General features: G+C 40.8%; 2 protein-coding genes and 1 non-coding gene across 4 annotated transcripts; 1 reads left to right on the top strand and 2 right to left on the bottom strand.

Annotated features, from left to right (window-relative positions):
* Window positions 1-71,593: 71,593 nt before the first annotated feature.
* On the bottom strand, window positions 71,594-120,559 carry HS1BP3 (HCLS1 binding protein 3). 2 transcript variants are annotated; one of them, XM_007437651.3, is made up of 8 exons: window positions 120,315-120,558; window positions 119,033-119,179; window positions 115,149-115,314; window positions 108,933-109,140; window positions 108,252-108,459; window positions 87,832-87,989; window positions 86,698-86,833; window positions 71,594-74,227 (listed from the first exon to the last, which is right to left on the bottom strand). In XM_007437651.3, exons 3-8 carry the CDS (start codon window positions 115,245-115,247, stop codon window positions 73,981-73,983), a joined length of 1,056 nt encoding a protein of 351 aa, XP_007437713.1. In that variant the 5' UTR covers window positions 115,248-115,314; window positions 119,033-119,179; window positions 120,315-120,558; the 3' UTR covers window positions 71,594-73,980. The 2 variants fall into 2 exon arrangements, with proteins under 2 accessions (XP_007437713.1, XP_007437712.1); XM_007437650.4 differs by lacking the exon at window positions 119,033-119,179 and having other exon boundaries at window positions 120,315-120,559.
* A 38-nt stretch (window positions 120,560-120,597) lies between these two features.
* On the bottom strand, window positions 120,598-120,679 carry TRNAS-AGA (transfer RNA serine (anticodon AGA)). The gene has a single exon. It is a non-coding gene; the product is annotated as a tRNA-Ser (tRNA).
* Window positions 120,680-134,544: 13,865 nt separating this feature from the next.
* On the top strand, window positions 134,545-142,906 carry GDF7 (growth differentiation factor 7). The gene is made up of 2 exons (XM_088150534.1): window positions 134,545-134,899; window positions 141,884-142,906. Exons 1-2 carry the CDS (start codon window positions 134,545-134,547, stop codon window positions 142,843-142,845), a joined length of 1,317 nt encoding a protein of 438 aa, XP_088006660.1. The 3' UTR covers window positions 142,846-142,906.
* The last annotated feature ends 1,273 nt before the right edge of the window (window positions 142,907-144,179 follow it).

Raw genomic sequence — 144,179 nt, 5'->3', positions numbered from 1 at the left:
AATATTAACCAGATATTGTCTCTGGATGCTATAAAAATGAGTGATGAAGCTAACGAAACTATTGCTTTCTTACCACAAATAACAATAAGGTTTAGATAAACAAGATGAGACAAGATGCTAAGGAAGACCTGCTGATATGCACCCCATGCACCTAGAAATGTGCAGATCAGGTGGTGGAAAAACAAAGAGAAACAATCCAAAATTGGACAGCCTAAAATGATACAGCATTCACTTAACATTACAAAAAGGGAGGCTCCTTCAAGGAAATTCTAGGAGGTGGCAAGCCAAATCAAGAAAGAGAAGGCGCAAGAACGCCATCGGCAATTAAGGGGCAACTCGCACACAAGCCTCGCTTTTCCATTCTGCCTTGCACACCCTTAAACTAGTTACCCAAAATGTAACAGGGAAGAAGGAAAAGGAATTAATATTTAGAATTACTTAAGTTTATAAGAAACTTGGTTTGCATTTTATTTTCTTTGTTTGTGCTTTTTTTTTTTTTTTAATCTGAACCTTTTATCTCATCTTTGCTTTGTAAAAGTGAATAGTTACAGTTTTGTGGCCTTGAGGCCGGATGGCTCATGATGCTTCTTAATCATTTCGGCAGTGCAGATCACTCTGCTTTGTTTGGGAATAAAATTAGGTTAAACTTATTCATAATACCTATTCTGCATGTTATATCTTGAGGGGCAATGAGTGGATGACCTGAAGAAGGTCTTCTCATGGGTTCCCCCCTGCTCTAGCTGTAGCATGCCTTTCCTTATTATTTTATGATCCCTCCATGCAAAGACATTTACATTGACCAGTGGCTTTTTTTTTCCTCTATCACCATCTTTAGTTTTGTAATGCTGCATATTTTTATTTATGCTATTATTCATTATATGCTCTGTGTTTATTGTTTTAGTTTTAATTCATTTTTAAAGTGTAATTTCTGAATAGTATAAGCCTCCTAGAGAAAGCTTTATTTGTCTGTGTGTCTGTGTCTGTGTCTATTTAAATGTGGGAATGTTTGTGTGTGTGAATGAATAAATAAATGAATAAATGTACCTGACTATCGCTCTATACACATCTTTATCTGCCCTATCTCAAAATGATCTTGGCCCAGCTTTCATGATTTATCTGAAATTAACTTCAGTAATGTAATAGCTACATAACAGGATACAACTTCCCTGATACTATATTTTCATTTTGGAAAAGCTGCATTTGCTGGGTTTCTTGTAATCACAAAATCATAGTGGTCAAGGACATAGAACTGCTAGAAAAAGAGATGGCTGAGAAGATGATCTGAAATACAAGAGAACCTGTGAAACCCTGGGAAGCATGGAGCTTGTTAAAAGGAACAAGTAAAGGCCTTTGCAATGCGGAAAATAAAAACAAATCTAGCCTCTTCAATCTATGTTCCACTAGAAGTGATTCCAGCTGAGTTCAAAAGAGAAAACACGTACTTTTCTTGTCCTGGTGTGAGCTCTGAAAACCAGAACTATATGGAGAGTCACCTGTGCGGGGGGGGGGGGTGTAAAATGATGAAAGCAAAATTACACTGTTGCAATGCAAACTCCACTCTTTTTGGTTTGAGGGAGTTTTTTTGGTTGTTTGTTCTGGGAGTTGGGTTTTTTTTTTGTTTTTTGGTTTGGAAGAAGCATTTCACTTTTATCCTTATATATCAACTTGGATTAAAACAAAGAAAGTAGTTTCACAACAGTTTAACACTTCAGCACTTTCAAAACTGTTTATTTAATCATTAAAATCAACTTTTAGATTGGCTAAGCAATCTATATAATAAAAATTAACAATCATAGTTAAAGACATTAGAACCCTTATTCAACTGGTACTGTACAAGGATCAAATTATATCTGTTTTGAAAGATCTACAGTGGCACCAATTGCCTTCCAGGCACAATTCAGGGCACTACTGTTAATTTGCACAATAATAAATGAAGGGGCAGTCTTTCCTCTGCAAAGTAGCCAATGAATTGTCGAAGTTAGCCTGAAACCAACTGAAATCTTGGAATCTACTATTCCAAGTAGACAGGAGTACTCAAGGTGACTTAGCAGAGGAAAGCATACTTCAGAATTGGAGCAGAGAAACATGCCATGAGGTCATTTTGAAGGCAGGGGGATTAATAGAGGATGACATAATCCATTTCTGTCCTCCAAAAACAGTTGTCTGCCCATTTCGGGTGATAGGTAGTGCAGATAAGCCTACTGAATCCAATGGGAACACTGGGTCTACATTTTTAAGTTCCAATGACCCTTAAGAAAGTTATGCTTGAGCCCCTGAAGGAACTTCCTCTGATTTTGGGTCAGAAAAGTACTTTGAGGAAATGAAGTATGAACTATATATAAATGCAGGCAAGCAACCTGGGGATAGTAGGAGGGAAATGAAGTCACTTATAATTATTACCATTTGGTATTTTCTGACCTTTTAAACTCCAGAGAATGAGACCACTCTCACACTGTCATGGTATGTGGGAATGAGCTTGGGAGACAGGAGGAAGACAGGTAGCCTAGGCAGCAGTCTGATAACAGGCAGCTCAGTCTGCAGGTGAGGAAAAGCATGGGAAGCGTTTCAGAAGGGACCCTCCCTAGTTTTCCAGAGACTAAAAAGAGAGGACGGGGGAAATACTTTCAGTCTTGCAAGATTCTGTTAGTGTAACCTTACAGTCAAGTAGGATTAATTCATCTGGACCTGCTTCTTGTCTGGACTACCTCGCAAGGCCAACATCTATCTTGCAAGGTTGAAAGTATTTCTCCCCTCCTCTCTTTTTCCTGAAACAGTGTATGAAGGTATTTAAAACTCCTCATTTGCTTGGTCTCCTACTCTATTATCCTACTGAGCTTCCTAGGCTTTTGGCAAAAGACATCAGTTTAGTCTTCTGAAAATTAATTATCAGTTCTGCCTGCAGTATTATACTAAGCTTCTGAAGGATCATCTGAGGTCAGCTGGAGTCCTTGAAATAATAGCTGCATCTTCTGCATACAGCAAAAGTAGAACATTCACATCTGCTATTTTAGGATGCTGAGAGTTTATTTGCAAGTATACATATATAGATTGAAAAGGAAAGGAACTAAAATACAACTCTAACTCACTTATATACAGAGATTTGATCTGATAATGAGCCTTGTGGGTTACATCTTACTCTAATTCTGGAATCTTTATGTCGTTTTTTGAAACCAGTCAGGCACCAGTCAGTATCAGTGTCCCTGACTTTTTCTCATTAAAAGTCTCAAAAAAAAAAAAAAAAAACAGACTTAAAATCAGCAAAGGCCCCAGAAAAGGAAAATTTAGGTGTACCACTATATTTCTCATTCAGGTGACACAGATCTATAATGTGATATATTTTGTAAAACAGCCATCCATTCTTGCAATTTAAAACTTGCTAACTATATTCAAGTAAACTAATTGGTTAATAAGTATTATCTTAAAAATTAATAGCATAATGAGCACTGTATGTATGTATATACAAATACTTTGCTAGAAAAATTAATTACTATAATTTTTGGAAATTTGGAAGATTGCATTTTACTTTTTCTAAATTAGAACTTAAGCAAAAGAACAAAGTTATCACACATTTAACTTTATGACAAGGACACCACGAACTCCTTTTTCACTTTCGGCGTTTCCGCTGATATTTAAGCCATGTGGTTTTTGTTCTGAGCAATATTACTATATTCTTTTCATTGCTTCTATGGCAGGGATAGAAGAAACAGTGGAATCAACAGCTGGTAGGTTTCTTTCATCTGAAAAACTAACTACCTGTACTCACTTCCTTTCACATCAGAACATGCCAAAATATGGAAAGTCACTTTGCCAGCATTCATGCTGCTGGGGGAAGAATATTGGAGGATGTGATTTTTGAGACAGCTTGAAGCTTTGCACCTCCTCTTCTATAACAGGTGCCCTCCAGTTGTTTTGGTTACAACTCTCACAGTCCTTGGTTGCCTACTTCTATTCTACAAATTAATCATTGAACAAAGAGAGATTTAATAACTTGTCTGTACTACACATTTGGTTTCTCACTTCTTACACTGGGCATCTTCTTTCAGCCCACCAGCAGAAGACCCCACTTCCATGGGGCAGAAGCTTCCACGTCCCCTGCTCCTCTGTTCAGCTTCACCATTGATGCTGGGTGAAACCAGGACAGACGCAGCATCTACACTCAGTCTTCCGTATGAAGATTCCTGGGCCATCAGCAATACAGAGAGGTTTGCATACTCAGTGTTGTGGTTGCACCCCTACGGCCATAGAGCTACTTACATTGTTTCTGGTCAACCTTCTGTCATTATTCCTCTTTATAGAGCAGCTTCACAGGAGGAAATTTATTTTTTGCAAACTGCCAGACGAGTGTAGCTCAACGCATGTAGACAGATACATGGCTTGGGGAGGAGAGGATATGCAGGCACGTTATTTTTACTGACTGCTTTTTGTGAATTCAGAACAAAAATGCTGGGGGAGGGTGGTGAAAGAACAGTCAACAGTTTGAGGGCAGCTACTGCACATACTGCTGGGTGAATATTCTCTGCACATTCTAGACCTGAAACAACACTGGCATACATACCAACCTAGATAGGAGAAAAGGAGAGAGAACTCAGGACTGTTCAAATTCATCTGAACTTACATTGTATGGGGTTGTTGGGAAACACATAATGTAGAGATCCTCCCTCTAAAGCGGTCAGAAGAAAAGTTGAATCTATTAAGCTTGCTTCATAGAAATATACCAAGTCTCCAAGTCTTAGCTTCTTGTATCTCAATTATTATCCTGCCTGTCATAACAACTTCTGTATCCTTGGCCAAAGGGATCCATGTCAAAAAAACAAAGAAGAAAAATCTGTGTGATTTACATTTTCTCCAGTTGCACCTGGACCCTCATCAAGAATACATCTCTGTGGATCTTGCTCTGTCGGATCTAGCAAAGCTACACTCATTCCTCCTGGCATGCAATTAGCACCTGGAGAACAGCATTATGGACTTATCAAATTGGGCCATCTGCGGTCTTGGAACACTGCCTACTTCTTCCAGACGTGTTTGTCTTTGGGTCTGTCCCCTGAATAGACATTTTAAAGGCTTTCAGGATATAAACTATTCTTTCCTTTTCATCTCTGTGAAAAACAATTACATTCCAGAGGAAATGTCAGCATGACAGAATTGCTTTAAACTGATTTGTTTTGCAGGTGAGCACTGGCTTCTTTGTTTTTCCCCTTCAAAGAAATTATATATTATAAATTTGATCAGATTGGGGAAAGGGGAAGAAAGTAAATTCATCACTCACTAAAACAAGCAATTTCACCAAGTGGTTGAATGAGTGACGGCATTATAAATGAAACAGTATATTAAGATAAAATGTCCATTTCATCTAGGGCTAACCCAAGATTTTAAACTGAAGAAGAGCAAGAGGTCCATCCAGTCATGACTGCTAAAAACTAATGGTATAATGTCCTATCCATCTTGAGAGACAGTGCATGAAAACTGTAATGAACTCTCTAAAAATTAGCCTATCACAGTCAAAAAACAAAACCCTCAAACCCCTTCAAGCTCCATCCCAAAGGGAGCCTACCCACTGTGCATCTTTCCACCCAACACCAAATGTGAAGTCTGATGCTGGACTTCTGAATTAGATTGTGGCAACCCATTCACCTTTGCACATTTAAGCCACTTATCTCTTACGTCAGTGCTTGGGTCAACCCCTGCATCTCAGGCAAACAGTTTTGGGGACTGCAGAGCTGGCCATCTGACATACAGAGATCTGCTCCTTAACATCCTGCTACAAAGCTCCCATGGCATTTGCTCCCTGGGATAGTGCCTTGCCTCGTTAATTCATTCATTAATGCCTTGACTTAATCATAAGGTTGGCCTGATAGAGGAAGTATCACGTTATCATTATTTCACTGTGCTGAAGGCCTCTGAACAATAAAGGTATGGACTAGTGAGACCTGACCCAAACTTGACTACATTAAGTTTTAGAACTACGTGCTGTAATTTGGACAAGTCTGGATCAATCCAATGACCATTCCCTCTAATCTGGTGAACCAAGAAGATGGAAGAATGCAAAATCCTCAACTGCTTAAACATACTGTATTTCAATATGAAATTCAGACAGAAACAAAGCATATTTCTGTGTGTACTATGAGCTATACAGCTGATCATTTTCTCAATAGCTCTTTTAAGATGATACCTTGTAAGAAGATAAGCTAAGAAAAAAGGTAACTTTTAAAATAGGTGACCAAAACAAACCTTTGTAAGCCACTAGATAAATCCCTCATTTTCTCTTTCCATACTATCTGAAGCTTCCCTTCATGGTGCTGGAGAAATCTAAGGTATTTACTCACAGCTTGAAACTGAAAATAAATGACTAATAATGATCCTATTCTATTTGTTCCAGACCACAGAGCAGATCATCTTCCTTCTGTGGAATTCTGCTGTTAGCTAGGCTCCAGAATAACTCGCCATTATGCAATGAATGACAGTACCCACTGGACTTGGGCCATAGTGCCTACGTGCTTCATTGCTCACCACTGTTTCATAAACTATAGTGCATTTTGGGCTCCAGTACAGAGTGGGGTTGCCTCAAGAGCCATCATATGAAGCCCCCAGTGACTTCAGTATTCCACATCTCAACAGCGCTGGTTTAATGGCCAGCCAGGTTTAAGAAAACACCCTCCAGAGCTGCCTGGAATCCCTTAGGCTTCTTCATTCTCCACAGATGGTCCAGTCTAATTTGACCTCCTCCCCTGCAAAGGAAAATATGTTGCAACCTCATCAGGTAGCCATCCATACATGGCAGGAGTATTACTTCTGATCCTAAGGGGAAAAAAATAGATCAGGGCCATGACTTGCCTCATGGTTAGATCCTGAAACAATTTCTGGGAAATCCATAGAAACCATGGAGGCCATGACTTTCTGAGCCATCCCTGTTAAATCATCTTCAGCATGAATTCTAAAGTCCCTCAAGGACAAAGGCCTTTGGTTCTCTAGCACCACTTCTTAGACTACTTGCATCAACGCAGTCAGAGACTCTGCTGGGGTGGCAGGGTGGGGGGGTGGGAAGAATCTCTGTCTTAACTTGATCATGAAGTTGAAACTTTGATGGTAGGCAGGATGGAAAGGAAGCTAGTCTAATTATGGACAATCACAAGACCCTCCCCCTAACAAATTTGTACCACTTCTTTATGGCGTAGCTGGTTAAAAGTAGGTGGGCCCAACCAGGCTTCCCCACCACATTCTAATTTGAGTTTGCTAAATTGGGTGGGGGGTACATGTGCTTTCCCTTATTAAGAAAAGCATATACAGCAATAAGCAACACATAGAAAGGAACTGTCATTTATTTCCACCCCTTACTTAAACTATCTTTCAACAATTCTTACTCTGACTGCCAAGTCAGGAAAGCAAACCTGACATCCAATTATATCAAGGCCTTCAGAAGACAGAGGTGAAGGCTAAAAGCCTTGCCTTGACCCAGTAAAGAATAAGCAAACACTCCTCTGGGATTTTGCTGATGAGGGGTTTCTTTGGTGAGATCATCTACTTATTTAAATATTGCACCCCCCCCACTCACCCCGCCAAGTTCTCTGGCTATAGTTAAAGAGGATGAAGCACACATAAAATTATCTATTTATCCTGCATGAGTCATTGATAAATGTGGAATGTGGAGTGTTCCTTCCTCTACTTTGCAGAGGAAACTAGACGAGTCATCTCCGATCTAGCAAGCTTGGAACACAGAGAGAAGGACAAAAAAGAGGACAGTGATGTAATTTTGAAAGCCATTATACTTTCTGAGAGAGGGAGGTTCAACTGAGCAGAAAGTGGCACCCAGCTGCTGTAATTGCTTCTGCACACTTCAGCATAAGAAGAGATTCCCCAGATTGCTTCCTTGAGCTCTCAGCAATACACAGGGCTTCTAAAAGGCAAAAAATTAAAATCTCTAGCAAAGTTCTTTCTTCAGAGAACAAGACCAGTTATTCTTGAACTTGGTCTGAAGTCAATGAAACTGATCCATTGAGATCTGCCTCTGTTGTTCAGTCAGGATACCTCTCATGGAATGAACAAAAGAACTCCTTTGTATCATTCTGGAATACTATTCTTTTGATAGGGACAGGCACCCCTCTTTGTGTTCCAGATCAAACACAATTATTCATGACATTGCCCCTATCTGGTACCACAATTACTGTAGCAACTACTGTGTCAAAATGATCTAATTGTATTTTATAATGGCTTTCTCTGTCAGGTCACAAACATTTTTGTGTTAAAATATTTGGGGATCTGAACATAATCACAATAAATACTGTTAAATATATCTCAGAGCAGATCTTTGAACCTAGATAGTAGCAAAAAGATCATGGGCATCCATTGGTGGGGCATTTTGGGCAATTTATAACACTTACATCATGATGTAATCATCACAAATGCATGACTTGTGTACTTGCATCAGAAGTTCTTGTGGCATTTGCATGATTGCATCATCACACATGAAACATTTTGGCATTATGGTGGATTGCTGTGGATACCATTGGTTAAAATGACCATAGTAGGATATCCATACATTCCTTGTCAGCATTTGAAATAGTGAGTGAATTGGAAGGAACTAAATGATGGTATACGAAGGTGGGCAGAGCTTCTGAGATTTGGGTCCCAAGTTGCTTAGGAACTAAATAGCAGCTTGCATGGAAATGGAAGTAATTAACCAGGTAATCATTCTTTTAATTGCCATACTAGACGTAAACTGGTCCATGTTAGTCCAAATTCTGGCTACCATGCTTAGTATTATTTAAAGCTTTCTTCTAAGGCAGCCCATGCATATTGCTTTGCAGTAACCCAACTGGGACATTCCCAGACTACGGATCACCTTACTTGCAATCTTGCTTCCAGGCTGACCTCAAAGAGGTAAAAGTGACCAGCAAAATACTTTCAGCTCAACGAAGCAGCTGAAAAATGATTTGGCTAATGATCATGGATGCTCACCTCAGACTAAACAAATATCAGAACACCATAGTTAACTTCAAGGAGCAACTGGAACAAACCATGACCCCAGAATGCACAAAAGTGCCACCATCAACCACCATCAAGACTATATCTCTAAGTCAAAATGAAAATAGGGAAAACAAAACTCCAAACCAAACTGCTCAAGCTAAACCCCAGAAGCAAAGAGGTACTTGAACCCGAATTGATAGTCAACATGTCCAGCTGCCCACTATCCTCTGCAGAATACAATATTGTCCAGAAAGGTCTCAACTATAGCATAGATGATGCTAATTAGTTAGAATTCTTTGCAGCCTTAGAAGCAGCATTTAAAACCACAGAACCTGCCCCAGAGAGCCAAGAAAACATAAGGCAGGCAATCATACCACAGACCAGAAGAAGACAGAATCAGAACCAACTCAAAGCAGAGGACACGGCAGCCCTCAAGAACCTAAAGGAGGACCAAACTGTCACCATCCTCCCAGCAGACAAAGGCCAAACTACAATAAATCACAGACAGAACACAAAGCTAAAGAATTACTGGAGGACAAAGAAACCTACATCTCAGTAAACACCAACCCAATACAGAAACTGGACAACCTGATCAAGAGAAACCTCAACGACCTAACCAAGAAAGGTCAAATCACAAAAGAAGAACAGTGGTGGATGAAAAGCAATGGATCCATCCTGCCATGCTTCTATGGACGCCCAAAAATGCACAAGCCTGACATACCTCTTCATCCAATTGTATTGTTACCAGGAACCCCCACATACAACATAGCCAAAGAACTTACCAAAAAGATTGGCATCTCACAGAGGGGAGCAAATATTCTTTCAACTCCCCACTACAGTGCCTCTAGAAAATCAAAGACCTAAAAATAGAAGAAGATGAAATTATGGCTTTATTTGATGTCAGAGATCCAGAACTAGTGAAAGAATCCATGGCAGCAGTATTACATAACACACCCAACCTAACCAAATACACTAAGATTGAAATACTCAGAATCATAGACCTCATCAACCTCTGCCTCACTACCTACTTTCAGTTTGATGGACAAATATACCAACAAATCAAAGGAACACCCATGGGATCACCACTCTCAGGACCCATAGCAGAGACTGTAATGCAGCAACTAAAAACTATAGCACACCCACATGAAACCATCAACAACATCTTCAAAGGAATAAAATTCACCAGAGAGGAAGAAAACAACAACACGCTACGCTTCCTGGATATCCTCATCAGCAGAGGAAATGGTGGCAAGTTAGAAATGCAAGTCTATCAAAAAGCAAACCCACACTAACCAAGTGTTCCATTATCAGAGTAACAACCCAACCTCCCACAAGAGGAGCTGTGTAAGAACATTATTCAGACTAGTACAAACGCACTGCAGCAACCCAGAACACCAGAAAAAGGAAACAGACTGCCTATAAAACATCTTCCAACAAAATGGATACTGACACAACTTTATCAAGAAGTGCCTGACCACTCAGCCTACTACAACACAACCAACACAAGCTATGAAAAGAATAATACTGCCATACATCAGAAACATCTCAGAAACTACCAAGAGACTACTGCAACCACATGGCATCTCAGTAGCACATAAACCAACTAAAGCCCTCCAAAACATCTTAAGCAAACCAAAAGGCCCAGTAGCCCAAGAATAAAAAGCAGGAGTCATCTACAACATAAAGTGTAAGGACTGTAACAAACACTATGTAGGACAGACAGGCAGAAGGCTAGCAGAGTGTATCCATGAACACCAACTAGCAGTCAGAAGACACAATGAAAACTCCTTAATCTCACAACACATGGACAGACTTAACCATAGTTTCAACTGGGAAACTGTCAGCATCTTAGACCAAGCTAAATTCAAATACTGTATGTGAGGGAATTTCTGGAAGCTTGGTACTCAGACAAGGCAGCCATCAACAGGCGCATAGAAATAAACCATATTTACACACCATTCAAAAGAGACAATAAAAAAGCTAAGAAGGAGTCAAAGTCAAAGTAATCTTTATTGTCATTGTACTTCTCGTACAACGAAATTAAATGCCACCCCAGTGCAGCTTTAAAAATATAAAAACCATAGAACACATAAAACACACAAAACACAACCTTCACATTCCATATTGCACAACCCCTGATGCTGCATTAATACTGCACTATGCAGTAGAGTTCAGTATAGTTACACCTCTAAGATAGAAGCTATTCTTCAGCCTATTGGCCCTTGTTTTCATTATCCTGTACCGTCTGCCAGATGGTAATAGTTCAAAAAAAGAATGTCCCGGGTGGGATGGATCCTTAAGAATATTTTGAGCCTTCTTAAGGCAGCGGGAACTATAAAGTTCTTCCAAAGAGGGGAGAGGGCAACCAATGATCCTCTGGGCAGTGGTGGTAACCCTCTGGAGTGCTTTCCTATCTGCCACTGTGCAGTTAGCAAACCATACACAGGTGCGGTAGGTTAAAATGCTCTCCATAGTACAGCGGTAGAAGGTCACCAGCAGTTTTTCATTCAATTGTTGTTTCCTAAGAAGTCTCAGGTAGTATAATCTCTGCTGGGCCCTCTTAACCAATGCTGCAATATGAGCGCCCCAGGTCAGGTCCTCCTTTATGGTAACACCCGGACAGGAGCTTTGATGCCTCCTGTTAGTAAGGGACAAAATCTTATCAGACTATAATACTCTGTTTATTGCTGCTTCACTGTAACTTTTCCTTAACATTTATCCTCATAAAAATGTATGATGAAATAACTCAAGCCTTATAATTAATTCACTATAAAAGTAGATATTTTGGATCTATTGAGGAAGGTCACTGGCTGCTTGATAATAAATAGACAGGCATGCACTTGAGCATGTATGTGCTGGGCCCCTTGGCACTCACAAGAGTGTCTCTAGATCCATAATCCTGCTACTGCATTCATAATCCTGCTATTGGTCTTCCCATATTCCTGGGAGACCCATTTTGATTTTCACAGGCTTTGATGGTCTCTTTCCATGTCAGATTAGGTTTGATTGAAAACATGTTTTACATTTGTATTTAATCTTTTGGGGATGGGATTTCTCCCCATCCACTGCATCATATTTAAAATCCCTGTTTTGGAATTGTTCTAGCAATGAAAATACAGGAAGGAGGGAAGGAGGGAAGATTTAGGAAGCAGTTGTCTCTCCTAGCGGGTTGACTGGTAATGCTGATATGGTTTACTGCTCACAATAATGTATATAACAAGACTGCAAATTTTGATGTAATTTCAAAAGCCTGTTTACTAATATTTATCTTACTGCAGCAGGACCTTACAATGAGAACTCTGATGCATTCTGGAAGGATGCAGTGGGGGTGTACCCACACCATCAATAAATACCTCCGTTACTGGAAATACTGCTTTGTATTTGAAAACTTCTCCAAATCAATGGCAAAAGATTAAGGAAAGGCAGCAGGTGCCACCACATTAGTGAGAATTGCAAAGATGCCTATCTGCTAATGAAAACTTTCAGCGGCACAAAAGCACAAAGAGTATCCATAAAAGTGGGAGAACCCTGTGATGAGATTCAAGCCTTTTTAACCTCAGTTTATAGCTTCAGACCTGCTTTTCCCAACCTGTCACCCTCCAGATGTATTTGATGTCAACTGCAATTACCCATGACAGCATGGTCTCTGGGAATGGGTGTTTGATGAGCCCCAGGTTGGCAGGACAGGAGGCTACTTTAGCTGCATCTAATTTACATCAGCAAAAGGACTGAAATGTTTTCCCACTTGACAGCTGTCTGAAGGCCCAACTGAGATCCTGCTGCTAGTGCAGAAACAACAACAGCCAGGCATGTGCCACAGGGACCTTGCCAAAGGCTGGAGAGTATTGGTTTTTCGAGTCTGAATAATATGAAGCACTGTATTGGGAAGGGGAGCCCAACACTGATACTGTCTTTTGAAAAGGAAAGAACCAAAAGCTAATCAGGAGAGAAGATCTGCTTTTGTAGCACAATTCAACTGTAATCTGTGTGTAGCTGACCGGACAAAGTCCTCTTTCAAGCCTGTGGTTCTTGCATGGGTTGTCCCACTTCTTGGCTATTCAAATTACTTTTTCTTTGTCCTTGGAAAGCTTCCCCATTGTATATACTCTGCTATTGCCAATATAGGATAGACAACACTGCTCTAGCCTATGCCTGAGCCACTACATGATCTCCTGGATGTTTGCACTTCCTGATGGTTTGGCTCCACATTAAGATGTTGGATTAAGATTGGGGAGAACCGGTTCATGTCCAACCTCAGCCATAGGTATCTTTGGGCCACTGGCTCTCTCTCAATCTAGCCTAGTTCACAGAGTAGGTTTCGTGTGGGTAAAATGAAGTGAGTTCCTCACATAAGCCACCTTGAGCTCCTGGAAAATAAGAATCCAACAAACATATGAGTACTACATGTTAAGGACTTTACAAAACGGAAAGAATAGTCAAGATTTCCCTTATTTATGAAGCAGTTCATCTGCTGCTGTCAGTTGGCTTGCTTATTTGAAAGAACAACCTGAGGAATTTTTTGCTCAATGTTTAGACTCTACTCAGTTTCACTCCCACGGTGAAAAACACAAATTTGACATTTCCTGTTTCAGCTGGAAATTGCACCAATCCAAATCATGTTTCCCTTTTCCAGTATTTAATTTCCACTTTGTTGATTGATTCAGAATGAGGGCTTGGAACCTGAACGACGTTACTTTCAGGAATACCTTAAAATGGTTGCCTGTCCCCTCCTCCTCCCTGAAGGTACCTAAATCCCCTTATGGAAAAAAAAAAAACTCTGGAGAATCATAGGATTTTCTGAACAATATGAAATGGGGTGTGGAGCAAGAAAGCTTTACTTAAGTTATCAGAGGATCTAAGCCTCATGTGAACCCATTCAACTCTCAGTCATTCTCACCTATTGCATGATTCAGAAGGGAGCCATTCTTGTGGGTGGTGGAGGGAACAGAAAATGATCAGCCCTGAACTCCTTCAAATTCAGTTATCTAACCTCTGAACTCTAGGAATTGTCAGGGCCAAAATGTTTAAGTTTACCTTTCTTAAAGGAGAGTACTGACTAAAAGGGTTACCACATTGAAGGAGGATCATGGTGAAGGAGGATTCAAGCTAACCTCAGAATGCAAAAGAATGGTCAAGCTTTAGGAAGGCAGATTCCTTGGAAAAGCTACAGAAAACTTCCTAAGAGCAAAATCAGTTCAATTACTTAAGGAGATTCAGGCTTCCCTTTGCTGAATATGCTCAAACTGAAACTGGAAAGTTACCTGTTATGGATGCTTAAGTTTGGATTCCTTGAGGGGTAGGATTAGCTCTGATGACCTGAGGGCCCCTTCCAACTCTGTGATTCTAAGATTAAACTTGAAACCTACTTATTAAGTGCCTCTGTGCTTTGCTGGTAAATTTGATGGGTGGGGTGTACAGGCTGGGAGAGGATTCTGTAGAGGCTATTGCAATATGATTCATCAAACAAGAGATATTTTCAGGATCTCCCCCTTGTCATTTGTCCAGGATGGTCTGAGGATGCCTGCACTGGGCAGGGGGTTGGACCAGAAGACTTCCAAGGTCTTTTCCAATCTTATGGTTCAATGATTCTTCTTGCAATCTAATCACTGTACAAATATACTTATTATGGATTGGACATTTTCTCTTGAATTATAAGTAATCCTGTTCTAGTTACATTACTTAACTAGACAACCCGTGACCCACTGGGTCATCATTTCAGAGATATTTCCTTACCTAAACAGAGAAACTGAATGACCACAGGCAGATTGCTACTGGTTTGTTTTGAAAATTAAAGAAGAAAACCTCAATTTATTAAAGAAGAAAGATGTGTAGTAGGAGAAATATAGATGCTTTTCTTTTAACAAAGGATGTTTTTGATTACAACATTTCTGGTTGATCTGCTATCTGTTTTCACTTCTTTTTCCCCAGATTAAAGTGACATACAGCTGACCATACTGGAAATCAGCACATTCTCCATGGTTTGTCCTTGCACTTCATGTATAGTGAGAGCAAAGCATGACTGTATCAGGAACTGGGTCTACTGAAAAAGGACATCTTCACCTTGGAATCATGACAATGTCATTTTTGAACACACCAGTGTTTATCTTTGCTATGGTAAGATTCTTGTGGAGTTCTTCCACAATCACTTGCATTCCATTGCAAAGCCTTGGAAGATCCAAGCTCCTCATTAAAATAATGGGAGATCCTATCTTCCATTCCAGTTTATGTGATGGCAGTCCAGAGAGTTCAAGTGAATCAAGGAATTCTGTTGGAAAATGAGTGGCATTAGCTTCTTCACTGATGGCATTGAAGGAACAATATTCTTTCATGATTCTAGGGAAGCATCTAATGCATGTGGAATTGATTTTTCTTATCATTTCATTGAGGGGAACCAAGTTCTTTGAGAACAGTTCTGCAGGATTTTTGAATGTCGGGTAGATGAAATCAATATATTCTTCCATAGTTTTTGCTGGTAGAACCATATCTTTAGGTAATTCCATTTCATCATTTTCATTTTTCTGAATCTTGTTTTCTCCAACATCCAATAAGAACTCAGAATATCTTCTTTCTCTCCACTCAGTCGCATGTTTCTCTTCAACTGAAACTTGACGAAGCTTCTCCTTAAGTATGATTTTTTGATGCATGACTTCTCCACATCAGCATCATTTCCTCTTTTCACAACTGGTAGAAGCTGATGGAAATCACCACAGCAAATGGTTAAAATTCCCCCAAAGGCCTCATTCTTGCTGCATATATCATGAAGAGTCTGGTCTATGGCTTCAAAACTCTCCTACATAATCATGGGGCTCTCATCCCAGACAATAAGCCTCACATGTCAAAGCAAATTTGCAGTATTGGAGTTTTTATTGATGTTACAAAGAGCATTTTCATTCACTTTGAGGGGTATCTTGAATATTGAATGCACTGTCCTACGACCAGGCATCAATGTTGTTGCAATACCAGATGATGCTACAGGAATAGCAACACCTCCATCTCCCCTAACTTTAGCAAGAATCAAGTGGGTCACAAATGTCTTTCCTGTTCCTCCTAGTGCATCAATGAAAATGATTGAAGAAAGATTGTTTTGCAATCTTACACACATAGTCATATACTGTTCTTCGCTCATTATTCAATAGGGGCTCATTGTGTAGTACAAATTCCTGCTGTTTGTCTCTGTTGTATTGCAGTTCATGCAGTAATTCTGGATTGCCACCATTTTGATTAATTGTACCATTTGTTGGTGTAGGCAAGTTATATTCTTCAGGTGTTTTGGTGAAGTTCTCAACTTTGCCTTGGAAAAGCTTGTTCATGATGCCTCTCATTGATCATGATATTAGGATCACTGATAGTTCTCCACTTGATTTGGAGGAAACCTTCAGACATTGCATTTTTTAACTGGTTCCATAATTGCCGTAGATAGTTGATTTCAGTATTTGTTAGCAAGATGACAAACAAATTTCTCATTGCTCTGGGGATTTTTGTTCTTTCGGCTTCTTCCAATTATCATCAGCTTGCAACAATCCTCTGCAGACATCTTTGAATGATGGAAGGATATGTTCATCATGTGTCTTCAATGATTTGAAAGATACTGGCCACTTTATGTGATGGAGAAGCAGTCTCAATAGGTTCATCATTGCTGTATCAATTGAGGAGCTCGTTAGGTAGAGGTTACAAATTGCCTATCCTGACCTTTCCCTTCCTACAGCAGAAATTGGCAGTTTCTCCAGGGAATAGGAAGGCACGACAGTGAAGGCAGGCTTTGGCCATTGCACCAACATCAGCAGAAATATTACACCATGCAAGTCGTGCATTTTCCCTTGCTGTTTCTCTGTTGAGGTCTTGTCGTCGAAGGCGGGTATTGTCGTGCTGAGAAATACTCGCAGTAATTACTGTTTTCCACATATTCTCAAGTTGATCTTCCCTTTCCTCCTCCATCTCTTCTTGTCTCCTCATTCTGTGGCTTTGATTGTCAATCTGGAGACGTGCAGCCCTTTCATCCTCTGTTTCTTCATCTCTTTTGCTATTTGTTCTCTGATCCTGGAGATGTGCATTTCTCTTCTCCTTTGTCTCTTCCTCTCTTCTCCTTCTCCTTCTGTGACTCCTGTTGTCATTCTGGAGACATGCATATGCCTCTACTTCTCTGTCTCTCCTTCTCTCATATCATTTGTCCTGACTGTTTGATCCTGGAGTTTTGTGGCCTTGGCCTCATCTGATTCTTATTCTCTCCTCCTTGCCGCTTCCCAGTGATGTTTGGTGTCATCTAAACAGACAAACAGACAGGAGAGTTGCAGTAGAATATAGATCTCCTCCATGAAAGAGCATCTCTGTGATTTTCATACATTCTGCAATGGATTTAAAGTGGATTAGGTATGTATTTGATATTCTTGTGTAGTGGCAAGCCAAAATGGTGCTTTATTAGTGTTACTACTATGTGACATAAAAGACTTCAAGAAAAGACATATTTCATTGGGCAAATTTAGAACCCTAATCTGACTACTAAATTTGTTGCCCACTTGATGGTTTCCAGCAGTGTTGGAATACATATCCCTTCATTGCCTATCAACATGGTCAGCAGCTAGGTTGACTGGGATGATAGGAACTCTAGAACAACACATATAGAAGGCATCTGATTAGGAAAAGAGAAATAAAACAGCTAAGCTAATGAAACTGAAATGTAGTGAAATTAGTCCAGAGTTGGGGACATAAAAGTCAATGTAGCTGATCATCAGAAGCTATAAAAACAACTTTGTTGCAAAGGGTCTAAAAATAGCTATTATTACAGTGCCTACAAGAATACAACTGACATCCTGCTAACCTCAATATAATTCCAAACAGGGTAGTCCTAAAAGTGTCCTGCTAAGCTGAAATTAATTCAAAATATCTTCAACTAAATTAAATTAAATTTAAACTAAATTAAATTTGAATTAAAAATTTTAATTCAAATGCTAATTTCAAAAAATGCAGCACCATGACCGTGGCCAAGACCACTATGTTCCTTTTATTCTAGTTTTCAAATATGAACCATTTTAGTCAAATAGCTTTCACTGTTTCCAGACCCCAAGAACAAATACTTTGTCTTCCACATTAGTAGGTGCATGGTATCTGGGCTGCAATATCATGGAGGGCCACTAGAAAGTATCAGAGATGTGGAGAACATAAGCCCTTTGGGTCCTCCTCTGATTCCTGCAGCCCAGATAAAATCTGCCTAAAGTGAGAGAGACCTCCACTGCAGCTTTGTATCCAGTTTTAAGTATCACAACTTCAAGAAGGATGTGCGTGAAACTGCAACAGTTTCAAAGGGGATGAATGGTATAGAAAATTCTATGAGGAAAGGTTGAAGAAATTTGATTAGATTTAGAAGATTGGGTGGAGGTATGGCAATACTCTTGAGAAACCCTGAAGGACTGTCCAAACTAGACAGGGGGAAAGAGATGGAGTTTTCTTTCTGTATCCCTTTGTTGTCAACCAATCACTGTCTGAATGTTTGTAGCCTCGATCTGGTAACCCTAATGTTTGGCTGTCCTGCTCTAGGACACTGACATATGTTACAGCTGGCAGATTCAAGACCAAGAATAAAAATACACACACACACACACACCATTTTTTAATAAGCTACATAAATAGAAGGGGGGAAAACAAAACAAAAAAGATAAAGGAAAGAATCAGAGGGATAAACAAGGGGTTTACAAATGTGATAAAATTATGATTTTTCAATGAATAATTGAAGATAATTGAATATACCCTACACTCTATCATTTAAAAACTTGAAAATAACTACTAAACTCTACTCAAAAGGCAAATATCAGGAGCAACAGACAGCACAGTATGAATCATAAGATGAAACTGGGAAGTATGATAAGTTTTTTAAGGGGAAAAATGTGATTTTTAATATACAAAAAGAAAAAAAAAGAATAAAAGTTAGTAAAAGCATTATTAAGAGACAACTTGTTTGCAAACCAATAACCCTTTCTTGGTGATCAAGCCAAGTGACCAATGGAGCAGTTGACCCTGGGAGTGGGGTTGGCTTCAAATGGGGCCTGTGCAGCCCTCTGTGGGGGATGCTGTTAATTCTAGATTTCTCCCAGTAGCATCTTCTTCTCTTGCGTGCCATGATTCTAGTCTGCCACTGCACAGCTTCCTCCCCTAACCCTTCTTCCAGGCGCCAGAGATTCAGCTGCACCCCAGGAAGCCTGAAAGCTCCATTTCTTTGTCTTATTTTATGTTTATGTTTTTAATCTGCCCAGCAACCTCAGCTTCCCCAAGTGGATCATGCAGCTCTTAAAAAAGATAAAAACAGTCGAACAAGTTGTTAGTTGCCACCGTGTAAAAACTTAGCAATTATCTCTCTGAAGAGTTTGCTTCTGGTTGAACTCAAAATGTGCTGATTGCCAAGAGGAGTGTAGAGGGAGGGGGGAAAGGGGGGATTCTGGAAATGGAGAAAGTCCGGCAGCTGCCCGTTTTGGCCAGCAGCATGAAACAGCAATTAGAGCGCTGCCAGACAGTGTGGAGCCTCTGTTTTTAACACCATTAGTTCTGTCATGGCTTAATAAATGCATTACAATGTAGTGGGGGGGGGGGAGATTTCGCCATTACAATGCTTGGGGAGATTGAAAAATAATACAGTACGCATCATTAACAGAAAACTCTGTCTCGTCCAGAGGCTTTGTTTCTGCTTAAGAGCAAATGGGATGCCACCTCCAGTTTACAGGATGAGCAGGCAACCTGTCCGCACCAGGAGACATGCTTCACTTTCTGGCCTCTGAGGCTCACCGGGGCCGTGGCAGGGCAGTAATATGGAGAGGTCACCAGAAAGTGGGATCATTCGGGGACTTCTGTAGGGGAGGCCGGGAAGCTTTCTTCAGATAGGTATGGTCTGCTAACCAGACCCTATTTTAGTGCTTTGTTTTTGTAAAAAGAGGAAAATAAAAAAATTTCCTGCCCCTAAATTGCCTTTTACTGCCGAATTTCAGCATTTGGGAAGCTCTGAGGCTTGTTGAAATGGCGCTGGAGGTCTCATGTGGCCTGTGGGCTGCCTACTCTGAATATGGTCTTGAGTTTTGATGTTTCTCTGTAGTATCCAGTTCATGAGGTCTAAAGCCCAAACCATTATCCCAAACTCCCCAAATATATTTTGTTGGAAGCCACCCTGGGATGGCCTTTGTAGAAGAACTCCTGTAGGTCCCCACTAACCTATTTGCATTTAGCCTCATTAAACCTGATTAATGAAAAAAACTCTTTTCTCATAAGAGTTGCTAATTGAAAAAAAACTCCCAGTGATCCTCCTAGATTTATTTGTGAGTAATCATGCAAAGACATACTAAACATTTAATTATGGACTGGAAAATTAAAGAGGCATTGTTTGGCATTTTGACAAAGGAGAAAAATAGACTTTGCTTACCAAAACGAACAATATGAAAAAGGAAATTCTAAACAATGTTCCAATTTTACAAATCAAAATAGACAGAACTTCAATGCAACGTTTAACTCAGCATGAGCAAAATAGAAATGGGATGGAGTAAAAAGGATGCCTTTTCCATTTAGCTCTAGACCTCATCTGATGGAGGGTGGTTGCTTTTAAATTAATTTCAAAGAAGAAATTGAAAATGCTGAGGATCCAATCATACACATTCTACCATTTTATCCAGTTCTGTATGATGTGAACATGGGTGTCCACCAGATGGGGCAAATGACATCAGTGATGTCATGACATACATCATCATGGAAATGCCACTACAATTTGTTTCTAAAGCTGCTAGATATGAAGTGCTGGAGGTATGCATTAATGGCATTAATTCATCAGTACCTCAGATTCTACTGAATATGAGAGGCAATAATGGGGACAAAAAGTTAAAGACTTACTTTATGCTCCCTCTTTAATTCTTACTGCCGGGTTTCTGTGAGATTGCTAATCTAACAGTGCTTCCTCTCCACGTTTATCTTCTCAGCTTGCTTCCTCTCCGACTCTTGGCCTGATAGGATGTAGCTAGCTAGGAACTCAATTTTGCCTCTTCTGCCCCCCCCCCCACCCCAGGATTTCCTATAATCAATCTTCTTTCGGTTCAAGTCACAAAGAGCTGCTTCACTGGTCCTTGTTCAGGTTAGATTCCCCCTCTAATAGCTACCTCCGATGCAAAAGACATTAGCAGCAGTTCAGAGCAGTATAGATGCAACAAAAAAGAACCCATAGATACTAAAAGAAGAATTTTAATAAAAGACATTTGCATTGAGACACCTTTCAAGGAAAAAAAAAAGGGAACCTAAACAGCGGTATGTGTGTTAGAAAACACACACACACACACAATGCCTGCTATTACATGGATTGCCAATATCAATTCTCCACAATGGGATTTGTTGGATTGTTGTATCTTTTTCCTTTGTGATTCTTGATTGTTCAAGTACATTTTTAGTCCATTTTGAATATCTTTGTTAAAAAGGAGACCACAAAGACAAAAATATATCAGCTCATGGGAGCAAAACCCACTTGGAAGAGGAGGCAGGAGGCCAATGTGATAATTCACCTTTTAAACAAAATACTAAATAAGAAGGAAATAGGACTGTTTGGTAAAGAGTGTTCTTTTATGCCCATCCCAAATGCCATCTGCTACAGGCCAGAACTGACATTTTTGCACTTATGAGAATATTAAGCATAAGAATATAAGAATAAGAATATAAGAATAATATTAATAATTAAATATTTTAAAGAGAGCTTGCTCAGACAAATTGAATAGTTTTCATTCCAAGTCTACATTTAACTTTTCTGAACCTAAGCCTCACAGATAAACATGAGAGGAACTGGTCAACAAAAAATAGAACAGTTTAAAAGAAAGAACAGTTAATGCTGGTGAGAACAGATATAAATTAAGGTTTTCCCTACCCATTCCTTGAGGAAGCTTTCCCTGACTTGGTGCTCTCCAGATGCATTAGAAAACTCCCATAATCTCCATCTAGGGTCGTCGATGAAAGTAGCTTCAGTACCATGTCTCTGTTCTGCATTCCTGTAACAATCATGTTATAACCAAAAACTGTATTTCACAGCTTTCAGGGCTGGATGGCACTTGGAGCATATACACGGTTTTTGCCTAAAGATCCTGTGAGAACAATTGCACTGTCGGGCTTGGAATGTATTGTTTATGTCGTCATTTTAGCCCTGAGGAAGCCATGACAAGCCACCGAAAAAGTAAATGAAACCGTCTGGTTTGGCTGGATTTCGACAGCCATTCTGGCATTCTGTTTTTCTTCAGCTGGTTTACTATTGATCAGATGTCATGGCTTTAATTGTACACCCACATGCATGGATTAAAAGACTGCTCTTAAGAAACTCACAAGAGAAAGACACAACAGAAAGCCCTCAGAACTATCATGAATTTGTATATTCTTTCCATTTTCTGCTCTTTCTACCTTTGAGTTCCAACATTCCCCTCTTTTTACATTTGTGTATTGTTGTGGCATATCATTTTTAGTCATACTGTATTCAATTCTTACAGTTTTATAAGCATTCGTACACCATTCCATGCTGGTTTTTCCCTCTGATCCTCTTTGACTGATACTGGTTTTGTGGATCAAGGTTCAGTATTTCTGTTTTTATTGACACCAGTTTTAGAACATTCCAGAAAGTTATACAAAGCAAGACAGAACCATATTTTATAATTTCCAAACTCAACATAGAATAACAATATAGAATAACACAATCATTTAATTTTAAAAAATGGGAGAAAGGAAAAAACAAGAAATGATGTAACCTATGATTTAAGTCAAATTTTCCAGTTGCCAGAACATAATTCATCACATTGGAACAAAATATTTAAGTTGGTCTTTCTCTCTTCAAAGCATATTATTGCAAAAATTATGGAGAGTAATCAAACATGTGCAAGTTCTGATCAAATACATCTGATTTTCTAATACTGTGAAGAAAGTTGTATTGTAGGTTTTTCTAAACAATTCTGCGAGACTAGCTAACTCGTTCTATCAGTTTCAGGTATTGCACATTGTACATGCTGGTGGCTATCAACAGATTTAACATGGGTTGTCAAGCTGTAGATTCTACATTTTCTCTTAAACAGTATATGAAAGTTGCTGTCCTATATTCATTTATTGGAGAGAAAAAAACCCATTGAACTTAATGAACCTTACTTTTATATAGTTGAATTACAGAATTATGTTACAATTAATTGGCCTATTTAGTCTTCTAAAACTGCAAGCTGCCCAGAGCATTTGTGAAGTCAGGCAGCCTCAAAATCTAATGAAATCAAATAATAAAGTCTCTTGTCATCTGTTTAACTGACTTTTAATTCAGTTCCAGGATGTTTTGATACTGGACATGCCCCAAAATATGAAGCAGCTTTGTCTTAGGCACTTGAAAGACCCATGCTATTAAAATAAGTTTTGCTTGATTTCCTTAGTCAGGTATTGATATTAATTAACAGACAAGTTATTTTTGTGGTGATTAAATTAACACCATCTTGTTAAAATCCTAGAGCCATTCAAATTCATGCACTTGTGTGTTTTAATCCGTATCCCATTTTTTTCTTTTACAAGTTTGTTTTCTGTAATCCACCACATGGTGTATCTGTTGCTAGTTAGATTCTAAATTGTCTGACGTGGGGTTTTGTTTTTTTTTTAATTTTGAACTTGGTTTTATTTAATAATTCCATATATTCAGCTATAACTTTGCTTATAAAACAGTGAGCCTGAAAAGTTCAAAGGCTGCATTCAAAAAAGTAGGCTTCCTTATAGACACACCAGTGTCATTATCTTGACAACAGTGCTGAAGTACTTTGTCACTGCACTCTGTGATGCTGCTTTTTTGTTTTGTTTTGGTGGTTTCTAATGGGAGTTGGAAAAGCCTACTACAGCCCTAGGATTTCATGGTAGCCTCCCATTCAAGGGCTAGCCGGGTCCAATCCTGCTTAGCTTTGTTGAGATCAAGCTGGCTAGCTGCTGCCATCTGCTGTGAGAACGTCCTCTTTTAAAGTGTTCTTAATTCATCATAAGAAATCATGCACTCATGAGTGACCAGAGTTTGTACTGGAAGGAAAATGTTATCCTGCAAAGATCAGACTTTTCCTAGCAATTGATTTAAATTACTAGTTTGTTATATAAATACTTACGTTGTTGGAGATCGTTCAGGGCAACAGAGAACCATTCAGAAATGATGGCAATGTACTATCTGTAAAAGATATAGCACCCAGAACCAGACAAAATGTATTATGCTTTATGAAATATTATTTTCTTTGGCTGTAATCAATTTATCAGATCCAAAATATTTGTGAGAGCCAGTTTGGAGTAATGGTTAAAGGCAGCAGGCTAGAAACTCTGAGTTCTAGTCCTGTCTTAAGCACAAAGCCAGGTGGGTGGCCTTGGGCCAGTCCCTCTCTCTCAGCCTGAGAAGGAGGGCAGACCGCTTCTGAAATCTTGCCAAGAAAACTGCAGGGACTTGTCCAGGCAGTCACCAGAAGTCAAGACTGACTCAAAGGCAGGGAAACAGTGTTTAAAAAATGTGACTTTACAGACTCATACCAAAGCTGTTAAAGCAGTGTTTCTCAACCTTAGGAACTTTAAGATGTGTGGACTTCAACTCCCAGAATTCCCCAGCCAGCCATGCTGGCTGGGATTTCTGGGAGTTGAAGTCCACACATCTTAAAGTTCCTAAGGTTGAGAAACACTGTGTTAAAGGAACATGAAGTCTACCTCTACTGAACTTCTGAAGTAACACTGTTGAGCTAAAAAATCCACTTAAAATGGCAAATGCAATGTTTGCCATTTATTGATAAACTGACAGGAGTCCAATGATAACAATAATAAATAAAATAAAAACACTGAAGAATTATTGAAAACAGATCCAGCTACAAAGTTCCTTGCTGGAGATTGATAAGACCAGATTGCATATTTTTCTTTTCCACTGTAATTATTTATTGAGAATAAATTCTACCAGTGTATATAGATGGCATTACAATGAGGTCCTAGGTACAAAACAGCAACATTTTCCATTCTGTATCAGTCATATAAACCAGGATTGCTTAAAGCTTAATATACTACTTCAAATAAAGATTTGCAGCACTTCTACTGAAGGACTTTTAAAAATACTCTTGTGATTCTTAGAATCTCAAGAAAAGTAGATCTAGTATCTGGACATTTAAATACAAATGATCTTTTAAAATGCCTTAATGAAATTTAAGAGACATAAAATGATATCAACCATACCAAGGTAGCTTAAAAAGATAATAGAACTTATAATAAAGGCATAAAAGCAAAAACATAGTCATAAAGAAACTATCAAAGCAGCATTCATCCATCACAATCAGATGTAATTACAATGAATGATCAGGCACTGAGCGTGAAATCCCACCCAAGATAAACTTCAAAGAGTAAACTGATCTTTAGAGCATTCAGAAAAACTGGCAGTAATGAAGCTTGGCAAATCGCAGATGACAACTCATTCCGTAGGTATAGGCCCACTACAGAAATAACTCTTCTCTCATATGGGAATCAGCTGAACAGCCAGAAGGACCTCTCTTCCTGCTGTTAAAAGTGAAGGCAGATTAAATGGATGAAGGCATTCCTTTGAGTGACTGGGTTCCAAATCATGTAAGGCTTTAAACCTTAGATCCAGTCCTTGGAACTGGGTTCAGTAAACAGTGCCATTGGTACAGGAGTCTTCATTAACTAGAGATTCGCAATAGTCTTCAAAGGCAGCCTTATGCTGCATGCATTGCAGTAGTCCAGCATAGACATCACTAGTGCATAGGTAATGAGGCAAGATTCAGTTAATATAGCTGGAATATCAATCTAAACTAGTGAAAAGTACTTCTGGCCACTGCAGCCATTTCAGCTTTCACAGTACAGAATTCCCAAACAGTGTTTCACTTGGGATACAACCCCCTCTAAAACCAGTTTAAGCCCATCACCTGGATTCCTTACCTATGATAATCTCATCTATATTAAATATCAGTTTGTTCATCCTGATCAATCTCCAAACAACCTTTCTCCAAGGAGCTCAAATAGTCACCATCGTTTATCACCTTAACTACCCTTGGAGGCAGTTTAGGACTATAATTCTGTGCACACTTATCTTAAAGTAAACCCTATTGAATGCAATAGCTTACCCTGTTGAATACAATGGCTCTTAGTCTGGAGTAAATATACTCATGATCGCACTATCCTTTGAAGAGAGTGACCGAAGCAAGGTTATCTAGCAAACCTTGTGCCTGGGAAGGCATCGGAAGTCTGCTCTAAATCAATCAACCTAGCCTAACCTTCTCTAAATGATGCTCTCCAGATGTATTGGGCTACAGATCCCATCATCATGGTGACTGGCATGGTAGGAGTTGTAGCCACATCTCTGGAAGGCATCAAGGTAGAAAAAGCTGATCTATCCACTGCATGACCCTGACTAAATAATGGTCATTAGTCTTCTAATGCATCCTTTTTACCCTAGCCACAAGCCAAAGGATTGTATCATCTGAATCCCTGGAGAATTACTTAAAGTGCATTTGCGAAACAATTCTTTTGAGCCACTTACCAGGCACCTTTGCCTTTCCCTTTCCCAACCTCTTCTCCCCAAATGATATGGGAAGTTTGGCTCCACGCACCTTTTGGCAAGAATTGTTGGCTGTTCTTAAGATGATGTAGAGCACTTTGTCTTTTGTTCTTTTGTCTCAAAATAGAGCGCGGTTGCAGTTAGCTCAGTATCCCCCCCCCCTTTTTTTTTAATTGGCTTGTCAAGCTGCCATTTGGCCTGTTCATCCTTAGGAGCTTATTTTCTAAATACCTTGTAAATAGAAGAAACTGAAATCCTGAGTAAGCAGAAGGATTTGGATTTCCTTTAGGATTCCGGTTTCCTTTAAAGTATTAATATTCTACTAATGTGTAAACAGCTACTGTGGATGCTTAAAGTGCCAACCTCATTAATAAGAGCTGTGACTGAGGTATACAAAATTGGAAGTCAATGGCCTTCAGTGCCCTCATTCATATAGGAACAACATGTACAAAGCAGCCGATACAGCCCTGTTGTCTTTAAATCCATTTTCTTTATCTTGCTTTGAGATGCGACAGCTCATTTTTCTCCAAATAGCTGATAACTCTGGATGCTTGACCTCCAGACCTTCTGATGAAACACAGTGAAAGCATAAAAAAAAAAAAACCCTAACCAAACAATTCTTATTTTTCCTCACCCCCAAGGCTTCATAAGTGTTGACATATTGGATGACAACCAGGGATGCAAAGAGAGATGTCTAATAAACATTGATGTCATCTGTCAGCCTTCTCCAACTGGTGTCTTGAGATGAGCAACTCCCATTTTTCCCAGTCAGCACAAACACCTGGAGGATACCAGATTAGTGCAAGACAGGTGAGAGATATAACAGATGATGGCCAGAGAGAGTAGATACTACAGTATTAAACCTACCAGCTCTTTTGGTCCTTCTCATGTTCAATCAATTATAAACTTCAGAGATTACTTTAACCTGCAGGAAATTAAAGAATAAGCTTCACAGCAATCGCTTGGTATTGTCCAAAAAAGCAGCAGTGCTTTTGCCAGATTCTTTCATATAAATTCTGGGTTCTGTCTTGCGTTTTATTTATTTAATCTGTACCCCCTCTTTCTGATCTGGCAAGCAGCTAACAAAATTTGAACAAAAACAATATATTAAAAAATTAAAAATACAGATTAAAATGAATAATACCCAAATCATCTGTCAGTTCAGAGTTAAAACACTGGCAAAGGAGATACACTTTTGCAAATTCCTAAAATGGAGGGGGAGCCAAATGCACCTCCTGAAGGAGTGCAAATCACAGCTGGGGGAACAATGGCAGCTGCAGCAAACTGCAATGACACCAGAATGATGATACACATGTGATGATGTAATTATACAAATGCTGCCAAGGATCTTTGTTTCAAGAGGTCTGATGCAAGTATGTAAATTGTGATATTAGCATAATTGGGAAATCACACATCATCATTTACTCCCCACCCATGGATGTCCATGCCTGGGAGCAATGCAGAAGAAGGCTCTCTCCTTAATGTTGAATTTAAATTGGCATGCAAGATAAGTAACAGCCCATGAGGGGAAAGCTTATGTGAGCTAACCACATGAAAAGTTTAACTGAGATGAATGCTATGACTATTAAGGTCAGAAGAACTCTAGGAACAACCCCATATATGTTCTGCTCAGAAATAAATTCTCTTGGTTTCAGTAGGATTTGCTCATCAAGATCATGGCCTATTAGATTTTTAAATTTTTAGCAGACAAAGTGGCTGACCTGCCCCAGAGTTCTCACATTTAACCAAGGAGTGCTGGACCCATTCCCACTTGTAGAGATACCTTATCTTATTCAGCACTACAGATGAGCCAAGACGTATGTGGATCCCACAATAAGTTCTAATTTCATCTCAGTGTTTCTGAATTCCTGGTTAGAAGATAATTTTCTAAAAGTGAGAACAGTCTTCACAGGCTTTTGGTTAAAAACAAAAGATTTAGCAAGCCAGGAGCTCCAATTATCTCAGCAGAACAGGAAGTTGATGCCTCAAAATATTCCACCTCCACCAACTTCTCTTTCAAGCTGATTCTGGCAACTGCAGGCTAAGCAGAGAGAGAGGGAATTTCTCTTTCAGAGCCATTTTGTACTTTGTATATTAGATTTATGGCCTGCTGTTATTTATACTAAGCTTGCTGGTGCAGAACTTCTATTCTGATAGCCCAGATGGATGGCGTACCCAGGATGGAATATCACAGTATAAAGGCAGCAGAAGAGAATGTTCTAGCTAGACAGAAGGCAAACTGCAAAAACCCACAATTCAAAGCAAACTTTTCAAACATGGGAGCTTTGCTTTGGGCACATCAGTATGAAGAATTGTGCCACTGAGCTCCATTTCAGTGTTCAAGGGCCATTGCAAACATTTCAGAGACTCAAGTCTACATCTAACTATATCCAAAGATGGAAAATAGACTCCACAGAAAGCTGAAGACTAGCAAAAAGTATCTTCATGTAAGATACTGATTTATAAAGGCACACTATATAAAACGTAAGCATGTTCTTTCTCTCTTTTGCATATAGGTTGTAGAAGAATTTAAGCAAATTGAACATTAACAAATGTTTTAGCATAGAACTCCTGAGCATAGCAAGAGTTTAAGTATAGTAGCCATTAATTAGCAAGCTTTAGCATAAATTTACCTATATCAGTGGTTAGATTTCAAGACGAAGTTGGTCAGTTAGAATTAGTGAAAAGTTGTGATTTGGCATTTAACAGCACAACGCAGCACAGAGAATCTATTTTAAATTTTTGGTAACCAGTCATGTTATCCTCCTGTAGTTTCTTGTTGCTTGATTATAAATGCAACTTACTGACTTTGTTTTGGAGTCTTGCTCCTGGAGTGTTACTGAACATGTCCATGTGTGCTGGACCTGGCTTTGCAAACCCATAATAAATTTTGGAGACTGAAGTACTCCAGTGTTCTGTTTGAATAGACAACACAGACTTCGTCTTGCCACTGCATGACCAAGTAAGAAGGAGAGAAAACTTGTAAATTGTAAAGTCTGATCTTCACAGGATAAAAATTCAAGAGTTCCCTCTTACAGATTTTTCTCCAACAATTTGAAAAGAACTAATATTTAATAAGCCTTTGTGGTTGTATCTTTCACTCATACTAGTCAACAAATGGCTTCAGGTTATTTTCAACCAGAACCAACTTTGCTTGCATGATAAATTCAGCCTGGAGCCTGAAGAATAACAATTGGGTAAAGCAATAGTAGAGTTACTGAAGCTACTGAAGCAGTTTCTGGCTACATACACCTGCGAAGAACCACCACTTACAGCAGGTGAGATACAAACCCTGTGAGGCATTTGGACATCTTAGATAAAAACTTCCCTTTGTCTGTGTTCTGGGATGGTGGTCACAAAGCACTAGGCTGCAGCCATCCACCATTTTTATTCCCCGAGAAACCCTTATGGGCCTAAGGGGAGCCAAGAAACATCCTTGAAATTATGGGTGATATTGGGGGTGAGCATTCAGTTAGTACCAGCTCTGGAATGGTAGAAATCACTGAGAAGCTGAGAAGAATCAAAGGCAAGCTTGAAGACTTTTATGATCTTTCCTGTTTAAGAGGAGCAAGAGGCCTGCCTAGTTGGGAGTGACCAGGCCAGCTCCCTTGAGGTGCAACTCTGAATAGAAAAACGTTCTCGTCTGCAAATGGTGCACAGGGGATCTCTGCCCATCCCCACCTATTTCTCATCTGGTAAATACTGGCAGCGAGCGGGATTTTAGCAGGTTTAGCCTTTCCAATTCCTATCTTAGCTATTATTGTGTATAGCCATTCTGTCCCTGACAAAGCCAGTCATACCAGTCTCCCCATGTGAGATCCCCTTTGGCCTGAACAGCAAAAGCAAATATTTCACTTGGCACTGAGAAGTAACAGCACAAAAAACACAGGCATATTCATGTGCGTGTAAGCTGAAGTAGAGGTCTGAAGAGTCTAACTATTCATATTCAGTAGTTAAGGAATGGTATATAACATCTAATAAATAAACCAACTTGATATGTAAAAATAATAGAAACCTTTGAATCTATCCTTAACTGTAGGGTTTTTAAAGGGTCATTGCTGCCGGGCTAATTTTCCAGCAAATTATAGTTCACTATGGGCCTCAATCAGGCACATCTTGGCTTGTATCATTCATTATATGCTTGTTCTTTCTCACTCTAATTTGGAGACAAGTCATGGTTTGCACAAAGTGACAGGGAATTATGAATTTCATTTTTTTTTTTAATCCCTGGATTCTGGATTGCCTCATTTTTTTTCTGCCCCCAGCTTTTGAGATTCCACCAAGTACCAACTAAACCTGTTTTGGGAGCATTGCTCAGGAGGTTTTTTTTTCCCTTCAAGGGCTGCATTCCCATCAGGATAAACTGGGGCACTGCATACCAGAGCCAAAAATATTTTTCCATCTTTCTCTGGCACCCCTTTTCTTGCACCTTGTCTTCCATTTTCCTCTCTTTGGGGTCCCTTTCCTAATCTGTTTGTCTGTTTGACTTAGATGCAACCTGACTGAAATTGACTCTGGGTGGCTCCAGCATAAAGAACAAAATAACCAAATGCAATCAAAAGAATAACACATAAAAACGGGATTGGATCAATTCATGAAGGACAGGTCTTAGTTATTAAAGAAATGTTACCTAGGGGTTGGGGGCAGAATCCCTCCAAATGCCAGTTTCAGAGGAACGATGGTGGGAGAGGGATTTCGTTGATCAAGGTGAGAAGCAAGATGCTGGACTAAGCCAGGCCATAGCCTGATCCAGCAGGGCTATTCTTATGTTCTTGGATTTTTCTGGACCTGTTCATGACATAGATAGTTCCAGGCATTTTTCTCTTTAAAAAACCCACAGCAATAACAACAGGATCACAATTTGTTTTTATCACAATTGTATATTAGCTATTGTTTCCTAAAGTGCAAGAAAGAAAAGAAAAGAAGAGAAAAAAGAAAAGAAAAAAGTATGTTATGGAAATGCTATTCTACTCCAAGACATTTTTTTTTCAGTGCTTTGTTCCAAATTCCACATTTCCTCTCTAACATCTCTGCTTCACTAATTATTTGAAAGCAAGCTTACACACTGGCGTTAAAGGGGTGGACTTGTCTCCCTGTTATCATTTCAATGCAGAGTGATGGCAGTGTGAAAAACATGCCTCTTTGCTTCTCCCCAAATGATCAATGGGGGATGATGAGAGACAAATAAAGCAACTCAAATGTACTTCGAGTGTCAGGTTATCTATTTTCATCTGCAGCAAACTGCTATACTAGCAGATTTGCGCACTAGCCTATTATGGTCCATTGCACCTGAGATCTCTTGCTCTCATGTTGTACTTGATTGCTTTGGTTCAGTATTTCCCCCTGGATCACGTGCCCTCTACGTGATGCTTCCCAGCTGCCCTTGTGCCTTCTGTTTCAGGCCCACTCTTGGTTACTCCCCTCGTCTCAATCCACACCAGCTGCAAGTGCCCGCAGAAGCCGTGTGGCAGAATGCCATACTGAGGGCTCTTTGGACAGCATGAAAAGCGTGTGCAGCCCCCGGGCCTCACTCTGAATGGAGAGTGCAGTGGGGGGCAGAGGGTTACTCCTATTCCCCAACATGCCAGTCTGGACCAGGTCCCCTGAGCATATTGCAGAGCAAGGGGAGACATCCCGCCAGATGTGTTGGCTGCCAGTGCTGCTTGGTCCTCACCAAGACACCCAGTGGAAGTGAGAGGGCACCAGAGTGCCTGCCCTCAGCATTAGAGCAAGGCAAGACAAAGGCGCAAGTAAGTTTGGCTTCAAAAAAAGCACTTTGACTTTTCAACATTTATTGTGTCTTGGCAAAGTGCCAAGGCCCATCCCACCTGACACCTGCAATCTATATAAGCACAGATTCTGGCACTAATTATTCTCAAGTTGTTTGAAGTGAATGAATGGCATAGCAGCTATTGCACTAATGAGAACTCTTTTTAATGTACTTCTTTTAGCTAATTATTTACTCCCTAATTTGTTGCTATGTATTCTGGAGAATGGATAATTTGTGTATTCCAGTGAGAAGCCAAATATGCTGGATCCTCTAGCTATGTGACATGCCACTTTATAAAACACAGAAACACACACACTTAATAGCATGCACTGAGGCATGGTAATGCTAAGCTTACAAAAGAGGCTGCCAAGGGCTGGCTGTTCACAGTAACTCTGCTGTGGACATGGTGATGGGAGACAAAGTTCCACAATCTGAGACATGAATTCTTGGATCCCTTTGTTTAATCCAAAGGATTGACTGTATAGGGGATGTATTATCTCATTTTCCCTGCCCCTTGTTACACATCCCACTATACCTATGAATTCACCCAATCCGTAAAGATAACCTTATCAATCACACGGACTGCTATATACTATTGCATGATTAATGACTATCTCTAATCTTTATTGTAACCTATTAAATTAAAGGAGAATTTGCATAAGTCTGTAAAAAGGATTGTAACCTCCTCCCTCTTCAGGCTTCCCTATTCCACCCCTGGTACCATTCCTATCAATAAACCAATTTGTGCTTCAATTTCATTGTGTCCTGGTCTCCTGTTTAAAAGTACATACCCCCCCCCAAAAAAAATCTCTTTCAGGGGCAAAGTAGAGGCAGGGGGCTTACCCCTGCCCTAACTGCAAGGGACACCAGAATCTTAGCTTCCTGTGCCTTTGTATTGACAATATTTTGAAGGATAGATCAACCTAACCACCTATATGAAAAACTCTTCAAATTCCAGCTGCACAAATCCTGATAACCACAAGATGGCAACCAGGAAATACAAAACTCTACCTCTTTGCTGCTATCTTGTGACTGATAGGCGTCAGCTCCACCAGGTAGTCTAGACTAGGAAATCAACACCGCAGGAAGTCTAAAACTATTTTATTCAGATTGGCTATAGTAACAGAATCTTACAAGTCTGATTGTACTGTCCCCCCTTCCCCTTTTTATAGTTCAGTGAATTAGGGAGGCATCTGTCTGAGCCTCTTCTAAGTATTATCTGCCTGCTGTGGCCTTAAAATAAGTTTTTCCCCTTGCTGCCTTGGCAACAGAGTTGGCATAACTCCTTCAGAGTCAACTTCCTTACTCTCTACCATAGATAAACCAGTCAATACATTGATAATTTTTTGTCAGAATTATGGGGTTGTATCCTAGAGCAACCCACGGCTTCTCCTACACACCAGACTCTTACTCAGTGGCTGCATCTGAGCAGCAGAAACCCAGGTTGCAGAGATTAACTTTTTGCTGATATCTAGTGATTGATAAATGGACACTTCTTTGGAACAAAACTTCGGATGGAGTGTCTGAATTATGCAAGCAGCACCCTGGCACACTTTCTATATACCTATTTGTGGCAGCTTTTCCTGAAGCTGGTGTGAGGGAATGTGCTCACGAGGAGGAGAGTGATGTGGGAGATCAAGGCTGTCAGGAAGAAGGGGCGGCTTTCCAGCAGGGGAAAGGAGGCAAGAGGCACCGTAATCCTCAGGGGGAGCGTGAGAAGCAAAAGAGGTTCAGGAGAGCCACTCCCTAGAATCTCCCAGGGTATCTCCACCAGTCGCTGTGGTATAGGTTTAGTTCGGCAAGACTCTGTCTACAAGGTGTAAGCAAATAAAGGAACTGTACACGACTGGACTGTTTCATCGTCGTTCTTGGGCTGGGCCTGACAGCTGGTGACATTTGAATTTCAGTCAGGGGAAACCACCAATCACAGCCCTTATAGCATCATGCAGTACAGCTGTCCAAACACCAGCACAGTACAGTCTCATTCCAGATGCATGATATGGGTGCGCTATGGAGGTAGCAAGACTTAAGGCAATAGAAGTCCTTCCTGGCTTTGGGGTGGGAGGAGAGTATGACAAAGCAGCTATGTGGATGAATCCTTTTTTGAAGATGCTCCTTGCTTAGACAGACTGGCAATCTTTGTAGCTTTTTCGGGTACCATTATACAAACAGAAGGGAGGGAGGCCTGCATTCTTCTGAAATCTTGTGAAATCAGGGAACCTGGTAGAGATTTCAGTGATGTCATCCTGAAATTTCATGCAAAACCAACAAAATTTCAAGTAAGATTACATGAAATTTGGTACCTTCCTGAGATTTCAGTCACCTTCTCATTGTTTAAAAAATATTGTTAATTTTAATTTAATTTAGGCAAAGAACTCTTTGGGAAGGCAATAGATGTTTGGGTATCCTTAGACTCTATTTTGATAACCCAACATTCATTAGACTCCAGAATGGGGCTTATTTCTTCTTCAGAGTATGACCATCATTTTCCATTCCATTCCATGACACTTCCGACTTTTGTAGCTGTTCATCAGTTTCGGTAAAAATAATCAATTTTCAGTATTGTGACCTGATCAGTTCTTGCCCAAAACTTATTTTATTGACTACATTGTGCAGTTCCATACATGTCTAATAAGTCAATTACACGAATTCAATGAGAATTATTCCCAAGCACGTACATATAGGACTATATATATATATATATATATATATATATATATATATATATTTTACAAAATATCTTCTTGCTTCTAGGGTATGTATTAATACTGTTCTCATTTTCTGTCCTATCTATTTCATAAGCAATTGTTTTAATCATCCACCCCCTGCAAGGCCTCACTTTCTAACCCACTGAAACAAAACAAGGAATGCCTCTGAACAAGCTGTTCTACAATGTTAACATTATTACCAAGAGCTACAAGAACTGGGAGGTGTTGTTTGGAATTCAACAGTTCAAATTTCATTAGCAAAAATAAATCAGAGACATATTTTGAAATTGTTAACAGATTGGCTTATTTATCCACCTTTGACATGAGATGCTGTTCCTGTACAAATCAAACAATTCCTTTAGAGTCTTTCAAAAATCACAAATAATGCAGAGATTTCAACATCGTAACAGGTAACTTGGAGCACATATCATTTTAACAGATCCAAAGAAAGCATTTTTTTAATATCCTAGAATGCCTAATAACAGATTTGGTAGGTTATTCATAAAAATAATGGGAGTTGTAATTCAACACCTCTAAAAGGAATCAGCTTAGGAAGGAGGCTGAAGCAGTCTAAGTTCCAATGCTTGTTTTCTGAGGTTAGGAAAGAGGTCTAAAGAGAGCAGCTGTCCCCTGAAATTACCTTGGAGGACTGGAGCCAGAGTCAGATTTCCTGCCAAAATCTGAAAGGAGGACAATCGAACCATCAGACTCTTTGACTGAATACTGTAATTATGCTCCCAGGGTTTTCAACAGAACATCTTTACTTTCTCATAAGTTAGATGTGCTTTCCCAGCACCAGGTTCCTTTTAGGGATGATGTTCTCCTTGCATTTTTGTTTTAATTAAGTCCTTTGCAAAACAAGCAGCAGGAATTATTACCCTAGAAAAGCAAAATTATGCCATTCTTTATAAAAGATGTACAGTAGAAAGTCTGGGAGAAGGTTTTCAGTGAATATGATTGCTGTAATACTTCACCCTGCTAAAGATGGAATTCATAATCAAATCAGATTTTTAAATGGAAGTCCTTTGTAATGGAAGCTTCTGAAAGGAAGGTTAAATACAACCCATTAAGATTTGGTAGAGCAGGACTGAAAGTGTACACTGAACAAATATTCTCTTTTAATCTTACTGTACTTAATGATGAAGGACTTTCTGCATTTCCCCTGTGTTCTGGCTATCCTAACAGAGTGATTTTAATGCTATAATTTAGATGTCGCAAATCTCCAGACCGTGGCTTGAAAAAAACAACATACTGTAGCTCTCTCCTATCTTTCCTGCTAAAACAAAACTACTGTGGCTATACCAGAAAACTAGGTAGCTTGCAGACTGTCATTTGAAATCATGATTTGAAGGAGCTTTGGGGAATGCGGCTGTGTTCACACATTGCGCTAAGGTGAAATGTGGTTTATTTACAAGTTAGCTTTCTGTAGGAATCCAGAAGCTGTAGCTTTTATAACTATCAAAACACAGATGAGTATAATGTGTGAATCCAGCCACTGGATTAATGCTCACCAGGTTTAGTTCTGATCTGGAAATAATGGCTTTTTATAATTCTACAAAGCCATTAAAAAGGAATGGAGATTCATGAGAAAAAGGGTGAAGGAGAGAGGAATTGGGGAGGAGATCATGCAAACCATCAGCATATTCCAAAATGATGGTTTGTGATGTCTAAAATTATCAGCAGATGAGGGAAGATGAGATGTTTCTTGGGTTCCTGGAAAGCCTTTTTAATCTCTCTGTTACACTACAGGAATTGGTGTAACAGCCTCGACTGAGCTGAATGGTTAGGGTTCTATGTTTGTTAAAGAGAGGAGTTAAACAGAACAGATCAATCCATGGCATAATCTATTATCTGGCACAAAGAATTAAGATGCATTCATACAGAAGGCTCCCAGTGTTACTAATCAAATAACCTGCATGACTTTTCTTTCTCTCCCTTCTCAGCCAATTTTCTGTAATTAAACAAACAAACTAAAAGATGGAAGAAGTGGCGGGGGGGGGGGAACGTAAGAGTTACTAATGGAAGGCAATGACATTGGAAGCTTTTCTTACTTAGGCCTTCTACTCAAAGCAATTGCCATTATCTTAGCCCGGAGAAATGAAATAGCACAGAAAAAGAAGCACTTCTTTTTAACATTATTTGGGAGAAGGATTGCTTGTCCTTCTCTAATCTGTTGCCTTCCCCTTCCCCTTCCCCCTTTTCCTACCTTGCTTCCTTCCAAAGATGCCACTCAAAAATTATTCTCTGGTTGAGATGCAGAGCTATCCAATGGTAACATTATTTATTTATTTATATTTATTTATTTATCGTATTTATATAATTTAACATTCCCAATAGCATCCAAGGAAGACAGGATTTTTCCTAACTAAAGGGGAGAAAAGTGGTTCTCGGGAGGAAGAAATTCATTCAGGGGCTAGTTGGAGCATTGTCAAGTGAGGGTGGGTGATTATGAATTAATACTCCAGAACCAGTTAATGTTGAAGCAAGAGAGCTTTGAATGAGGCTAATTTAATTTCACTGGATCAAGGTTCAAGGTGAAATTTAAGAAGCCAAATGCATCAAAGGGAAAGGAGAAATGTTTTCGTATTAATAACTTTAGGTTATTCATTTAGTATTAATAACTCAATATGTAATATTAAGTATCAATATTAACCCTATTAATAATTAATATTATTAATATTTACTCTATCTCCACATTAATAATGGTCCTGTCCTAATACAACAGCTCACTCAACTCCTTGCATTTTTTTTGCCATTATACCGAAGGTACATTTTGCCTAGATTTCCCTCAACTACCATGTTTGTCCTAAAAGACAGTGGGGCTTGATGGCAGCTGGTGAGAATGAGAGAAAAGGGCTGGATGTATGTTCAAGATGGATTGGTCCTTAATCCCAACCCACAAATACTGCAAACAAAATCCTGAACTATTGATGAGTAATGAAGCCTATGCAATGTGTTACATTCAGAGGGAGATATTTCTGGATATAGTCTGTTGGTCTTGGGTGCTCATTGTGCTGATTGGATAGGAAATACTGAGAGCCCATGAAACGTTATACTAGCTTTCTAATCACAAGAGGAGTTTGAAGATGCATACAGCTGCCTCTGTAGGGAGGATCAAAAAGTCAAGATGGTGGGTGTGACCATGGAAAGCCCTGCCCCTTTTTACATACATGCAATGTATGCAGTGCGTGTTATTTTTTAGATAATGTTTATTACTTTTTAATTAATAACAGAAAAACAAAAACAAAAATAAAACACAAAAATAATAAGATGCTATCAAAAAGGAGAAAAAAAACATTAAAAAGTGCTATTACAAAAAAGTGACAAAAATACAACAAAGGAAATAAAAACTTGGCATAATATATCATTATAACAGTAAATAGTTACATATATATATATATATATATATGTATGTATGTATGTATGTATGCTGTGTGTGTGTGTGTGTGTGTGTGTGTGTATACATACATACATACAGTGCATTCGGATAGTATTCAGACCCCCTTCACTTTTTTCAATTTTGCTATGTTGCAGCCTGACACTACAATAATTCAAATTCATTTTTTTCTCTCATTAATCTACACTCAGTACCCCATAATGACAAAGTGAAAACAGAATTTTAGATATGTCTGTAAATTATTAAAAAGGAAAAACTGAACGATCACATTGGCACAAGTATTCAGACCCTTTGCAACAACATTTGAAATTTAGCTCAGGCGCCTTCCATTTCTCTTGATTGTTGCTGAGCTGTTTCTACACCTTGATTGGAGTCCACCTGTGGTAAATTAAATTGATTGGACATGACTTGGAAAGGCACACACCTCTCTATAGAAGGCCTCACAGCTGACAATGCATGCTGTACCAGCGCAAAAGCCATGAGGTCAAAGGAACTGCCTGCAGAGCTCAGAGACAGGATTATTGCAAGGCACAGATCTGGGGAAGGCTATAAAAAAATTTCTGCTGCACTGAAGGTTCCCAAGAGCACAGTGGCCTCCGTAATTCTCAAATGGAAGAAGTTTGGCATAACCAGGACTCTTCCAAGTCAAACTGAGCAATTGAGGGAGAAGAGCCTCAGTAAGAGAGGAGACCAAGAACCTGAGAATCTGAGCTCCAGAGATCCTGTGTGGAGATGGGATAAAGTTCCAGAAGGACAACCATCACTGCAGCCCTCCACCAATCTGGGCTTTCTGGCAGAGTGGCTAGACAGAAGCCTCTCCTCAGTGCAAAACACATGAAAGCCCGCTTGGAGTTTGCAAAAAAAAAAAAACCCACTGTAGTTGTTGTTGTTGTTGTTCAGTCATTAAGTCATGTCTGACTCTTCGTGACCCCATGAACCATATCACACCAGGCCTTCCTGTCCTTCACTGCCTCCCTGAGTTTGCTCAATTTCATGCTCATTGCTACAGTGATGCTGTCTAACCATCTCATCCTCTGCCGTCCCCTTCTCCTTTTGCCTTCAATCTTGCCCAGCATCAGGGTCTTTTCCAAAGAGTCCTCTTTTCGTATTAGACCAAAGTATCTGAGCTTGAGCTTCATTATCAATCCTTCCAATGAGCAATCAGGGTTGATTTCCTTTAAGATTGACTGGTTTGACCTCCTAGCAGTCCAGGGGACTCCTAAGAGTCTTCTCCAGCACCACAGTTCAAAGGCATCAATTCTTCGACACTCAGCCTTCTTTATGGTCCAGCTCTCACAGCCATACATTACTACTGGGAAAACCATAGCTTTGATTATGCGGATCTTTGTCGGCAAGGTGACGTCTCTGCTTTTTAATATGCTATCTAGGCTTGCCATAGCTTTCCTCCCAAGGAGCAAGCGTCTTTTAATTTCATGGCTGCAGTCTCTGTCTGCGGTGATCTTGGAGCCCAAATAAATGAAGTCTGTTACTGCTTCCATTTCTACCCCTTCTATTTGCCAGGAACTGATGGGTCCAGATTCCATGATCTTAGTTTTTTTAATGTTGAGTTTCAAGCCAGCTTTTGCACTCTCCTCTTTCACCCTCATCAAGAGGCTCTTTAGTTCTTCTTCAGTTTCTGCCATTAGGGTGGTATCATCTGCATATCTGAGGTTGTTGATGTTTCTCCCTGCAATCTTAATTCCAGCTTGTGATTCTTCCAGCTTGGCATTTCTCATGATGTACTCTGCATATAAGTTAAATAAGCAGGGTGACAGTATACAGCCTTGTCGTACTCCTTTCCCTATCTTGAACCAATCGGTTGTTCCGTGACCGGTTCTAACTGTTGCTTCTTGGCCTGCATACAGATTTCTCAGGAGACAGGTAAGGTGGTCTGGTACCCCCATCTCTTTAAGAATTTGCCACAGTTTGTTGTGATCCACACAATCAAAGGCTTTTGGATAGTCAATGAAGCAGAAGTAGATGTTTTTCTGGAACTCTCGTGCTTTTTCCATGATCCAGCGAATGTTGGCAATTTGATCTCTAGTTCCTCTGCCTCTTCAAAACCCAGCTTCTACATTCAGTAGTTCTCGGTTCACATACTGCTGAAGCCTAGCTTGTAGGATTTTGAGCATAACCTTGCTAGCATGTGAAATGAGCGCAATTGTGCGATAGTTTGAGTATTCTTTGGCATTGCCCTTCTTTGGAATTGGAACGTAAACTGACCTTTTCCAATCCCGTGGCCACTGTTGTGTTTTCCAAACTTGCTGGCATATTGAGTGCAGCACTTTAACAGCATCATCTTTTAGTATTTTAAATAACTCAGCTGGAATACTGTCATCTCCACTAGCTTTGTTGTTAGTAATGCTTCCTAAGGCCCACTTGACTTCGCTCTCTAAGATGTCTGGCTCAAGGTCAGTGATCACACCAGCATGGACATCAGGGACATTAAGATCTTTCTTGTATAGTTCTTCTGTGTATTCTTGCCACCTCTTCTTAATTTCTTCTGCTTCTGTTAAGTCCCTGCCTTTTTTGTCCTTTATCATGCCCATCTTTGCACTAAACGTTCCTTTGATATCTCCAATTTTCTTGTAGAGATCTCTAGTCTTCCCCATTCTATTGTTTTCCTCGATTTCTTTGCATTGTTTATTTAAGAAGGCCTTCTTATCTCTCCTTGCTATTCTCTGAAAATCTGCATTCAGTTGTTTATATCTTCCCCTTTCACCCTTGCTTTTCACATTCCTTCTTTCCACAGCTATTTGTAAAGCCTCATCAGACAGCCATTTTGCTTTCTTGCATTTCTTTTTCTTTGGGATGGTTTTAGTTGCTGCCTCCTGTACAATGTTACAGGCCTCCGTCCATAGGGGGTTTTTAGGACATTTTTAATGTATGTTTGTATTTTAATTATTTATGGATTTTAGTCACTGTTGGAGGGATTGGTGTGTTTGTTCTTTTTTGTTACTGTGAGCTGCCCAGAGTCACCCGTTGGGGGAGATGGGTGGCATACAAGTTTAATAATAAATAAATAATAAATAAATAGTTCTTCAGGCATTCTGTCTACCAAATCTAATCCCCTAAATCTATTCATCACCTTCACTGTGTACTCACAAGGTATATGATCTAAGTCATACCTGAGTGGTCTAGTGGTTTTCCCTACGTTCTTCAATTAAAGCCTAAATTTTGCAGTAAGAAGCTCATGATCTGAGCCACAGGCAGCTCCTGGCCTTGTTTTTGCTGTCTGTATAGAGCTTCTCCATCTTTGGCTGCAAAGTATGCAAATATTATTCAGATTCATATGTATCTCTAATACATTTATGTGACTACCATTTTGTTTAACCTACTGTATTTTGTATAAATGAGTCCCATATTTCATTGTACTTGTCCATACAAAGTCTATGTCTATAGGCAATCTGCTCATAAGTGCCAAGCGCAATCAGGTCTCCAATCCATTGAATAAATGTGGCCATACATTTATCTTCCCAATGCTGCAATATCAATCTTTTGGCCATAGTAAGGCCATGGAAAATCCATTTACGTTGTCCAGATGTCAAATTGCTAGATATATAGTTCAAAAGAATATTATCCTCTGAAAATTTTAGCTTTTGTAGCACAATCATATTTATATAGTCCACTACTTTCTCCCCAAACTTAGTAAGTATAGGAAATTGTAAAAACATGTATTTTAAAGAGGCATTGTCCTTATTACATCTCCAACAAAATGCTGTTTTTGACAATCCTTTCCTATACAAATGTAGTAGAGTCCAATAAATTCTAAATATTCTTTTTTGTTGTATAAGTCATAGTCTAAGGTCCATTGACACCCTTGCTGTAGAAGTTAAGACACTTTCCCATTGTCTAGGCAATATAGGAACCTCTAATTCTTTATTCCACTCATCTCTTAGCATCTGCATATCAAACTGATTTATTGGTAACAAGTATCTATAAAGACTAGTAGTAGGTTTTTTTACTTTTAAAGGATTTAACAAGTTGTTCTAGTATCTCCAGTGTCTCAGGAGCTGAAAATGCTGCTGGTCCAAGCCATGCTGTTAACAAATGTTGTAACTGTAAATAGTGCATGTTACAAAGGGCACCCTTCCACTCAGCAGAGAAGGTAGGGTGCTGCTTCAGACAGGACCAGACTTCTAATCCAGCCAACTGAGTTTGACAGTGGCCTGTTGAGTTTTTGAACAGCACCTTTCTCTCCCTTTCTTGAATCTTGCATCTTCTGCACGTTCTGCAGACCTAGCATTCACGCAGCCTCTGTGTTACAGCCCTTCTGAAGTCATTCTTTTACTAACTCTCAAAAACTCTTAGGCTGCATGTATTTGTTTGTTTTATTCATGCAAATGGCCACCCATCTTGCAGAAACAACCCTGGGTGGCAAACACAATTAAAAACATTAATATGAGAATACCAAATGAAAATAAAAACTAAGGATACACAACAAGAAAATGAAAAAGGGGCAAACTATATAAACTGAGACAGAGAATTGAGAGCTGAGGTCCAGCTATACTATAATACTTTCCATAACTGCTGGAAAAGAGAAGCAACTGCCCCAAGTCTCAAAGGTACTGGGGCCCCCATCCGAAGTATGGTGCACACATTGAAATGATCGTTACATTTCATTCTAGGCAGTAAAATAGAAACCTCAAGAGTTATACCAGAATGCCACCTTCCCCACCGTGCTCCCTCATCCTGGGCCATGAATTCCAAGGACAAATGGCACAATGGAAAAAATGGCATTGACATAGGAGGCATGAGAAAAAAAAGGGGGGGTCAAATAAGCCTCTTTGACTCTTTAAAAGCTTCAGAGTGCGTGGCATGAAGGACTGGAGCCATCTGAAATACCTCATTGGACACAGGTCGTTGCCTTTTATTTGTTCCAATCTTCGTTTTCATTATGTTAGTTGGTGGCAGCCATCTGTTATATTAATCAAGGAGTCGGCTCTAATTGCTTCAAGATGCTTTTTTCCTCTTGCAATTTGCTGGTACAGTGTAACAATCCTACCTGGTTCTATACATCAGAGGAGAAGATTTGAACAGGACTTTAGAAATGGATCCTAGCTCAGGCTTTTCCCCCTCCTTTTTGTCAGGAAGGAAAAATGCTACCCAGGCCATGGGCATAATTATTATCATTACTGCAAAAAGCTGGCATCCAATTTAAAGTCAAGTAATTTCCACACATTCAGGATTTGTACTGGAACCAGTAGGTAAGCTGGTGCTCATTATACATGAGCAAGTAATGACAGAAGTAGTTCTTTGGAACACAGAGCTACAGTATTTAATTTGGAAGATAAATTCATAAGTATTCAGAATAACTGATGAAAGACAATAGGGATTGTTCAGAAATGGTGTCTACAGTTTAAGATCAAGAGCCATCAGAAGAGAGTCACCACCTGGACAGCAGACCGGGCAGATTTACACAGTGCCCTTCATGCAGGGTGGGGGCATCAAAACTGGCAAGATGGCAGATGAAATGTCACAATGCAAGTCCCACTCATTTTGTAGTTGCATCGACACTGCATATACATCGCATCATGATGTTCCATCCGTCATCTTACCAACTTTGACCATCCCCTGGGGATGCCATTGAGTATGCAGGTCACTTGAACAGGTCTTACCCACCAGGGGAAGAATCTACTTAAATGATAAAACTCATTTTCTATATTTGCATATATACCACTAAATTAACAGGTGCAAAATGTATGCAAATTGATGCTCCTTCCATTGACCTCATGGTGTACCTCCTTTCTTCTTCAAGTGACCTCCTGGTTATGCCTGTAAAATCATGTGGGGGAGGATGAGGAGGAGTTGGGAAGTCCCACCCACTGTGGGACATCTCCTTCCATTTCTCTGTAGCCCACAAGTTGAAGACAAACTTTGGACACAGGAAGCCTTATATATTCTTTGTGGTGGCATTTTGCATGATTTAGATCCCTGGTTACACCAGGGATAAATTGCTTAAGAAACTGATGCTGGGAAGAGAAATTCTACATTTTTTCCTCTTTTCTCCATTTGAGGAAAAGGAATATTCTTTAAAAATTCTTTCACTCCATGGGGAGAGCATGGTGCACATACACATATTTAGCTACAAGCTGACCGAGAACAAATAGTTCATGCCCAGTCTTTCATTATATATTCATTTATCTAGAAGCCCAGATTTCCCCCAGACTATAATTGCATCATGAGGGACAGCCACAGGAGGAAACTCCTACTTTCCAGTGGCAGCAGCTAATGCCACCAGTGAGGGAAAGTCTTACCCTTCAGAAATGTGGAAGAATTTCTACTTCCTCCAGAAAAAATCAGAGGAGCCATCCACCTAATTTCCCTGCTCACAAATCTGGGGAATTTTGAATTTCGAAAGGCCCATGGGGCCCAGCTCCAGTAGCAGCGGCTGCAAGATTCCAAAGCTCATCCTTCAACTCATGGAGGACTGCTGATGGATCACACGGTGGTTGGGCCATGCAGAACTTATCATCACATGAAGAGAAAACTGCTAAAGGGCCCAGCAGAATCACATCATTTAATCCAAAGAGCTGTTTTTGGTAAGTCTTTCTATCGAAAACCCCCATGGAAAAGAGGCAAGAGGAGGAGAAAAATGCCACGATATTCAAGATTAAGGCTTTGTTTTCTGAGCTGTTCTTTCCCTGCCATATTTCAAAGCAATCTGACTTACTGAACTAAAAAACAAAAAAGACACAGCCACTTCCTAATCACATCAGAGGTTTTTGCAAGCTGCCTCAACAGGACAAAAGATGTGAAATTAAACAATGCTAAGAAAAAGAGGGAAAAACAGTTTGAGCTGTCACTGAAAGAGGATATAAAACAACAGGCTAGTACAGGAAACTTAATGGAGCTGGGGATTAAATGTATTTATAAAAATAATTAGACACATCCTTAAATACTGGTTCCTCTTCCTCAAAAATTACATTTGGAATTCTCATAAGGTGTTCCAGAGATTCCAATCACAGCAAACTAAATATTAGTAAGCATAGAATTTATCACACCAAAGCAAAGATGTACAAGGCGGTAATTCCTGCAGCATTAAGGATGGGAAATGTTTAGAAAAACAAGGTAAGCCTGTGGGCCAGAAGGCATAATAAAGTCCGGGAGCTCAAAACCACCATCTGGAGTAGCAAGGGAAAACAATGCTGTAACCATGTTTTCGTTCCAAAGACAAAACAAGCCAGAACAAGCGGGCCAGACCAGCAGAGGGTTCTTTAATGTTCTTAGCTGATGCTCCAACCATTTCCACTGCATGCAGAACTGGCAACTGTTTTAATGTAAGAAACTGGGTTCCAAGCTTTTAAAGCTCACTTTAAACATGAAGTAACTGGGAACAATCTTGAGACGTTTATGATCAGTATTGGTTTCAAAATGTAAAACAATCAAAATCCAGTATTTGGAAGAAGACAGGAACAGACTTCATCTCCCTCCCAAACAAACAAGCCTGCTGGGTGTTATGAACAACCAGTGTTTTCTTTCCCTTAATATTCTCCTGCCTGCCCTCAGAAAGGAGAAGGGGACATAGCTTAGTCACAGAATGTATATCATAACTGTAAAATAGGGCCTCCTATTGTTTGGCAGAACAAAGCAGTGACCCAGAGTCCCATCCGCAGCATTCCTGATCTGCCAACAGGAGCAGCTACTCTGTGGCACTTCCAAGCACACGTCTTCAGAGAAGCTCTGTGTGCCCAGCAGATAGTCCATATGCATTGGTTTGAGAGAATCCTTGAAGCTACATCTCTAGGACAACTGGCTGGCTAGGTGGTCGAAGGATGAGTTGAGGCACTGTTCCTTCTTCTGTGTGAGAAGAAGGGAGCCTCTGCAACCTTGTGCTCTTATCATGCTTGCCCATTTGCCCCTGCAGACCAGGGCTATGAAAACTCCTGTTCACTCTGCTTTTGAGAAAAGGCAACTCTTCCAAGTGTTATCATACTATAGGTTTAATAAGGGGTATTTTTCATCCATTTCCTCATGCATGAGTGAATAATGAATCCAATTCCTAATCAATCCTCTGTCTAAATTGACCTACTTTTTCCCCACCTGCCACTCTGCAGGTCAATGCTAAAGATATTCATCTGTTCTCCATGACCCAACATTGACTTTTCCAGGTTACTGGTGCAAGTAAAACTGTCAGTCCAGTTCTGGCCCACAAATCGGCCATTGGACCACCAAGAGCAGCTACTACTAATAGAAGAATTACAGGCATCAGGCCGGTCTCTTTGTGGATACACTGAAAAGGGCTATTTAAAGAATGCTAGTTTCTTAAAAAAAAAAAAAAAGTAATGTGGAACATAAGGAGAAATGAAGGACAAAATTAAGACGTGCAGGTATTTAGAAACAGCCAATTCTGATTTGCATTTATTTGGCTGTATGCAGATCAGGCTTATATTTAATTTGACAAAAAGTTGGCAACCGTTTTTACCTGCAGTTCCTCAAATACAGTTTTTATTAAGAAATTTAATTATAATAGTAAAAACTAATACAAACTAAACTTAGAGAAAAAAAAGAGAATGGAAAGGAAGAATAAAAAGAAAAGAGAGACTGTAATAAAGAGAAGATATAAAGAAGTTACTTCCAACCTTCATCACAACAAGTATAAACACATTTAATAACTCTTCCCTCTATAAGGTTTTTCATCTGTAGTTCCTGTTCATGGGTTCCTGTTCAGTGGGAGGTTGATGCTTTAGGATCCAGATTTCCCCATTTCCTCCTCTTTTGGCTGGGTTGAAGGGTTAAACCATTAGTATGTCTAAAGCAGTCCCTGCCAATCTGGCACCTTCCAGATGTGCTGGATTATAATTCCTGTCTTGCCCATCCAGCACAACTGGAGAAAGCTAGTCTAAAGCCATCTAGTTTGCTGCATGGAAACCAACGGTTTTCCAAGACCCTGGGTTGGTCTTTCAAAGGATGTGGGATTTTTGGCACGCAAGGTGTGCAATCTGCCACAGAGCTAACTTCCCTCTCCTCCCAGCCTCTCCAGCTTACTGCCCAGTAAGGATGAAAACATTCTGGGTCAATACAGCAGCAGGCTATACAGAAAACTTAGTTGTGTACCAATCTCTTGAGGAAACATTCAGAAATATGTGCCATCTCTACTTTTCCCCAGGCAGCAGTCATGACTGTGTCCAAGAGGAATGAAATTTACTGCCTTTTAAGAAAACAAGTGAGGTGGAGGGGGGAGTTGTATTTTATTTGTAAACTTGCTCTGTCCCTTCCTCGCCCCTTCTCAAGCTTTTCTCCCAAGGAAGGAAGGAAAAATGAGACACTAGGGAAGGAAAAATAACAGCACTATTTCATTTTCATTGGCAGAATGAGAACCAGCCTCTGAGAAGCTCTCTATTGCTCTATAAATGCATGAATATAGAAATTAATTCCCAGAGGGGAAGCCATAGTAGAAAGTGGGAGTGTAGGGCTGTGACATCGAAAAGGCTGGCACCTCTATTCGCAGGACAGTTTTCTAACATTCACAGAGAGTACCATCCCCCCCTCCAAGAATGTTGTGCCAGTCGAAATGTGACTCCAGACTTAGCTAACCAGATAATTTTGGTTCATTTGCAGAGTAAAGCTGGTCTCTTCCCGTCCATTCTCACACTGCTGGGAACTCTTGTCTCTTCCTGCCTCCGGGGCTCAGGACAGCCATGTCATTTCAAGGAAGTTGCAAAAAAAAAAAAAAAACAATTGCAAGCAGCCTGGCCCTCTGCATGCCTATTTCCTTGCTAAAAAGCAGGGGGAAATGGTCCACCCCAGCTGTGTTTTGAAAAGATGCTCCTGAAGCTTGACTGCAATAGTTAGGACTCATCCCCCTCTTCCTACCCCCCACCCCACCCCAAACGCAGCTGCTATAGCAGCAGATACCAATAGTATCAGAGAAAGCATCTGGTTGCAAAATTGCTGATATGCTAATGCATCACTTTTATATGCAATCTAGCAATAGTGGCAAGGTAGCTTAGATACAATAGTTCCTTTAAAAAAAAAAAATAGAAATCTGTCTCCTGCATATTTTCTTAATGTAACATTGGGGAGCGGGGGGGAGGGCAGTAATCATTTCTTTTCTCTTCTTTGTCTTCTCTGTATTTTGTTTCTCTGGAACTGGTAGCCGCTCAGGACGCAGATGAAATGGAATTATTTGCTTTCTCCTGTTAGTTAGCCCGAAAGAGCGCTGATTGGCTGGTGGTGATCTTAGCGTTTTCCTTGCATTTCAAGGCCAGTAGCAGTGACAACTTCTGCTTCCCTGGGGAATGAAAATGACAGTGCTGTGGAAGCAGGCACAGGTTGCTTATTTGTGGTAGTGATGAGTTGATCCTCAAAATAACCCCAAGGAGTACCCTGAGAGATCATGTGAAGTTTAGAACCTGGGTCTCCCCAGTCTTAGTTCAACATTCTAACTCCTCTGTGATGTAATAATAGAACGTTTACAGTCATCTGGAGTCTTATTCATAGTGGAAAGGCCAGATTCCAGTTGAAAACATAATCAGTAAATATCAGAAGCATTAAGATATGTGGCTATATCAGCAGCACCATGTTTATCCTCTGTAAATCTGAAGTCAGAAGCTATAGTATTATGTGTGGCAGCTCTTTGACACTGCTGCTTGCCTGAGTCCACTGCGCACAGCAAGTACTCAGGTTCAGGTACACGGCACATTAGCCTGTGCTGCTCATACACCACTAATTCATAAATAGGACGATTTTAGGTGGAATTAACTCTCTCAAATCCAATGGTGTAGTTCAATAACTATAGACCCTGGACGTAATGGTCATACTGCATTCTCTGGGATACAATCGTTCTTTCTTAGGTAGGAGCATCATGAAGGCCCTTGTTGGTTACCTTTCTACCCCATCTTTTCTCCAAAGAGGTCAAGATGATGTACCTGGTTTGCCTGCACCATTATATGTTCGTAACAAGGAGTGGGTCTTTTCAGCAATAGCCCTACTCTATGGAGTACTTTCCTAAAAAAATCAGCCTCTCTATAACTAATAAACAACAGGAGCTCATTTTTTACTTTTTAGACACTAGCCAAAGATATTTTCATTCCTTCTGGCTTTTGAAGTCTCTGTATATCCCTGTTCCTAAAATGTGATTTAGTTTTATCATCAGGATATTGTTACAGTTTCTTGCTGTAAAATCTGCTGTTAATGGATTGCTGCTTTCAAGTCTTTGCTTTCTTATGTTGTGTTTGATCTGACTGATAAGGATTAGGGATTTCATTTGCGTTTTACTGTATGTCCTCTCAGGGCTTTTGTTATTAGTCATTAATAGCATGACTAATATAGTTTATGAGTAGAGCAGAACAAAACAAAACAAAAAGTCCTGTTAGTAGGATTAGCTGAAAGTGGGAAGTTATTGAAATGTCCAAAGTAACAGAAACATTAACTATAATTTCTGTTTTAAAATGTTGCAGACAAAAAACCCCCCAGGCCTGAGCAGTTGTGTCGATTCTGACTTGAGGGATAAAGCCCATGCCCCCCCCCCCCCCCCAAGCAGAAATCAGAAGAGGTCCCTGAAATGCAGAAAGTCTGGTCAATTGCATTCTGAAATGAAGTAATACATATTACTCTTCAGATGGGATGGGTAACATGTGGCCTTACAGAGGTTGCTGTCCCCAGCTCCCATCATCCTCAGTGTTGGCCGTGTTGTCTGATTGAGAGGAGCTGGAACTCCAGAATTAATAGAGTGCCATGTATTGGCCAGTCCTGATCTAGACCATTACTGAGTGCTATACATTTAGTTCCATCACTATAATCAACTGACATCATCAGCTGTTGCCCTTGCATTAGATCCATCTGGGATTTAAGGAGCTGGAATTCCAGGATAATAGTTTATGTGTTCCAGGATTGTCTGAAACCTGGAATCTTTCCATGTGCTGTAAAGTAAGGCCTATACAAATCTGAGTCCCCATATTAGACACGAGTCATTAGCTGTGCCTGATACTCCATTGGGCTCAACAGTCCAGACTTTGCTACATACCCCAAAAAGAGGAAGATGTCAAAAACTGATAGTATGGAAGATTGTCAACTCGCTAGACCCTTTAGTTCTGGACAACTGCACATCCCGACAACTCTATGAAAATAACCTCATTACTATTCATTTTCCTAAGCCCAGATGTTGTCAGTAACTAACTGACCAATTAAAAAACATATTAACATTTTTTTATCAGCAAATGTATTGTCTCCCTAGTTGAACACTACCAGGTGCATTACCTGTTCTTTCATTTCTAAGGTGACAAGAATGATTTAGTGTTGATTATTCAGGGTGAATTTTATGTATTTTCTGCAAATCAAATGGGAAGCCAGATAAATATCATCAAAAGGTATGGGATGAACTTTATAGTATAATTGCATGCACTGGCAATATGGCACTCCATTAATGCAGTAATAAATAAAGCATCTCATTTTGCCTCATCCATTTTTATAGCTACTTGCATTTTCCAACTGATAAGAATTGGAAAGGTGCGATAGAATTAAATTGCTGCTAGCTAATAATAAAGAGTAATTAAATCCAGATTTTAAGGGCAAGCCCATGTAAGTTGCAAGCACCCTCATTATCTGAAAATTGGAGAAACAAAGGCCATGGAGAGGCAATGCCATAATTCAGCAATGACTGTATCTAGGTCTTCAAAGCGTGTTCAAGCTAACAAGTTGCAGCCACAGGATTACATGCGATCACTTGGTTGTATTTGCTGTATTTGTATTTTGAGTTCTGGCAAGGCTATACTTAGATTAAAATCAGTCTTGCCACAAACTGAGACATCTCTAGAATTCAACATCATTTATTTCTTTATTTATTTATTTATTTATATTTATTTATTTATTTATATTTATTTATAAATTCAACCACAGTTTGTGAAGAGATATACTGTAATTTCTTAGATGGATACCTAATAGTGGTTCCTCCCACCCAACCCTTCTCACGAAAGAAAAAGAAAAAAAAACATGATAAAAGATGTGCACTCAGAAAATTCCCAATTAAAATACCAGGTCAAAGGAAGATGGGTCTATCAGCCACTGCCCTTTTGAGCTTATCTGCCCAGGATAATTCTGAAGCAGAAAAGGCTTGGCTGGGACAGCACATCCAGGCCTGCGTCTCTTTCTGGATTCAAGGAGTGAAGGAATGCATGTCACGTGGCTTTGAGGAAGCCTCTAGGAAAGTCTTGCTCTTGTGGTTGTGACAGTCCAGGCAAGGGAGGAGAAACAGAATGAGCTTTCTTTGAACTTACTTGGGATATTTCACCTTGCAGGCAGAAGAAAGCCTGCCTTATGGGTTTTCTTTTCCACGGGGGAGGGGGGGAGAAAAAAATACTGGAATGGGATTTTTGCCTTCTTTTTTCCAGTGAGAGAAACTGTCTCTTTAACTGTGAACTGAAAACTGGGAATTTGGCTGTCCCAGCCCCAGCAATGTGCTTTCCTCCCATCCTTGCTTTGGGAGGAAACAGACCATTTCAAAACCCCCTGCCTCCACCCTGTTTTTCTTCTTGCCCCACTTCCAAATGGAGGCCAGCCAAGTGGATGTGCTCACCTGAAGGAGGAGCTGAGGCCAATGGAGGCTGCTGTGGGGGAAGTGGGGAGGGAAGGGCAGGTGCAGGGAAGGCAAAGGATCTCGAACTCCCTCCATTTGTCTCTTCTCTAGCCAGCATGGAGGCTTGGTGGAAAGGAGAAAAACCCAGGGAGACTTGGGTTATCTGGGGCAAGGCTGCTGTGAAGGCTACCAGTAGGAACAGCAACTTCTTGGAATATCTTCCAGGTGGTCCCTATCTCTACCTGAGCCTAAAAAAACAAAAAACCCACACACCTTTGATTGCTGGGGGAATTCTTTTCTCTCCAGCAGCCAAGGAACACATGGCCATGAAAGCACAGTCCCATGGACAGATGGGTGGGACAGTCCTGCAGAGGTCAACTGGAGCCATGCATATCCCTTAGGCTTCTCCTCCACACAATTCAGAAAGTTCACAAGATTCTGATGGAAAATGCCACTTTCCTGCTAGTCACTTTGATTCATTTTTAGTTTGCCTCAAAGGCAGGCTGTCCCCAAGATGGAGGTTCTGTTGTGAGGTATGCCCTCTATCAATGGTTAGCAGGTTGATGCCAGGGCAAGGAGGGCCTGTGGATGAGGTCAGTGTATGTATTTGAAAAAGAGAAGTGCAAGGTTTGCATAAGGCGGAGGAAGAAGCAGGACAAAGGCTTTCCATTTTCCTTGTAAACCCTTGAATTTTGCTGGGGAGGGGGCGTAAAAGGCACAGACACACAAAGAAGGGTTAAACCTGGTTAATGAAACAGAGATCAGATGCCACTTTAGCAGTACAAGCCCAGCTTTTTGTCCTCATATTCTGTTCTGAAGAAGGGCTGGGATTATCCGCAGTGGCTGTTGCTGGATTTTTAGCATTTGTCTCCAGAAAATAGCATAACATCTGGGCACCCATAGATGAAGGGGATGAGTTTATGGGAACGTTCTGCAGTACAATCTTCTAAAAATAAAAAAGAGAATCTTGGGAATGTTAAGAATACTCCTATTTTGGGGTCTCAAGCCCACTTCATCAGAAGAACAGAGCCAATTTCATTGTTCTCCTCATGATGCTAAGTTTATAATTACCTAGTCCAGAGTTTTCCAGACTGCATGACACAGAACTTGACAGGGTTCTGTGGGAGACTAAGGGCAAAAAAAAAAAAAAAAGTTCACTCTAACATACTCAATTTTCTGTCATTAGAGCTTCCTTTAAAAAAAACAACAACAGATTTTGTGGTCTGAAAATGTTTGAAACCCCCATAGCTCCCCTGCCCTGCCCTGCCCTGCCCTGCTTCTAGCAAAGGCCTTGCATTTGAGCATCTCTTCTTCCAAAAACAGAAGGGGATAAGGGAGAAACCATTCACTGAATCTATTATTCTTCCTTTGTAAATCACTCCTCTGCCTTATCCATCAAATCAATGCTGTCTGAGTCACCAGGTTGCAACCTCCGTTTCCCCTTTACTTGTTGCTGAAATAGAATGTCCAGCTAGCTGAGGAAGCAAGACTTTCTCAGTGTTACTCTCGCTCAAATTCTGGCTTATTTGAATCTCAAAATCTTTCTGTCCTCTTTATGAAGAACTAAACCAAATTCTCAGACTTTTATCAAAAACAACGACATTCACAAGCATCTGCACTCTCCAGATTCAAGAGATGCAGGTGTTCATTTGGAGATGAGTTGCAGTTGACTCTCGTGTTTCTAAAATTGGGGGGGGCAGCTATTTGGGGTATAATCTGGTACCTGTAATAAATATTGCAGGGTACCTAATTCTGTCACTCTGAGTTCTCCATGAAGACTGACGTTCTTCAAGACCAAAACGTCTGATTTAATTTTTGAACTCCCCATCCTCCTATCCCTCTACTTCCCCCCTCCTTTTTTTTTAACCATCATGTTGATTAAGAGTTCTGAATGACTTGAGAGCTTTTTTATATTTTGAGGAAGTAGCATTTTTGTTGGTTGTGATCAAAATATTGTCTAACTAGATTCTGCATTACTAAAAAGTTACTAAACAAGGTGTAGAATGGGTATGTATGTGCAAAGATAGGAATTGTGATGCCCATGGCCATCCATAGGACTGTAGACACATTTCTTGAGGTCTGTTATTCTTCCAGCTTCTTGTGACTTTATTTTTATTCATACAGTATATTTAGATTATTTTAATGACATAAAGAGAAATCCAGGCATGCTACAAAGCAGAATTCCTCTGGATCCCATATAGACCCCAAAGGCATTGTCAGGAAGTAAGAAGAATGGGTGGGTTCAAGCCCAATGTTTTGTTTTGTTTGGAATTTGCCCACAGATAAAGATAAGGGAGGACCTAACCCGAGAGGACAGGTGGTTAGGGAAAATGGCAAAAATGCTTTCTGATAAATGAATGTGTTGAATATGTTGTGACTGCTCACCATGGCAACCAAGTCCAAATGGTCACATCACCCAAAAAGAGAACTTACCTTACCTGACTTGTTCTCCCCCTCCCCTGCCATACTGGACCTTATGTGAATTATCACTGTCTGGTATATTACATGGAATAATATGGATTAGAACCCTGTGTATGTGTGTTGCTTTGCAAAGTGATATGCCAATAGAAGAGAAGCTCAGGGTTGAACTGTGAAGTCCTTGGGGTTTTCTGAACTTGGTTGATTTCTTGCAAATGTTTCATTACCTGGCTAGGTAACATCTTCAGTGCTAGTGAATGTGGGGTTTGCTCTCTCTTTATATACAGTGGCTTGCCCTGTCAGTATTGGTGGGGGAGTTGTAGGAAAAAACAATTCCCCCACCAACACTGGCAGGCCAAAGCAACTTTCTCCACTAATCCATTCAGCAAGAGAGAAATAGAGTAACATTGTATAGTGTGCTATCTCACACTTTTGTCTGTGTGTGTATTACTGCCATTAAGTCCTATTCCTGTCCAGGGATATAATATTGATGCAAAGACATCCATTGCAAATCTCAGTAGTTATCAGATGACTAACAATAATTATAGATCCAGAAATCAGATTCAATTTCAAGTCTAGCTGGGTGTGCCTTTTGAACTGCCCAGAGCAGTTTCTGTCCTAGTTTGTTATTTACTACAAACACTCTCATCCTTCTTTTGTCATGTAGAGTCTGAGCACTTATTGATGTTAGAAGAGCTCCACCTGGGCTTGATGTTAAGGATAACTAGACACCTTAGGAAATAGAAAATGAAGTAGTAGCTGCTGCAGCAGTCGTAATATTGATTTCCACCATTAGCTACAGACACTGAAGTTATTATTAGGAGCTATGGACTGGGGTGGATTGTAACTCATTTTAAGTGACTAGCTCAGCCTCCACTGCAGAAGTTGCTTGTGGTTAGAAGCCTTGCTCAATTTAGGTTCTGTTGACTATGTCAAGAATGGGGAGACGGGCAACGGTAGCTCTTACGTTCTTTCTGGGAGTCATCAGCTGGATAGCCAGGATATGGGTGGAAGGTAAACTTGCACTGGGGCTTCTGGAAGAATGAGATTGGCTAGAGTCAACACTGAGGGCAGTTCCGTCTCAAGAGTCTGCTACCTCATTCCCCAAAGGCAGGGACAAGACCAATTTAAATTCCAAATCTTATTGGCTGCATTGACACATCACACTCTGCCATGATTTTTAACCAAGATTTGTTGAACAATCCATAATGTCCTGGTTCACTGGTAATGGGTTTGATCTAAGTCAAAAGTAAACCAATGGTTATCATGGTGTAGTTTGACGTCTATACCCATCCTTTGTGTTCACATTTGAAACATGGGAATGCCAGGAGAGTTCCCCATCCTTATTTATCTGCTGGCCTATGTGCCTATCTGTCTATATTATACCGCCAATTAACTGGCAGTTTCCTGAATCCTTTTATGACTTTTACTGCTGTTGGGGAATGTGATAAGGACTAATACTATTTCCTCCTTCCTACCTTCTTATTATCCCTTTCTCTAAATGGTAGCAGAGCAATGACAAAAATAAACAGTTGTATTTTTAATTGGTCCATTCATGTACCCATTTATGTTTGCTTACAAAGCCATTGGAAACTGCAGGATTCCTGGCAAGTCCAGTGTTTTAGGATTTCTTACTGGAAACAAAAAAAAAAATGGTCCCATTGTGATCAAAAGATTTTAATGATGTCTGAATCCAATTCACCACAGAGAGGTTTGGGATCACAATTAACTTGGGATTTCTGAATTGCTGATAATGATCAGCAAAACAGCTAATAATACTTCCAATACAGAAGCATTGGAAGAATTTAAGCAATGTGAAATCCTTTGAAATAGTATTTACAGTATAAATGTGCAATATCATTAAATGGGGAAATAAAAAAACTTCAGGGATTGTAAATCTGTATTTCCATTATGAATATTCATTTTTATAAACCATGGGTAGGTAATCTACCCTTCTGATGATTTGGATTTTGCACAATCCACCAACCAAACTGCTGGGTTTACTAAAGTTCACCTCCAGAATAACTGGAGGGCACCAGATTGGCAACCACCACTCTAAGCCATCCCTTGAATATGTACCTACTGTAAAACAGAAATTGTCAGGAAATCAAAAGGTGGCAGATTCTGTCTAATGGAAAAAAGTTCTTTATTAAGCTGAAGGTGCAAGTGAGTAAAACCACTCTTAGGGCAAGCTCTGCCAAACTCAACTGGTCTATGCAAACAGACTTCTCTCAGATGACAAGGGAAAATGGGGGAAAGTGCTTAGGTTGTCTATATTCCAGACCAGTGTTTCTCAACCCTGGCAACTTTAAAATGTGTGGACTTCAATTCCCAGAATTCTCCAGTCAGCAAGGCTGGCTGGAAAATCCTGGGAGTTGAAGTCCACACATCTTAAAGTTGCCAAGGTTGAGAAATACTGTTCGAGACTGACAAAACAGTCATGAAGTCTATACAAATCAGAAATGTGCACATTTATTAGAGAGTGTTGTAATTTTAAATGGCCAAATCCTAACTTATTTTTCTGGGAGCATTACAACAAACCCTTCTCTGTAAGAAAATGCTGATGTATCCAACCATCTATCCAACTTGGACTGTGCAATACTTTAAATTGTTTTAACCGACATTCCTCCACACTTAAGGTCTGGTATTTTTATTTAATTGTTTAAAACTCTCAAATAATCTAAGCCTTTATACACATAGTATTGAAAGTCAGTCTTGATGTTTGATAGGAAAAAAAAATAGAAACTCTAGGATGGATTCATCCTTTTCCTAAAAACGTCTACCCGCAAACAGGAAGCCCGCAGCTACCTCAGTTAATAGAGCCGCTTTATTTGAACGGCAGAGTGACCTTGGAGGGCTCAAATTTCCAAAGCCCTGACAGCTGCAATGGGCAAAATGGAAGTAGGGATGGAAAGATATTGGCACCCCTCCATCCGCCCATCCTCTTTCTCTTAAATCTCCACAATTCCTGTTGATTGCAGTTTATTATGTATTTACTGCAATACTTTGAAATAAATGCCAGACAAAACAATCCTTTCAATGCATTTCCTAGCATGGAGAGGGGAAGGGCTGCTAAAAGAGCAGTCCATGTTCCTCTTGTCCCACTGTTTTGTTAGGAAGCCTTTTTCTTTCCTTCCATGGACACAATGGAAGGAATTAAAAACATTACTGAGTTGCCATAGAGATGGACCGTTTCAGCAGGTGTTGGAAAAACAGTGACACTTTGCAAGTGACAATAGGCATGTCCACTGCAACACATCTTTTTTTCCCCTGTTCCACTAGTGGAACAACCGTGTTGGTAGATCATTTGGTCAGCGTGCTGGGGAATTACTCCCAGCTTAGTTGTCATTCTGATATACCTCTACTTCTACAACAAAGCAACATACTTTCCTATGGCCCCTTAGCCTGCATTTAGTTAAGCTTGAATAAAACACTTAATCCATGTGCAATTTCAACTTTACTTTTCTTAGGAGAGATAGGAAGACAGCCTGAGACCCCAAGGCCTTATGTGGCTGTTTAGAAGCCTTGAAAATTCCTTTAAAAGTTATCATCCAATTGTAATTTTAAGGTGAAAGCTCATCATATTATCCATATTTAAATAGTTTTAATTTAATTCCAATTAAGTTAAGATGTCATCACATTTAGCTTTTACCCTGCCCATGATCACTACTTACCTATTTCTTTGGAGTACTAGAAGTCTAATGCACACACTTGTCTTGAGCAGAAGTTATTCTGAACTTTTCTTCTAAGCCCTTAATCACTTGAGTGGAAGCAAACCTTCACTGGATTCAAATGGGGGCTTTATATTCAGGTTTGTGGTAGATTAGGACTGCTGTATAAGGAATCTTTGATCATGGTGCACAATAGGTCATTGTCTTAGCATCTTGAAGAATGCCTTGGGAAATATTTAGAAGCCAGAGTCTATGGAACTGAGCAAGATTACTGGTAGGCAAGCAACTGAAACATATTGGGAGTGACTGCAGTAATGACAGACTGAAGATGGCTTCGTTTTTGCAGAGCTGATGACTGCAGCAGTTAAGAGGAGCCAGCAAAAAATCTGGCTCTTCAGAACCATCTCTAGGCAAAGGAGATGACCGGAACACCCACAAGTACTCCCTGTGAAGAGATTGCAATTTAGCAATCTCCAGCAGGTTGAGCACTCTGCAGTAGGAGTTGCTGGAAACATAGTGTGGCTGTGGTTCAAAGCCTTCAAAAGGACACTAGATTTGCATACACTTCCTCTTTTAATTTCCATCAGAAATTACTTATTAACGATTTATTTGGAAATTAAAAACCTTCTGAAAGGCAAGTTGCTGCACACTAGGAGAATTTCCTTCTATCTTGGAAGAAAGAAGATTTAAGTAAGTTTAAAAATTAAAGAGAAAAATCTTAACTTTTGGAAATAGCAAAAGGGAGTTAATAATCAATAGAAGAGCATACAGTATGTGTAGCTCAGGGTTGAACTGTGGAGTCCTTGGGGTTCTCTGAGCTTTGTTGTTTTCTTGCAAATGTTTTGTTACCTGGCTAGGTAACATCTTCAGTGTAGAATGGAATGGGGTTTGCTCTCTGTTTATATACAGAGGTTTGCCCTGCCAGTATTGGTGGGGGTATGGGTTTTGTTTTATTCCCCCCACCTTTTCCTTTTTATTGTCTCTTTTGAAAAGTGTGTAGATTTTGTTTATCTCTATGTGCCTGTTGATGGCTGACTTGTCTGAATACCAAGCTTCCAGGAATTCTCTTACATTTTTGGATTTAGCTTGGTCTAAGATGCTGACAGTTTCCCAGTTGAAACTATGGTTAAGTCTGTCCATGTGTTGTGAGATTAAGGAGTTTTCATCATGTCTTCTGACTGCTAGTTGGTGTTCATGGATACACTCTGCTAGCCTTCTGCCTGTCTGTCCTACATAGTGGTTGTTACAGTCCTTACACTGTATGTTGTAGATGACTCCTGTTTTTTCTTCTTGGACTACTGGGTCTTTTGGTTTGCTTAAGATGTTTTGGAGGGCTTTAGTTGGTTTGTGTGCTATGGAGATGCCATGTGATTGCAGTAGTCTGTTGGTAGTTTCTGAGATGTTTCTGATGTATGGCAGTATTATCCTTTTCATAGCTTGTGTTGGTTGTGTTGTAGTAGTTGAGTGGTGAGGCACGTTTTGATAAAGTTGCATGGATATCTGTTTTGTTGGAAGATGTTGTATAGGTGGTCTGTTTCCTTTTTCTGCTGTTCTGGGTCGCTGCAGTGCATTTGTGCTCATTTGAATAATGTTCTTACATAGCTCCTCTTGTGGAAGGTTGGGTTGTTACTTTGGTAATGGAGTACTTGATTAGTGTGGGTTGTCTTCCGATAGACTTGGGTTTCTAATTTGCTGCTGTTTCCTCTGCTGATGAGGATATCTAGGAAGGGTAGTGTGTTGTTGTTTTCTTCCTCTCTGGTGAATTTTGTTGTTGATAGTTTCATGTGTCTTCTCTAGTTGTTCCTTTTTTATTATAACAAAGGTGTCATCTACATATCGGATCCATACTTTAGGTTGTATGTGTGTAAGTGCTAGAGTTTCTAGGCATTGCATTACAATCTCTGCTGTGAGTCCTGACAGTGGTGATCCCATGGGTGTGCCTCTGATTTGTTGGTATATTTGTCCATCAGACTGAAATAGGTAGTGAAGCAGAGGTTGATGAGGTCTATGATTCTGAGTATTTTGATCTGGGTGTATTTGGTTAGGTCAGGTGTGTTGTGTAGTACTGGTGATATGGATTCTTTCACTAGTTCTGGGTTTATGGATGTAAAGAGTGCTGTGACATCAAATGAGACCATAATTTCATCTTCATCTATGTGTACATCTTTGATTTTCTGGAGGCACTGTAGTGAAGAGTTGATAGAATATTCGCTCTTCTCTGTGAGTTGTCCAAGCTTTTTTGTCAGTTCTTTAACTTTGTTGTATGTTGGAGTCCCTGGTAAAGATACAATTGGTCGAAGAGGTATGTCAGGCTTATGTATTTTTGGTCGTCCATAGAAATGTGGGAGGATGGGTCCACTGCTTTTCATCCACCACCATTCTTCTTTTGTGTTCTGGCCTTTCTTGGTTAGGTCGTTAAGGGTTCTTTTGATTAGGTTGTCTAGTTTCTGTATTGGGTTGGTGTTAACTGGGATATAGGTTTCTTTGTCCTCTAATAACTTTTTGGCTTTTTGCAAGTATTGTGATTTATCCATAATAACTGTGCTGTGATGATGGTTTGGTCCTTCCTTAGGTTTTTGAGGGCTGCTCTGTCCTCTGCTTTGAGTTGATGCTGATACTGTGTTCTTCTGATCTGTGGGATGATTGTCTGCCTTATGTTTTCTTGGGTCTCTGTGTTAAGTCCTATAGTTTTAAATGCTGCTTCTAAAGCTGCACAGAAATGTAGCTGATTAGCATTGTCCATGTTACAGTTGAAGCCTTTCTGGAGGATATTGTGTTCTGCAGTGGATAGTGGTTGGCTGGACATATTGATTACCCATTCTGGTTCAGGTTCCTCTTTGTTTCTGGGGTTTAGTTTGAGCAGTTTAGTTTGAAGTTTTGTTTTTCTGTTCTCAGTCTGCCTTAGGGATATAAACAGAGAACAAACTCCATTCCATTCTAGCACTGAAGATGTTACCTAGCCGGGTAACGAAACGTTTACAAGAAAACAACCAAGCCCAGAGAACCCCAAGGACTCCACGGAGTTAAGAATGTTGACTGGGGACAGTTAAGGGGCCAGATGGATTTGAAAGAATAGGGTTTTTTATGGACTGTTTTAAATTTTATAAAAATACAGTAGATGATTTTGGACTTCTTCTTTGGGCTTCTACTATCTTCTTCTAAGATTCTACTGGATAAAACAAAACCTGAGGATGATTTGAATAACAAGTTTAAAATGGATTTTAAAGAAATGCCAGATTATAAAAGAGATATGGATGATATGGAAAAAAATGTTGTGGATCTGAACATGGGCTTAAAGATGTTTGATTACAAGAGTGACATGGAGAAAGAAGTTGCAATGGATATACAAAGTATGCTGGCTGATGTTTTAACAATTAAAGGGGATATCCAGACTACAAATCAGAAGAGTGAGTTGGAGAGTTATTTTACTTTGGATCCACAGAAGGGAAATGTTAAATCTCTGAAGTTGCTTCTGCAAACAGACAAGAAGAAAATGATAAGAAATCACTATGTGGGACTTTATTTGAAGAAGTGACTGAAGATCAAGTCTCTTACAAAGAAGAAAAAGAAATTCAAAGTGGACTTATTTGGCCAGAGTTAAATTGTGTAAGTTTTTATTTTGGGTTGCTATTATTGGAATCTTTTTTCTGACCAAGACTGCAAGATGATATAAACATTTTTTATGTATAGGGATGAATCTTTTATTTCCTGTTTGTTAGAGAAAGTTAGGGGTTAGTATGTAAAAGGGACTTATTGGATCTAGTTTAAAATATATATGTTACTATTATTGATATTCTTTATGCCTATGGGGATAATTTTATGTTTTACCTATTAGAGAAAGTCAAAATGTAAAATAGATTTAGTTGTCTAAGCTTAAAACATATGGGTTATTATTACTGGTACTCTTAATGCTTTTGCTGTGGAAGACTGATCAGTGAATCTTTTTTTGTAATTTGGTTATTGTTTAGTGATGAGAAAATGGGAGGAAGAGTTTCTTTTTCTGTAATATCAGAGAAGGTGTTAAGTTACTGGAAATGCTTATACTTGTCTAGAGGGAGGGGGAGTCCCGTTTCTATGTCTTTCTTTTTCTTTTTTCTCTTTCTTCTCTTTCTTCTTCTTTGTTTGTATATCTTTTTTGATTCTGTATTAGCTTTTAATTATGTAAAACTCTAATAAAATATTTTGGAAAAAAAATTGGGAGCATATTGGATGTACTGTTGGTTGCTTTCAGAAGACTGGAGCCTCTTCCAGGTCATTCCTTCACTCACTAGTGATTTATTGTACTAACATCATCCAATCATTGTCATGCTGTAATGAGGACAGGCTTTATGTTCTTTCAGTGATGGCTGGGTAATGCTGTAAAGATACTATAAGTCCCCAGTGAGGAACTGGGCTAAGATTAGCACGAGCTTTTATGCACCTGCTTCCTTCCCAGCTGCTTGCTCCTTGCAGTTGTAAATCTAACAGCTCTTTCAAAAGTTCTGTCTTTCTTGGGAACAATCACTGTCCTAGGAAAGTGATCCGGTAGTAAAGCTGTTTGCCCACTTGGAAGAATGTCAGGCATAATCATTCATGAAAAGCAAGCAAGGATCAGAAGATTAGGCTGCAGAGGACTGTTCTTCATTTTGGAGAAGCAACAGTTTGTTGAAGCCTACTAATAGAAACATGGCCACGCATATATCACACTTGAATGTTCGGAGCCGTTATCCCTGCTGCAGGGATCCTGCCTTCTCTCATCTCATTCATTTTGAAGGATGTGCTTTGCTTGCCTTTTTGGGGGGTGCCTTCAAGTCAGTTTTCTACTCGTGGTGACTGCCTGGACAAGTCCTGCCGTTTTCTTGGCAAGGCTTCGGAAGTGGTTTGCCACTGCCTCTTTCTTAGGGCTGAGAGAGAGGGACAGGCCCAAGGTCATCCAGCTGGCTTTGTGCCTCAGGCAGAATTAGAACTCACGGTCTCCCACTTTCTAGCCTGATGTCTTAACCACTACACCAAACTGGCTCTCTTGTTTGCCATGCACGGTGCACATAATGAGCCTGCTTCTAAATCTTGTTGGAATTAACCCAACTGGGTTTTTTGCTTTTTAAATCAAACACTTAAAACCACAATTGATCTTTTTTTTTTTTAGGAGAGTAGGCAGGGAAGTAAATCTATTCTTTTCTAGTGCAGGACAAACTCAGGCCATTTTGCTGCCTGAGGCAAAGGACAAAACCGTGCCAGTCGCTCATGTTTTGTGGGTGACTGGATTGGACTCTTGGCTGAATCTTTATTCTGTTTTGGAATATAGTGTCTTGATGCCTAAATACCTGTGCAGAATGGGCTAGCTGAAGAGACCCAGGGCCAACTGTGTCACACACACTGTTCTATCCTCCTTGCACCTTGCTCCTGTCCCCACCCTCACCCTCCTCGGCCACCAAAGCTGCCAGTTCACCTGGGCTAATAGTAGGCATAATGGGCACATCATACAGGATATGGCGGTTTGGGCCCTCCGCCTTCCACAAGGGAGTCTCTAAACTCTCCTCCCGCAACTCTACTATGCCTTCCCACAACTTCTGGGGAGAACCTATTTGATAGTGTGGTTACTGCCATTTTAGTCCAGAGAAATCCCTCCTTAACCCCCGTTAATTCAAAAAGAGGCAAGTGACAATCCTCATGCCCTTTCTTCAGTAGATGACTGGCCAGGGGAATGTGTACTAAGGCTGCCCGCCTTTTCTTCTTAATGAGCATCACTGTTGTTAAAAATTCAAGTCCTTAATACATATATCAAGGTCAAAGCACTAGAAGGGAGTTGGAAAAACAAAGGAGAAAGCCAAAGGAAGGAACTGAACAATTACTTCTGAAAAGGCTAAACTGAGTCAGCCATTCCCAGAGCACATGTGCACACACAGCAAAAGTCCCAACACTCAGGTCATAGTTTTAAAAAAAATCAAATCAAATTCTAATCCACATCTAGTCCCACTTACTCCTATCTCCGCTTCAGGTTTCTTTTTAAAAGTCCACCTGAGAGGGGAATCTTCCATCCCTGACTGGTTCCTTATTGGTGGGCTTCAGATATTCTTATCCATTTAACTGGATAGATCAGGTCTGATTGACAAGACAGTTCCCCCCCCCCTTTAACTCTTTCAGTGTCTGAACCCTATTCACTACATAGGCTATCCCTGGTTTTCTACTATATTAATGTTCACCTAGCATTTTTTTTATAAAAGACATCTTCCAAATATCCCAAGAAGCAAAGTGGGAAGAGTGATTTATCAGGCAAAGTGCTTACTCTGATCTGCAAGATGAGCTGGAAGAAAACAAATATTTCATGAAATAGCTTCTGTCTGCTGTGATTTTTCAATTCTTCCTTTTTTGCCCATAATAAAGAATACTTTCTGCACTCCTGAAGTGTTCTTTTTCCGTCATTATATGACTGATATGAGGATCTTAAGCAGCATTATTTATACAGAAAGAGACACCTATGTAAATCCTACAACTAGTAAAAAACCAAAAGTCAAGTGACACATCAGTACAAAGAAGTGTGAGGGAGTTAAAACAGTTTCTAAAGACTCAGCCCTTAGATCATCCAAGGATGTCAGAAATATGTTCCTATTTTTCTCAGACAATGTTTATCCAAAGCTTCTGCCATTGGCCATTTTTGGAAACAGATTGAGAGCTAGGAGGATTATTGTTTTTGCTGATTCACACCAGTGAACCTTACATTAAAGTATCACAAAGGAGCAGAAATGGCTTTCCCATCAGGCAGGAAGTGATGGTCTTCTCCTCCCATCTTTTTATTTATGTATTGCATTTATTTTTCTATTGGATTTATACCCTTCCTTTTTCTATGGCAAGAAAAGGCCTAGATGAGGTTCTTACCTAATTTTATCTCTACAATAATTTGCAAGGTAGATTGGGCAGAGAGAGACAGGGTTGCCTCAGGGTCGCCCAGAGAACTCCATAGGTGAATAGGGACTTGGGTTTCCTAGTTCAGGTTCAGCATCATGACCACAGTTCTACATGGTCTTCTATCTGGTATCTGACTCCTGCAGCATACATAGGGGAGGGTTCAAAATGGTCATGATAGTGGGCAGAGCATGTGATGCAAGCTCAGACCCTTTGAACATACATGCAACATTGATAGATGTACAATAAGGGCGGGGCTTGCCTCATGATGCTCCATCTGCCCTCTTGCTGACTGTGACCCACCTCTGCAGACACTGCTGCCTGACACCAAATGTAGTTCCAATCTCTCAAGCTCACGTTCCATCCTTCCATGCCCTGTCCTGTTTTGGCAGATATGTTTGGTTATTTAAGAGGCCAGAGAGCACAGTAAAGTAATTCTTTCCAGGATATATTTGTTGCCCTTTAAAAGAGTGGGCAGTCTGCATGTGGCCCCCAAGCCCCTCTTCTGGGCCCTTGGGGCTCCTTCTGAGGAGAATTACTGAAAATCCAGGATAGACAAGAAATGCATAAAAATCTAGGGTGTAAGCCCTAAAATAGGCTTAATCTTGATCTGAAAAAGGGAATAGATAAAGGCCTGTAGAAGAAGGCCTCGTGTGTGGAACACACCTCCCCCCCAGATCAACATTTGGCTCCCACTCTCTTGGCATTCAGAAAAACTGTAAAGACAGATCTCTTTTGCCAAACTTAGAATTGCTGATTACTGTAATTTTAGTAATAATTTTAATTTGTGTTTTTTAGCTTTTAGACTCTGGGTTTTTGCGTACTCCCTAAAAATAGTATTCAAGTCAAATAAATAATAAATAAATATCACACATATCCCTGTACCCAAACCCAAAGAAACCCCAAATCCTTCCTCAAAACCAATGAGGAAAAATGAAAATCTCATTCCTGGTGGTTATGATGTGGTTCTACCTATTTTGTATCATTCTTCTATTCATCACAGATCTTGACTTTCTCCAAAACGTTAAATGTTGCCCTAGCCACCAAAAGATTATCTACCTCAACTAAATCACTTGTAGAATGACATATAATGAAGAACACAAAATCACTGAAAGTTTTCCAGACGTTCTCTTGGAACATAAACTTGGTGCTATTGGCAGAAGTCCTTTAAGATCTTCTGCCAGCATCTTTTTTCCCATCACAGCTGACCTGTGGCTGCACTGTAAGGATTTGAACTGGGAGAACACCATGCAGAATTGTTATTCTCAATAACGGACATACTGTTTCCTTAACTCAGCCTTCCTGATCTGGTGCTTTCCAGATGTGTGAAATATCAATTCCTGTAATTCCCAGCCAATGAAATCATGAATATAGCAGAAGGTCACTGAAGGCACTGACACAAATACACTTGTATCAATAAGCATCAGAGGACTATGCAGGGCTGTGTAAGTCCTGATCAATAGGAGCTTTGTGTACAAACATTCAGTTGAATGGCTGGCACAGCTGGGCTGCAAAAGTCTGGACAACCACTGGGTGGTATCAAAAGAGATAGAGAAAACTCTAGATCTTTGCTCTGGATTTTTACAACTTGGGTCTGGTAGCCATAGTGTGGACTTCATACCAGGAGTGGATAACTCAAATCAAATAAATTAAGTCAATTGAACAAATAATAAATAAATATCACACAGGATCTAGCTCTAGGATCATATTCCATTCTTTAGCTTAATTTTATACGTCCTTTGCAAGCAATGAAGTCAGAACCTTTCCAAGAACACTCTCTTCTTTTCCCTGTAGCCTTTGAAGAAAAACAGGGTAGAAAGTGGATGTGAGGAAAAAAAGGTGCCAGAAATGATACTTCACCCACTTTTTTTCTGACCCACTACAGTTTTCTGACCCACTACATCAAGTTTCACCTGACAGAATATGACCCTTAACTGAAAACAAGATATTGTCCATCCCCACCTTAAACAAACATCTGCAGAAGAACCAGGCCTGAGGGTGGTGGAGAAGGATCTTGCTCTAACACAAATTTAACACTTGATTGTGAACATATAAATTCAAGACTTTCCTCTGGGTACATCAGCATAGTCTACATTAAGAAAAGCTCTGAGATAAGCACCCTAGGTTTAGCCACTGCCACATCCTGTTAATCTCAAACAATATATAAATGGTATGAGATCTACATAAATAAGCTAACCAAACAGGATTAGTGTTAGGCTAAGACTGCAAAGTATGTTAGAGCATGCTAGCAAGCATTTGGGAAGGCAGGATTTTCTGAAACCAAAATAGTTATAGGATAATAATTTGCTTTGCCACAGTGACCGAGAAGAGTCTGTTTCCCATTCTTATCACTGCTCTGCTCATATTTAACTAATGGCTTGTGGGTAAAATGTTTCATCATTATGAATGTTTGTTTCAGGCTACATTCAATGAGGCCTCTGTGTCAGGAGCACTGCATTCAGACTTTTTGTCCTTCCATGCAATGGACTTCAAGTCTTCATATTCTAACACTTTGCTTTAGCCTGAACTGCAACATGTATTTGTTTAGTATCAGGAAGGATACAGGGAACTTCGACACTTTTTAGGGCTTTGGCACACCAGGCCACATTCATTTCAATGTTTGTGCCAGGGGTTAGAACAGGTACAACCACTACACCAAACTACCTCAAATTTCATTTTAGGTTGGTGAAAATAAAGTTGTAATGCTTTTTCCCATTCAAGTTCACAGATCCCCCTGAAATCTATCCACAGACCCCAGGTGAAGAACCCCTGTTCTAACTGTTCAAGCCAGAACGTAGTTTTTGCAACAGTGTTAATCATTTATAAATGGGGTGCACCAACAATGCAAACAATCTCAGATTCTTCCTATATAAGGAAATAGTAGCTCAATAAATTATTCTTTTATTAGATCAAGTCCCACCTTTCCTCCATGAACTCAAGATTCACAGCAGTTCCGCCTCCATCCCACCCCTCCCCCCCACAACTCTGTGAGGTTCATGGAATTGAAAGGAGTACTTGCCCCAAAGACAGCAGTGAGTTTCCATGGCTGAGGGTTGGCCTTAGTGCCTTAACTGATATAATAGGGAGCAGTGTTTCTAAACCTCAGCAACTTGAAGACATGTGGACTTCAACTCCCAGAATCCACCAGCCAGCATGCTTTAAGAAGTCCACACACCTTCAAGTTGCTGAGGTTCAGAAACTGATAGAAAGTGAAGTTTTATGAAAGGCATGGAAAAGGAAACAGGATATAAATCATCCATTTAACTGCTACATAAAACCCTGACTGGCCCCACCCTCTGCACTAGGTCAATGATTCAGTTACTGGAATGGTTCTGTAGCGCCCTGTTAATCTCATATGTGCTTCATAAGAGAACAGATATGATTTTTAATGCCATGTTTATTTTTGCATTTTCTCAAACAATAGGTACAGTATGGTATTTGAGTGGGTATCCCAATATGGGACACTGAGAAAACAGGTGCTGTGAAAAAGTTGCACCAAAAAATTCACCAGATGCAGTTTTCTCATATTACAATACAGTGATAGAAAACAGGCAAACAGCGATGCCTCCTCTCTGTCTCTTCTAAATACCTATTTAAGGATAACACTATCCTCTAGCAGAACTCAGTAATACTATCTAATGTTTGCATGGGGTGCCTTTTTTTTTTTTTAAACAATCCATTAGAACAGTCAGAAAAGCTTATTGCATCTCATGAAATGGAGAACACCCTGGACGTTTGATGAACAGATAGGTTAAAGAACTAATTACAATCAGAATGCATTATCAATATCACTACTCTGTTCTAGAGCCTATTAGAAGTGATTTGGGCATGCAATTTCACTTAGATTTTTCAAGGAAAGTCCTTGCTAATGGCAGTGGAAGCTTCCTTTTAATGGAAAGACATATTTTGTCAAGAACATAGCAAAGAAAAAAGAAAAAAAAATCCTTTCCTGGTTTCTCACAATCCTAAGACTGCTCAGATTTGCTTCCTAATAACAAAACTCCATACTAATTGCATATGTGCAGTCCTACCATGTCTAGTTTGGCCAATAGTACATCCCATCATTTCAAAATTTATCTGCAGTACAGTAATAAAAGATGGCTGGATCTAAAGCATCTTCTTCAAACTGTCCTGCACAAAGCTGATTTCTCTGCTGGAAGTTGCAGGCAGGAGGCAGAATCAGGGCATAAGAATCTATGATCAGGAGTCAAAGCTGGGAATCTGCACAAACAGAGCAGGTGAAATCAGGAGATGCAGACATAAATCAGTGAAGCCAACCAAGGTTAACAAACAGGAACCCACAGCTCATATGCAACTGTAAGAATCTGAAGTAATAGAGAATGAGTTTTGACTTGTTAATTCTGGCACTTGATTGAGTTTTGACAAGACATACCTATCATTAATGCATCTCCTGTACCTCTGCCTCCTCTGTTCCAGCTTGTTCTGGTTTGAATTAACTGTCTTCCTTTGGCTCGTTTAGCTGACTGCAAACTTTCCATCTTTGGCTTTCTGTGTTTATTCACATCTTTGTTCTTATGGACTTTGGGCCATCCCACATTTTTTTCTTTGGGTCAGATCTAAGCTGATTGAAATCCTCCTCAGCGGTTTCCAGATCAGGGAGCAATTTATCTTGAGCCTCCTTTCATCCTTCAAAGTGGAGTTGTCAGAGTGATTCTTGAAATTGGCACAGGATGCACTTATAATGGCCTCAAAAGTGTCCTCCAGATGTTTTTACTTCAACTCTCACTCTCCAGTTGTTGTGGCCTGTGTCCAGGGATCTGGAGACTTGTGGTCCAAAACATCTGGAGGGCACCAGGTTGCCCATCCCCCATACTACAACCAAGAAGGTATTAGTAGGAATCACCCTTCTGGGTTTCATGTGGATTGCCATATTCCAGAGTGTTTTGACATTCTCTGCAGAAATATCTGTTGATTTCAAAGATGGATTTTCCAGAACCCCATAATTATTTTTTAAAATGGCGTGTGCTAAACTTCTGAGCTCATAAAATGAGACACTCAACAAAGGTGATCAAATAAAGATTTAGCTCTTGCAAGTTATTTGAACATTTTCTTTCTGTGTAGGCATAAAGAGCAGAGAAGAATGAGTAATCCCCCCTGCCCCCCCCCAATATTATAGTTCCATAAAATTATGACTAGCAAAGGAATAAATAGTACATCTGCTGGAATCATCAAACCAGAATCAAGAACTTGATAATTGCACTCTTAAGTGCCCACTGAACACAGCAGGGTTTATTTCTGGGTAAACATATTCACTATTAACTCATAGGCAATGTGATTTTCCATGCATGCAGAAAAGTTGTGAGAATAAACAGTATGACTAAATTTTCTCATACTTCCTTGTTCTTCCTATGTTTTCAAAACCTATATGTCATTGTTATTTCTGACTTTCTAGTTTTTAAGTTTGCAGATTTTACATTGGATGATCATTTTCTTATTTCTCTTACAGCTTTTACAGTATCAATGGAACAGAATTTCTGATGGTACAGAAAACCAGCCGATATATTCAAAAATGAATTATTACAAATAATTTGCAGTGGGAAGAGTCAAGAAGGTATGGGTGGGATTTGTGAAAGTCACTTTCCTCTTTCACTAACAGCATCATCTCATGAATAGAACTGATGATTTTTCAGCAGGAACAAATTCAGGATCCTAAACATTTATACTTTTTGCTCAGACAGGAATGGCCAAGCTGTGACCATCCAGACGTTATGGGGCACAACTCCCACTCTATCACTGTTATGCATGCTGGCTTGGACAGCAGACTTAAAATATCATTTGCTGTTCAGAATGATATAGCTAAACAAACCAAGAAATGTTGCCACTAATTTTGATTTATTTCCGAGCACCATTTATGGCTTAATTCCACATCTGCTTAGCCATAAGTCATTAGTGTCAGTGAGCCATGGGGGCTTCTTTGGATGCCAGTAGATGCAACTTTAGGAAACTGTATTCCATTCTCAGTTCAGCAGCAGTTGTCTTGGGATATGGCATGCTGGCCTCAATTCCCTAACTGTAATATGAAAGATTTATTTTATAATTGTGTTAGACAAAAGGGCTGTAACAGAATAGAGAATTCAGGCATGAAAAGCTAAGCAGTGTTTGATCTTAAAAGGTCTGTCTTTCCTTATTTAAATGTGACTAAAATACTTTCTGGGAAAACTCTTCATAAATACCTAGTGACCATCCAGCCCTACATTTGCTAAAGAAAGTCCTGCTGAATGCAGTGCCCTTACTTTCTAGTGGGGCTTGCAAATTCTAGTTGCTTCAACCATTGTTTGCTTGCTATTATCACCTTGCAACACATAGAGTAACAACCTAGTATCAGCCCCTCCCGAACTACTTTTCTGTATTTCACTTGCTTTGGGGTTTAAAACTGCTGTGATAACTAGCTGGCACAGAATTGTTCCTCCCGTGTTTTATTTTAGTTAGTTGGCCAAATAAATAATGTAATGCTATTTAATAGCCAGTTATCTTTTAAGCATATGAATGTCATGAATGATGTCTCAAACAGACGTTAGTATCTTTTTTACAATGTATGAATTAAGAGCCTAAATGAGGGAAGGCGAGGTTGATGTGGACATTTTAGAGTTAGATGACTCTTCTTTGTAACTGTTGCAACAAAGTTCCTTTTGTCTTTATTATGTGTGGGGCAGATAGAGAGAATCTGCAGCCAATGCTATACACAATACATAATTTGTATACAGCCCTTTTTAAAATAAGATAATCATTTCCTCTAGTTCAGTTGAACAATTGTTATTGTGTATTTATTCCAGCTCATCTCTCAAAGGCAAAATACAGCACAGAAATATACTTTATTATGTAAAATGTGTTTCCAGTGAAATCTTTAGGGCACTACACAATATGTAGTGTCCCAAATGTAAATAATTATTTTAAAATTACAAGCCTTTAATAGAAATTACAATGAAAATCAGGAAAACTTAAAACAACAATTACATGGTTATTGTCAAGTCACAAAAATAAACTACAGAGAGAATCTGTGGAATTCTATTTGGCATTTCAGTATTAATGACATCAAAAGTACAAAGCAGATACCCTGTTACAATAGGAAAACAGAATTTTAAAGATTCTCCAGGATATCAAGTGTTTTGCAAGGTTATCACAGCAGATCAAATCCAGTTACATGATGTTGCCACTAACGCATACATTCTGCTATGCTTGTGCAATCAACTGTTTCTAGTTGTGACTACTTCGCTATTTTTATTTGATCATTTACCTGTGACCTGGTCTAATTTTGACTCTCCCCCCCCGACAGGAGAGCAGGCAGTAGCATGGGGCCAAAGAAGCAGATGAGCCTCATTTTGGCACAGCCAAACCCTCAGGACCTCTTAATCTCTCTAGGAAGGTCACAGCCCTCTTCTGTCTATATCCATCTGCCTTTTTCTCACCTTGCAGGTTGCTCCCCCAACCGACCATAAGCACAACTCAACTGTACTCAAGATGTTTCTCAGCCCTAACCATTTATTTTTAGAAAACTACATCGACGGGTTCATGATACCCAATATCTGGTACTGTCCTGCATGTAATATAACATTTCTAAATTAAGGATTGTTTTAAAGATACCATTCTGTTTAGAATAGGTTCGAAGTGATACAGCCCTCTTAGAACTAATGTTAAAAGCACTTCAAAAGTGATGCTAGCTGTAGCAAACTCTTATCAAAGACCATTGATAAGAGTTTGCTACAGCTAGCATGGAAGAAAGGGATGTTGAGAAAGAAAAAGGGATGGCAAAAAGAGGGGAAATGGGTAGGACCACTCTTTTGCTGTGCATTTCTCACCTCTTCAATTCATCGCCAAGACCCTGCCTCTCAGAATAATGACCTTCAACAGAAGAGAATTGTCCATTCTGATTCCAGATGAGAAAAGATAACAAACAGTACCCATCCTGCACAGCTAACTTCCCTTTATTTTACTGCATCATCACATATTTTGTTCATCTTTGTTACTTATTTCTCAAAGGAAATGTTTAATATTAGTAGTACTTAAGAGTTTCATTTTATTTAAAACAGAATGTAAAGCATCATATAATTATAAATGGAACACCATGCATTAAACATGTAAATACTCTGAAGTGCTTTAAATGCTTTTTGCATTCACTCAGTTCTATATTCAAAAAGCAATCCAGGTAAATTTACTAGCTTATTAATTATTTAATATGGCTTATTAACTTTGTGGGGCTCTGTCATCTGAGTGAAAGGACTGGGAAAAACACAGGATACGTTCATATAAAAAGAGAACTCTGTCAACTAATTAATGAACTAACTAATGTATAATTCAACTATCAAAAATGCAGTGTTGCTGTTCATTTTCCTAATCCTACCACAAGTATCAGGGGCTTGGCACCTACCAAATGGTAAATTTCATCCTGCCAAACAGTAACAACAGATGTGAGTCTTTAACAGCAAAAAGAAACACACTTCTTGACACTGAGAAAGGGACCATCTCCAAATTATAAAGATATTAAAAACAGCCATCATTCACATCATTATTCAGGAATCTCTTGCAGACTCTTCCCCTGCCTTTTTTCCATGTTCTGCAGACATTTCAAGGTGGCTCCAGTGTATAACAAAAAGCTACCATCTGATCAGAAAATTGAGAGACAAATAGGGCCATTCATACAGAAGCACTTAGGCAAGCTCCCAAGAATCTAGACTCATTGCATTATAACCCTTAAAGGAGAAATATGACTCTGAAAAATGTTTTTATGTGTGTTCCTTGAACTTCAGTAATATTTTCCAACAACTTTGAAAACTGTCTGGAAATAAACAACTTCTATTCAACAACAACAGTTCCAACCCATTGTCAATATTTAACTCATCCATGTTAGTTCCTTTATTAATTTTGACCTCTGATACTTTTCAGCCAAATAATCCATTTGCTCAAAGCTAGCAACATTCTTTTTATCAACTTATTGTTGTTCATAACTTTTTGCAGAATTCTAACCCCAATATCAAGATCCATTGTTTTAAAAAAACCTGCAGCCAAAGGGCAACGAGGACATGGGGCCAAGGGATGTTGGACATCCAAGATGCAGATGGCTGATGGAATTTTTTCCTGAGGAAAGTTCACCAGTAGCAGTGCTTCAGAAGAGGCTTGGTTCTTCATTACTAAGGGATTCATTTTCTTTAATGTATTTGAGAATGTCCATCTCATCCATGATTTGGATCTTCTCTTCTGCTGCCTGTCCTGTTTGGGCTGGTGAAGATGGGAGCTTTTTCTCAGGTATCATTGGTTTTCTAGATATTACTGGCTTTGATGCTATGGTGGGCTTGGGTTTAGGCTTGGGTTTAGAGCTCACTTGCAGCATTTTTTCAAAATCATCTTCCACTCTGAAAGAAAAAAGAAAGAAAAGGCATCTTTTTTATTTGAGCAAGTCCAACATGATGGTGCACACCTGTCTTTTCTGTACCCATTACAAACCTGGAGAAGGGCCACACTTGCTTTGTACATGGGAGGTCACAATTTTAGTCCACAGTTATAATATCTCCAAATAGGGCTGGAAAAGACCCATCTCTGAAACCCTGGAAAGCCACTATCTGTTGATATAAACCAGGAATGAGCAAGCTGTGGCTCTATAAACAATGTTGAACATAAGCTCCTAGCTCTCCCAGGAAGTACAGCCAGTGGTTTGTATTGTATTCAGCAAAAATGGAGGGTCACATTCCTGATGTAGACCACAGAAACTTTGATGGACCAATGATCTGACTTGGTATAAGTCAGTTTCCTATACATCCTTTAATATATATAAAGTACTAACTGGGCACCTGGGCAATGCTAAACAATATCCCATCTTCCACTCTCCTAAACACCATCCCTTAAAAATACTAACTCATTGTCAATACTAACAATGAGCTAGACTGGAAATAAAGCAGCTGCAGAGGTCAATATCTTTGTCTCTGTGTGTTCACGGCACTTCAAATTGCACCATCCTTCTACTTGCCATGTAGCTGAGGCACTTGGGTAATCATCATAGGCCCAACTACATAGGGCTCAAGAGCATGAGATTCACTATGTAATCCATTTTGATGAGTTTGCATGAACTCCAATGAACATACCTCCCATCGATCTCCTACAAACACACACATAGAGCCATATCAAGCTATCTTCTCTGTCCTCTTTTCAGAGCAGTGTTTGCAGCTGAATTTCAAGACTGCGCTGGTACCATGAGTGGGCTGATGCTAATATTATTCCAGAAGAATAAAATATATTCTTTGAATGAACTCTCAAAGATACTTCCCAATCAATATGAAAAGGTTGAATCAAAACCAAGTTAGCCCAATTTCAGTCCCACTATATGATGGATACAGCCTTTTTCCTGCAGTAATGCCTTTAGCAACATTAGTATATTTATTTATTTATTTATTTATTTATTTATTTATTTATTTATTTATTGAATTTGTCACCGCCCATCTCATTGAACAACCCTGGGTGGTTTACAAAACAATTAAAATCAATAAAAATTACAAAATTACAATAATAAATAGAAAATAAATAGATCCAAAAATAATTGGCAATCACTCAGGGAGCGTCATGGATGGATGGATGGATAGAATGATGTATAGAATGAAGTATTGCTATTCTCATGGGACACTCTGTCTCTATTTATTAAAGTATACTGCTGGACTACTTAGGATAACCCAAGTAATTGTCTAAAGTGACAGATAAACTATGAATTACCCTATCTTTATGAGACCTTCTTCCATTTTTCCTTAAAGATTAATCTAGTCTTTGAAGGTGGGTTTTCCATCATACCAAAGTAATAGAAAAATCTAGGCTCCTACTTGGGCCAATATGAGCACATAAGCATACATAGATAAACATCTATGAATCTCTGGAAATGATGGCAATGTTCTGCCCATGGCAAAGAAAGAGGAAGAAAGAACATTTTATTAAAACATTGACTTATCACCTTAACTGCAGCAATATCACTAAAGAAATTTCTATAATATTCACAAGTTGTGCCTACTGGCCATGTCTGTTCCTAATCATGATGATGCCAAAATCACGATGGTTCACAGGCAAACTCTGTCCTTTCATACTTGCATCATGACCTTTCATCATTTGCCCTCTCTTGTTTCCCCTGACACTTATGATGATGGCTCATCTTAAAGCTAGGTTAAGTATATAAAATAGCTCTATTTGCTATCATTATAATTAATAGTACGGGGAGGGGTGTTATTGCCCTTCAATAGAATTTTCAGTGGCAGCTTACACAGAATTCAACAAACAGCAATCAAATAAAAGACATAAACTAATAATAAAACATGAAGACATCTTACTCATTTGGGGATAAGTAAGATCATAGTAGTCTTAATTGGTGGTGAAAAGGGATAATACTGTGTTGGAATGGGTTTATTATGAGTTTTTAACTATTTGATGTGTATTGTAAGCTGCACAGAATCTTCAGAAATGGACTGATATATAAACCTAAGTAAATAAAAGGCAGAAATGTTTACAAATCAGATGTAAAGCAATAAATGAACTGGTCACACATGAATTATGAGCCTGTGCACAGCTCTGTTTAGAATTTTCTGGAGCTTTCAGAATTGTTGGAGCCCTTCCCCTTCCCCACCCAAGGCATATCTCACGCTAGATACGGTCTCCTACCAAACCCCATCAGTTCCTAAAATGGACATAATGAATCAAAAGGAACAGCAAGGTCACCTGAGACCAAACTGGATAGGAAGGCAGGTTGTGAGAATTCACTGATGACCACTAAACTGCAGTTACATGTGAGTAACCCATTCTTCATCATAGTCTCTGATTAACACCAGCTTCTTTTCAGGAGGAAGACTTGGTTGTCCTACGGAGCCAGTGGGTTATAGTGGTTAAAGAGTTGGATTAGGACCAACTTACCCAAGTTTAAGTCCATCTTCAGCCATGAAAAGTTATTGGGTGACTTTGGGACAGTCACTCTCCTTTAACCAATCCTACCTCATTGGGTTATTATTGTGGGAATAAAAGGAAGGAAGATCCCCATGAAAGCTGCCTTGAGGCAGGATATAAATCAAGTCAAATCAAAATCAAATCAGTCAAAGTGATCAAAGAGAGGATGGTCCTTCTGAAGTTTGCATTTCTCTGAGAGTAGAGATGCAGTCTGTTGGGCTAATTGAAAGTGGAGGGCTGAACTCATGTGACTATCTGGCACAACTCCAGCAGGGGATATTCCAGAGGAAAGCTGCTGATTCTGCCATCACACTTTTGGAGTTAGAGCAAGTTGAGGTTTGACCAGCTCATAGCAAAACTTGATGGTTACCACTATACATTTGGAGGCACTGAAGACTGCAACCTGTGGATTGGTCTTGGAAATCCAGGACTAAACAGGGGTCCCAGTAAAACCATGTTGTGAATCTATTTAAAACCATGGTCTAATCAAATGCAAAAGCATGACCACTATTCAAAACTGAAGTGGTATTTCCAGTGCTAATGAGCAGTTGGACAAAAAGGTAGGCAGTAAGATGGCTTCATTCAAGGGAAAGGTTGAAATTGCCTTGGAAAAGGGCATATCTGAGCAAAGCATTACTTTGTTACCATGAAATATAAGGAAGGGAGGGTTTCTTTGTAGAAGGGATGCGAAGGTCCTCAATTCTAGACTTAGCCTTCAGCGCCAGGTTAACGGAGTAGAGCTCAGCATGGCAACACAAGGCAATAGAAGATGCCATAATTTTGGCTGCTGAGCCAGCTGCCTGATGAGCCCCATTTAATTCCTGATTGGCAAAATGTGCTGCTTCTGTTTGAAAAACCTGTGCTAAGATACAGCTGGCATATTGGGTCCTCCAGAGGTTGCTGAACAACACTTCCTGGTGATTCCAACCAACATCATTCATCGTAAGGAATGTTGGGAGAGCCAAACATATCAGCAGAGCGGGCTAAGGACAGGCTGTAACTACAGCAGTTAGCTAAAATTAGCTAGGTGGCCCCTATACAGTGGTACCTCGGGTCACGAACGCTTCTGTTCACGACCAATTCAGGTCACGAACAGCACCGTTCACAACATTTTGCTTCCATTCGCGAACTCTGCATCAGGTGACGAACAGGATCCGTGGCCATTTTCCCTGCTGACACACGTGGCCATGGCTTTCTGTAGGGAGGGGGACTCTCCCTCCAAACAATAACCGTCTCTCCACCCGCCTTCCTGTCCTCCACGCCTCAAGCAAGGTTAGCGTTCTCTCTCTTAGTGTACTGTACTGTACTTTGTGTCATATTTTTGTGGTTTTAAAAAAAAAATACATATGGTTCAGAACAGATTAACTGTATTTACATTGAACCTTATGGGAAAATTTGATTCGGGTCGCGACCAGAGTCGCAGAACGAATTTAGTTCGTGACCCGAGGTACCACTGTACCTCACATCATGCTGCATCTTAGGGAAGACTCCTTCTCCCTGGATAAAGTGCTGGAAAAAGTGCATAACTTCACTATCTAGTGATCTTACTGCTCCATGTTTTACTGCTTTAAATACCAAATTGGGATTAGTAAATGTATCAAATGCAAATGGCTTATGTAACCTTTGAGTGATAATCTAGGATACTTGAGTATACTCTTACAATACTAGGAAAATAGGAAAAAGGTTTCTCCAATATTCCTGATTGTAGCAGCCTAGAATGACTCTAAAAAAGGGTTGTGTTACCTTCCCAAAATCAAGCCAAACAACATGGGAAGGATCTTCAGTAGGCAATTCCCAAATCACATCTACCTCCTGATATCACAAGCCCAAGAACTCCTGTACTCTGTAAGATTTTACATTGTAACACTTGAGACATCCTCCTATCCTGGCACCAGGAGATAACCATAAGACCAGGCCATTTCCTGGGCATTTGAATCCTAGCAATCGTCTAGGGCTGGGCAATCTTTTGGTGGCCAAGACCTTTCTATCTTTTGAAAGGCAGAGAGCTGCACTTAGAGCAGCTATGCTGCAAAGTGAAAAAAGGGCTCAGTGGCACCTAAATGAGACCAGAGTGTTCACTTTACTTTTCCCCAAACTTTGTTTCACTTTTCCCTTCTGTTTTTAAATTTATATCCAGCTTATTTCAAAACTTACATGATAACTTTTCTGTATATTCCATCTCCAAGTGGCAGAAAACCATGCTGCTGATTTTTAGGGGCCATAAAAACAGGAGTCTCTGAGGTTGAATGTGGCCTTGGGTCTCATATTGACCACCCTGTTCTAAACAGAGGAAGATGTGGGCTAACATGAGGTCAACTCTTGTGCCCATCCTTAAGGACAGTGCAACAGCCAGGCAGCACTTTACCATCAGTACATCCAGGTGTTTTTCTATTTCTAGCTAGTGCAGCCATGTGGAAATATTGCACCATCACAGCTGACTAGCATATTTTTGGTACATTGACTTATGCTCACATATGCAACTGTGTTAGACAAGAAAAAGCATCACCTGTTCATAATGGTTAAATTATGTCAAAAAGCATAATGAACATGGACATTATACTACTGACTGCTGGCATTTAGAAAACTCTGCATGGATTAGTTACAGAAATCTTGATGAATGGTTAATCTTATGAAAGAATGAGAGCTGTAAAACTCCAGGCCCGATATGGAAGCAGGGACTTCAGCTTCTGGCAAGAGAAATGCACCTTTAGAAGGCATGAATGCCACTATATTTTATGATTCAAAAAACAAATGAAGTATAGCAGCTATCTGAAAATATTAAGCAATGTCATCCTCTGGAAAAAAATGTGCAGCTGTATTTAAAAGAGATTTATAAGCAGCTCAGGCATCTATAGTCTATTTTTATTTAAAGGTTTCAAAACAAAGAAATTCACATTCTATTTTTAAATCTAAACACATTAAGTCCACTTTAAAAAAGGAAACATATTGTTTGAATATCTTGTCATAATACTACCATGATTTAACTTCAGCCTACTCTTAATGGAAAAATATCTATGGTTTCTAAATATGCCAGAAAAATATGGAAACATGAGATAATTGCCATGTTAGGTCCAAAGAAGATAACACACCATGGATGTGGTGCTACTCAGCTGAAAGTGATCCTGCAATGGGGAGGGGAAGAGCTGCACCTTTTCTATAGAACAAAAAATCTTTATTCATCTGTACTAAGCCATTACATCTAAAGTATTTCTTTAAGGAACAAAAACAGATTTGGCAAGCCACTGAATTTCTGATATGAAAGCAACAAGAAGTGATCGCAGCAATCAAGTAAAATGTCACAAAAACTCGCAGTGTAAACACAGAAACTTATCTGTATTGAAAACATTAGTATCAATCCCTTAAAGGGTGCTCATAACCAAGAATGATAGATTCTCATTCAATCTGACTAGACTTATTGCAAGGAAAAAGGGGATATATTACAGAGTCCTGGAAACTAGATATCAGCCCCCATTTATTAGCAAGTACTTTTAAAGTGGTGCCTTAAACAACCCTATTCTTAACTGCCTCTTGACACAAGTGAGATGTTGCTACTTATTTGCCAGATAAGGAGGAAGGAATGTACAGCTGTTCTGGTCCTGCAATATTTTGCAAACATCCATTCCCATTCCCAGGTTCAGAGAAATCCATCACATTTAATATGGACACTATCTGTTCTGTTGACTTCCCTAAACGAGCCTGGTGAAGGTGCTATAGGCAGTAGGCTCACCATTCTCTTCCTGCCTCTCCACCCACTTTATTGAGAAGATGCTCTTCAACAAAAACGGAATATCCTCCTGACCTGTAAGACTGGGCTCACTTTTCTAGAGGGTCCTGCCTTGGAGAAAAAGACTATAATTTTTGCTGACATGCTCACTCTCCATGAGTGAGGATTTTGATCAATTCTGCAATTTTACTTTCATTCTGAATTGCTACAGTCCTATGAGGACTATCCCAGATAAATTCTCCTAATATCTGGCTTTGATGGCCAAAGGTCATCTGATCTTTCTTGGTAGTAAAAGCATGAGTCCTTTCTCCATTTACAAAATGTCCCATTCCTGGAACAGAAAAATAGCATCCGGTAAATGTGCCTTAGCCAGCAATACAGTAAGAATGATTTCAGCAGGTATAATTTCCTCCTCACTCCTATAGCAACTCGACATTATAATCGTCTCTACTGAAATCCTTTAATGCAGGCATCTATTTGTAATACAAGAGCTATGCTGTTTATTCATTTACTTAATCAGCCTTTCAAGGCCACTGCCTTTCCCTGCATTCTCTGTGTTTTTCTGGTGAGAGAGAAGATAGAGAAAATTGAAGAGCAAAGCACTGAGGATCTTGTTCAGAATTATTAGATCAATAAATGCTTTCTCACTGGCCTATAACCACAGTGGTCAAACTAACCTATCAAATCAATTGATGTCTGTAGCCCTAATTCCTGAAAAATCGTTGGCTGCACTTTGAGATTGAGGTTTGTTTTGACTGTTGCAAATTGGGTTCAAACTAGCATTTTTTTCTGAATTCCTGCCATGCTTGCTTTGTAATTGCTAAATGCTACATGATAACAGGCAAGGCGAATATTTAACACAGATATCATTAAAGAAGCTGGGGTGGGGTGGGGTGGGGTGGGGTGGGGTGAAGGCTCCAGTCAAGTCCCTGGCTTGAACATTAATCCTGCAAAAAATGTTTAAAATTGCAAACACAGTGATGATGATAATTGCAGTTGTCACGCAACCATCAGTCAGAAAAAAGCCAGATTCTGATGAACTATGATTTCCTGTTAAAATAGTCAACTGGAAATCAAATTAATCCCTTCTCTGAATCCATGATCTCTGTCACCCAAGGCTGCATTTCTTAAGTAGGACTGAGGTAGAAACAGAAACTTGGGTAAAGGATACAAAGAAAAGTTAAAAATGAAGTTGATATGCTTTAGGATTATTGTCTTCTGGTGCCAAGCAATGTCTGAAGAAGGCCAGGGGGTCTGTTACATTTCTCTTTAATCAGTTAATGATCTACTGTGTAGAAATAATTGTCTGAGGTAAGCTAGTCGGGGTCAGTTTCTCCAACTGGGTGCCCTCTAAATGTCTTATTATCAAAACCCTCCTCCACCCATTTTGCTTCTCCAGAGGCCATGTCTTTTCATGTTTGAGCTGAACCTGTAATCTAAAGAGTCAGGGAGCATGATGGACATCAAAGTGTCTGTGCACTCCATGTTAGTAGCCCAAAATGAGAAAAGAAGAAGGTCCATTACCCAGCTTCCTGTAAGGATCAAACTAGATGCATACAGGGAATCCACAACTGAACAAAAGAGCATGACCCTCCCTCACTATGGATCTTGAGCAACTACAGTGGAACCTCGGTTTACGAACTTAATTTGTTCCGTGACTCTGGCCGCAACCCGAATTGGTCGCAACCCGAAGGAAATTTCCCCATAAGGTTCAATGTAATTACCATTAATCCGTTCTGGCGTGGAGGACAGGGAGGCGGCTATTGCTTGGAGGGAGAGTCCCCCTCCCTACAACCACGTGTCAGGGGCGGAAAATGGCCGCGGACCACGTGTCAGGGGCGGAAAAATGGCCGCGGACCGTGTCACGGGAGGGAAAATGGCCGTGTATCCTGCTCGTACCCCAAGGCGGAGTTCGCAAACTGAGGTAAATTTTTGCGGCCGGAGCTGGTCGTAACCCGAAAAGTTTGTTAACAGAGGCGTTCGTAACCCGAGATACCACTGTAATGTTTAAAGATGTGTTGCTTCCATTTCTGAATGTATTTTATAGCTATTATAACTAGTAACCATTGATAGCAGTGTCCTCTACAAATATGTCTAAATTGGTGAATGAGAGCCAGTTTAGTGTAATGATTAAGGTATCAGGCTAGAAACTGGGAGACCGTGAGTTCTAGTCCCACCTAGGCAGAAAGCCAGCTGGGCGACCTTCAGCCAGTCCCTCTCTCTCAGCCCTGGGAAGAAGGCAATGGCAAGCCACTTCTGAAATCTTGCCAAGAAAATTACAGGGACTTGTGCAGGCAGTGGCCAGGAGTCAACACTGACTTAAAGGGACCAAAAAAAAAAAAAGGTGAATATCACTACATTTGGGGAAGCAATTTCCATATCAAATGTCATTATCCACTCTGTGAAGAAGGGCTTCCTTTGTCTAAGTCTGCCATTATCCAGTTTCATTAGATGACCCTCAATTTCTGTCATGAGAAAAGGACACAAGTCCCTATTCTTTTTCTCCATCCTTTCTGTAATTATATAAATCTCTATCATGACCTCACATTTTTTTCCTAAATAAAAAAGCTGCAGAGTAACTTTTCATTTTTGGGGAACTGTTTCATCTTCCAGAAAAAAGAAATTATATAATATAGATGCCAGTATAAATCAATACCTAGGAGTAATTTAGGATGTCTTCATTTCCAGCCTGTTTTGTTAAGAGAATATTATTCCTGACTTCTTGACCTGCCAGGTTGAATTGGAATCTTCTAAAAATATTTTTGCTGCACCTATTCCAGTTTTAATTTACCCATAATATATAGGTTTGATGCAGTATTCATGGAATCAACTTTTTATGGCTCATTCATCTTAACTCAGAAAGGTGACAAGTTCTGTTTTGATTAGAAGAAGCACAGTGTAATTATTCCTGAAGATGCTGTGTTAAGAATAAGAATGCTGCATTTGAAGAGTATATAAATTCTTTGAATTGTGCAAATTCAACTTTATATACCTTCCTTATTTAGGGGGGGAAGGGATGAAATGCATGAATCCTTCATTCTTGAATAAAAGCTCCATGTATAGCTCTGCTGTGGTCTAGTGTTTGACCTACTCGCCTAACAAGATATACCCTTTAAGACCTCTCAAGGTGAACCTCATTTTCAAGGTACTTTGATTTTTATTAGAGAACATTTTATACTTTGGACTATTTATCAGTGTTTATTATTGCCTGCCATTGTCATATCAAACATATTTAACAGTGAATTGAAGTATTTCCTTTAGACTAGTATATTTATTTATTTATTTATTTATTTATTTATTTATTTATTAAATTTGTCCCCCGCCCATCTCCCCCCAATGGGGGACTCTGGGCGGCTCACAACATGTTAAAACAATAAATAAATATACAATTAAAACCTATAACAATTCACATTCACAAAAATAAAAGGGAAAATTCCAGGAGGCCGATGGTTCAAGGTTGGTTCTCTATACTTTAGAATCATGATTGTTTTTATATTTTTAATAATGACTGTTTTTTATATATTTATTGGTTTACTTCATTGTTGTACACCGCCCAGAGTCACTTTTTTGTGAGATGGGCAGCCATATAAATTTGATAATACACACACACACACACACTGTGTGTGTCTGTGCGCACACGTGTATGTGTTCATTCCACTTTCCTTTATATACAGCCCACCTTCCTTTAAGAAAAGGAAAAAGGGTGGGCTGAATATCCTATCCTAAAGAGAGTCTCCATATATCCCTTCCTGTAACACTGGTAAATACCAGCACCTCAGTAGCTCCTAAAGCTAATGCATTATACACGGTCATGAGTTCAATTCTCGATAGAGTTTGAACTCCATAGAAAAATCTGTGGCTGTGTATGTCTGATGAATCCCAGATAGCCAAAATTGGTCATGCACGGCCTGCTGGTGTTCAAGTAAAAACGCCATAAGTATACACTGTGTAAAAATAGAGAAATCTCAGCCTGGGAAGCAGAGGTGGAACTCATGTAGAATCTTGTACAGATAAGATAGATTACATTATATACATTTGGGTGTGTATATAACATTCTCATGATTAGAAGTGGCCAGTACAAACTTCCTAAATCGTTTTCTCTTTTTTCCCAATCTTGCTGAAATACAGATTTCAGTTACCCCCTTTCTTTGAGTTATCCTCTTTCTTAATCACAAATGGAAACATGTACTGCATAACTAGCCTATGCACGCTTATCTCTTCTCTTGCTCTGCAGGTATCCCATTTTTGTAGAAACCACTACAAATGTCTTGTAAACAACAAGGGAAAATAAGGAATTGGAACATTTGTCCTACTTTATCTGTGTCAGTGACAATTCAGAACAGGTTCTTAAGTTTCCTACCCAGGCTAGCAAGTGATTATTCATCCCATTCCAAGCTACATAAAAAGATAGATTGCAGACTTTAAGGCTTATTTTACTTGACTTATTCAGAAATAATTTGACATAATATACATCTGATTGGTGAATGAGCTGGTTCCTAGGAATTCATGTTTAATTCACAGGCTTCGAAAAGTAGGATTTTCTTACATGAACAAAACATCCATCTCTGATTATTAGAATGAAACATAAGAAAAGAGGGGGGGGGAAATCACACATGCGTGTATATATTTCCCAGCTATGCTATTCCAATAAAATAAAGTTATTCCCTGGAGACATCAAGTCTTAAAAGATCAGATGTGCTCTTAAGCATAAAAAAGCATTAAAATTTTCCTCTGAGTAAATTAAGGTAGGTGTCTCTGATACGACGTGTTATTACAAAATGTTCCATTATAAACAATGAAGAAGAATCATGTTTCCAAGAGACCTCACGCAGTAGAGTGTTTTTCTTTTTCATTCCATTAGGAACATGTTATTAAAACTCTAAAACGTTACTAACAGCATAACTTCTATCCCCCCCCCAATATAAATGCAAGTGTACCCTAGAGTTGCTGCTATGCGATCCTACAGAATTTCAAAGAATTCTAATAAAAATATGCAGCATAGTCCAGTAAATTAAAACTATAATGTAGATCATACTATGGGTAGGATCCAGTCTTAGTCAAATTATAAGCAGATTAATTGAAATCAGTAAGACTTAAATTAATAGTAATTAATTTATTCAATTAATTTCAATGGATCTGCTATGGAAATCATTAGGTCTGAAAGCAATCTAATATTTTTTTTTAGACAGCAAAGGAGTGCTAGAAAAATAATTGCTCAAAAGTGTTTGATTTATACCCCTATGAAATTAATACTAATAAGTAACTAGCTACTTATAACTATAACTAGATTTCCTGTATCAAAATGCAAGAGTTTATCTGATTTCATATATTTAGGAGGAGGGTCCCTAGCTACTGTCCAGTTTCTATATACTTCAGATATCAGTCTGTGTAGAGTTTTTGAACTTTAAACACTTAGTAGAGAGAATCACTATACATTGGTTCTATATAGGATATTCATATGTGCAGCAACTGTATTTTTCTTACTGTACATAGTTTAATTCAGAGGTTATGAGAATCTGCCTACATGCATTCTTACCTGATTCGTACCCAGGTAATAATATCTGTTTAGTCCAGAGTATATGTATATACCTGAGCTGAATGACAAACATATCAGGGAATAATGATCTTAAGTTACAATAAGACAGATTCTACTTGAACTTTAGGAAATTTAGGAAAAATGTGCTAAGAATAGTTTAGCAATATAACCAGTTACTGAGGGAGGTAAAGATCTCCCTTTAGTGGATTTGTTCAAGCAGTGGCTGGACAAGTATCTGTCAGGAATTCTTTAGCCTGGATTCCTACCCTGAATAGGGAGTTGGACTCAATGTCCTAAATGGCCTTTTCTGTTTTGGTGATTCCTATAGCTGGAATGAACTGATTAACTCTTGACTATACAATTCCTTTTGGTTCTGAGGAACTGCCTAAGAGAAGAGTGGATGGAAGATCTGAAGAGGAAGCATGACCATAAGAATAACTGAAGAACTAGAAACAGTAGAGGAAATAACTATAGCTAAAATCCATACCCACTCATACATATTTATACAGGCCCAGTTTTGAAAACAGAGTGACCTTGGTAGGCTAAAGCCTAGAAGTTGTCTTCAAGTTCTGGGCTGCAGAGCTACAGACAAGTCTGAGGAGAGACAGCATAAGCACTCAACACTAAATTTATCATGCAATTGAGTTAAATACCTCAAAAGTTCTTCCATGTCCTCAGCAGGGCTAGCATTTAATACAGGTTCTCTGTCTTCACTGGCTGCCAGAAACAGCAGTGGGTCTCCAAGAGTTACCACTCCACCAAGATCTGGACCTTCAAATAATTTCACATCTAACATTTAAACAAAGCAACAGATGGAATCAGGTTGGAATACAGTAGTAAACAGCAACAATAACCTAAATGAGTTGGGTGGGCAAAGGACCTATTGGAGTTGCATGGGTACAAGAAGAATAAACAGAACTGTTTTCATGTGATCCAGTTTCATGTAGATCCCACCCACATAGAAGAATAAAGAGGTCTGCAAGGTGGGGAACATCAGATTTGGTTGATCTATGTCACATTGCCATGGATCCTGAATTATGCTACACCATATCATTGGCTTTCACTGCCAAACTATTTTAAGAGGAAATCATCTTCAAGAGAATAAGTTTTTATGACACCAATTCACTTCTGTATAGAAAACAGAAATACTAACCCTTATTCCTTTTTAAACATAGAATTATTTCATTCATTAGATATACTAAATGAAGTATGGTCTACACCAGGCTTGGGGTAACCTACGGCCTTTGAAATATTGTTGCACTCCAATTCTCTTCAGCCTAATCAAGCCTGGCCAATGGCCCATTCCAGTTTATGCAGTAAGCTGAAAAGGTAAGCAGAGATATCTTACAGAAGGGATGTGAATATTGTTTTCTTTCTTTACGTTATCTCAGTACTTTTAACCATTATACATGAAGAACCTGTGTATAGTAATAGTTAAGATGTTAAACAAGGACTCAAGTTCAAATTCTTCTTTGGCCATGGAAGCTCACTATGTGATTTTGGGCCAGTTAGTCTCAACATACCACACACAGTTGTTGATGTGGGGATAAGATGGGAGGGTAGGGTGATTCCAAGACATTGACTTGACCTCTCAGAGAAAATACATGATAGAAATGCAGGAAATAAATAGAGCTATCTAAAGAAGCTAGTTAAATAATTGCCACCATGAAATAAGTAACTATATCCAGAATCTAAGACAGTTTTACAACCAAAGATTACATGCTTTGTGGCACTTTTTTTTCATTCCTACAGAGTACATATCAAGAAACTGTATATTCATTTATTACCTTCTTTGACTGTCAATATCTTCTTGTTACCAGGGGATGAAAAATCTTCAGCCATGCCAAACAGTTCTTCACCTGGATCTACTTCTCCACGAAAAATCATTAACTTGGTTTTATCTTCTTTAGCAGGAGAGGATGTGGGCTTCTTGAGCTTTTTAGATCTAAAATTTTAAGTAATAAAACAGAAATTACTACAAACTTTCTCAGGAGGGATTTGAATTGGGGGAGATGGTATTGAGCCCTTTTCAACCATACCATGACTTTGATTTTATTAGCCATGAAAGAGAAAACACGCTGCCATAATTCTGAGCTGCTCCATGGCTCTGAAAAATTTTTGAACATAGCATAAAGAGTTCCAGTCCTGCCATTCTGACCCAGTGTTTAATTTGGCCCTTGGTTTGCATGGTCTAGAGCCAGTTTGGTGTAGTGGTTAAGGCACCAGGCTAGAAACTGGGAGACTGTGAGTTCTAGTCCCACCTTAGGCACAAAGCCAGCTGGGGGATCTTGGGCCAGTCACTCTCTTTCAGTCCTAGGAAGCAGGCAATGAATGGCAAATCACTTCTGAAATCTTGCCAGGAAAACTGCAGGGACTTGTCCAGGCAGTTGCCAGGAGTCAACACTGACTCGAAGGCACATGTACATACACTACACAGTCTACCCTATAACCGTGGAGCAGTTGCCATAAAGAACTCTTTCTGTGCCATCTGCTTTAAATGTGGCATATGAAAAATATAAATGGGAAGAATATTTATAGTTGATCATAAAATACTGCAAAAGAATATAAATAGCAATAGCCAAACTTTTCATGTCAAGCCTTAAAAAAAAAAAACTGGCAAATTTTATTCTACCTGAAAGAAAAGGAAAGCAATACAGATCCTGAAAATACATTGTCATGTGCTCCCAGCAATGCATAAGGGATGGAAGACAATTCCAAGAAGGATGTTTTTTCCATGACTTGTAGAAATAATTGTAGCACGCAGTTGGGGAGCAGAGGGAAGGCATAGCTTAAGTTAATTCAGCAAAGGATAGTTAGATCAGCGTTGTCCAAACTTGGCCACTTTGAGTGGACTTCAACTCCCAGAATTCCCCAGCCAGCATGGCTGGCTGGGGAATTCTGGGAGTTGAAGTGGCCAAGTTTGGACAACACTGAGTTAGATGATTAAAACTGAATATTATACCTGAAGGTGGATCTAGTGAATCCTGGTATTACAGAACGCAACCTATCTGAACTGAACTACTACAGACATATATTTGAGAATCAAAGAATGTTGAACCTGGGAATTTATTCAGTGTACCAGTACTAAACAAAACTCAAAGTTCTTGATTCGGATGATTATGTGCCATCAAGTTGGTGCTGATTCCTAGCAACCATACTGATTTTCTCCAAGATGATCTGTCTGATCCAGCCTGGTCCTTCAGGTCTTCTAATGGTGCATTGGTTCACTGCTGCTGAAATCCACCTTACTGCTGGTCACCCTCTTCTTCCCTCCCCTTCCACCTTTTCCAGCATTAGAGCCTTTTCCAGAGAGCTGGGTCTTTGCATAATGTGTCCAAAATATGATAATTTGAGCCTGGTCATTAGTGCCTTAAATGAGAACTCTGGATCGATTTGTTCTATGATCCATTTTTTTGGATGTTTGGCTAACCATAGTATTTTCAGGAGTCTTCTCCAACACCAGATTTCAAAGTGTTAATACCCTTTCTATCCCGCTTCTCCACAGTCCAACTTTTGCTTCCATAGAGCAATGCCGGGAAAACCATTGCCTGTACTATTCTGATCACTGTAGGTATAGATACATCCCAACACCTAAATATCTTTTCAAGGCCTTCCTTGCTACTCTAGCAAGTGCTACCCTGTGATGCCTTTCTTGACTGCTGGTTCCTTTACTGTTGGCAGTTGATTCCAAAAGGCAGAGGCTATTCACCACTTCAATATCTTCACTGTCTTTTTATATATATATATATATAATTTTGATTAACAATTTTGATTACAGTAGTAAAATCTAATACAAACTAAACTTAAAAAAAGAGAATAGAAAGGAGTAAAAAATGCAAGAAAAAAGTAGGAATATAATAAGGAAAGAGAAAAGAAATATATAAAGAAGTGACTTCCAACCTTCATCACCACAAGCGTAAACAAATTTAATGACTCTTCACCCCCTCTAAGGTTACAAATATTTTTCTCTTCATCCCATATCCCATCCCTTATCTTTAAACAAATCCATAAAACATCTTTTCAGTCCTGGCGTCAGCAGAAAGTTCATTAAGGGTTGCCAGAGGTAACAACATATCTTGTTTTAACCTTGAATTAATAAACCAACTTTATATTCCTTCCTTTTATTTCTAACAATCTTAATCTTTACATTTAACATTTCTTCAATAACATCTTTTGGACATAGTCTATCCATAGAAGCAGACATCATTACTGACATTGCTGATAATGTGGCTACTATTTTCTGATTCCATTCTTCAAAAGTCTCCTTCAGTATTTTCATTATTAGCAACAATGTTTTGCAACGTTTTGCAAGTTTAGTCCCCTCTAGTATCCAGTTTTTGAAATTATGAAATTGCTTATGTTTTGTCTTGTAAAAACTACAACAATCTATTTCCTACAAGAAACTGTTTGTTCTTTATAATTAATTCCAAAATCTAATTGTAAAAGTTTCAATATTCCATTTTTATCTGGACCCTTAGTCCATTTATAACTTTCTAAGATCAAAATCTTACTTAGCTTTTTGCTGTTTATTTCATATTCTTTAAGTTCTTAAGTTTATGATTAAAATTTTCTTTCATTCAGGATTGAAAGCACACTCACCCAGCATTCTCAGACTTGTTGGTCTGAAGGTCTCTAATAGCTTAGAAGTAGTTAATGAGCAATTTCCAAAAGTGAATAGTGAGGTTTGTGAACTTAGTGTCCTTTAAAAGTCTCCACTGAGGGTGCAAGCAAGACTAGTAATCGCATCATCTCCCAGTGCTCACCCCATGGAAAACTGCTATCCTGCAGTCTCCTCACAAGGAGCAGCTGTCTGGAGCACATGTGGGTGTTCTCCCATCCTCTCCTTAGCCAGAGAGATTCCAAGGACGCAGCCTACTCAACTGTTCCTTGGTCTTTGCCACGGTCCATCCAGACTGTGGCTACTTGACTTCTGTATAGGTTTCACATAGGGACAAGATGTTCTGGGATTCCCATTTTCCTAAGCACATTCCAGAGTTTGACATGGTCAACACAACTGAAGACCACACTATAATCAATGAAGCACGTACTGACTTATTTTTGGTATTAGTTGGCTTTCTTAATTATACAGTCTACATCAACAATAATGTTGCTTGTTCCTTGGCCTTTTCTAAAGCCAGCTGGAACACTTGGCATCTCTCTTTCCATGTAGGGCTCTAATCTGTGTTAGGTGATCCTAAACATTATTTTACTAGCATATGAAATTAAGGATATTATACAATCATTTGTACACTTTTTAAAGTCTCCTTTCTTTGGTACTGGTACTGATTGATCTCTTCCAATATTTTGGCCACTGTGTTTTTTGCCAGATTTGCTGGCATAGTCTGCTTAGAACCTTTACAGATTCTTCTTCAGATGGGTGCCATATTCCTGTAGATACTTCATCAATTCCTGTAGCCTTCTGACTTGGTAATGACTGGACTGCTGATCTAATTTCATCTTCCAGTACTAGAGGTTCTTGTAAGTAGTGAATATTATATATATAATAAGGTATTTTGGATGTTGACATTTCTACTGTACAAAATTTCAGTATACTCCTTCCTTGCTTGATCTTCTTGGAATCAGTTACTAACTCAAAGTCTACTGCATATAAATTGACTCCAAGTTATCATCCTTTCAGCAATATAATACTGGGAGTCAGAAATTCATGTTGCTCAGTTGTAGATTATTGAGATAGGAGATCTCAAATAACAAATAGGAGATCCAGATTTCTAATTTCTGCCCACTCCTGTTGTTCAGCTGTACTCCATCTATTTCAAATAGGAGAAATCTCAGGTAAATAAAGGAAAGTCAAAAGTGTATTTCAATATGGGTATTCAATCTTAACAATGCTAACTCTTAACGTAGTTTTTTTCATCATTGTGTTTGTCCAGATGGATATAATTTTAAATTAACAAACCCCAAGATTTCTCTCATTTAAGTGATCAATACAAGAGGCTTTGCAACAGATTGCACTGTTTCACAACCACGATCTATTCAAATGCAATTGTCAAAAATTTTGAAATAGTGCAGTGATCAGTCTATGGGCTTTTTCAAGAAGGATGGTGCATTTTTGTGACTGATTATGACATTTACAGTTAGTTCCTCTTTCCAAACTGGATGTAACCAGTTCTTTGCAGAAAATACTAACAGTGAAAGTATTTTGTTAACATTTCATATATATTGTTGATCAATCCATTTACCTATTTTTAAGTTTACTGAAATATCAAGGAATTTTGGGAATCCCAAAATGATGAACTAATTTTAACTAATTTTAATACTTAGGGAAAGTGTTGTTGCCAGATGTCTTACAGCTCATTTCTTTTCTATAGGCACCACTGATGAACAACTTGGTAACCGATATAACTAGCAATGCAAATTTCCTAAGGTTACTTCAAAACAAGGAGGCGCCAGGCTTCCTGCTGTCACAACCCTTTGCAATAAGAATATCCGTCCGTAGCATAAAATGTACAAATGCAAGAGAGTATCATATTAAGAATATATTCAATCCCAAAGTCAACAGCAGTTGAAAGAATGTCTTCTTCCAAATAAGGATGGTTACACTGTGAAGCTCCAGTAATGGGGATTAAGTTAAGGGAGAGAACGCACGGCAAGATGATTGACCAGAAATGCCCAGCATGACATCAACCAAAAGGGCTGAGGAAGCATAACATGTTCCGTGGGAAGAGACAGATGCCTACCCAGCTGTTAGGGGTCACTCACATAGCACAGTTTGTAACTTCTCTGGTGTCCTTTCTTTTCTTTTCTTTTTTAAAAAAATTGAAATACAGAAGTCTATTTCTAGGGGTTTGTTGCTGGTGGGCTAAACAAGTGGGCTTCCCATTTATCAGTATCATTCTAGTCATTGTCGGTTCATTGTTAGTACTCTGAGTAAATAAAACTGCAGTGTTTCCAGAACCTGTTCAAATTCTGTAGAAAAACTATACTTTAACTCTGGTACTAAAGAATGTTTAGAACAAATACTGGCACAGATATTTCAGTTTGCTGAATAAATTTTCTTTCATTGCTCTGGGGATATTAAAAAATGTATAGAATATATTCCTCTAATTTGTGTCACTTTATACATCCCATATGTTCTTATCAGAAGAATGAACAATAGTTTCCCAACATTCTTTCCCATTGCTTTTATCCAATTGCTCTATATACATAAAGCCAATATAGATTAAAGTCTGTACAGTTCACAGTACAATGCATATGTAATGTCTTTTGCTAAAGTCAGCTCTGTTTGGGTCATAACCCTTGTAGAAGAGAAAAGTATAGATAAACTTATTTCATAAAGTAAACTACAACATTAGTGTGGTCTGCTTTAAGGTTGAAAGGAAATATGATTTACTTAATTACAATGATTAGAAATTATAGCTGCAACATTAATCAAGCTCTTAAGATTCAGTGTAAGATAAACTCTTGTCCTAAGCAGGGACGCACCTAATTATCTCTTTACTTATCTCCTCTGAATGTTGCTATATTTTGATTTTGTTTTTATGAAGACTAAATCAAGCTAGCTGACAGTTTCTTGGATGTCCTTTGTCACTTAAGCATTTGTATTAGGAAATGACAGGTGGCTTGGGGCAAACGCCTCTTTCCTGATGAAAGGCCTGAAAAAAAGCAGGACTGTTTTGCATTTCTTTGTGCTGGCTACCAGTCCTATCTCTCACTAGGAAACAGAAGGTTCTCTGAGCCCTCAAGAACATCATAAAAGAGAAGTGGAACGGTACATTTTGGCTCAAGAAGACATGAAAGAAGTAGTGACTTGCTCTCCGGGCATACCTACAGGTAATGAAGGGAGACAAATATTATCTAAACTAAAGGTAATCCCTAGAGATGACAGAATTGCCAAGGGAATTTTCAGTGCCAACTTACATATTTACACAGAAGTAAGTTCTACTGAGCTCCATGAAATCTATGCCTAATCAAGAGAGAACTAACAATTTCAACCTTTGTGGTGTGTTTGTTTATTTGAACCCGCTCTTTTCAAGCTTTACTTTAAATCATAGGGAAAACAGGCTGTATATTAAAAACGTGCGGCTTCAGTGGTTCGTGAAAACATTGTGCAGCTTCAGCGGTTTGTCAGCTCCAGGAGGGAGAATGCCGTCCGCCATTTTTAGTAACAGGCAGCCCATCCGTAAATATGAGTTGTCCGTAACTCAGACATTCTTAACCCAGGGACTGTATTCAATTGATAGCTCAAATAAATAAAATTCACATGATTCACATTTAACAAACAAAATGACAGACCTGTTAGAAATAACAGCTGAGATGTAAAGGACTATCAAACTGAAGAAAAGGGCGAGCCTGATTGAATACGTTCTGACCTGGTGGAAGTTGGGGGCCTTTTTTTCTCTGAAGCACAGATTCCTTGGCCAAATATCAGCTAGATGGTTTTTATGCTCTCCTCATTCCACATGAGGTTTACCATGAGCAGCAGAAAGGGGAGAAAGCAGCGAGGCCAAGAAAACAGGTCTAATCTTATCCTGTCCCTGGATTTTCAGAGCTAGTTTCACTGTTCTTTGAGATCTGCCCAGGGTTTGTACAATGTCTACAGATTTAAGAAGGACAGGACAAACACAGATTTTGCCCTTCAGTCTTTTCTGTACTTGGACCTACCCTTTGTTACTCTTTTGGCCAGGCAGTCAAAAAAAAAAAAGTAAGGATGGAAAACATAATATCCTATTAAAATATAGATAAACATAACTGTGTCAAGGAACCAGACTTACTTATTTTAAGATTTTACAGTGTAAACTAAGCCTGTGTTGGAGCATAGAAGCCATGGGAACGACATCATTGTACTTAGGCTGTAATTCTAAGCATGCTTTTTTGAAACAAAACAAAGGGAAACAGGCAACACAAGGCTTGAATGGGCCTGTAAATTTGCAGCCCAAAAGATGTTTACTAAAAGGTAAGTCATACCACATTCAGTGCAATCCTCTTTCCAGTAAACAAGCACTGAAAAGTCAAGAAAACAGCTTATGCCAGAGTTGTTCAATTGTGAAAACAGTGGGGAAGCAATGTGGCGTTAGTTAGGTCTGTATCACATTTCTAGTTGACTTTTGACTGAATGTTATTTATTTGTTTGTCAAATTTATATGGCCGCCCATCTCATGAAAAAGTGACTCTGGGGGGTGTACAATTATCTGACATTGGACACTCGAGTGGGGTCTCACACGAGCACAAAGGGAGGGGCGGCTCCGCTGCGGCCTAGCTTTGCTGCCTTGTGTGGGCGGGGCTTGGAGCCCGCCTATTTCCTGTTTCCCTCATTTTCTCTCTCTTCTCCTCGTGGCTGTCCAGGAGGTAGGAATGAATCCTCTCTCCTCCTCAGGGTTTTTGAACTAACATTTCACAACCCCACCAGCAACTAGGTGGCCGAGAGGGTTGGAGATTGACAGAAGGACAACAGTAGTGACAGACAGCAGGAAGTATGGTGGGAGATGGGACATGAATTGTTCCAGGGTAAGAGAGATTGCACATCTCTGCTTCAGGACCCCAATCTCAACTCACGTGCCAGATATCTAAATCACTGGGTACGCTGGGCTCAGACTCATGCTTCTGAATGCCAGCTTTGTCTGCAATAAATTTAATCTCCCTATGATTTATCTGTTTAAGCATTTATTTGCACTTTGCAGTGTATTACTGCTGGTTGCTGCTGCTGCTATGTGACAGATATTGCTTGTACAGCAGCAGCAGGAGGGAAAAGCCAGTGGTCGCACGGCTCAGACAAAGAGCTAAAGTGGGCATTCCAATAACCCCTTGCCTGAGTAGCCATTGACAACCAGCAAAGGACGCTTATATATACCAGAAGAATACCAGCCACATCAATACCAATGTGTTTTAGTGACTTTATTTGCAAGAGTGAGTGCAAACATTCACAATCATCTACATACCATGAATAAGGCTTTTTAAAGCCCAACCCAGTTAAAGCTCATTAGAAAGGGAAGGGGAGGGGGAAATGAACAAGAGGCAACTGAAATCCACTCCCATTAGGGCTTTCTACTGTCAACAAAAGAGCTCTGTGAATCAAGTGATTCAACATTTCCTGTTCCTCAGGCAGAAGGTTGGGAGCATTCGATGAGGTAATGCACATTTGGAATTCTCAGCGGAAGAGCTGAGTCATGCTATTATTATAAATCCCCTCAGACAAAAGATGCTTCAGTTTCTCCCTTCCCAGCTCCCAAGCTGGAGAAGAAAGAAGTCATGGGTCAAACTAATTTGCTGCGGCACATGTCCTTCTGTACTTTTAAAAAGGTGCCAGCTTATTGCTCACAAACTGCAAAGGAGCTGCTAACACTGTCTCTGGCTTGACATGCTTTAGAGCACAGTAACATCCGCATCTCAAAATTCAACATTTTCTTTTCCCATCATCTCTCCCAAATCCCCAAACCATCAATCCTTCTGACTAAAAACTCACCTCACCAAAGATCAGCTTTTCCCAACACACCAGTTTTCTAGGTCTAAGAATGAGGACTCAAAAGGGCTACATTCTGTAAAAAAACAGACTTTAACCATTTCCTCTATATCACCAACCTACTCACAGCAACACTCTCCCAAGGTCATTTGCTCAGGCTTCATTGAACATTCATGGTATCACACCATCTGATTTCATATGCAGCTGCAAAAGATCAGCTGATAGTTGCTAAATATACTACAGAAAAAAGGAGGGGAAGCAGAATGCCTACAAAGGCAGCTGTAGAATTTAAGCTATCAGCAAACATGAAGTCATGTATATCTAGGCCAACCCCTGCCCCCAAATGGGTTGCCAATGGGTATGGCCTAGCAAAATAGCCATCTCCTCAAGTACACAAGAAAAGAACTTCTCAATGTAGAAAAGGGGTGTCAGGAACAAGGTTTCTGTTTGACTTGCCTTCTCCAAACCGCTTGTCTTTACTGTGAACTTCTCCTAGACCTATTTGTGGGTGCAGGAAGAATCAGGGTGTGTGTATGAGAGAGAGAGAGAGATCCCTCCACCATTAGAAGTTTGATATGGTGCAGCAGATGAACATTTTTGTAAACTCAGTTGTTCTTTTTGTAGACCATAACGTAATTATTTTGATAGGCAAACTCCCTGACCTAAGCAGATTGTGCTGAAGCTTTGAACAAGTAATTGATATCTCTCAGTTTCACCTTTTCCTAGTTTGTATAATTGGAGTAGCAGGCTTGCAACACAGTTGATGCAAGGACAAACACAATAAAAGCAGTAAAAAAAGTAAATGTATGACAGTAAGGCATTTTGCAAGGATGGGGGTTTTGTTTTTGCTTTTATTTTTGAGTATCAGTGACATTGAGAAATATTTTTCTCCCACTAAAGATTTGAAATTATTGCTATAAAAATGCTTGCTGGGAGTTTTGGTAGACCTTGAAAATGAGATTGATTTTGAAGCTGAAGTAAGATAGTTCATATAGAAAACTTTGGGGGGGAAATGTAATGCTATACTTGATACACCTTTAGCCCACTGTATAATTATGTTCAGATATACTAGTTATAATGGAGTTATAAAAAATAAGTTTTCCTGCTGATTTAGGTTAAAAGTTCAAATAAAGCAAAGCTATATATGTCCCTTTTCCTTTCTGAATGCTTAAAAAGGATATTCACACACCCACCAGAATGTAGGGTTGCCACCTCTCCTGGTTTGACCTAGAGACTCTGAGTTGTAGTCCTTTATTTCTGGGCTGAGCAGCTGATTGGGGCTGGGAGGGGTGGAATGTGTGTCACGGTAGGAAGGAAATTCCCACTGCACCAAGCAATGCTTGCTAGGTCATTGGTTCATGTGGGTTTACTGCTCCTTCAAAAAGGTGCTAGACTTGTGATTAAAAACAGTCTACTTGATAGATGATCCATTCGCTTCCAGACAGCTGTTAATAAGAGTGATTCCTCTTTCCAAGCCAGGTCTCATGTAGATACAACGGAAGGGCACCAGCCCTCCTGTTGCCCACAGCAGAATAGCTATGGAGAAAAGCGCTTAAAGACTAGGGTGGAGTGGCCATCCCTGTATCAGCCTAAAGTGGCCAATAGGAACTGGGTTGGTCCCACTCACGGATGGAGTAGTTAGGAAGCATGTGTAGATTCTATCTATAACAACAACCACAACAACAACAACAACAACAAATGCACCTGGATAAGAAAGAAAACATCAGGACAGCTACGGATGACTTAAAGCTGCTTCAAGTATGTGTTGTGGATCAGATGAAGGCCACACCATGAAGACACGGCAGAAAAAAAAAAATTGTTGGAGCATATTTGCACCATAATCAGGCTAAGGAAAGATGGTAACTCTGCCAACGTGTCAGGCTTGGAAATAAGGGCATGGTTTATTAAATATGCTGTGTATGTATGTATATATATATATATATATATATATATATATATGTGTGTGTGTGTGTGTGTGTGTGTGTGTGTGTATATCTATCTATCTATATCAAGGCATACAAACTTGGTTTTATTCATGTGTTTCTTTTCCCATTTCCTCACCCTGCATACATTCTGACTCTTAAACTCTAAAGAGATAAATCCAGCAAAATATTATATTAATAACTGGAGCTGTAAGAGTGTTTGCCACTGTAGGAACAGTCTTCCCTTGAGACCAAATCAAGAAATAATGAATGAAAGTTAATTGGGGTTAAAGTACTATTTGGCACTGCAGGAACAGACTTCCTACAAGAGCACACTAATAATTTCTTATCAGAACTACCATCTATATTCAGGAAAACTTTTGTAAAATCACTGTAACTCTGTGATCATTGCTTTTACCTAGCACCTATATTTTCTTTTCCAACACAGTGGGCAAGATTTTGTGTATTGGCATGTACATTTTTTTTGCTCTTTCACTATCAAGACACATTCTGCCTATCAGTTTACAGAAACTCTCATTTACAATAAATGGCAAATTGTACTGTAAGGGGAAAAAAACCCTGAAAAAGTACTTCTGTATTTGCTGGTCTCTCACTGGGCTGTATAAATTAGACCAAGAGCTCATCAGCGCTCAGGAAGATATTAAACTCTTCTGTCTCTCCACATTTGTTTGACACTACCTTGTGAGAAAATCTAAGCAAGGCTGGATGATACTTGGATGAGAAACGATCCTAAAATCTCAGGACTGCAGACTACATTGGAAAATAGAAAAATCTTCCTTAAAGAAGGTAATAGCCAGCCATTTTTCTACTGTTCCAAGGATCAGTGTGGCTCTGCCCATATACCCAACAGGAGTTGAGCTGGACCCAAAGGAGACTTTGCCTTTACCTGATAGTATCTTTATGTCCCTTTCCATCACAGTTCCACCAGGGAATATAGAAGAATCACAATCCATAGTATCTGCCCAGCCAATTTGATCTGGCAGGGTTGGCACACTCCAGGTTCCTTTGATTAAACAATGCCATCTAATCAGGAGCTTGGAAGTGCGCCTTCTTTATAGCAGTGCCTGCCCTCTGGAATGAGATTCCCCCTGAGATCCAGATGGCTGCCACCCTGCTGGTGTTTCGAAGGGGCTTGAAGACTTGGCTCTTCCCCCAGGCCTTTAGCAAGAGTGAGTGAAGCCCCCTTGGACTGTGTGGGCCTGTTTCTTTTTTTTCATTCCTGTGCTGTTTTTGTCATCTTTGCTATCATTTATTCTTTATTTTTTTTTGTTTCTTATTGGCTTATTTTATGTTTTTACTTGTGAGCTGACCAGAGTTGTTAGGAGTTGGGTGGCATACAAATTTAATAAAGAAACAAACAAATAACCATGTTTCATAAAAGGCATATGTGTTTCCTTTTTAGGGTAGCTTTATAAATCTTGCATTCTCTGCAGAATATTAGGAACTGAATGTACTTTCACAATGTATTCTCCTTGGATTTCTGTGTGGTCATAATGAAACTATCAGGTTTTTTGTTTTTTTGTTTTATAAAACTGCTGTATGCCAAGACAAAAAAAGCCTAGTCTGATGCAATACAAGCCCTTTTGGAAACATAAGCAGTTTTGGAAAATAAAACTCTGGTTATATCAGAAAAGCCCTAGACTGGAACAATAGCAGGTTTTGGAGATAGAATACTGTCTAGAGAAAGGCTCTTTACTTTATCCCAGTGACCCACACAAACCCCAGACCGCACCATATTTTCTGACTGCACTCACACCTTCCCCCATTGCCAGTCCTTTCTAACTTGTTCTGATGCCAGTGGTGAAGTCCCCAATCAGAGAACTAAATCAAAGTCAGGGACAGGCCATCACGGCAGTGGTTTTGTTGAAGAGGCAGCTGCAGCCTCCATCACCCCTACTCCTCTTGTCACCACTAGGCCAGCCAAGATCAACCAACCAGTCACAGCAGCTAGCCAGGATCAAGATAGAATTGGCGGGGGGAAGAGGTTTCAGGTAGGATGGCCATCCAGAACCATGAGTGTCCTGACAAAACTGGGACAGATACATATGTTTCTGTATAGAGATATCGTTCACTCTGAATAAAAAGTGTTGCATTGGGTGCTTCATTATTTACATCTAAAGTTTGATCAGCCTGAAGAACTTTTATGAAACCAGCCTCTCTTTCAAACTAAATGCTGTACAAGACAAGTGGGGCCTGCTACAAAATGTTCATCATTCCAAATGTTCTTCTTTTTCATTTCCCTTCAGCCAAAGTTCTCAAGCTGATACCTGCTCATATATTCATTTGTTCTTCCCATCATCCCCAGCCACCCTGATTATAGCAGCTGGGAACAGGAAGAATTGTAGTTCAATACATCAGCAAAGTATCTAAGTAGGAAAGAACTGCTGATACATAAGAGGAATGCTGACTACTTTGATAAATAATATGGGGTATATTGAAATAACACTGAATACTTAGAGACTTTTTCTAGTGCCTTTTGCACCTATCTCCTGCAGCATTCATGTGCAGACAATCTGCACAAAAGAGAATTAAACCCATCCTGATAAAACTGCCATGGGTCAGGTATACCCATGCTGTTTATCTGTCTTAACGAATAGAGAAAAAAAGCATGAAAACAAAGATTACAGCTATACACTAAAAACTTTAATAAAAATTAAGCAAACGTTGGGCCTCTGGGGAACATCACTGTAAACTTACCTTGTCCATCCTGATAAAACTAAGTTTTCTATTATAATTGTTATTAGGATTTTTATTGTACAGCTGCCAGATAAAAACATACGCTTTGAAGGGAAGAGAAGCCAATGTTAAGTGAATGTCATAGTATTGCCAAAAGCTGCTATCTAAAAATGGTGGCTTTGACAAATGGCTGGGGTTGGAAGCATGGCCAATGCTGGTGTCATTTGGCCCTAGTTAATGGCCAGGCCTGCTTTCAGGACCTGGCCTGTAACTCAGTTGTCAAAAGCAAAATCTCAAAGGCTGTGCAGCAATGTACTTGGCTAACACAAGCACGTCTGAGCTGGTGGCCAAAGGAGATGCAGGCTTCAGTTTATACACCACCACAATTAATCTTTTATTTTTGTTATCAAAATGCTTCTCTCTTCCCTTCCAAGTATATGTTTTTATCTGGCAGCTATACAATAAAAATTATAATAGAAAACTTGGTTTTATCAAGATGGACAAGGCAAGATATTCCCCAAGGGCCCAACATTCATTAATTTTTTATTGAAGTTTTTAGTGTACAGGCTAGGTATCATCCAGGCAATTAGTTACTGAATGTATTTATTACAGAAAAACTGCTCTTCCATTTCCTTCTACCATTTGAAATAGCTTAGAAACTAATTCAAAAGCCAAAATTGCTTAGAACAGCACAGTGACAAATGCCAAAACTTGCCATTTAGAAGAGCAAGGCATTCGTTCAAAATAGTATTGATCGATATTAATACGATGAATTGTTTACCTTAAAGTGAATCACGACTTTCATGCTACAAAGAGGCATTCTAAGGGCTTCCTGAGTCACTCCACCAAAGCCTCTCTGTTCCACTTAAGCCCTGCCCATCAGCAGCCACAGGATTTTAGTCAGAATGATGAAAGCAGCACTGCAGCCTTGTGCTGAAAGGTTCACCCGTTTTGTACATACCTGCGATGGTACGCCACATGTACAAAAGGGCAGGTCTTGCAGTGCGATGCCACAATGCTGCTTTTATCAGTTTGACACACACACACTTGCTTCGTGCCCTCCGATGTCACCAGCCCTATCCCTTGGAAAAGACGGAAGAAAGTGTCTCCATTGGAAACATCTGCTTCAAGGCACCTGACGTGCTCTGAATGGGCGGTTCTTGAAGGCTTCCCTTGCTGCTCTCAAGAACATCAACAGGGAAGATCATGGATGCATGTTCTGAACCTTCTCCATGGTGCCCAGAGTATCTTGGACAGCTGCTCCTGATGCAGCTGGGAAAACAGAGGGCTGAAGCAGATATTGAAGTGTTTGAATAGTTTTACCATCTCTATGTCATTTGCTGACAAAATGGGCTGATTTAAACATTTTCAAATAATTGATAATATAAGGCCTAAATGTCTTATTTAGAACTGCAGTCTGAATAAAAAGCTACTTGGATACAGTGGCAAGTAAATGTTCAGCCGCACTGGTCAAACAGTATGTTAAACAGACATCTTTCTATAAATCTGAATGTGCATTTATTTATGTGCAGTTGTTCACAGATTCAAAAAGTTGCAGATTATCTGTTTACAGATTCAAAAGTCATACCCTTTCAGTCTAAAACACCTATTATGGCAGAGGTAACAGCATAAAATGATTACCTGGAGCCAGGTAATAGACTTTCTATTCTTGCTTTTGAAATGTTTTCCCACTTTTTGTTACAGCACTCTTCTAGATCAGACATAAGAGTATGCCTCCTTGTATGCACTACATGTTTGAGATCTCCTTAGAGATTTTCAATAATATTCAAGGCTGGGGACTGTAAAAGACATTCCCAAACCTTAATCTTTCCTTCTTGTAAGAACTTTATAGTTGATTTGGGGGTATAATTCAGATTGTTGTCTTGCTGAAATATCCAATCTCTTCTCAGCTTCAATTTCTTCATGACTGTGGGACATTAACTTTTAGGATATGCCAAAATTTAATTGAATCCATTCTTCTTCCTACTCTCACAATATTTCCTGTGTCACTGTCTGCACACAACCCAAACAATATTTGAGCCATGCTTAACAATTGGTAAGTTATTCTTACCTTCAAATGCTTCACCCTTTTTCCTCTAAACATATCAAGTATGATTGTGGCTGAATCGTTCAATTGTTCAATCATTTCATTAGTCCAAAGCACCTTGTTCTGAAATGTTTCAGGCATATCAGCAATGTTATATAGTGATCCTGTAGACAACTACTCCAGCGTCTGCTAAACTTTTCAGCAGGTCATTTGCAGTAACCTATGGGTTCAGCTTCTGCAAAACAGTTTTCAATTCTAGTAGAAATTTTTCTTCCAGATCCTGCTTTGATTTTAAGAGTTCCATGTAACTCCTATGTCTTAGCAATGTTTTTCACAGCTGAAATTGTTAGCTGGAAGTTAAGAATATCCATTCCCCAGTGGATTGTCTTCTCCTGGCTAACTGTAGGCCTAACAAGTTAATCATCTTTGTCAGCCTCCCTTATTAATAACTGAATAATAATAATAATAATAATAATAATAATAATAATAAAGTAGTATTAAGTCAGTATTAAGTGACAAAAATTCTGCACCTGCCATATTCACTATTTTCTTACTCTGAATCTGTAACAACTGTGCCATAAATAGTAAGCATGCCTTCAAATATGTAGGAAGTCATCATGTTTAACTCTGTTCTCCGTAGAGGTGTGTCAGCTTCTGTTCTATTACATAGTGATTTATTGAAATATACATTAAGACCAAAAGTACCTGAACATTTGCATGCAACTGTATCATTTGGTTTTATTCCCATTGCAGCTTTTGATACTTACGTGGAGACATTTACTAGGCCTAATATAATTTACTTGAAAATCCTGAGTTCAGAAGAGAAAGGTTTTAGATTTTATATTATAGGAATATGCATCCTATTGACATTCTCTGTATCTCAAGGAACATGATTTCTATAACCCGTAGAGCACAAGAATGGATCATCTGGATCTCATGAGCACTGATGGACTCATTGGTGTCATCCTTGAGGCCAGCCAGATTCCCTTCCCTCACCTGTTTAATTTTTTAATGTTCTAGGTTGTTCTTTTTTTTAAAAGAAAAGCTGCCACCAGTTTCTTCTTTATGCACAGGACTAACCCTGTACTCCACAAAGGCCACACAGGTGTTCTTAAAATAAGTAGGATTGTGGGCGACTTCAGCCCATTCCTCTGCTCTATAATATGCTTATTTACCTAGTCAAAACAACAAAAGTAATCTGGAACAGTGAGGACCATCTTCAATAGCTAAAGCTGGGGGGGAGGGGAGCAGCCTTCTAGTAACCTTTGTTTGGCCACATCATACGGTTAGCATAACTGGCCAGCCAATATCTGGACCATCACATTGACAGCAGAGAATATTCTTCCAATAGAAGAGAATATATGTAGCTCAGGTTTGAACTGTGGAGTCCTTGGTGCTGTCTGAGCTTGGTTGTTTGCTTGCAGACATTTCATTATCATCAGTGAGAGTCTGATGATGTTACTCATGATGATGACTCACACTGATGATGTTACCTAGTTGGGTAATGAAATGTCTGCAAGCAAACAACCAAGCTCAGGGAGCACCAAGGACTCCACAGAGAGTATTCTATATCACTTTGTTGCTACCTTGTAAAAGTTTAACAGCCCAAATATGGTAGCTTGATTTCTTTTATTACTTTAATATATAGAAAAAAATGGTGAAAAAGATACAAAAAAGAAGAAATAAAAAGAAAAAACGTGAAAACACTTTATAATATATATGAAAAGAGCTTAGTTTTTAAAACAGCATTAAATCTTGACCATACAGAATATTATTGATTAGTCTTCCCATTACATTGATCAAGAACTACCTCAAAAAATAGAGAGTAAATACATCCATCCATCCCAAATTGTAAATCCAGGATGGAATTGTCTTTTCATCATAAAAGAGTAACCTTTTTTAATATGCTCCATCTCAGAAAATCCATATTTCTTCATATAGTGATAAATTCCCAGTTTTTATACAGATGTGCATACCCATCACTCTACTCTCTTTCAGGATAAGTAACATTATACAAATTACTGTACATAAACAGAATAATAACCAAAGAAATTAAAGACATGGGAAAGAAAAGGACAGCTAACTAAATCTAGTTTGCACTAACACCATTCAATATACCTTTTTGTATCTTTCTGTTCTTGCAATTCATCTTGCTTCCAACACATACCTGCACCACTTTATAACTGGTTTTTGTCCTTTAACTTTTTTGCCTCTCTCTTTTTGGAGATTTCCTCAACTCCCTCCAACCACAGCCTCATTCATTTTTCTCTTTCCTTCACTTTATTCTTCCATCATATAATTCCTTTGTGTTTCAGTCCTCATTCTTTCTCCTTATATGACCAAACCATCTCAAGGTACTTACTGTATTTTGTACTGGGTCAACATTCATTCATCACCCCTTCATTCTTGACCCTACCTCTTCTTGTTTTATCACACACAGTTAAGTACCCAATTCCCACTGCAGTTAACTTAATGTTTCTCTTGACAGAGCCCAAATCTCAATTTCATGTAACAAATCACTTAGGAATGAGATACTAAAAAAATAATCAAATGGGGAACAAGTCTGATGTGAAGCTGAATACACAGAGACACACACCCCACGCTGTGAAGGATTAATTGATGTACGGCCATCAAATTAAACTCCAGAATATCAGCCTATAACACTTTCCATGTACAGGAATTAAACTTAGCTGGAACAGTATTAATATATAAAAAGGATCTAAACTTGATTAAAGTTTCTAGCCATAATTATCTGATGCACAGATAAATTAAAAACATATTCAAAACACTTATGGAAAACATCAGGAGAGGGTTTAGTAGAACCATAATAATAAATGCAATAGAGTTAATAAAATATTTAATCACAAGTATTAAAAATATCCTTCTGGCTCAGTTATTTCTCATTCCATTGCAAATGTTGTAGACTTGTTAATCTAAAATATTCTATCCCTAGCAGATTTTGAATTTCCACTCACATATACTTGATATATACTTGTTCTTTTAGAATAAAGATCTTTCTCATGTAGGAAACATATAAGCTCCTTGTAAAACAAACTAACATCAATTTTTAAATTGCCTAATTTAGTAAGCATCTGTGTTCACCTAGAAGGATATCTAAGGCCTTTTACATTCTAAAGATGACATAAATGGAAAAAACCCTGCATATTAACAACCCAATATTTCAAGAATAAAAAAGGAAAAAGAATGTTCATTTAACGGAACAAACTTTTTAAAAACCAAAAAAATTGAAAAGCAACAGATTAAAAAAAAATTAACAAGGAAATAAAAGGCTTTAAAAGAAACAAAGGAAAAATGGAAAACAGAAGTTAAAAATGGAAAAAGAAAAAAAGAAAAAGAAAACTACTACTACTGGTGACTTCTGGCTGAGTTACATTGAAAATACAGCAGAACATATTCCCCCCGCCCCCAGTCATGGAGGAGTCCTGTCTCTCTCTAAAAAATATGAACTAAAATTAAATTCTGGAAAAGACTGCTGCTACTTTGCTTCAGGTGATCCCAGAACAAAAAACTTTTCTATACCTTCTAGCTCAAAAAGTTTATTTGGACTAATTATTTAAATTCTAATGCTGGAGTCTGGAAGAGTTCTTCATCAAGGGAGGGAGGGTATATGCAAAATCAAATCCAGTGATGGGTAAGCTGGTTTCCTTCCAAAAGTTTTGGATTTTGATTCAAACTAGACTCAACCAGCATGGCCAATGCAAGTGATTGTAAATTATAATCCAAAAAATCTGGGAAGTGTCAGATATGATGAACCTGCTGCTTTCATATTGCTTTTCCAGCCAAATCAAGGGAACTTAAACAGGCTTAATTCTGGCTAAAGTTACTCTAGGAGGCCCTGGCAACTGCAACCCAGGCCCTGGTCCTCTCCCAATTAGATTACTACAATACACTCTACACAGAGCTACTTTTGAAAACTACTTTGAAACTGCAGCTGGCCCAAAATGCATCAGCTTGCGTACTGGTGGATGAGATCCACTGTTCACATATTAACACCAACCCTTTACCAGAACACTTCCAGGTACAATTCAAAGTGCCAGTATAAGAATGACTTTAACCTTTAAAGCCCTACATAGCTTGGCATTGGGGTGCCTATAGGACCATTGACTTCAAGCAGCTCCTATCAATCTAGTCATGTATGGATGCTTAAGGTTCCTCCCCCATGTGAGACCCAGGAGAAATGCCTGGTTTTTAATCAATGAACCACCTCCCACCAAAAATTCAGATGGCTCTATCACTACTGATCTTTAAAAAAGCCTTAAAAACAATGTGGTTGAGAAGGGCATTTATTTAAGACCTGTCATCAATATGTTTATACTTTTTTTGGGTGATACAGTTTGACAGTTTTAAACATTATTATTATTTTTTGTTGTATTTCTATATTACTGTTACCTTTATTTTGATTTATTGTACACTGCCATGAGACTGGAGGCGTGGGTATGGGTGTAAATAAATACATAAATACTTGACTGGCAGTGATGCTGTCATAAAAATATGGAAAACCACCTTGTTTCATATATCAAACATCTGACTTCTTGCCTCTGGAGGTTCAAGCAATCCCCTTCCTCTTGGTACTTTGCACAGCTGTTAAAACAATACTATTCCACTGGGCTTTTGCCAAGGATTAAATGTTTCTGGTGGCCATCTAGAGGATTACTTATATGTCTTTCTTTTTACTTTTATTCTGTATTTTTATTCTGCTGTCCACCCAGAGATTGGGATGGCTTAGCAAAATGGTGAAACAAACAAAAACCTGCCCAATTTTTTCAACTCTTTTACTTGTAACACTGAGCACAAGGTTGATTATCCAGGGCTGTTTGAACTTTCACCTGACAGTATGTAAAGTACATGCTGCCCCCCCCCCCCGCTTCTTCAGTCATTTTGCATTTTTTAGTAGTCCTCAGACCAGCAGTTCTGAAATACTTTTTAAGAAATGAATTCTGAATTCACCTTGGCTATTTGGGCTGCAAAAATTCAGAAGATCATGTGATGACAGCAAAGAGCTAAAGAAACTAACACTTTGATGCTATCTGTTAGTCATCTGGAGTTTTACAACCACAAATACGGTAGCTCTAGGATAGGAAAAACAAAACTGAAAAGACATACTTGAGGACACCAAGTGGGTCGACATCATTCTCCTCCTCCTCCTCTTTTTCCTTTTTAGCATCTTGGCCTTTAAATGAACTGAACTGAGAAATGACATCAGGTATCTTTTCCTCTTTGAAAAAATCAAAGCTTTCAGTTTCTTCATCCTCTTCTTCCTTCTTGGGAAGGTTTTTACTCTTGACATCAATGACACTAGTGGATCTGGTTCCTGTAAAAAGAGGCAAAGAAAAACGAATGCAGTGGTTCAAAATAGACAACTATTATTTCTCTGCATCAGTATCACTAACTGCTAGCAGTATTCTTATACTGGATGAAAATGGGCGCTTATATGTGAAAAAAGTACATTTCTGCCCTCTATAAATAATTTGTGACAATAAATATATTTTACTTAGGGCACTTCCCAACTATAGTCTTCTATTTCCAAATCCCCCAGAAAACAATTTGAAACTAACATTCTCACATCCAGATAACATGGTACAATGGATTTGTAGCATTGTATTTGTAGGAAAGCAAACCAAAAGTATCATCCATGATATATCCGTGACAATTTTGGCATGAGAATTTAACATAGACTTTAAGCATAGGATGGAAAACACAGCTGATTTTGCAAAGTTCCAAGACCTGATCCATGGCCTATTTATTAAAATTCCACTCAGTGTAAGGAACATGTTTTTAATTTACCCAGAAATTCCAGCAACTCAGGGCTTGATGCTAGAGCCACATCTTTAGAAATCAATTTCATAATATCATTGAAGGCAACCCTTCGTTCCCGAATATCAGATTCTCCAACAAACAGCACTTTTCTTGGCAAGGGTGGCAGAGAGGTCTGTGGATAACGTGTGACAAGTTTTTGATAAAACTCATCAATATCGCTGTACTTCTTAGAAACCTGTAACGTAGGGAGAAAAATATTCATTCTTTAAGAGACAGGCATAAAGAAACATGTAACAGATCAGACTGACTAACCATTTTGAAAGAAAATATAGTAGTTTCCCACACATCATATAGGGGCAACTACTTTAGATCAGGATATGCATATTATTATTGTTGTTATTGTTGTTATTATCCTCCAAGGGCTACCAGGGAGGTGGCTGTAATGAGCAACTGGACAAAGGAGGGCCAATATTTTCAGCTTTTATTTTGATGGCCTTGGATAAATTACACAAATACGTGTGTTAAGTCTCTCCGAAATTTAATGGATCTCTTTTAGAGTTTATACCTTAAAACACACAGACAACTAGAAGTGCCAATTGATCTGTCAAATTTTGGTGGCCCAATTTTGTCTGTGGGTGACAAAAATAGATCTGTGGCATGACCTGTGGATTGTCATCCCTGCAGTATGTGAATTTAGTGATCCCCAGAATACTGGACCATTAATGTACTCAAAATGATTGCATTATCTGTTTAATATCTTTTATATCACTTTCCCGTGTTCAAAACAACTTGGAGTCAGAAGTTGAAAAACATCCTTAAAATTACAGTAAACAAAAAGCAGATATAAACATGTTTAAAAGGTGGGAAGAGGAGAAAATTTTTACAGAGGAAAGGCCTGGGAGAAATGCGTCTTCAGTAGGCATCTAAAAGACGTAATAGTAGATACTTCTAGATATTGGTGATGCGGTGGAGAAATTATTCTTAATATTGGTGGCATGGGAAGGGAACCATTCCAAAGAGTAGGTATCATTACAGAGAAAGTCCACATGCAAGTACAGTAAGATGATACTCTGTAAAAGAACATAACTCTATTTATGTCCCTGTGCTTATAGGAACAGGAGATGCTGTAAATGCACAATTAGACCTGGGTTCAAAACCTCCTTCAGCTATAGGTGTCTATAAAATAAAAAAATAATAATAATATAAACTTTAAAAAATAAAATAAAATAAAATAAACCTTCATTCTGGAAATCACCTACCTTATTTGCTATGGTAAAAAGCAAAACCAAAAAACCCTACAAAACTGTATTTATTTATCAAATTTGCCACCGCCCATCTCGTTGAAATGACTTTGGGCATTTTACAGCAAAGATAAAATTCATTAAAATACGAGAGAGAGAGAGAGAGAGATACATATACATACATGAACCTCCTGGAGTTTCTTCCATGCACAGTTCTCAAAACTCAATAGTACAATTTCCCACCATTTAAAGGCAGAAATACCTGAAAATGCTGGTCTTGACTATATAGATGACATGGATTCACCCACCAAGCTTCACTGTTGTAATTACTGTAGGCCGTTCCTTCTCCAAAATGTCAAAGGTGGCCCTCAGCCATGAGAACTTTGCCTATCATTTACATAATAGACGCATGCATGGTTAAGGGGAAGCAGAGCTCTTCCTACTACAAAATTAGCTGATAATATTTGTGTCTACCAGTCTGGAGCTTAATTTCCTGCCATTGCAGAAGACAGCTATAAGATAATTACACGTTTCATGACCATAATAACTTAATCTGCAACTGGCCTAGAATTTCTTTGCAAGATTTAAGTTATACAGAAACAAGGAAAGGATCAGTTCCAGACTTTCAACCAACTACAAGCAAGTCTGCCATAGTGTAAGTGTAAATACAGAGTAAGAGCCAGGCAGAGGTTCAGTAGGCAACAGGCTATTTGATGCCAGAGTGAAGGGTAAAAGAGAAAATCTGGGCAGAAACAGATAGGCAAAGCAGAAAATATGTAAAAACATGAGGAAGAAAAGGATTCAAAATAGTTCCCACTGGATCCCTCCAGAAAGATGGGGAAATGTGAACTGTTACCAACTCCATAAAGCAGAGACAGGCAATTCTTCTACAGCCCCTTTTTAATCTTATTTTTTCAAATTCTAAGAGCTAAGAGAGAGGTGATGGGGTGATCTGCTATCATCAGATGAACTAATATTTTCAGCCCCCCCCCTTTTTTTTGTATTGAAGAATTTGCTTCTCTTTTCAAAAGAAAGGATATCAGAGGTATAACAGACCTATTTGACTATTTTGTAAAGCATCATAGATTCACCAGGCTTGCCATGGAACTTCACTGGCAGAATCTTGGGGCTTCTGGGAGCTACAATAAAAGGGGGGCTAAGAAATCATGTGGGCTACCTACCCTTGCCACAAAATGTGGGTGACCTCCATTAAGCATCTCTTGGGCCCAGGAAGGAGAGTAAAAATGGAACTGATTACTGCCTCTGCATAGATCCTAGGTGGGGAACATGCTCTAGCAAACACTCTTCCGTCAAATTCCATCTCATATGGCATACTAAGAGCCAGAGTCAAGAGTTAGATGGAAGAAAAAGTGAATAATACAAAAGACTATATTCATAAATAAAATGAATCTTTTGCCTGTGACAGTGAGTGGTCAATCAGGTTTTTCAGAGTTCATAGAAGCTAACAAAAACTCCTTCTGCTCCTATTCTCAGTTGTTGGCAAGGGAGAAGCAGAATGAAATGAAGGAAAGGATAGGGTGGTACATACTTGCACATGTTGCAGGTTAGAAAAAAAATAACGATTGGCCAAAAGGCCATTTTCGCCTCAAAGACTGAAACCTAGCTTTACAAATAATTAAAGGATGGAATGGAAGGGATACTTACCAGCTTTGCTGACTACAGCAAGCTATGGGGGGGTTGCCTTGGAGGACAAGATTACATTACAAAGTTACCTTGACAGATTAAGGCCTGAGTCAATTCCAACAGGATTATGTTCAAGTGTGAGAAGTATAAAGCCCTGCATTTGGGTAGGATAAATTAAGTGCATAGGTACAGAACTGTAGAGGTGTGGCTTCGCAGTGATGTATATGAGAAGGATCACCAAGTGAACATGAGCAAGCAGGTAATTCAACAGCTGAAAAGGCTAATGCAAACTTGGCCTGTAGAAACAGAAGTGTTTCCATCCATCACAGGAGGTAGTTGTTTTATTGTACTCTGTCTTAGGAAGACTTACCTTGGAGTACTGTATTTAGTTCTGGGAACTGCACTTTAAAAGTGACATGAAGATGTTGGAGTGGGTTCAGAGAAGAACAACCAAGATGATAAGGGGTCTGGAAACCAAACTCTATAAGGAACAGTTAGATCAGGCACATTTAGCTTGCAAAAGGGAAGACTAAAGGGAGATATGACAGTGGTCTAGATAGATCTAAAAGACGTCACGTGTACCTGTTCCCTGCTGAAACTGAGCAGGATAAAAACCAGTGGTTTGAAATCTTTTTTAAACAAGGAGATGCAGGATGAATACTGAGGAATTTCCTGATAGTAAGAAGTGTTAAGCAGTAGGACTGCCTACCTAGAGCAGTGATGACTCCCCCACGCTGGGAGATTTCAAACAGAGGCTGGATGGCATTTGTTTGAGATGGTTTTATGGATTCCTACACTGAACAGGGAATTGGACCAGAGGCCAAGACCAGCCTTTCTTAACCTTTTTACCCTGGAGAACCCTTGAAATAATTTTCAGGTCTCAGGGACTCCTGCATAAAAATTGTTATACTTATAGCTCACGATACCTTAGCATGATAAGTAAGCTAAGTCTTAGTGAGTAAAAATTCCCTCCACTGTGAGTTCTAGTATTGTGTAGCACACAACGTTAAAAACATTTTTTTTTTCCCAATCATGATCTCTTGTGGAATCCTAGGGTTCTGCAGAACCCCTGTTGAGAAAGGCTGTCCAAAAGGGTCCCATTAAGCTAAGACATTGTTTGATTCTACTGCCTCTTTCTGGACTTGTGATCTGTTACTACTATTAACTCCAGCAATATTCACAAAGAATGCTCTGAATATAAAGCGTGCACTTTTTAAGAGGTTCCATTGTCAGTGTTTACAAGCTAACTGAAGAAGAAAAGCCATTTTGTGACTAAAAGGCAACTAAACAAGACTGAAAGCAAAGATAAACAGCATTTTAAACATTGCATTGAATCCTATGGTGTCCTATAGCTTAGAGCAGCATTCATATCCATTAGAGAGACAGAACAAACATCCAATCTTTGTTTCAAACGTGGAATAGTAGCTTGTTTGCAGAATTAAAACTTATTCTATCACACTGTAAACCTCTCTTTCACCTTCTGTTATAGGATAAACTTAAGTTACATACAAATATAGGAAGCCCTTTGGTTTCAAATGAGAGCAAAATCCTACACAACTGTCAGAGAAGTGTCAGCTGTTCTATCTAGCATGAAATCATTATTTCAGATTTCAAACTGACATCCTGCCAACATGACTAGAGTTTCAACAGTGTCTGAGTGCCCTCTACTGGAACTGCCCATGGCATACTAATCAAAAGAAAGGAAATCTCCTAGGCTTCTTCATTTTGCTATAGAAAATCCGGGCCATTCAAATTAATATCAAAGCATCTGAGCTGAGTAGCCACGCAGAAGATATTTATGGTCTGAGTGATGTTTCTCAAGCTCTGTACATCTGGAAGCCATTACATTACTCTGCAGTGTTGCAGTGTATTTTGCATTTTGGGATCTTGCGTTACTACTGAAGCGGCACTTGAGAAGTCCTTCCTAAGTTTTGGTTATCTGAAACAACGTAACTTCAATATTTCTCCAATTAAACAAAATAAAACCAACTCACATTGCTCATTAATTGGCGTAGGGAGGCATAGGACAAAACACAACCCCATAGGTTCCAACAGCAAGGACCCTGCTATCCCTTAAATGAGCTTTGAAAACATGGCTCTTTCCCCAGGCTCTGGGTTAGGCGGGGGGGGGGGTCCATCTGAATAGGATTGTGTTTAATATACTTATAGTATGATTGTTGCCCCATTCTGGTCCTCTTTTATTATTTTCTTTACTGATGAAATCTATCTGGGTTTTGTTTTTAATATGCACAGATTTATAATTTAAATTTGTAAGACAGCCCAGAGTTGCTGTGAGTTGGGCAACCTTATGACTTTAAATTATTAGTCTAACCTGCAGTTTCCAGATACAGTGGGATTTAGTGCAAACTGCAAGAAGATATCACTGTAGAGGGTCTCACGCGTTCCCTGGACTGTCTTTTCAAAAGAGTATGATGGGCCACTGATTTCTCAACCCTCAATGATTGACGACTTAATGCAATGAAAAGAATACTTTTGGAGGAATTAGTAAGTGATTTTGAGAACAGGGGCTGGGAACTTATGGCAACTGCTGGAAAACTATCAACAAATACTGAATACAAAATATTAAAGATGGCTTTCTACACTCTTCCTGCATTCTGGTTGGCTAAACTCCCTGAATTCTTAGCAATGGCCACGTTGGCTGGGGAATTTTAAAAGTCCAAACAGCTGGAGGACTCCCAAGTTAGGGAAAGTTAACTTTGATCTTTTAGTTGACTTAATTGTTACAGCATCTACTATGTAAAGAATAACACTGAGTCAGCTTTAACTCTTACACTGGGATTTAAAATTTTGGACTTAATCTTACAGGATTGAGTATTCCTCCAACCAAAATCCTTTCACATAGAATGCAAGATATCAGAGAAAACTCCTGTTCCCCCAACAATATTCCAGGTAATAGAACATCTAGTCATCATATGCTGGCTGATATAATCCAGATCCAATTTTATCCTTTTGTTAAGAACTGGACCAAGATCTGATACCATAATGGAAAGTTCTACTCTTCTCCAGAGATGGCACCAGCCATGTGCATCTTTTGGATGGTCTTCATGGGGAAGGACTTTTGGTGGCACTGCCATGAGCTATGAAGTTTCAAAAATCATGAATAGCTTTATTCTTATTCTCTCCCACCCACAAATAGGTAAATGATCTTACTAGATTTGGGGTTTGTATTTTATTTCTTTTTTCCCCCCTTTAATTTGTTTTCTTTTTTCTTGGTCTGTATTATTTAGTATTTTTTAAAGTATGTTGTCTGGAATGAAATAAGTTTGGTTTCCCACTGTTATGATGTGTACTCTTTGTAAAATTCAGTACAAAATACACTTTAAAATTATTTTGTTACCATAAACTGAACGTTGTCTTCAGGTTTGTGCTTGGCAGATTTGAATGCAGCCAGTTGGGTAACTACTAAAATATTATATTCCACATGCCCAGACATCATTTTTCCTCGTATTTCTTGGTACTCTGGGACTGACAGATCTATCCCTGTATGGCCATTCTGAAGAGGTCTGCAAAGGTAAAAACAGGAATTTCAAAGATGTTGAAATCTTTGAGACACTGTAAGATACACTCTTAATGCTGACACCAGTTTTTGGCTCATAGGTACTCAGAGCTCAGGGGGGAAATGAGATATTAGCATTTGGAAGTAAAAACTACCACGATAAACTGGGAGAGTTGTGTAATCCAAGCCGATTTTAAGAGAGGAAGGGAGAAAGAGAAAACGTGAGGCTATTTTACACAAGACGAAAGTTAGTCTCTTTGGTGCTCCATGATAATACAAAAATGATACTTTCTCCAAATACAAAGCATCTGATTTATAAGAAAAGATATCTGACAGGTGTCTAAATAATTTCAGTTTCACAGCCACCAGGGAAGGTAGGTCATACTAAGGGATAGCGATGCCTCTGTGATCATTCTTTCTTTTCGCAGAATCAGTATGTGGGAACATAGCTGCACACGTGGAAGCATTCAGTATAAACTAAGTAGCAGGAACTGTCCAGCAACAGATATACACCAGTTCACAAACTGTAATGGCAACAACAACAACAACAACAAATCAGAATATAGTAAGAAGTATTATCAAGGGAAACCTAAGATTTGTTTTTGATGCACAACCCCAGTTCTTTACCTTCTTCAGCACACTTTGCCTATCATTGACGTGCCCATTTTTGATGGTCTCTTGCCTGCGTGTTAAGCAAGAAACCATTCAACACTAGCTTAATTCAATAAATATTATTTTAACTTCATCGTCATCATATTTATTTCGGACACTGACCAATAAAAATAGATACAATAAAACAGACAACAATATTACCCCTTTCATCAATAACTACTAGCAACCATTTGTGGGCGAAGCTTACACATTATGTAGCAAAATTTTGCAACTTTTAAAGAAATAGCTTAATCTGGCTGTATATTGTGCTCTTGTTTTATTGTCTTGTTTAATAGGAGCTTCTTTTATTTTTACTGTTTTAAGAAAGACATTGTTGGCTTGGGTACCCCATTCTGGACTCCTTTGGGAAGAATAACACTAGTTGCAATAATTCAAATTTTAATAAGTATCCTTATTTATGCTATCTTACACAGAAGATAAGGGTATGATTTTTTGATTAAGTCAATTCTCACTTCTATAGCCTTTGGTATATTATGGGAGTTTCTATTGAGCCAGGTGCATTGAATCTGACCCCAAGTGATAAGTCAGATTTCTATCCCCCCTCATCAAGCAGAGATAGACTGCTTATGGGCCAGAGGCAAGTTCCCAGTCTGTTTTTGCACCCCCAAAATCACATTTGCTGAAATTCAGTGGTAAAACACCAAATAACAATAGCACATTTTATGTTTTTTTCTTTTTACAAAATAAGGAGGAAAAGGACAACATGATGCAACCAGTCCTCTCCCCTATGAGTAGGATCTGATCAGAAGAAGACCATTGGGTCAGGTAGACAGCAGGAGGAAGGAAAGGTGTGTTATACCACCTAGCAGCCTGCTCATTCATTTGCCTCCCTGCCCTGCTCTCTGAAAAAAACAGTGTTTACAAGTTCACTGATGGAATGCTGAAACAGTGGAGATTTTTTAAATCCATTCTACCAGTTTCCCTTCCTAGGTCAGGTGACAGAAATAATGGCAAAATGCTGATGTTTTCTTTTTCTTTTTTTTAGCCAGTCTACCAGTGGACCCATCAGATGGGAAGGGGTGGAGCATGATGGGAATCAATAAAAGGGGGCTCCTACAAAAGATCTCATCAGTCCTCAATAACCCAGCCACTGAAAGGAAAATAATCGGTGCTTGGTTCCCTGGTATGGGTGGGAGGGATAAAGAAGCACAGAAGTCATCCAACTGGGGACTATGGTAAGCCAAGTTTGGACAGAATACCATTGCCAAGGTGGAAAAGAGGCCTAAAATCCAGAAAGGACATTTTTAAGCTGGCTGCCTTTACAGCCACTTTATGCACAAGAGTCAGTCAGCTTATGGCTGCAGTAGAGAAAAACCCCAAGACTGGGAAGGCCCAGGTTTCAATCCACCTTCAGCTACAGAGACTCATTAGCTGACTTTCTATTAGCAGTCTCTCTCTTTCAGCTCAATCTACCCCATAGGGTTACTGTTGTGACGATAAAATAAAAGGGCATCCTCATGAAAGCTGCCTTGAACTCCTGCAGAAGAAGTGGGATATAAATCTGCTAAATAAATACATGCATGCATTTTAAAAAGAAAACAAAATAACAGGATAAGTTATTCTCTGTGATTGCAGATCCCGTAGGGCCCCTTGGTTAATAGCTGGGCTCAGGGAAATGAAACGACACAAGAGATGCCTAGAGTGCCACTGGAGGAAGACGAGGGATAAAGCTGACTGGGCACAGGTACAAGCCTGTATTAGGACTTACCTTGTGGCGGTAAGAGCAGCATAGCACGCTTACTTCTCTACTTTTATTGCATCTGCAGATGGCCGGCCAGCAGCCCTCTTTCGGGTGACCAGGGCCCTCCTGGGTAAGTGGGGGCCGGGTAAGCCCTTGCAGGGTCGCTACGAGGACTATCCTAGGGATCTGTCAGATACAGCCTTTACTTTGTTCAGAGTTCGACTCTGGCTGGGCAGATCCAGTGGATGTGACTAAGGCACATCCTAGCTCGGTTATCTGGGAAGAGTTTGAGCTGGTCAATCCGGGTCCTTACTGCTGTGAGCTCTGCCACCTATGCTCTGGACTCATGCCCTTCCTGGCTGGTTAAGGCCTCCCGGGAGGTAGCATGTGGTTGGGTCCAAGCAGTAGTAAATGCCTCCTTGTGGGAAGAGGTAGTTCCACCAGCTTTGAAAGAGGCGGTGGTTTGCCCCTCCTCAAAAGGCCATCCTTGGACCCTACGGTTTTGGATAACTTCCATTCAGTCTCCAACCTTCCCTTTTTAGGGAAGCTTTTTGAGAGGGTGGCGAGCTCCCAGCTACAGAGGGCCTTGAGTGAAACAGATTATCTGGGACAGGGTTTCTCGGAGAGGCAGAGGCAGAGGCAGAGGCAGAGGCAGAGGCAGAGGCAGAGGCAGAGGAAAAGGAAAAGGAAAAGGAAAAGGAAAAGGAAAAGGAAAAGGAAAAGGAAAAGGAAAAGGAAAAGGAAAAGGAAAAGGAAGACTTGCCAAGGTTGATCCTATGACCTTTCCCAACTCAGGAGTCAAGATTGAGATACATTTGATCAACTTTGTGTAAAAGTAGTATAAGGATATAAACTGTTTTGAGTGCACAGCCTGATCCCTAGATTTCTTAATATTTATTATTATTATCAGGTTGTTGAGACAGACATGATTCAGAACTATTTCATATAAGTCTGTTTCTAGGATGTATATTTGTTATGGTCGCTTGAAATCATAACGTATTGCACGATCTTGTTTTTTTAAATGGAAATAATTATTTTAGAAGTCATAAGGGATAACCCATCAACCATGTATCTGCATTATACAAGAGAGGCCAATGTTCATTTTTGGGCTGACTCCCTTCTGAACATTCATTAAATAAGGAACTGAGAATCAGTAACTAATGTTACTTTCTTAAATCACTTCTCAAGCACAAACTACATGTTTACCTTCAAGATCCTGCATCCCTCCACATCCACATGTTTTCTGATGCATGACACCTCCTCTCCCTCTATGGATGTTGTCATTTGGACTGTGAAGTTCTGTTTTCCACAATGCCTGCATGTTTTGTACTTCAGTACATATATTTCACAACTAAGCCTCTTTCATACCAACCTGGCTAGTACTTGGGCGGGAAGTAGAAAAACATTTCAGAATATGCCGTGGCAACCTTTGTCCATGCTGTTGCCAAGATCACTGGCAAACTTGATTTGTCCGTTTACGTCACCAGGAGTTTGACCTGAGGGCATCTTCATCTTAAGCCTAAGCACATGTAAACAAGTCATCTATATTCTCCGCTCCCTTACCAATTTTCCCTCTTCCCCCTTGAGGCACTGCAAGCAGAAATTCCCTTTTGCTTTACACTACAGCAAATACTGATGGCAGTACAGTATAAGTAGTCATGAGGACAGGATGCCTGTAAATTACTCTGCTAACATGAATTTCCTATTCATTTTTGTCAGTGTTACAAGCAGTGCAGATACAGTATGCATAAACGCCAGCTCAGAGGTTTAGTAGAGTTGGTTTCCACATACAGACTATAAGTTTGCAACACCATACAGGAAGTCGTTTGAAGGAATCAAGTAACTGACAGCTGGGAAGGGGAACCCCTGGCCCTACAAATATTGCCCAGCTTTAAGCCCCATCATCAGTCCAATGGGGAGGGATGCTGGGCACTGTAGTTCAGCAACCAGGGAAACGGTTTCCTTAAAAGGGATATACAGTATATATTGCGCAAAGGCTTGTCTTCCTTCATTTTTTTTTTTTTTTAAGAAGCAGGCCTACGTAAGCTTTTGGATGGAAGAACGGCATGGCCGTGACGGGTAGAAAAACAGCTCCGAGCGGACTTAGCAAAGCCAGCCTCGCGGAGGGGAGGGGAGGGGAGGGGAGGCAGGGGATTTGCGGGAAAGGGAAACGGGCCCGGGGGGCGCCCCAGCAGGCACGGCGGGCGGGCGGGCAAGGGAGAGAGGGAGGGAACCGCAGGAGCAGCTCCTCTTAGCAGCGAAAGGAAGAGGCCCCAAAGGGGCGGGAAGCGCCCCGCCGCGGCAGCAAGGAATGCAAGGCGGGGCGGGCGAGGAGGCTTTTCCTGGGGTGGGAAAGTAGGGCCCGTGGAGCCCCTCCGCCGCCCAGGGAGGAGGTGGTTTGATCCTCTCCGACTCAGCTGAGCCGCCCCCTCTTGGTTTCGGTCAGCTGTTCCCAGGGGCGGTGCCAGGCCGGGGAGGTGCATTTGATGGGCAAAGGTGGTCCTGCGTTGGCATGGGCGCACTCTCCGAGTCGCCCCTCTCTCTCTCTCTCTCTCTCCCTCCCCCCCCTGCCGCCCGCCTCGAAAGAAGCGGGAGCAAGCCCTCCCGAAAAGCGTTGGGAGCGGGGAAGGCGATGCAACTGGGCGCGTCCTCACCTCGTGGTGACGAATACGGTAGGCCCCGGGCCGTGTTGCATGGTGCTCTCCCCTCCTTGGCTCCTGGTCTGCCAGGCAACGCGCACGATTTCCCCTGCTCTGCGGTGCAGCTGCTTCTGGTGCAAGCCTGGGAAGGAGATCCCGGAAGAAATGACACAATCCCTTCCGTCTGTCTTTTCCAAACTATTGGCTGCAGAGTCCCGTTTTTGACTCCGTGCCCTGCTTTCTGCCCGCTGAGTACGGGCCAACCAATTAAAAGTTGGCAGGGTTAAAAGAGAACATTCGTAGTCGGCAGGATTCGAACCTGCGCGGGGAGACCCCAATGGATTTCTAGTCCATCGCCTTAACCACTCGGCCACGACTACTCCTGGTGGTGGAAGCTTTCTAAGCAAACATTTTTAAATTCCTCCTTCTCTTCGGGAATCGATGTTTGTATCGGGAAAGGAAGGAGAGAAACGCATAGAACAAAAGGCAGCCAGTGAATGAATGAATGAAATTTGTATGGACGTGGCATAAACCAAGATGGTTTGCAAGGCTAGAAAAGTATGGAGAAGTATAGGGAATGGGGTTGGTGTCTGGATTTAACTGTATTTCCTTTTCCTATTTCATGCCTTTAAGTTATGTCACTTAGTAATTCATTCAGCTTTTCTGTGCTTTGCATGGCATTACTTATTTCCAAAGGTAATAGGCTATTTTGAATGGCATGATCAGAATGTATGAAAATATATGCATTCCTCTAAACATTACACATTTTAATCATTAATACCTAGTGACTGCATTGTAAAACTAATGCTATTTCCCTTCATTGAAAAATAATATCAGACCTTTTCTCATAGAAAGTATATGATCCTTATAGGTATTCTCCTTTGCCATTCCTGAGGAAAGATCTGACTGCAGGGCAGTTGGCCTCCTTTGCCTCAAGCAGCAAAGTTTCTTAAGCCGTTTCAATGAAGTGTTATGACCACTTCATTGAAAAAGTACCATTAACTTCTGACAACCTGAGGGCTTTTTCTTCATGCTGGAGTACATGAAATCAGGCTGAATTGATTCAGCTGGGACAGAGGATTCCATTGATTTAATTCAGCTTTGATACCACCTAACTCCAACCAACTCTGGGCAGTTCAAAAATGTAAAAAAGCCTATAACATTAGTAATAACCAGATGGCAGAACCAGTCAACAAGACAAGCATGACACACACACCCCAGGGGCTCCAACAACCCTAGCCCAAAGCCTGGGAGAACAGGTCTTCAAGGCCTCCTAGATCTCAGGGGCCACCTCATTCCGGAGGGTAGGCGCTACAACAGAGAAGGCATATTTCCAGGGTCCCAATAATTGGCACTGCTTGATCGAAGGGACCCAGAATGTGCCAACCCTGTCAGATTGAACCAGCTAGCCTGATACCATGGGAAATAGGCAGTCCCTCAAGTAAGCAGGCCCTATGCCATGTAGAGCTTTATAAGTCATTACAGTATCTTGAATCACATCCAGAAGCAAACTGGCAATCAGTGCAGCTCTCAAAGCAGGCACATCATATGGGCATACTGAGCCATGACCATCACTGCATTCTGGACCATCTGAAGCTTCCAAGTTTATTTGTTTATTTAAAAGGTTTGTATGGCCACCCATCTTAGAGCACAACTCTGGGCAGCTCACAACCACAATAAAACTATGAAAACCATAAACTAAAACCCCAGGGCCTCAACCGTCCCCCCAGGGTGTCCCAACAGCCATCCATGGGCTTCCACCACTCTACTCTTTATAGCCTTCTGGAAGGTTAGAATACTGGGGGCCTGCTGGATTGCCAGGAGGAAGGTGTTCTATTACGTAGGGGCAGCCACGGAAAAGGCACACTTCTGAGGTTCCACTAGATGTCAATATTTCAGGGAAGGGACCTGGAATGTGGCTACCCAATCCAATCTACTGGAATGGGACAGGCAGATACCCTCCGGGAGAAGCTGTCTTCAAGGGCAGTTCCATGTAGTGATGAAGCCATGAGATGCCTAGGATGTCATTGTCTGAAGGTCCTCCTGATATAGGAAAGGGCAAAACTAGTGCACCAGATGAAGCTGTCCAAAGGTCTTCCTAGCCACAGCTGACACCTGCACATCAAATAATAGCTACAAATCAAGGAGGGCCCTCAAACTGTATGCCATTCTTGAATGGGAAAGTGCTACCCCATCCAAGGTTAGAGATGGATTATCCTCAAATCTAGGAGGCCTTAACACCCACAGCCATTTGGCCTTGGTAGGATTGAGTCAGAGACGGTTCTTCCCTATCCAAAGCCGCAGAGCCTCCAGGCAGTGGAACAGCCTCAACAGCCTCACACGGCTGGCCTGGAGTCAAAAAATATAATTAGATATCATCAATGTACCGATGATACCAAACCCCAAACCAGTGGATGACCTCACCCAGTGGTTTCATGTAGATGTTGAATAAAAGGGGGGAGAGAGTCAAGCCCTGTGGCACCCCATAGAGGAGGGGCCTAGGGAGCAGCCTTTCCCCTCCAACTACCACAACTGAAACTGGCCCCAGAGGATAGAAGAGAACCACCATAAAATGGTGCTTCCTATCCTTAACTTCCAGAGCCAGCCCAGAAGGATACTGTGGTCAGCTACTGAAAAATCAAGGGGCATGAAGATGGACGCATCACCTCCATCCCAGCTCTGCCACAGATCATCTACAAACATAACTAAAGCTGGCTTAGTATTAAATTCTGTCCTGAAATCCAACTGAAATGGGTCGAGATGATCTGCTTCTTCCAGGATTCTCATCAACTGCAAACTGACCACCTTCCCAACAATGTTCCCTAAAAAAGGAAGGATGAAGACAGGACAATAGCTGTCTAAAAGTGATGGGTCCAAGGACAGCCTCTTAAAGAAGGGTGCAATTAGTCCCTGAAAAGAGAATATTCATATTGACATTGTTGGCAAAAACACAACACTTCGTAAAAGACATTTTCTTATAATGTGTAATAATCAAGTGATATAGTGAAGTTAATGGCTTGAATTTAAATCTTCTCTTAAATATACTGTATTAACACCCTTCTGATTATTATATTTCAATAGATGTAAGATTAAGTCTCACTTTAAAAAAACAGATGAGTCATCCTACTGATATCTGATTTCACCTTCATGACATATGAGTGAGGTGTCTTATTTGAAGACAATCATTATTGTTGCTCTTAAGCATAATCCTTCTCACAGGGTAACTCTTAAGATTGGCTGGTATGCACAGAAATTAAGGCCTTCTGGGTGCTGTGAATTGTGCCAAGCCTCTTTTATGCATGCCTTAATCAAGTAATAAAGGCCTTTCTTTGTAAAACTGCCTTCAGTTGATTTTATAATTAGCTTGTGTGTCAAATGAAGGTTGTTATGCCTTCTTGCTTGTACACCACTTTGTGAGAGCAGAGCTCTGAGACAGCAGGAAGAAATTCTTTTTTAAAACAATAATCCTATGCATGACAGGTATTCAGATTTCTTAACATAAATTTCCTTATCCACAGTCTGGACAAATTTTCATTTAGATACATATAAGAGGTAACACTAAACTCTAATTCGTTGCTGCAGCCACAGTGGGCATCTGGATTTTTGCAGCCCTTATCTAGTAGCCCTAATCTAGAATGAATCCAAAAGTTCTGTTTTGTTAGGAAAATATCAGACTTTAATAATATATGAAAGCCCACCTAACAACCACCAAAGCAGAAATGAAGAGGTTTAAATCAAAATGCTGAGCTCTTTAAAAAAAAATGGAAGAAAGCAAGCTACAGAAAGCTAGTGAAAAACCTTGCCAAAACTGGCTGCTAGTAATTTCCTTTGCTGGCATTTTATCAGAGAAGCTCACATGAAGAATTCTTCCATTATTTCTCCTCCTGAAAACTTCTTTGCCTTTTTCTCCCTTTCTCCTATTGTCTCTTCTGTGCAGAATATGAGTTTGGATAGAAAGAAGCTACTTTTTCAGTGTTACGCAAAGTAATGGCATAAAGTGAGGACCTAATTGCAGCGGTCTTATTTCTTCTTCCCAGCATGTCTTGCAAGAGCCTTAGTCTTATCCAATCTGATCTTAACTCTGTTCCTAGTCTGAACCAACTGCTTGTCTGGATGCTCTCATTCATTCTATCTAACAATGCATACGCTGCTAAAGATGCAAATTAAGCATCAGCAAAAGCTCTTTCCCCCCATTCTGGATTTTACCCATTTTGTCTGATAATGAAATCTTGAAAACTAAAAAGTTTACAACTGTAACAGTTGCAATGGAATCAAGTGGCCTTCTACATTTAATTTTTAATCATCATCATAATAACCACACCAATAAAACTAAGAATAAAAGTATGGCCTCGGTTTATTTTTTTCACTATCACCAAGATAGCCATTACTTAACATTTTTAAAAAGTTTTTTCCATATTGTTCACCTGGATTTTTGTTGTTAAAAAAATTCTGCTTAGTTATTATATCTCCCAATTCATCACAAGAATTTCTTCTTTTCTGCCTGATTTCTAGGCCCTAAAGAACAATTAAACAGAGAATCTGTGGGTATACTTTAATGGATGGTCTGTAACCAACTCTGCACAGAAGATATGATTGGAAATGCAATATTAAAAACAACAACAGAAAACAACCGGTTTTTCCTTAGGGCTGCAGTCCTGTCTGAGAAATATGTCCCACTGGCTTCCATGATATATATATTTCTGGAATTTTACCTTGTAAGACCCAGAGGTTAAACAAATATTGGAAGTATTTTCAAAGAACTGATACATCACATACTTTACAGGTAGATACTGGATAGGTACATCTGGAATTTCAGGAATACAGCAAAAAGCATTCATTTGCTTGGGTTTCATCAGAATCTTTAACCATTAGAAAAATAAGGGTGTACTTGTGAAATAGCATTGTTTGCTATAATATATAGGAATGTCCAGTCAACTAAGTATTCATAATAATATGCTCGGTTATAAAGACAATTATATTTCTAACAATGGATGATCTCCAGCCCAGTCCAGTCCAGTCCAGTATAGTAAATTAGAAATGATATTAACTGTGTACTTACATCAAACCAAACTAGTCTATTCTACCTGTACAATGATTGTTTATTCTTTACAAGGAATAGATCTGGAAGATGCAATAGACAGTATGAGACACCAGATGATGCTGTTTTACAGTACATGAATAAAGCCAAACTTCTGTCTGTGATCTTTTGCATCAACTCTGCCAATCAAGAGCAAGCCATTTATATTCGGAAGTTCTCTTGGTCGACGTGTGTGGAAAAGTTTCATGCAAGTTGTTTTCTGTAGACTTCTCCAATGTAATGAAAGACTTGCCTTCTTCATCAGGTTAGTGAAGCGGCAAAGTTACATTGCCACTGAACTTCCAGGCTATGATATCACTTTCGAACAGCACATGGGTCATACTGAATTTCTAACTTTGACAAAATCCACCAATAATCGTTATCACCCATAGTTTAGCACATACAGTTTCCATTCAGATTCTCCCTTCACTTCAAAACAAAACACATTTTAAAATTCAAGGATTGGGCAAACATAGCAGGATCTTTTCTCCAACATCTATCAGTCAATTACCTTCCCCAAGGCTTACACATAACATCTGGTCATCGGAGGTGCACAGGCTTTTCTTCAGAAAGACAGCTCCTAGCGCTGACTGTCAAAAGATTTTGAATCTTCCCCTTCTTGGCGGATTGGTGGAGACCTTGCTAGTCAGCAGGATAGTATGTTTACTACTGAATCAACGTACTATCCGGCTAACTAGTAAGGTCTCCACCAATCCGCCAAGAAGGGGAAGATTTATTCTGGGAAAAAAAGATGGCAGAACATTATGGATGTTCACAATATCCTAAGCTGATTAAATCCACAGATGTTGCATTAAAAAAAAAAACCTTTTGTTGTTTTTAATTTCCAAAAGTAGATGACCAACAATAATGTGCTTCTTCTCCTTCTCAGCAAGCTTGAGACCATCTTTGATACAATCTGGTACAATCTAGCATTACTTCTGTGCCTAATTCTAATTTGTATGCTTGGAACTCCTTAGTTCCATCTAAGAATATATTATTTTTATAGGTAAGGCTTAAGTGCTATCACCATTACCATCTTTCCCCTTTTATTTCAAATACCTTGTTGAAGATTTTCTGGAAGCTCAAAAATTTGCAACTATTATATAAACCATAAATTAGCCTAAAAATGTACTGCCTCGCTCTTTTTCTCAAAGTCAACAAAACAACATAACAGTACTGTCACTGTACTTTTTAAAAAAAAATTGCACAAATATACACAATGGTGCAGTATGGAAATTATAGTGATGGATTTGAATGAGGGAGACTCAGATTCAAGCCCAAGTTTTTCTTGGGCCTCTGAGAATCATTTTTCTGTACTGTTCCGTCTTGCTCCCACCCATCCATTCAGGTCTCCTAGCAGAACATTTTTTCCCCTGAATCACATTCCTTCAGAAGGATGTGCAACATTCCAGCACCTTCTAAAGACAACAATTAATACTCAGTGGCTAATTTATAGCTTTTAACACTTGTAAAGATCAATAGAAATCAATACATTTGTATTACCATCTGAAACAGCTTGGCATTCAGATAGGAAACAGATTTAGAAACTGTATTGTGTGAGTTGAGGGCAGCTGTCAAGGAGCCCCTGCCCTCTTGGAATGAGTAGATCATCCTACTCCAGGCACTAGAGATCTAGTGTGGTCTGGACAGCCAGTGTGGGCCAGCAGTTAAAATCTTAGTAGGGAGACTAAGTGTTTCTACTGGGGGAGGTGGGGGCGAAGATTAAGCCCTACTGAATTTATATAACCCAAAGGCACACCAATAACAAGCAATGGCAAGGAGTGAGGATAATACACTGAAATTGAAAGCCTTCTGTTCAATTCCATCCTGTTTGAAGACTAATAGGAAGAAAGCGAAGTGATTGCTCATCTGTTGCAGAGTATTCCAGAGGATGTGTAAGTCTGGAAAGAAGGACCTGGGCACAGGCTTGGTAGCCCATGGAGCTACAGCTGGGGGGTGTTTGCCTATAAATAATTAAGGACAGGTGTAGGGGATTAAGACTTTGATTGGCACATCCCTTGGAGTAGAAAGGGGGGGTCGTACTTAGTTGGAACGCAGCTCTGATTGTTGGCAAGTTCAGATGAGTCAAAAAGAAACATCATACTCTTTTTTAATGTGAGCAGACTAATATATGTGGAGGTTTTGAAAAGAAAACAAGCAGCAGCTTTTCATCTCTCATTTCTTCTATGGCAGTCTGCTAATTGGGTCTCTGAAAAGGGGTAAATCCAAAGAAGTGGTTTGCCAATAAAATAGTATCTGTGCAGAAATAAAAATAAATGCTTGCATTTTAACTGAAAGAAACAAACCAACGATCTCTCCAAGGAAGAGGAGCTGGGAGAGGGAGACTTGCTTGGGGAATTTTTAAAACACTGCAGCAAAGATCCTGCAGTTGACTAGACCAGGCAGGATGGATGGAAATTCAAGGAAACTGAAAAGGGGTTTTGACAAAGCTGCAATGTAGAATAGATGGGGCAAACTGCATTTGGAGGTTTCTTGGTAGGCACTGTGGGACAAAGGCGGCCAAATGTTCAATTGTAACGTGCATCTCTTGGAACTGAAAGGCTGAGGATGGAAGGGGCTGGCTGTCAGCATAATATTCCATTGGAATCCATGGAACATGGAGTAAAAAATGTGTATGCCATATATCATGTAGCGACAAAGTGCTTCCTCAATACAGTAATTAGCTGGCAGACATCCATTACTCAAGGCTTAGGTAGCAATGCTTTCCAGGCAGGAAGTCCAAAGTCAATTCTTTAGCCTCTCCACTGGAAAAGATGTTTAGATAGATGCTTTCTACTTAGATACTACTGGGGAGTGCAGGCAATCCTAGGACTAACACACCAGTGGCTTGACTCAGAATAAGATGACTTCATATATTTATGTAACACAAATGTAATATAGAGCACTCTTTGTGCTTGATTTCAAAGGTGCAGCTAATGCTGAACACATCAGTCAGGTTGCGCAGTGGTGGCTACTGGCTATGTACATTATGTACCTTTGTAGAAATAACTGCACCACTGCCAATTAGCTATCTCATAAGGTTGAAGGTTTGGATTATGACAGACAAGATCTTACCAACTTGTAATTAGGATACCTGTCAACTTTCACTGTTATAGATCTGGTTGGTCAAACAGATCTTCAGGGATATAAGAAGAAACACTGAATGCTCTTGCAGGATCATTTGCAGGCTTTCTCTGTGGTGGCACATCAGCTCTGGATCCTTCTCTCTGAAATGTGGGAGGTGTTTACTATAACATCTTTTTAGGGGTCTGTGGAAAATTTACCTCTTCACCCAAGGTTTCCCAACATGAATTTTGAGGAAAAGCATCACTCCTAACTTTTTAATAAATATGTTTTACGTGTATTTTATTTTTCATTTTCTCATAAATCACTTTGAGATACTTCAACATAGTGGGGAGCATATAAATAAAAACCAGGCTGTTTGATCAACAGGGATGCTCTTGACTGGCATGGGTCTTCATTCATAAAGTATCAGAATCATAGAGTAAGATGAGACAATGGCTAATAGGATACAGGTGTTTAAGGTCAGAACATTCCGGAGGAATGACTAACATTTGGTCTGTTTGCTTCAAGGCCTACAGCCCATTGTTAAACTCCTCTTACTCTGTCTCTTAATGTTCAGCCCAAATCTACCTTCTGGTAATTTGAGACCCTTAAATCTGGTCCCCCTGCCACCCCCCCCCCACTTGAGTGCTGGAAAACATTTTTTGTGTGTGTGACAACTGTTTGTTTTTGCAGATGTAACCCTAACCCTGCACAAATGTGCTGTATCGCAATGGCCAAAAAAAGGAGAGCTGGCACACTAATTTCCCCTTATCGTCTTAAAATGGCAGTCAGGGTGTAATGTAGCCTTCTTCGCCATTGTGACTTCAGATGCCAATATCTGCAGTCCAGGCGGCATTGGTGCTGACTGGATAATTGAGGTCCCTCGAGATCTTTAAAAGTCCACACTACCGTACTATACCTCTGCCGGAGCTCTGCCTCCTCCACGTCCATTTGCAAAGAATGTTTAAAGTGCTGGTTTGTGCACCTCCCCAGAGTTGGCATTTACTTTGTAGTGGAGTCATACAGAAGAATATTGGGTAGCCTGTGGCCTTCCAAACATTGCTGAACAACAAGCCAGCATTACCAACCATGAGGACACTAGCAAGTGTAATACAGCTACCTTGGAAAGGCTACTGGTTCCCCATCCCTGATACTCCATAGTAACCGATGGGGTGGGAAAGCAGAGTATGTACTCTGGGAAGAATAAATTATTTGAGAGTGGAATAGCATTTCAGCTTCAGATCCTCTCTCTGTTTTGTACTCAGTTTGCAGAAGGATGGATTACCTGCTTCGGTCTAGTCCATTTCCACCATACCTCCAGAAAGCTTTTAGCTACTTCTCTCGCTGAACTCTCGGGATGCCTCTTTACAGGCAGGTTAACAGCATTTGTTTCTTCCGATAAGCCATGCCTTACAGGAGGAAAACAAAGGCGCTTTCCTGGGGCGCAACGGCCCAGGTTTTACAAGATTTCAGTCCTCACCACTATATCCGCGGAAGTGGACCCGGCCAAAAAAAAAAGGGGGGGGCGCCTGTGGCCAGGCGAGCCAGCCGTGGCAGAGGAGGGCGGGTTTTTCACCTGCCCCCTGCCCAGTTTCGGGCCTTCCTTCTCGCCGCCGGGCAGCCCCTTCTGCCGGCGGCGGCGGCGGCGGCGGACCAGGCGCGCATGCCACCCCGAGGGCAGCGAGGCGCGCCCGGCGGCGCAGAAGACCCTCGCGCGGCCGCTAGTGAAGCACCGCCGCTCGCCCGGCTTGCTCCCACTCCCGAAGAAAGTTCCCGACGCTCTCGGACTTCCTTGCCTCCATTCCGGGATTCGGAGAATGGCGTATCTTCCCGTCGGTTTTACAATCAGCCTCCAGGAAACAGGGAAACTGACTGCAAAACCGGCGGGGCCTCTTCCGGGATGCAGAGCACCCAAGAACTGGTAACCACCGCGCTGCTCAGCCCTGCCAATTAACCCAGACCCCGCGGATGTCGTTGGCAGGCAACGTTAAGCCACCCTGTGGCAAATCCTCGTCCCAGGAACGCCCCTTCTCCCTTCCGATTTTCATTGGTGCTCCGTTGACAGTCGCTTCTGTACCGGAGGAAGGAGCGGGTAGCGAAGGGAGGGCGAGAAGACTGTTTCGCATCTCGCGCTAAGCCGCGGTTGCTTGATCGTGATTCATTGTCTGAACCACAATGCGAGGAGTTCACATAGCATGCTAAGCCATGAACTTGGTTTATGATCCACAGTGGGGCAGGACTGGATTGGTGCAATGCACTTAAGGTACAACCTACTTGGGCTCCGCGCTCAATGCCTGTATCCAATTTCATGAATAAAAAGGATTTAAGCTCTTCTGTGATCTAAACCAGATTGAGAACAACATCGCCAAACTGGATAGTATTGAAATGACAAGGATTGAATTTCTTCTCTCCTTCTCTGACTGAGCTCCTGTAGCTCAGTAATCTGTAATGAGAGCATTTGTTTTCATCTAGTAACTTGTATTAATCTGGCCATTACAGATTATAAACTATGATTTCTATCACGTGTGATCCCAGCCCTCCATGTCTGTATGTGAGCATAGAGTTGGCTATATATACTCCAGTTTAATAAGCATTATATTCCCAGCTACAGTGTACACTATATAACACAAAGATTTATGGCATCACAAAAATCAAGCTTGTAATGTACTTGGAAGAGTATTCTGCTAAACTCTGGAGAACTTTGCAGGGTCATGTGTTGGGCTAATGCTGCAATCCTGCAGTTGTTTGGGGGGGGGGATATAACCCATTTGAACTCAGTGGGATTTTTGTTTGAGTAGACCCACATAGGACCACACTGCAAAGCTTTTGCTGTATCCTTCCTTGGAAGTCAACAGAACTTAGTTTGGAATAAATCGAGCTGTAAGAGATTTAGTGTGACAAAAGGTGTACAACTGAAGAAAGTCCTCTCCTTTCTCCATTTTTAACTGCTTGCTATGATGCTGATCACTTTGCATCCCTTTCTTCAGATTCCCAAGCACTGTAGTTCTATTCACAGTATATGCTAAATCAGCTTTATTCCCACGGCAGCCTTGTCTGACCTGGTGCCTCCATACATCTGACTACAATTCCCAGAATTCCAAACCCAATTGGAGAAGGGCAGCAGGCAGACTTCCACTGCTATTTGCACTTTTCAAAAGACTTCTGATGAAGAATGTGGAAGTCTTGTGAGTTCAGGGGGTTATCTCTGTGACCATTTCTCCACTACTGATTTAAAGCACCATTCACTGGTTCTTGCCTTGGCCAGAACAGTCTCATCATAACTTTAGCTCAAATAAAATAATGTCTTGGCCCTCTCGTGGTTCCCCATTGATGCATTATATAGACTTGCAGGCTTGCCGACCAGTAGAGAATAGCAGAGGCTTTCTTTTTCCTTTCCCTTTGCTGCTCTCCTCCTCAGCATATCAACAGCTACATCAGTGTTGTCCAAACTTGGCCACTTTAAGATGAGTGGACTTCAACTCCCAGAATTCCCATTTGAGCATTTCCCAAGATTTTTCTTAGAAAAAAGTGAAATGAGATGCAGAGGTAGAAGTTCTCAGCCATGTCTATGAAATGTTTAATTCAGCTGAGCAACGTCAGAGAGATTCTAAGCTGGAGGAGCATAAGAAGACGCCCAAGGAGTGAACCCAGAGCCCCAACCATGGGGGACTTACTACTCCCAAGAGAAACAAAATCCAGTAAAATAAATGGTGCAGGACCAGAATGGAGGGCACTTTCTCTTCAAAAGTATCCCGACCCCACTTCTCAGTCTTTGTTTGGCCCGGCTTGCCCCGTCTTCATGCCCAGCATGTTAGATTTAAAAGGCTGGTCGGGCCATGCCAGCCAATATATCCCAGCTGACTAGAGTGCTTGCCTGTGATTTGATTATTTCCAGAGAAAAGACGGGCGTCCTGCCCAACCTCTCCTGCCATTGCAAGAGCTGAATTAACTAGCCTTGAAGCAGGTTTGTGATGTGTATCAGGATCCAGAGAAACATCTGAATTTGACCGAGGAAGTCTTCAAGAAGAGGGGAAAGGTTAATACTCCTGATAACTGGAAAGAGGCCAAAGGGAAGAATGGGATGGAAAAGAGAGAGAGAGAGAGAGAGAGAGACTGGGTTTTGCTTTGTATTTTGCTTTCAAGCAAGATCTGAAAACTATACACATACCGATTTTCCCTATTAAAGTCAAAGTCACCATATACTTCCTTTTCCTTTTTAAATATTTTATTTAAAAGCATAAACATTCGTGAACGCAATTCACTTCTCAAATGCATCGAAATGAGCCGTAAAGTTTATACCTTTTATAAAATTACCAGACTCCCAATTTTTAGGCTAAGGTAGACTAACATGCCTTTCCTCCTACACAGATTTCCTAGGGTTTTGCAAAGCTGCAGTGATCACAAACATACACCCAAACGGAGGTCATAATTGGGAGTAAGGACCAATGAATTCAACGAAGTTTATTTCCAAATAAACTTGACTAAAACACACTGCAAACGGGAAGCTGGATGTAAAGACGACCTTTTTTTCCCCCCCAGAATACATAGTCTGGGGAAAGCTGGTTTAACATTGGGAAGGTGGAGCCTGGAACCCACCCTCCCAGTCTCCCCCATCGAATGGGACTTACTTTCTAAAGGAAGGGAGGCGGAGAGAAAAGAGACTCTTCAGCAAAGCCCACTAAAAATGGATGTATTCTACAGTTCTTCAGTTAACCTCCAGGCCCTCCAAGGCTGGATACCTCCATTCTGTTGTGGGACTGACTCCTAATTTCACAGCACCTGACAGTGCCTAAAGATGGGAACACTGCGGGCTTAAGGTTAGAGAAGAGCTTTTACGGAGCCAGCTGACTAGCCTATCTGCTTAGAGGTTGGCTAGGAATCAATATACAACATGTATAAACATATACATATATTTTTATTTTTTAGTACATCTATACTATGTGTTTTATAGGTACTTACTAATGACTAATAATACTATTCCATTCCGTGGGGTCAGTAGTGATAACAGAGATCACTAGTAGGAAAAGTATGGCAATAGCTTTAACACCACAACGGCCCTAGTACCAGTAGCAGGAGTAATGGAGGTGCCATTTTGAACTCTCACGCAGCCCCGTTCTCGGCACGGTCGCTCAAAACGAAATTCCAGTCAGTTAAATGGGACCGGCGGGACTAGCCTTTGCGCCGAAAGTTAGCCCAAACTGCTTAATAAATATGTTAATTGCAGCCAGCTACTCCTCCTTCCATCACCAACGTCGCTACTGCTCCATCTATTGCTGTGACTACTGTGGTAGTATATTGAATTGTCCAGGTTTTTTTCCTCCTCGCTTCTCAAACCCTCTTTTTTTGTAGAGGAGGCTACTGGATTTAAATGTGCTGCTTAACGGAAAGAGCAGGAAAGTTGAAAACTGGAAATCGAAGAAAGCGCATCTACTCTCCCGAGTTTCGGGGAAGTTGATCGAGCCAGTGCAACTTCCCGTCGGGTGAATCCAATTCCTCTCTGCCCCCGCTCGCCTATGCAGCTCGAGGTGAAAATCCGCAGGGGCAGCCTGTCCCTTCCTCCCGCAGGCGACTTTGCTACAGCGTCCAGGCGAAGGCAACCGGGTCCTGGCGTCCAGCTCTCCGTCCCCTTGGCAAAGCGGCGCGCGCCTGGAGCCCCGGCCAGCTCTCCCGGGCTGGTGTTATTTCCGACGCGTTCGGTTAAAAAAACATCGGGAGGGGAAGAAACAGGAAAAGCGGGAGGGAAGGAAGGAAGGAAGAAGAGTTTGTAAAAGCAAATAGGTGACTCAGCGAGGCTGTTTATATTGGGGGCTGTATTTTCCCCCGCTTCTTTTATTTATTTCATCCCTCCGCTCCGCCCGCCTCCCGTTTCCCCGCCTTTGAGCGCGGCGCCTTTGCCAAGCGGCGGCGGCTGGCCGGCAGGGGGCGCTGCGAGGGTCCAGCCAGCCGCTGCCACCGCGGTTGTTGTCCTGGTTGGTTCGGCGTCGAGTTAACACAATGTTAAAAAGCGGCCGGGGAGTCCGAGGAGCCCTCAAAGCCCCTGCGCGAGCCGCCCGGAGCCCGCCGAGCCGGGGCTGCCAGAAGCCGGAGGAGGACGGCGAGAGCATGGAGCTGAGGGCGGCCGCGGCGCTCTGCCTCTGCTGCCTCTGGAGCGCCTGCCGCCCCCGCCACGGACAGCTGGACGCCGCTGCTGTCCGGCCCCTGGCAGCGGCAAGCGACGCGGCGGTGGCGGCCGCCCCCGGCCTCTGGAAGGCGAAGCCCGGCGAGCGGCTGAGCGGGGATGGCGGCGTCCCCGATAACGGCACGGTGGTGCCGCATGACTACATGGTCGCGCTTTACCGCCGCCTAGCCGGCGGCCAGGAGCCACCCCGGCTGGAGGGAGAGACCGGCGGCGCCCCGAGCAGCCGCGCCAACACCGTCACGGGCTTCGCAGACCAGGCGAGGAGGGCACAGCCGCGAGGTGAGCGAGCGAGCCGGCCGGCCGGCCGGGAACCCTCCGCGGCGCTCTGCGCGGGCGCCCCCAGAAAAAGCGCTGCTGGCCGAGCTCTTTCGAGCGGGCCGGTTTGCTCACGAAGCTGGCCCAGGGGTGCGCTGTATCCCGAACCGTTGCGCAGGATTCTGCCAGATTAGCCCTCTCCTCCTCTCCTCCGGGAGGGCGAGTTGGATTGGCTCGGTCGGTGCGTCTTGACGAAGAGCAGAGATGCCCCCCCCCTTTATTTGCAAGCGCTGTTCCTACCTATCCTGGGTGATTTGATGCTCAAGGGGAGGTGGGGGGCTTGGTAGGCTTGCAGGCCGTTTTTGTTTAACTCTGCCGGGGACCGTCTCAATGTTGGGGTTTTGTTGCAGATGTCGTGGGCAATGAATTTGGGGACGGGGGGAAGGAAAGCCCCTGGGAAATAATTCAGCCCTGTCTCTTCCAATCGCCCTCTTCTCCCCAATTCGTTGGGGGGGGGGGGTTGTTTGTTTTTGCCTTTAGAAAAAAAGAAACGATTGTTCTAATAATGACTGAACCATCCCAACGAATCCAGCTACAAGGAAACCGACCCCAAGATACTAAACTCCACCCAGCAGCCAGCTGAAAAGTGACCTTCCGTTCGCCTCAAATTAGTCCCCAATTAATCGGATCTAATACAAAAGATCGATAGGATCCTTCCTAATCTAACCCAAACTAACCGTGTCGTCCCTTAGACTCTAATGATTTTGCAGGATGACCATTTTTGTGATCTAGACTTTGCGACTGAAAATTGATTTCACGGCTTTCAGTTTTCATGTCATAAATGATCTTCAAGCAAATTTCATTTAAAGATCAGTAGCTGAAGGAGAAAATGTACTGCAGAGACAATGGACCTCAGTCCAAACTGCTGCATTAGTTGTACCTTGAAGGGAATATAAAATGGGGTGGGGGTCGCGGAGGATCATACATATTGTTTGGCCTCCGCTTCTAAGGGAGCCACCACACAACTCAAAGTATTCCCCTGCAGGGAGTTTCGGTCCCGGCCCAAAGTCGAATCAAGCCTGCAGATCCCTTTTAGGGAATCTCGGGGTTTGGAGATCTGCGGGGCGCCCGAATGTGATAATGGAATCACCCCAGAACAACGGTGGGCTTGGGTGACCGAATTCCCGGTTTCGCGATTGGGAACTCGTTTGCTCTTGAAGGAGGAAGATTGCTCGGAGAAAGTCAGGAAGACCCGGGGGGTGACGAAAGGGCACAGCTGAGGAGGGAAAAATGAAACTGGGATTCATTGATTCAGGGGAAAATGCAGTTTTCGGGGTGGGTGGGTGTTGCTTCTGTTCTGATCAGATGCAAGGTGGGGGAGGCGAGGGCGACTCCCAGCCTCCCTTCCCTTCGTGCCCGGTGGGCGGGCCGCTGCACTGAGGCCACCTGATGCCGCGAGTGGAGGTGGCGAGAGACTGACTGGCTGGAGCGAAGAACGGGGCGCGCGCGGGGTGGGGTGGATATTAGCAGGTGGAAGGCCACGGGGGTGGGAGAGAGAAGCGAAGGCCGGCGCTGCCAGTTTTAGGAAGCTCCTTTCAAATCCCACGGCCGAAACGTCTCGGGATATTCGATCGCCGCCGCTCTGGCAGGGCTTCCGGGCTGTCCTCCGTCTCCTGCTCTGGCGGTTCAGCGCGCTCTCCCGCCGGTGGCCCCAGTCAACCTGTGCGCGGCTTTTCCCTCCGCGCCCTCCTCCTTCCCGGACTGGCTTGGCCTGCCTCGATGGGAAGAGGGCAGAGGGGAGATTCCCTTCCCCGCTTCTTTGGCCACCGGGTCAGGAAGAGCAAGGCCCGCCCCCACTTTCTTTCTCTGAGCTCGGCTGGGGCCCCTCTCCGGCGGCGGGACGCTTTGCGAGGTGTTTGCAGCTCAGCTCCTTTGGATCGCTTAAGCTCCGTCGGAGCCCTTCGGGGGAAGAGGGAGGCGGGGAGGAATGGAAAGGAAGGGCGGAGCGGCTACCTCTTCTCTTGACCTCCCTGCCGACGGCTGGAGTCTTGTTCCGCCGCCGCCGCCAACCAGAGGCTCATCACCTTGACTCGAAACGGCGAGCCAATAGCCGAGTGTCTCGGAGCGCCGATCCGCGATTGGCTGGTCTCTTAATTAGCCGGAACTGCAACCCAGGAGAGCGCTTTGCAGCCCAAATGAAGGGAGCTCAGTGGGGGACAGTTAAGGCTGCCCGCTCTGAATTTCTCCTCCTAAAAGGCCGCGCACCTTTTTGCGTTTTAATTCTGACTGCCTTACGGAGTTCGGTGATTTATTGCTACGACTTTGTGGAGGTTTTTTTTTCCAGAGTTGGACGCCGCGGGTGACTCTTAAAATCACAACATATCAAAAGACAGAGAAGAAAGGGGTGGAGGAAGAGAGAGAAAGGGAATGAGGGAATGAGAGATTAAAACTGCAGGAGTAGAGGGAACCCTCCAACTAGTTTGAATACTTTTCTCAAGCGTGGTCTTTCTGTTCCTTGGCCTGCGTTGTTAACCTGAAATGATACCCAGGGCCGTGAAAACGCTCCGAGAAGATTTGCACTGGCCTTAACAACTTCTCGGTCCATCGTCCGTTTCTGACAAACATTTCTTCTAGTTTCAGCGTTCGGCTCACAGGGAAATGCACGCCTTTGAATACAGCCGGGGTGTCTCTCCTACATGATCTGTGTAGGATTATTATCCTATGAAACGCCACGTCAAAACAATAGAAAAGGAAAAGGAGTTGAGGCGGGGGGGAGACAGCTAGCCCGCCAGCCTTACCAATGAAGCTTAGTCGCCCGTTATTTCTAGCTGAACCAAAATCACTAGAGTACCGGGGCAGAGAGCACACCGCCTTGTAATGATGTGCTGCTGGGGAGGGAGAAAGGCACTTTTAAGGCCGGTTTAAAAGCAAGTCTAAAAGAAAGATTAAGAGCGGCTGCTTCCTGGGTTCTTTCGGCTTCTGCTAGGCGAGCGAGGGTTCCCCCCATTAAAGACGACGAAATGCCGCCAGTAAGGAGAGCGGAGTTGTCAGATTTCTTAGGGACGAGGCGTCCTGGAAATGTCAGCCCTGCAAGATTGACATGTGCCCACGTTGCCACCTGATGCATGCGGGACCCGCGAGCTGCAAGACAGGACAAAGAAAATGGGTGCATGCACTTCCTCGTGAATAGGGTTGGAAACAGACCGGGAGGCCGTCTGATCAAAGAGCCCTCTTCGTATCGGAACGCGAGGCTGGGACGCAACTTTTTGCCCCGGCAATTGGAGCAGCTCGCCCGATCTGCATCTTCCAAATGCCGCTCGATTTAATCTTAAGAGTATTGTAATTGATCGTCCCCAGAGAAATATATCGCTCACCCCGGCGGGTATGCGTGGGTTGGAATCTCTGCCGAAAGGATTTTCAGATTTATTTCTGTTTGTATTCGCAAACGCGGGTCCTATGAATCTGCAGATTAAGGCGCACAGATATCTACTGATAAAGTTCACGTTTCAGTGTGTAGGCGAGGCAAGGAAGCTAGATTATGGCTCACATGCGCGAGGATACCGCCGAGGATAAATTTGTGGATTTCGGAGGACCTGTGACAAGAGAGTCCATGATAGGGAGGTTGTGAAGTTCCCATTAGTTAAGTCTGGTTTTTACAAATGGTTGAATGATTCTTCCGATCGGCTATGATCTTTTAACATATGCACTGTTTTCTTGTTTTTATTTATAAGTCGCACAGAATGTTACGGAGTCGGACGGCCTCGAAATTGGATTTAATAAAGAAAGAAGACAAATTTGATAACATTAACTTTGATTCAGTTAATGTTAAGGCTCCCTAAATCAACGAAATTAAACTGATTTGTGCCATGCTTCTTATTTTATTTTTTTCCCCGTCTTTTTTTTTTTAATTTTCAACCACATGAATTTTTCTCTGTTCGCTGATTTCGGAATAAACCTCACTAAACTTAGTGAGTCGGACTCTCATCAGTGCTCCTTGTTGTATCACTTTGCAGACCAGGAAAACAATAGAAAGGAAGAAAAAATCACATGTTGTTATGTTTATACTTTGCAGACTGGTGTGCCCGTGGCAGGCCCCTTCTAAAAAAAAACAAAAACAAGAAATACCACTTTCTAAAATACCAGAATGCCCCTTTTAGAACAGCATCTGCAGCTACTGTATCTGCAAATCCCAAAGCTCTTGCATTAAAATCAGCCAATCTTTAAATGCAGAAAAATTATCGGGTGGATAGAGAATAGGAGTCATGTGATCGAGTACAATATGTAAAGAAATGAATCTAAAGCCTTCCTGTTGCTATTGTTATAGTTAGCGGTTTAAATATTATTAGGCTTAAACAATAATATATTATTGTTGGACTCCCATTGAGTGCCACCAGGATGAACAATGGGATGTGCAGTCCTGCAATACCTGGCCACAGTGGCAGATCTGGGCGCTAAATCTTTCCACCCTAGATGGTAAGAAGCAATTTATTTTCTGCTCTCCGGCCATAAAGGCTGCAGATGGCTATGCGTTTGGGCGAACTGTGAGCAACACGGGAAGAAAGTCAGGGTGTCTTAGAGGCTCACCAAGGGAAGCTTCAGTGGTATCGAACTGCAAGGGAAGAATTTCAGGGCTGGATTGATTTGAGTTTTGGTCCCGATCCTGCAGAGGTGGGAGCCGAGGCTCCAGGGGCCCTGAAGCCTTTGAGACACCACCGAGGCCTCCGAAGGCCATGGCTACCAGAGAAACAGCCTGGGATCCCCGCTAGGGATAGCTCAACATCCTGCTGTGTGATGCCACCTGAACAGGAATGAGACAGACTTTACACCTCCCCAAGGATGGCTGGGTGACGACAGAGGTCACAAGTCAGGTGGCCAGAAGTTGAGATAGCTGTTTGCCGGCTTCTCCGGATGGTCCGCCGAGCTTGGCTGCAGGTGCAATGAAGGCACAAAACCCTGGTGCACCCTGGGAGTACTGAGCAAGTGGAATAATGTTCTCTAAATGCTCTGAAGGGTGCTTGCTTGCTTGCTCTTTGCTGCCACCGCCACATCCCCCCTTTTCTTTCGGGGTGGCCACTGCCGCAGGGAGAGGTGAAGCACTGAATTCAGTGGGGGATGTGAGTAGTAGGCACAGGACTCCCGTTTCAAAACAGTTCAGAGCTGCTATCCCAAGTTGTCTACCCTTCTGAAGTATGGGGAATGTAATTCCCAGAATTCTCAGCTAGCAGGCCTACGTCATGCTTCCCCAATACACCTGGAGGCCCATAAATTGGGGAAGATAGATTTAGATCCTGCTCTGCACTCAGACGTTCAAGGCTTTCTATGGCTACTTGCTCCAATGGCTCTATGCTCACTCTGCGCCAGGAGTGGCAGAAACTCTTTGGATTCCAATTACTGGGAAGAAAGAAAAAGGATTAGGTGCTTTCCAGAAGCATCCAGTTGGCCACTGCAACTGGTCCAGTGGAGCATCTTTTAATTAACTCATTAACAAGCCCCAGAATTAATGAGTGCTGTGGGACCCATCCTCCTCCAACTATGAAAGAAACAGTCTCCTTGGAATCCAGTGGCTTCATGGAGATATGTAACTATGGGTATGTGGAAGGAGTTTGCCATTACCTTCTCCCAGGATTCTCTCCCCACCACCATCACCAATTTTCCAGCCAAGCCTAAACAATTAGGATTTCCTGATGGTCTTCCCTACAAATACTAACCAGATCTGACCTTACTTAGCTTGAGAGATAAACCAAGGTCAAGTAATGCCTCCAGATACTGCTGAACTACAACTCCCAGCAGCTCCAGCTAGGATGCCTAAAGTGAGTCTTCTGAGAGTTGTAGCTCAGCAACATTTGGAGAGCCCGAAGTTCCCTGCTTCACTGCTCACCTTACTTGGCTGGCGGTGATTCATTTTATCCAGCATTTGGGGTGGTGGCGGAGGGAACCACATTGTACTATCCTGCTGAGAAAGCCCATATGAGAACCTTTTATTTTTCATTCTTTCGTTTATTTTGCTTCTTCCTTCCCTTTATTTATTTTAATGTTGTGGTGTATATTTATTGTCACATCTGGTTACTTTAATTAATCCCAGGAAAAGTTCATGTCTGGTTTCTAACATAAACGAACTGAGATGGGAGGGGGATTCATATGGGTTACCCCCAAAAGGGATTAACTCACTCAGCACTATTCTCTTCCTCCACCTTCACTCCTGGAGCATTTAAATGAAGAAAACGTGCAAGTAGGCACACACGTGAACAAATAAAATGATCCTTGACAGACTGGGGAAATGTTTAACTTGGCTCGTAGCAATGGAGAGGGTGGGTAGCGTGGGAAGAAAAACATGGGCCCGTTTCTCTCCCCCTCCCCAGAACCCATTCCCTGCCTGGGCTGAGAAATAAATTCAGATGTTTGCTTCAGTGTCTCTTGTTGACCTAACAAGGCTGGAAGGTTTTAGGTTGGTCATTTCTATGGACAGATCCTATCCAGCCGTAGTTTTGAAAATTAGATAGATTTCAGCTCCCAAGTTACCTTTCTGCTGGTGTGCGTTTTTCAAAGCCATTTCTTGAACCCAAAAGCGTTCCCCATGCTATGTTGAGACATTCTGCACATGCTCAAAAGCACAACTTTAATGCAATTTCACAATTGGCCTTTATGAGTTTTTTGGGAGAAGAGTGGCTTAAACTTATTTTACAGCAGGCACTGAGTATGTGATCCAAGTGTCTCTGCACACGTTCAGAAGGTCTTGCCTTTATAGATAAGAAGCAGCAAGGGCCACACTCCTGGGGCCGGTGAGGGTCCCTATCAGGAAAAACAGTTTGGGCCCCAAAACAACTGTCTCCAATTGATCAGAAAAACTGGGGGAAATAAAACAGGGAGGGAGAAAGTGGATTCCTCAGCTGGCCATTTCAGGCGTTCCCAGACAGGGCAGGCAGCCAGGGGGACCGAGCCGCCCGGCTCTTAGGGTGCCTTAAGGCCGCCTCCGCCCATCCACTTCTCTTCTCTTCGCTTCTCTTCCAGATGACTCTTCCTGGGAGGCCGGGCAGCGATACCTCTTCGACATCTCTTCCCTGGCGGAGGCGGACGAAGTGGTGGGGGCTGAACTGAGGATCCTGCGGAAAGCCGCCGAAAACAGGAGCTTGGCTTCGTCCCCGGAAGGGATGCTCCATCGCCTGTTGCTCTCCACTTGCCCCGACCAAGCAGAAGGCCGGGAGCCGGGCCTTTTGGACTCCAGAGCCGGCGATCTTCTGGGCTCCGGCGACGCCGCGGCGCCCCAGTGGGAGGTCTTCGATGTCTGGGCAGCCTTGCGGCCCTGGGCCGAGCAGGCTGGCCGCCCCCAGCGCCCGCGCGCCCTCTGCTTCTGGCTACGGGTCGTCTCGGGCCAGTCCGGGCAGCTCTTACCCCCCCGGCAGCTGGGCTTCGGCCGGGAGCAACCAGCGCAGCCCCACGAGAGGGCCCTGCTGGTGGTGTTTTCCCGCACCAAGCGGAAGGACAACCTGTTCAAGGAGATCCGCGAGAAGATCCGGGCTCTGAGCGGTGGGTCCGAGCTCCTGCTGGGGTCCCACGAGCTGAGCCCAGGCGCCCTGGCCAAACAGAAACGGCGAAGGCGGCGGACGGCGCTGGCGGGCCGGGCCGCGGGCGGGCGAAGCCAGAGCAAAAAGGTGAAGAGCCGCTGCAGCCGCAAGGCGCTGCACGTCAACTTCAAGGAGCTGGGCTGGGACGACTGGATCATCGCGCCCCTGGATTACGAGGCGTATCACTGCGACGGCGTGTGCGACTTCCCGCTGCGCTCCCACTTGGAGCCGACCAACCACGCCATCATTCAGACGCTCATGAACTCCATGGACCCAGAGTCCACCCCGCCCAGCTGCTGTGTGCCTTCCAAGCTCAGCCCTATCAGCATCCTGTACATCGACTCCGGCAACAACGTGGTTTACAAACAGTACGAGGACATGGTGGTGGAGACTTGCGGTTGCAGGTAACGGCGGCCGCGTGGGAGCCTCGCCTTCTTTCTGCTCCGGCCTCGCCCCTCCGGGCGCGGTTCCCGCGGAGCGGAGCGGAGCAGCCGCGCCTCCCCCTCGCAGCTTTCGGAAACCCACCAGACTGGCGGCTGGGCCTGCAGGGCGCCGCGCCCCCTCGGCAGCGACCCTGCAGGAAAAGGCGCGGAGCGGCTCAGCAGTTCCGGGCGGAGGCGCTCCTGACTTACTCAGCCCTGAGCGGCGGGGCTTGCTGCATCTCTCACTCCGACGGCTTCCGAGGTTTGGGTGACAATGCCGCCCAACGGGCACTTTAGAGAAGCGAGAGAACAAGAAGAAGAAGAAGAAGAAGAAGAAGGGGAACGTGCTCTTGGAATCTAGTCTCCGGAAGACTTCGGTGAACGCTTGCCTTTTCACCTGCCGCCTTTCTGGTAGTTTTCCAGCTTCTGATAGTTGGTGAACAAGTTGCAACATACATGTGTCTGTGTGATACACACACATAAACACAATATCTACCCACACACACATCCTATACTTTCCTCATGATTCTGGAGTATATTCTGAAGGCCCACAATTCACGGGTCAGGCTGGTGAGACTCACCGGTTCCCTGGGGACATTGTCAGCCACTGGGGACATTCCCTGAAATTCATCAAGCAGCTGCCTTTTGAGTGGAAGACTGGGAATGATGGACCAGCTGCACTTCAGGTGGTGGGATCCCACAGAATACAATTTTGCAAACCATTTTCTGACCCTTTCATTTCCAGTGTCCTCCATTGCTCCCTCTTGATGGTCTCTCTCTTACTAATCTTGGCATCTTTCTTTCCAAAGACATCTTATTAGGATTATGCAGTGATTTCGTTTCCTTTCCAAGAAGATGCTGCAGATGAATGAAAGGAGAATTTATCTGCAGTTCTTGAAGCATTTGTGTCTTTTCGTGGAATGGGGTGTCTCCCAATGTACTCCAAAGCACCTTTTAGGAATTGAACCAGAAGTGCTCACAACCTTATAGATTACTGCAAACTCTTGCTTTAGTGCTGTGTTAAAGAAATACACTTCAATTACCAACAGCAAATCCTTAGCATTTTTATTAAGAAATAAGAGAGACTGGCCCTGTTCTCACCATCCTCTTAATTAGGTTGGAGTGGGGGTACTTGAGGAAACATCAACAAGGTGTTAATTAACTTAGTGAACACCTCCCCCTGCCCCTGGAATTAAATTTTTATTTAAAGTTTAAACTATGAAAAGCGGGATATTTCAACTTGGAAAGCATTTTTTCCTTTTCAGATTAGTTGGGGGGGTGTTTGTGTATGTGTGTATACAAGCATACACATATCCATAC

The sequence above is a fragment of the Python bivittatus genome, unplaced genomic scaffold (genome assembly GCF_059951505.1).
Source record: "Python bivittatus isolate LINGU-HERP-01145 unplaced genomic scaffold, Pbiv_v1 ctg000020_np1212, whole genome shotgun sequence".
In the NCBI taxonomy this organism is placed as follows: domain Eukaryota; kingdom Metazoa; phylum Chordata; class Lepidosauria; order Squamata; family Pythonidae; genus Python; species Python bivittatus.
This window is presented reverse-complemented; position numbering and strand designations above follow the sequence as displayed.

Bases quoted from the DNA above. Each gene is read 5' to 3' on its own strand.
- HS1BP3 (XM_007437650.4), bottom strand. From the start codon at position 120,355: ATGCAACACGGCCCGGGGCCTACCGTATTCGTCACCACGAG. The intron at 108,460-108,932 runs GTAAATTAAAAA...CTCTTTTTACAG, and splicing joins TGAGTTGCTGGAATTTCTGG to GAACCAGATCCACTAGTGTC. The intron at 87,990-108,251 runs GTATGTCTTTTC...TTAAAATTTTAG, and splicing joins GACCCACTTGGTGTCCTCAA to ATCTAAAAAGCTCAAGAAGC.
- GDF7 (XM_088150534.1), top strand. From the start codon at position 134,545: ATGGAGCTGAGGGCGGCCGCGGCGCTCTGCCTCTGCTGCCTCTGGAGC. The intron at 134,900-141,883 runs GTGAGCGAGCGA...CTTCTCTTCCAG, and splicing joins GAGGAGGGCACAGCCGCGAG to ATGACTCTTCCTGGGAGGCC.